This window comes from Aplidium turbinatum, chromosome 7 (assembly GCF_918807975.1).
Source record: "Aplidium turbinatum chromosome 7, kaAplTurb1.1, whole genome shotgun sequence".
In the NCBI taxonomy this organism is placed as follows: domain Eukaryota; kingdom Metazoa; phylum Chordata; class Ascidiacea; order Aplousobranchia; family Polyclinidae; genus Aplidium; species Aplidium turbinatum.
In genome coordinates this window covers 28,428,954-28,568,431 of record NC_137478.1, presented here as the reverse complement: position 1 = coordinate 28,568,431, position 139,478 = coordinate 28,428,954, and the positions used below count along the sequence as shown (strand labels likewise).

The following is a 139,478-nucleotide window of genomic DNA, read 5'->3' as shown; positions in this document are numbered from 1 at the left end:
ACATAAAAAAATGCTGAAAAAGTTTTAATAATCTTGGCATGCCATTTCAGTTTATCCCGAAACTGGCTATATATGTACTCACAGCAGCACAAGTACAGGATTGTGCCGCTGACCAATCCTTGCATTAAATAAGTATATTATATATGCACAAAACATAACTGGCCTATAGCCTACTAATGTAATAAACTTAATGTAAAGAACAGACTAACAGATCTATTACTAGACAGTGTGTTTAAAAACGTAAGGCGATGGACAAGTGAATTGCTGTAATCTACGGTATTGCAATTGCAACGTAAGCCTACTGTACTCGATCAATCAATCATTTTATTTTTTGTCATTAACGCATCCGAGACGAAAAAGATACCAACTACAAAAATCGATGTGGACCTATCAGCATGTTAATGAACGGGAAAAGGTGACAAAACCTTGAAAGGTTTAAAACGTGCCTGAATGGAAAATCATGTAGCAGGCTATATATTAGTACCGGTAGTTTGCACGCCACAAAACCCAAAAAATAAAACAAAAACAGAGAGAAGCACAAATGTAGTACGGTAATGACCAACTCCCTTTTTGTGCAAGGTAGATGTGGTCCAAAAGTTAAACAGTATAGCCTACTAATAATAAGCAAGGATATTAGCCTAGTTTCTTTCATATTTTTAATATAACCAATCAGTCACTGATTTACCGTACTTTTTACTTACGGTATACTTCGAATTGAATTACTTTTATACCGTGTTATACTTCAAATTATACACAAAGTCATTAAGACGCTCTGATTATAAAGCAATGTTTTACCATCATAATATGTGTTATTTTTAACAAAACAATTGAAATAGTAATTTTCACCTACACCAGGTCCTGGTGTGGTGTGTCTAGTTGGTGCAGTGCAAGATAGTACAGCTGACTGATGAAATAGCACCATAGTTGGTGAACTCAGAATGTCTTCTATCATCTAGCTTTATTCAAATGAATAAATGCAGTTATTTGGAAAACTGTATAAAAAAATAAAATCTAATTGACCAATAAGTTAAACTAAAACAGATATTAATTTCTTGACTTGACTAACTTGACTAAATTTTTTTTTGCTATTGTCACGTGATGTTTCCAATTAAGAAAAATACTTATTCACTATTAAGTCCACCATCTGAGATATTTATATTTGAAAGGTGAGTCTCACACTTAGATCAGTCTATGCTTAGATCCAAGCAGTAGCGTAGCCAGGAATTTTGAAAGGGGGGGGGTTTTGACCACCCAGCGGCGGGGGGTCTGGGGGGCCTCCCCCAGAAAATTTTGAAAAATTACTTTGAGTTTGGTGCATTCTGAGAGCATTTTCAACAAAAATGTGGGTACGAATATTCCTGTAAAATGTTGCTGTCCGGTAGCATAGCAAAAGGATAAGATTATGTTTTCTTCGGCATTTTTCTGAAATAAAGCTAAGTCTCTGTGTTTTCTTGTTGCTAATTCCTAGCTGAGATGTTTGAATGTTTGGTATTGGCAAAACTCGCTCTTTTAATGCAATTTTGTTTAAAATTAGGCAAATTTTTTTTAGCCTGAAAGCATCATTCTCAATATCGTGACGTCACACGCGTGCCAAAGGGGGGTTGTAACCCTCAAAACCCCCCCCCTTGGCTACGCCACTGGATCCAAGCATCGGGGGATTGAGAATTGAGAAGGTTAGGTTCTCATGACACCAAGCCTTCGGAGTTAACGAGAGTAAAGTGGCCGGTTTCTTTTTTTGGCCGCCTTTTCTTCAGCAGCTTCGCTCACCCAATTTATTGCACTCTGTTTAGATGTGAGCGGTGTGTTTTAACCACCAGCTGGTGGTGGGATAGCGCGGGAGGATTTATTCACATAATTAAAATGCTTTATATTTCTGAACATATTCTATTAAAAATTAACGATCTTTTATCTAACATGAAAAATAAATCATTGACTTGAATATGCATTGTTGAAGTTTCTCATAACACTGCATAATGTTTCTTGATCGGTGCACGGACATATCGGTATGCAAAAAAGCCTATTTGCATTTGCAGCGTGCTTTAGCTGTGAGAAACGATCCAGAGCTAATCTGAACAATTGCTCTAAGGCTGGTGAAATGCAGAAGTAGCCCAATATGAAAAACTTTACTTTCCAGACAAATGGTGTCAGACTGTCAGTGGTTCTATGGCGTGTAGCCTATAGCAGTGAATTGCCGGCAATTTAGACGATCGTAATCTCTTGCGAAACGAAAGCACATAGCCTACCTTATGCTCTCTTCTAAACTGATGTGACACTTCGCAGGTTTGCGTTTACGGCTGCAACATCCAGATCGCTAGACGTCGCGGCACATTTGCAACCTTTTTCCGACAAACCAGTGTGTGGGAATAGGCTACGCCAAAATTATTCGGCTAGGTTAGGGATTTTATTAAGCTAAGTTTAACTTGCAAGCAAAAATTGAACAAGAAAACTTGATTGCAAATGTTTTCGCTTTGCTAATCTTAATTAACACTTTTCCGTTAACTATAGCCTATATAGGCTAACTTTGTTGCAGCCAATCAAGAATTGCACAATCCAAAAAAGCATTTATCAAAATGGCCAAAATACTGAAATCAAACTCAACCTCTCTGAACACTGGAATAATTTTACATGTAAGCTACGTTCGGTCAGTTCCACTATATAACGGTGAATCCTAGACTACAAGCCCGCAGATAGAAAAAAAGATTAACAGTGCTGGAATTTGGTTTGTAGGCTACGGAGAATGATGGAGATTAACTGGATTGATTAGATCACCAATGAAGAAATGTGGAGACTGGTTTGGTTTTGAATCTTTATCCTCGGACTTACTAGCCTACTACAGAGACGGAAACAACGAAGGCTAAAACTAGAAAAAACTGTGTGGTTTGCGCCAACCTATTTGCAATTCACATGCAAAGCAATGTAGTATTTGTGAAAAAGAATAAAAAGCTTCTTAAAGTAGGCTATCGTTGAAATTGTAAATAAAGTGTTTGGTATGCTTTTGTGATGTTACAAGAATTATTTCTTCAAGAATAAATGTTATGCTTTTTTGTTGTTGCATTAATTCTTTACAAAATATGCGAAGGTGTAATTGTACCTATGCCGCCTGTAGGCTAAAGGGTGTTAAAACAACTTGACCTCCTATCCAGGGAACGTGAAGACATTTTTTTTCTGAAATTTGACATCCGCAATCTAACTCTAAAACTTAGAAATGTCAGGAAATTTCGGGCTAATACTACGACTTCCAGTAAAAAAGTTATCATAATTTAAATAGCTTACGATAAAGTTACAATAATTGTAGGCTACCTAAGTCGTCGCACGAAGGTTAATGCCTAACCTGCAACAGAGACATACTTATTGTAGCCTAATATCGGATATAATTTGCAAAGTACCGTAGCCTATCAGATCTATAAACAATTTTTGGAGCGCACCAGATTTTCAACGACGTAAAAATTCTTAAATTTTTATTACAGTGTATTGCTAAAAATAAGCAAATTCTATGCCGTTGGTGACAAGTCAATAATATGTGATCGAACGAGCGAAGCGAGAAACTTTGTTTTGCAAAAACGGGAGAAAATTAGCTTACATGTTTTTCCTGCTTTTGTTTTGTTTGGGGGGGAGGGGGCACGTGACTAAGTGCTCTCCTCTGGGCCCGCTACTGGCTATACATGGCAGGTGCTGGAAATTTTAATGAAGTGGAGTGTTATGAAACATGCCAGACGTGAACGTCCAAGAAAAAGATCTGTAGCATATGAAAACAAACCAAATACGAAAAATTAAGACACAAGAAAACCGATTGAAAACGATGATGATAGTCTGTCAATTATGATGGCATAGTCTGTTGTGATTCATGTTTGATTTTTATTTTATTACTTTCTTATTTCTTTGCCTAGACATTGCAGACAATCGAAGGTTAAAGTAGCCTACATGCATCCAATAAGCTACCAAGACGCTCACGGACCTTCAAAGTGTCCGGAAGCCCCAGGTTGGGAATCTGTGCAGTAGCCTAGACGCTACTCAGGAACTTAAACTAGACATGGCACATTGCAACAAGTTCTAAAACAGTACTGGATTCTCAAAGAATTTCTCGAATTCTGCTTCTTATAACTTTCAAGTCAACAAACGAAATAAAACTTATTGAGGTTGTGTTGACATCATTCTCGTGACAAACTCTTCATAGTTTATTTGACCGTCTCCATCAACTTCCGCGTTTCTTATCAATTCTTCCACTTCTTCTTCCGTTAAAGCTTCACCTGGCAAAAATGATGTATATTAGTTGCCTTTTAAAGTAGGCCATGGCTACCTGGAGGTGCAGCCGTGATTTGCTGTTTGACAAACAACTTTATTCATATACAGATACTATCGAATAAAGAAACTTCAAGGTCAATAGCGGCGCTATTGGGTAATTCAACATTTAATAAAAAACCTAAAACCTTGCAATTCTAAGAGTCTGAATATTCTAAAACTCATAATCTTCTAACAGACTAGTAAAACTTAAATTTTATAATAAATTAAATTATATAAATTATAATCATACTAAATTAAATTATATAAATTAAATTTTATTGAAATACTATTGTGAGTGTTAGCCTGGTCAAATGTTTTAAGGTTCTAATGAGGATAATGGGGGCACAGGCTAAAAGCGGATGTGACAGATATTTCACTCTCATTGAATCAATGGATTGTTATTGGTCAGAAATCGCTTCACATCTGATGACATTTTTTTGGAGCGGCATTCACCAACGTTATCAGAAACTGACTTTATAGTTGGATTTTTTGTTATTTGATCACAGGCATATGATAGGCGACACTGGGCGAGTTAGCTCAAAATTGTCACTCTTGGGAAACGACTCCCACATGTGGATGCACAATCTACTACAAACGAAGATGGCGACTGATTATGAATAATTATAATAGATAGGCTACCGGTACGTATTTTGTTTACTTTTATCTTAAGCAATGTAGATCTATTATTAAATTTAGACCAACAATATTAGTGTCTTATAAAGTTAAAGGTTCAATCTAGCTATATGAACAAGGCTAAGCTATAAACAGTCAACCTACCGCGGGCGGTTTAATTTTCTCGATGATCATGAAACTTTCAGACATAGGCTGCATCGTAGGTCTATAGGCCTATTGGTAGTTTACTGCGGAGTCTGCGGTAAAATAGCTTAACAAGGGAAACAACTGCGGAAAACATTGTGCATGATTTTCTTGCTTACCTGTTTCAATTAAGATTTGCCGTAATTCTGCAGCTGCTATAAATCCGTTATTACTTTTGTCAAAGACCCTGAAAGCTGCTCTAATGTCATCTTCGGTGTCAATTGGTTCTTTCGCTTTCTTTCCCATGAGATTCAGGAAGTCCGCAATATCGATCCATCCCATCCCTTCGGCATCTCCTTCTTCTATCATTTTTGCAACATCTTCTTCTCTTGGAAAAAATCCAAGAGATCTTAAAACTGTCCCAAGGTCTTTATTTTGCAACGGTGTATCTTCATCTTTGCAAAGCGCTTTGTATGCGTTTTTGAATTCAGCAATTTGCTCTTCATTCAGCTGATCAGCCATACTGGGCAACTAAGTCCAACAAGTGAGTTCACTTTTTTAGTGTATAATGATTCGATTCTGTCACACAAACAAAGTAATTTAGAATAATAACCTACCGAGAGAGTGACGTTATGAATTCCAATTTGTTTTAGAGACAAATGTGACGTCACGTGGTTTAATAATAAAATGACAGTAGTTATTACTATCCACGCACGTTTTAAAAAACGGAAAAGAGCTGGCGATAACAGCCCCAAATACCGGAAAAGCTAGTGGTTTAGAATTTACAGGTCCCATAAATGTGATTAACAGATGACAAGTTATGTCAATTGACAAACTAAGTGTAAAACGTGGAAGTCTGGAAGGATAGACCCGAGATAATTATAACAATTTATAGTATCCGACCGTAAAATTCTCTAGTAGGCCTAAGGCATGAGATTCCAATATAACAAAATATGCAAAGTAAGCATTTAGATCGTCAGAAATACAAAGAGGCCAGTGGTGGGGGCTGCAAAGAACGAGAAGAGGGAAAGTATGTTTTCCTCTGTGTTTGTCCGACCCGGTTACTTTTTTCACTTAAGAATTGCGGATTGAAAATTAAAATATTAAAAGTTTCGTTTAGCAACACCGATATTGGGCAAACTGCTCTGCAGCCCGAGATTCTGGATTTCAAGCGCTCTGATTGGCTAAAAATTATCCTTGAAGCTCCACCTCTTTTGGAATTATACAGCAATTTTTGAATCAGTTGGGGCTGCATAGAAAACAGCCCCACCTAACCGAATAACTTTACTAACTTTTTAAAGTTAGTTTTTATTTCGCAGAGTAGCGATGAGCCATGAATGTAGAAGTGTTATTGGCTGTAGAGTTAGGGTATTCAACAGGTTATAGGAAGTGCTAGTCCAGCCTAGGGCATCTCAAAATCACTTGAACCTTGTACGCAACGGCTAGGCTAGTCAAGACTAAGCTCAATACTAGTAAAGTTTGTGTCCAAAGCAATAGCCTACTGTTGGTTTTTTCAAATTATAGCTTAGGAATACATCAACTTTTTAACAAAGTTTGAATGCATTTTTTCAAAATTTGGGGTAAAAACAAGCTCAGAACGCTCCAGATTTAATGTAATTTTTTAAATTTTATTTGGGGGGCCCCCAACCCCCCTCCACAAAGTCGTTCGCCTTCGGCGAGCTCAGCGACGGGCTTCGCCCCCCCCGGACTATTTATTGCAGCCCCACTGCTCACAAACACCACCAACCGCCACTGCAAAGAGCTATGTTTGCATAGAAAAAATGTATTCGCAAACATCTCCGCGATCCACACCACCTTTATTTCAGGCCACGGAAATTCTGCAACAGATGCTGTTTAAATGGAATATGCTGAAGTGAAAGCACTTTTGCTAAAATTGAGTTCTTGGTACTTTTCTAAACTTAACAGCTCAGTTTGCCTTTACTTGCGTCAACAAATGGCGCAGATGAATACTCTGGTCCTGTACTGAACCAATCTGTAAAATCTATCCACAGAATCATGAAAATGTTCTTGATTGGTCATCAGTTTGTTAGCTAAAAAAAACTTTATTATAAGTTTTCATAAAAACTGTTAGGTTGATCTCACATAACCTGTAAATCAGCTTCTTTTTATGTTCATTCAACGTCTTCAGAGGTTGAACCAATAAAAAGAGGAGCTGACTTGCTGGCTGGGGCAGTCACAACGCAAAGGAATAGAAAATAAACTTTCAGGTGATATCTGTCATTTTATAGCTTTCATTTGTTGTTGGATTTTCTAGCTATTTGCTCCCAGTTTTTGTTCCTATCAGGTTCTTTGTAGGCAGATGACATCTTTCAGGTCATTTTGTACGGCCGTGCCAAGCACGACAAGTTGAATATGTATTTTGTAAAAGTTTAAATGGCTCAGCCAATCAAACATTGTTATTTCCCAATACGAAGAACAACAAAAAATTTTCTCAATTCTTTACTCTAACTAAATTGCTATTTAAAATCTCACCAACTTTTCACCTTTTCAGTGACGGGGAAAAGTTTTCCTAACAATCAAACTCGCTGTAGTTCACCTGTTTGTTTCTTCACGGTATGTTAACTTGATAAAAGCTGACGCTTGAAAGCAATGCTTGCTACTTAGAAACCAGATCGCTCTTCAAACGGCTTTTCTGAGTACAAGCTTTGCTTATTGTTATGTTCAACATTGTTAAGTTTGGCAGCGCGCGCCAAACAATAGGCGAACCTTTCCACAAGCAATTTTCTTTATGTTAGCAACATAACATACTTTAACGTTAGTTTTTTGTCGCCATGTGTTGGATTGTTAAACGTAATTGTTAAAGGTAGTGTCAGATATTGCATTCGCGTCTAATGTTTAATTCATTATTTATGTTAACGTTTGCGTTTTATTGCTTCTACAATAGTCTGTTGGTAAGTTTTTTTCATTAGCTGCGATGATCAGATAAAAACAAGTTGAACTAAATTAAATTGCCATATTAGTGCGATGGCGTTTTCATACTGTGCAGTTTTGAACTTTTAAAGTTTTAATTTTTTTTTTTGGTCTGAACAACATTTTCATCTTCAAAAATGCTCCTAAATTTTTGTCAAAGAGCTTTAAAATGTTTTTTTGTAAGAATACCAGTATTAATCTGAATTACTGTCGGTAGTTTTTAAAAGAACATGAATAAAGACCACTCGGGGGGCAAGACCCCTCAATCTACACATCATGCTTTTTACTTTCGAAATTCTTGTTTATTTTATTTTCGTTTCGAGTTAACAACAGAACGAAATCGATTGATATCGAAACGAAACGAAAGTTTTCATTAAAATATTTTTGTTCCGGACAGTCTTAACCATGATTTCATTAAAGTTTGCAATTTTCCTCTAAAATTATTACTAATCTTCTTGACACTTCAACAAAAAAATTCCCCTAAATAGTAGCTTTTCTCACATCTAAAAGATTTCAAGCTACCTAAGCAGGCGTAGGTGAGTCTCAACCATACCTAACTCTAAGGCGCGGTGATAACCATTTTGTGCAGTGATAACCAAAATTAAGCAGTCCTACTGCAAAATGCGCTCTGATAAAATAAATGTTTTTTGTCGAATAATAAACAACGCATACAAAACACAAAGCAGATTTGTTTTATGTTGTCAGTTTCGGTTTTTTATTTTCAAAAACCAATTAGTGTAAAATAAATTTCGCTTGAAGTTGTCTGATCTATGATGTTATAATGTCCGTCTGGGCTTTTATCAGATCATTTACACAATGAACACGAGTGTTCGCAGTGACACATGAAAGCACTCGCATACAATCGCAGTGACTACTTGTACAACAACATGAATATGCCACCGCTCTCTGAACATAACGCAAGACTTGCTATTTTGAGGTGGATGGACGATAAAGATCGAAAAGTTTAAAAAAAGCAAAGAAGCAAAAGTGGTTTGCAAAAGTTTTTCATAATAATAACGTAAGTGCGATTTCAGACAAAACAAAACCAGTTTTTCAACGCAAATTTTGAGAAAGTTAATCTCCTCTTTCCTGCGTAAGATAATATACAATTTACATTCACATGACATTGGTTCCTTTCCGAAAAGTCCGGAAGCGTTGCCGATCTGGGGCGGTGAAGGATGGGTCTTCGCCTCAAAGGCTCAAGTAACTAAGAAAATCTTACAATAAAATCAGGTGATAAATTTAAAGCTGTAGATAACGTTTTTGGCCATCTTTAGCAGAATATTAAAACTCGATTTAAACTTAGCACACATTCCAAAAACCTGACAAAATTTTATAAAATACAATTAAAGGAATTCATCAATAGAAATAAAATGTTTGAGTCACACTGTAGGCTATATCTATTAAATATTCTGTAGACAAAACTAGTTACTCTCTTTACACCATAAAGCAATTCCAATTACTTCTGTGTATGTAATATGCATGATCAGAACTTTGGAAAATTTTTTTGCATTTCCCTATTCATTGGTGTAAGCTACTTGTAGCCTATATCGCATAGTGTAGCTGGTGCTTACTTTCCGTCCTGTAGGATACACGAAAAATACAATGAGGAAACATAAAATTCGATTTAAAGTTCTGTTTACATTAATAAGTGATTATTGAAAACATCAGAGGTTTTAAATTCTCCTGCATGAAACATGAGAAGTAATTTGTCCCTTTCTGCCATGTGTGCAAGCATAATGGAAACAGACGACCGCAAGATGGCGTTAGACCTCAATGTAAAAGAAGGCTTTCACTGTCCGAGCAAGAATCGATAGAAACACAGGTTCAAATCGTCACCCAGCTTATATTATAAAATGAAAAATACGACTTCCATCTCACAGGCGTAGCAACAAGCATATGACAACAAACCTATGACAACATTAGTGATAAAAACTTATGATAACGTAACTAAGTGAGGTGTGAAGTAGTGAATGGACTACTCTGCACAACATTCCTTTGAAGTAAATTTATGTATGTTTTTTTTTTTGTTGTATCCAGGCTTATAGACCTGGTGGTTGAAGATAAAGATTAAGATGACAGGAAGGCAAGGAAGCCAATCTTCGTGTCCACCTTCAAACATACACTCAAAGAAGTGTCCTGCTAAAGACACAGCGCATGCTCTTGAGCGGTGTCGAACCGGCGCCCTTTCGATTGCCGTTCTAGGGCTCTCACCACTCGGCTATGCAGCCGATGTAAATTCATGTTGTAAGCAATTCTAATTGATGGGATTTTTTATCACTAGGTTTCGTTGTTTCGATCTCTGTTGACTATCTCTAATGTGCTCCAGGCTAAAGGCAGACACAACGCGAAACTCTTCTTCCTTTTAGGTGTCGTTTTGGAATGCTATATGGTCACAAACGTCATTGCAAAAGACGCAAGAGCGTGCTCTCCATAGTAGGGACATTACGTTGCGAGACGCGCTCCGCTTTTCAGGCAACATTAGAAGGATCAATTTGAAAATTTTTAATGCCTTGCTACAAGCTTGCTTTCCACAACAAAATACTTAAATTACGTAAAAGCCAACTTCACTACTCTTATATAACCCATAAAAAGTACAATATTTTGTAAACCAGAAAAAAACGTAACCCTTCTAGTGTTGCGGATAAGCCAAACACGGATGCAGCTTTGCATCCCCATGATCTCGATAAGCGTCGAACCAACGTACTTTCGATCGACGTAAAAACGTTTTTTCTTTTCAGCTTCACAGTCAGCAAAAGCGAAGAGGATAGTAGAATTATCAAGGGTGAGCAGTGGGTCTAGGGGAGCATTTGATCACGGCATTTTGATACCTCTTCAAAATTGAGAATAATGCAATTTCTGCAAAATTAGGCGAAACGGCCGAACTTTAGTAATAGAGGTATAGGCTAAGGCCTCATAAGCTAAGGCTTAACTGAACTGAAAGAGAATTTTTGCTAATTGTTTTTCTTGTAATGTCTATTTGTAAATACACTGAAGTTTCCAGTTTTTTTTGTTTTTTTTTTTCTAGCTTGGATATTGCATTGGAGAGCATAATTTTAGTTAATCACCAAATGAATGAAACTTGATATCAAACCGTTTCTGTCATGCCTTGAAATCCTAAAGCTGCTTTGTTCATGAAAGCGCTATTTTCACTACATTTCAAACAAGAAACGTATTTAAAACTCACGGCACAACACTAGGCCTAAAGCTTATGTGAGAGTTTTTTGTGTTTGAATACGCGTGAATGGCGTACAATCGGAAAGAAAGCGATTGGAATGCATAGAAGTACTGTCTCGGCTGTTATTGTCTATTGATGGAATGGGGGAAAACAACAAGAGCTAATTCTTCAAAGCGATTTTTAAATTCCGTAAATACAAGGCTGGTTGAAGCTTGCAGATCAACTTATAGACTGAAACAAGTTTCGAATTCACTCTCTGGCAGTCCTGTTCATTCAGTTCATTTCCGATTTAGTGTAATTAGACCCATGAAAAATAAAAAAATTTACAAAGCAAAAAATATCAGAAACTGAATAGGTCATTTTTTTTCATAGATTTATTAGACAATACCTGTACTGCTCTATTATAGATGGTAAAGAGAATAGTCAGAAGTTGTGAAAAGAAAGAAAAAAGTATTGAAATAGTGAACTGTGACAGTAGGCTTATAGCAATGATTAATCAAACCTCTTTGTGTTTTCTGCGTATCAAAGTTTATGTTTGTGTCCTACAAGAAAATTGGTAACGTAGAAGAGTAGAAGAGAAAAAGTGTGACCTTCATAAAAACATGCTGAAAAAAAGTGAAATTACAGGAAAAAATAAGGAAACATTTTATGAATTTATTTAGTTTTGAAACGTCAGTCTCAGAAAATACTGAAAAAAAAATATATTTGCTTGAATTTTTAGCAATTTAAGTCAGAAAATGAATAAGCTAGGTGGTAAATTTCAAAAATTGTGTATCTTCTAGGCCTATTTAGTCGCTATAGTCTCGTCCGTTTTCGATTAGAATTTGTCGCTTTTACAATCGAGGTCTGCAGACGTTGGATAAATTCTGAAGGACGTTTTTTTTTGCTAGCTTTCAACCACGTTTTTTACGCAATTTGCATATTTTTTCTGGCTTAGAATATGTAAAATTAAGCAGTTATCATAAGTTCGCGTTTTGAAATAGAGATCTTAGCTGTTCAATTTTACTTTTTTTGGGCCAAACAAATATGGGAATAGTGTAAACAAAGATTTGGTTGAAACCTAATTAGCAAAACCCAAAGTTTCGAAACACCTTTGCTTACTTTCGTTAAGTGCCGCACGCAAACCTCAAGTTACAAAATCAATGGTTTCCGGTTAAAATCGGATAAGTTCCGCGTATAATTAAACTCAGAATCTATTGCGTTTTTGCAATTTTTAAGTTTAGTCTGTTGTAGAAAATGTATCCTTTACCTACCTAAGTGAACACGACGCAGAATAAAAACATTTATTAAAAGTTAATGGCAAAGAAGAATGTAAAATAGAATTTTTATAGGATTCCAACTGCCTTTCAGGCAGCCATTAAGGTTATTACATCTGAATTAAGTTAATTGATTGAACAATCTCGAAAATTACATTCATTAAGCTTTTGTAGCAAATGGTTTATACAAACCTATCTGTATTAAATAAATGGAAGCAGTAATTTCGAAGTTTAATAAAGGGATGATGAGCAACAATTCAGGAACGAAATTAAAAGACTAATCAACACAATTAATTGGTATTGAAAGTAAATGAAACTTGATCAAAAGGAATAAGCGAAAAAGCTTTAAAATTTACGACAGCGCAAATGACAAACTATATTTTTACAATGCTGGAAAACTTCAGTACATCGGATGATGAACAAGCGCAAACAAAGCAAAACTATTTCTCTGCCAAAACTACACAAACCAGCATATGCAAGATGGAAGCAGTAAAACAAGCATTAACCAATGCATTGGTTATTTAACTGTCGTAAAATGCTAGCTAAGTTTTGCAATAAAAAGCTTTCATCGGTTAAAAGCCTGTAACCACAAACAAGGTGTAAATGATTAAAATGCAGGTAAGCCTCTGCGGCGGCATGTGTTGACAACGGAGGTTGAAAGATATCATCAGGAGGTTTTTGTAATCTTTTTTTGGCTTCATTTTTTCCCCTTTTTTCCAGCACTCTGACTCTTCAGTCATTATTATGTAGAGCTAGTTGTGCACTAGTCAAGCTCACAAATGATGCGATGACATAGTTAAGGGAGATATGTTTTTGAGGAGGAAGACCTAAATGAGGTACTTTTGTAATCAATAAAGTTCAAACAATTAATGTCAAAAAATACTTGTTGTTGTGAACGCTCATGAGCGACGAACAGAAAACTAGAAATGGTAAGGTTCGTACACTTAATTAAACGATTGGTGAAATAAAAAATGTGAAACCAAGTGTTTTACAAACAGGAAAGTTTCTTTTTGTCAAACACTGTGTGTAGATACATGACAAGACTGCTTACAGACAGCTGGCAGAAAACGTCTCGTATTTTCAATTTTCAAACAATCCAGTCTTGTGATGCTTAGCAAGTCATTTTCATGGTATCACAAATTCATGATCTTTCCGGAGGTCGTATTGCCATTGGTCACAATGCCGTCTGGTTGTTAGGTTTAAGTTGTCTATGGTTAAAAAAATCAACTCTCTACCAAAATTGTAAGAAATAAGTGTACTTTTTTGCTTTGCAGTAAAACAAAGACTAACTTAAGCGTGAAATATTTACGATCAAAGTTTACATAATTTATGCATGCTTAGCAAAACATATAAAAGATGTTGTCTGTTTTTTGTGGGAAACCTTATTTGTTGAACGTTCTCAAAGTGTTCTGCATCTCCCTGTTAATTCTTCTTTTGCTTCAAACAAATGAAGCAGATGCGGGAAAGACGAAAACCAACGCTGGAAGAAAACGTATTTTTAACTCAAACCATCAAGATGTTTCACGGAGAAAGTACAGAGAACATCCAAATAAGAGGTTTTCACAGAAGACAAAGTCTTCACCAAAACCGCAAACTATTTACTCTCTTGGGAGAGACTACGCATCCAAAGTTGAACTGTCGAAGCGTCGTACGCGACTTCATCAGACCCGTCATCGTCACAGAAACAAGAACCCTCGGACAGAAGTTATTAAAAAAGCTTTATTGACTCTTCCAGGACTTTCACAGCTTCTGAAACCAATCCAAAATCATCGTGGTAATTTAGATGAATTAATTTCTTCTGCAGACAGCAATTATTTGCAAGGAACTGTGCGCAAAGTTAGATTGTACTGCCGAGTAGGGATTGGCTTCCATTTGGAAATTAAAGCCAAGGGAAAAGTCTTCGCAAATCACAGGCAAACATCTGACGGTGAGTAGCAATTTGCGTTGAATTTCCAAGTAAAGATAATTTTAGAAGAAAAAAGAAACGTTCCTTTAGCACGAATTAACCAGATCAGTGGTAAGCAGTAATGGAAGAAAATGAAAAAAAAAACTCAATTAATAAGTGAGAAAACAATTTCAAAATGCAGTCAATAAGCAAGCCTCCTATCAAAGGTCTTGAAAACCGATTTTATTTCAACCAAACAGAATCTCCTCAACGAAACTAAATTGGAAACGAAATTAAACGAAACAAAGCCGAAACATTGCGTTGGAATGAAATTAAATTTCGGTTTGGAATATTGTTAGTAAATATTCTTCTTTCATACACTTTTAAAAATTATTTTAGTATACAATTCGTATCGGGCTTGGAAGCAACAAAAACTAAAGCTCATTGGAGCAGATAAAGAAAAATAAAACATAGTAACTTTAGCCGGTTTAACATACTTTATTTCACACAAAATATAACATAATTAAAATAAAATAAAAGATAAAGAAAAGATAAAGAAAAGTTTAATTGAAATGTTAGCAAACAAGATCATAAAAATGATTCACAATACTAGGGATGACTGAATGGCATTTTATGTTGACGAAACAAAATGCTCAACCAAGAAAATAAACTCGAAATAAAACCAAACAAAGTAAAGCTAAAGCCTTCCGAATGAAATAATTTGTTGTTTGAAATGGTCTTGTTTCCAGCATTTATAAATTTTATTTTATTGCGTGTTTCATAACGTATTTGTAAACATCGGTGGCAGTATGCAAGAAAAAATATCTTAGTTTATGTGCAGCTGTGCCAGAAAAAACTTTGGCATACTACTCAAGATGAATCTGTGTAAGACTAACCTACATAACAAATCAGCCGTTTTTCTATTGATGCAGCGTCTGCAGACGTTGAAACAATGGAAAAAATGACTGATTTGCTGTCTGGAGAGTTGTTACTCCTTGCTGAGCTTAATTTGGGATAAAGTGAGCTCTTTTCAAATTGCCATCAAACTGTTTGTTACGACAGTCTTGACATGGGCAGGACAATTCATGGAATCCTTATCGGTTGTTGACAATTGTTGCGAAGTGAAAGGTCTGTGTTACAGAACTAGACGTTTCATAGTTGTTAAAATATTAGTTTTTTTTTTATCTGACACTTACCACATTTGTGGCTTGCCATTCAACCGTGGCCGTGACACTTGAAGCCTATTCAAAATCCGACAAACGTGCCTCCCATGAGTCGTTTCAACAATTGGCGATATTAAATCCATTATACCTTGACCTAGATACTAGTTGCTTTTTTATGCGTTAAAACATTGACACAAAAATACAACACGAAAAACGACAAAATGAGTCTCCAAGAAGCAGCCATCCCGAGAAAAATTACAACAAAAATAAATTTTGCCAAAAAAAAAACACATTGCTGATGAAATTTTTTGTCGTATCTAAGCTTGCGCCTGGTGGTTAGAAAATTAAATTTACTAAACCGGAAAGCAAGGAAGTAAATTTTTATGTCTACTCATAAGCGTGTCATTTATGTGTATTGCTGAAGAGCCGCATGCTCGTCATAGGTGTCAAATCGATGTCTTTCGATCGCCTCGCAGACGCTTCATCATTTGGTCTTGCATCCGATATCATTTTGGAACATTTACAATCGACTTGTGGTTTTATGAATTAGTAAATTACCAAAAATTAACGAAACAATGCAAAACGAAAATACCTCCAAATACAATTTTGCCCCAGACAGCAAATCAAAATTTGTGTTTACATTAATTCAACGTCTGCAGACGTTGAATCATCGTAAAAATGACGGATTTTGTTGTCTGGGCAGGAATATTAAAGTCGACGGACTCTGTTTTCCATCTTAAACCTCCTGAGTATTGTTGAGGTGAAATTAAGAGCTGTGTTAAAAAGCAACACCTGCGCCGCATCTGTATCAAAATCGTGACGTCGCTCGTTGGGTCTTTGTAGAATGAGCAAGGTACTCAAACCATTAAGCACTTTCAAATAACTTCAGGATCAAGCGGATTTTTTGAGGTGGTCAAATAAAGGTTTTGATTTATTTGATTTATTGATTGATTGATTTATTGATCTGAGAGTAGGCGTGTATCCAGGGGGTTCAGGGATCCTCGAATTATCTATTTTGAGTGGAAAAATCTTCATTTTGTGTAAAAAGTCTTTTTCAAGCTTCCTAAAGCAACTTGCGAAGACGATCTCTGTTTTCGAGGTAAACTGAAATTAGCAAAGCTTGTTACTGTTTACACAAATATGTTCTATTCGGTCATCAATGCTTTCGTTTTTTCTTTACGCTATAGCCTACCTTGCAAGGTTTTTGACTTACATCCAATACATCAAGCATGAAGTGTACTATATTTTATGCTAATTATATCTTTTCCTGCTATTTTTAGAATTTTGAATTTTCTTTTTCACGCGCTTCTTAAACCAAAAAGCGACCTTGTGATTATCCATTTAAGCAGTTGCAACAAAAGTGTGGCTTTCCTACAGCGGAATCAGTAAATGTCTTATTGATTTAACGTCTCAAAGTGTTGAAACAATGTCAACAGTGTAGTGTAAAAGCAGTAAACCACATTAAGTTCCCGGCTACGGATCTGCAGTGTTCGTACAACAGAAACATAAACACATTAAAATCAAAACAGCGAACAAAACTTTTTCAATTCCTAACACAGGTGACAGTTGATATCAGATTTGGAAAAGTGTAAAGCGGAAAGCTACACGTTTTGAAAACAAGCAAGAAATTTAACACCGAAGCTGCGAAGACAGCTTCGCCAATATAGCATGAGTTATGATAAATGTTAAAACTTAATGAAAAAATACATCTCGACACCCACTGCTATTCTTTGCCTACATGAAGTTACACCACTTAGTTTTTAGTCGTTTTGTACAAAACAAAAAGACACTTGACATTACACGAGGCTGTTAATTTTCCGTTTTGTAAACTTCAAATTGCAAGAACAACAACAAACGACAACACCTGCACAACAAAATTGTATTTCACTGCTTTTTTAAAATCAAAACTTTGCGTTGTGAATTTAAAATTAAGAATTTAAAAAACTGTATACGAGAAAAATAATTGGAAAACCTGTTCAATCTAACCAAAAAAATTAAGATCTTAAAATGTAGAGAGTGAAAGCAGCAAAACTTTTGAAAGCTTAACATGCAACAGAACTGAAGATGAAAACAGTCTAGTTTTCAAAGCGTTTGTAAAACATGAGTTTAGTGGTACCTATATTTTGGGTTCTTTATTTTTTCATTAAATTAAAACATCTAATTGTGAATCTGTGTCCTACTGTACTTGTAATATATATATATACACAGTATGACTTGCATAAACAATTATGCCATGAAATTCATCTAACAGTGACTAAAAACGGTGAAGAGAAATTTAAGAAATGTTCATGTTGCTATCAATAATGCAAACGTCTACGGTTTTAAAGTTAGGAGAAGTTACTTTCTTGTCTGCAATGTCATTGCAAAAAATATATTTTTAATGTGGTTTGTTTTTAATGTCAAAATCTATAACCATGGAATAAACAAAATAACAAATTGTTTAAGAATTTTTAAAGATGATTACTTTTACAGAAGCTGGTTTGTTTTCTACAGAAAAAGTCACGTAGAAATAATTTCCCTAATCGTGAATTGCCCTAACACTGAAACAATTGCCCTGATACTGTTTTATAAAATGAAAGAAAAAAATTTTAATCTCATGAAAATCAAAAATGTGTAATCAGCTGTATTAGAAATGAATTTCTAAAAATTTGATGTCATTTTTTTAATCCAGGGGTAATGGAGATATTCAGCATCAGCAGAAGCGTAGTAGGAATCCGAAGCAACAGAAGAAAGCGATATCTTTGCATGAATAAGTCGGGACGTGTTTTCACTCGGGTAAGTTCACCTTGTTAGCATCAAACCAGATATGACATTCCACATTCTAGCTTGGATTTACTACCCTCAACAATATGGTGCTGATAATTCCTAACAATTTAACAATCACGCATAGTTTTACTTTGTTGAGAAGGAGCGATCTTACTGGCGTCAGCACTACCTGACTACTCAGTACTCACTATAGAACAGCGAGCATTGTGTTTCGCTAACCATACTGGTGTAGCCTCTACATTAGCCATCAAGACTTTTTCCCAAAAACATGTGTTTCTCGGCAGTCGAGTGTAATAAGAACTCAGCGATAGACACGTGTTTCGCCCATGAGGCTGGGCTCATCAGTAGCGCATCACTAGTTCTTGCCACATAGTTCTTTGTTTTACTTTGTCAGAGTTGGATTTTGTAAGCAATGTAGTTTGATGTATTTCGTAGCCTATATAAGCTTTGTTTAAATTTTTCATACTTTTGGTCAAAATATTTCACTTTCCAAAAGAGTGTATAGAATAATTGGGTTGGATTGATTGTCTTCAAATTAATTTCTTAACTAATGCCTATTTCTTTTCAAAATATAGATATTTGACATGTTCACTTTCAAAGCAATGAATAGGTGGGTACAGTTTCAGTACCAATACCTTGTATTTGCATCTGCGTAACTACGATATTCGGCAGCACGCACATTTTATATTTGTTAAGTCAATAGACTGCAGCATGCCAATATTGCGTTTAGCCAAGTTATAGTTAGTTTATTGCAAATAAACAAAGAACTTTAAAGTTAAACGACAGCGCCATTTCACATAGTCATAAATCTACCATCATTAAACGTTAAAGCAACGTTTTTTGCAATTACTTTGTGCAGTTAACCAGAGCAAGCGATACAAACTGCAAATACGCTTCAAAACGAGTGAAAATAATAAGTTGATAGCTTACTTTAGTGTACCTTGTGTACAACCGTATTGAAAAAAGGGAATGAAGCAACACTTTCCACGCCGATGCGGTTAGCTATTCTAATTGTATGGTTACCACAAAGTCGACTGCATAGCTGAGTAGTGAGACCCTGGAACGGCAATCGAAAGGCCGCCGGTTCGACACCGCTCGAGCATGCGGCTGTGTCTGTGGCAGGACACTTAAAGGCATGCCTGACGGTGGACACAAAGATTGGCTTCCTTGCCTTTCCGTCCACTTAATCTAAATCTTCAACCACTGGGTGTAAGCCTGGATACGACAAAGTGTCATTGTCGTATCTATGTTTCGACTGTTTTCCGCTGAAAACTTTATTCTGTTTGATGTTAAATGTAGCTTTTTGCTACGGCACTCCTCAATAAAGTGCAAAGGAAACTGAAACACGAGTTACATAATAAGAAGCAACTTAGGGGCACTTAAACAACCTTGTTAAGAAAACAGGCACCTTTTCACTAAGAAACGAACTAAGCAAATTATACCAATCAATGAAATCCAAATTATTAGTTTAAAGTTTAATATTATGATTGCTTATAGTTATGGAGCACAGCCTCTAGCCGGGCGTAGCTTACTAAGAAAACCAGGATTTATCCTTTGTGGGGAATTAAAAAGTTCTTTATCGTCTTTTTGAATATATCGTGGTTGCAATTTCATGTTCATTTATATCCGTATGAACTTTAATTTTGATGAAGTCGTGTAATGACTCTGGCTTTCGTAAGAAAAAGTAATTCTTTCAGCTAAGCAGTTTTGCGCTTGTGCTTGTACGTAAAACAGTAACAAAGCTTACAGTACACTAAAGAGGCTAAAATATGAGGAACATGTTTGTACAAGGCTTTACAATACTCTTTGAGGTTTTCTTTTGAACATTCAGATCAAATTAACTTTCTATAACAATAGAATTTGTGTTGAATTTCCACCTCAGCAATAGCAGCTGCACATTTCGGAAATTGAACACTCCATGTATGTAGAATGTACGTATAAATATGAACAATCAGATTGGAAAGCGTTTCAGAAGTGATCAAAAAGAGCTTTATTTTGATTTATTCTTTGGAAACCATGCTTCACCTAATTTTTTTATCATTTGAAAAAATCGTAGGATAATATCAAATATAGAAGGGTAATTGTATTTTGTTATTTAACTGCTGATTCAAGATGGAATTTTCTTTCACTTTAGCGTGCGTAGTTTTAAATAATACAGTAGTAAGAAATTTATCAAAAGGAATGGCCTTGTTGGCCCCTAGTTATTGCCTGGTTTGTAGGATTCAAAACCATAGTTTTTCGTGAACTAAATGTAATTTGGGAGTTGATTTTCTTGAGTTGCAACAACATCTAGAAATTGATTGAAGAAAAAGCATGTCAGAAAAATAAGAATTCAACTTTGCTTGAAAAGACCAAGACAGATTTGATTTGAGAAACAACCAACAAATGAGCGTGTGTGGCATCACTTATGACGCAATAATCCCAGTTTCAATAATTCCAGAAACTTCTTATTTTTGTCATTTTTCTGAAAGTTTTTTGGAAACACATGAAAAGTGTACTGTTTAATGAGCACTCTTACTACACTTTTACAAGTAGCAGCACCGTTCAATCATTTTGGATCTTTTGTATTGCTACAATTAGCTAAGAGCATGACGAATGCTAAATCAACAACATATTGTGAGGAGTTTATCAATAACAGGACACATAGCATGAAGTAGAAGTTGGTCAAATCACAATTTTGTTATATTGAATAATTTGTCAAAAAAAGACAATAGCAATTCTAACTTTGATGTGAAGGTTTGTAGGTCGTTCATTAGTCACTTATTTTAAATCGAGCCAACAATAGATACTTAACATTTCCGTCTTTTAATTTACTTTTCTATAGTCAGACGACTGAAATTCGCTTATGTAAAGGCGCCTGTGTGCGGTAAAAAGTGTACCTTGGCTTTTACTGGATATCGGAATAAAAATTTGTTCCTTATTTTTTTGCTTTTTAATGTTGTAGCTACTTATTTGTCTTCATTGACACAAACGTAGACTGTCGTGAAATACATTCATCAATAAATTATTTTTATTTTTAAATGAACAAAAAAAGATGAAATATATCATCGAGTTATACGAATTCCAAATGACATCATTATTATGAGAATGTGGTGTTCTTATGCGTGAGCGCATAAATAGTTTGTGTCATTACAACCGGTTTGTTGTGACAGCACAGTGGCAAAAAAACATGTATGAAAACATTTTATTCTATAGCTTGATCACAACCTTTTGAAAATGGTCGCTTTGAAGTGAAAAAATTTCTTCTTGTATAAGATTTGGAAATCAAAGAAGCTGCCAAGGATTTGGGCTATTAGGCTTTTTGTGCGTCAGAGTCTCTGTGTTGTAGACATGCGAACCAAAAAGAACATTTGAAAATCATTCGTTGTAATAACAAAAGAATACAAGACATCTGCTCAATAACTCAACTGTACATTAAAAGATTTATTACCGACTAAAACAACATTTCGTAAACCAAGCAAATCAAAAAGCCGGGGCATTTATATCAGTTTTACTCAGTTGGCAAATCTGGCTGTTTTATAAACTGAATTTAGCGAAAAATTATGAGAAAAGCTTTACCGTTTTTCTTTAGTGTGACCTACAGACCTACCAAGTACCAAAAGACTTTGCTCTTTAGGCTAAAACTTGTATTGCACATTCCTCGTAAACTTTTTTGTAGTCATGGACCCCTTTTTATTACTTATAAAGGTATTAATGTTCCGATTTAGGTTACATTTTAGTACTTTTTCTTAAAAGTGATTACTTATGTACTCTTCTATGTATCTTCTATGTATTTTTTTTTATGTATCTTCTATGTATTCCTTCTATGTATCTTCTATGTATTCCTTCTATGTATCTTCTATGTATTCCTTTTATGTATCCTTCTTTTATTTTACCCAAGGCGGAAAATCATTGGTGTAGATTAACATGTGATAAACGTCAGGCAAAAATGTGACAAATTTAGAGCTAACAATGTTGACGTGATCCTTGAAATATATTATTATTATTATTGTAACTGTCTCCGCCGCCTGTGTAGCCAAATCGTTTGGCATCCGCTGGCTTCGATCAGTCTTTTAACAAGGTTGATAGGATCTCCATTCTGTTTTGTCCTTTGCGATGTTTTGCAATCGACGGGACGTGGTGTGCTGAGCAGGGATCAGGCTGAGCTTGAAATATATGTGATTTAAAACTATGATTAAAATTTAAAAAAGTGTTTGGAAACACTGATCACACCAGTCGTATTAATTTACAAGAACAAGTTTTCCGTACGCCAAAAAGTGGCATCGGCGCCAGCTTGCAACTTGTACAAAACGAAATGTCTCCCAAAGTGTTCACACCTGTCGGGAGTTTCGTCAGCTTTGGCCAGACTTCTGTTGTAAGCAGATAGCCTGAGTGGAGGCACGGAGATCTTTTTGTTATGTTGCCTTTCATAAGTGAAAGAAATTAAGCTTAATGATCACATTTCTTCTATTCTGTTTCTTCGATTTTGTAAGCTCTTCTCTTGCTTCAAGTGCCCAGGCGCAATTCAAAAGATGAAATAACATCAAAAGCGAATTTAGAGATTCTCAAATAGGGGGTTACGAATCGGCGATGAGTTGTTTGCTTGTTTCGAAGTTTTAGGGGAGTCGCAAACTTATTCAACTTCCCACTATGATGTGAACACCTGCTCAAACACAATTTAGCAAATTAAAAGAGTTTCCAGTTTAAATTCTACGAACACATTGGTGCAATAGTGCCAAGGGGCAGTGGATGTAGTCAGCTTATCACATGTTTCTGCGTTGGATCATTTTAAGTTTGTAAATATTGTTAACGAAAGAGAAACACAACATAGTTTACTCAAAACGTGTCAAATGTCTCTATGTAGGTGTAAGAAGTGTGGGGTAGTGTTTCCACACAAATAGAAAACGTAAAATTGACCAAACATGACGTCAACATAGCTTGCGTTTGATGCCTTAGTTTCAATTACAATTTTAAGACAAACGAATGAATTAAACATTCCTTAAAATTATAGCTAAATGATTTCTCACCTTCTCAATTAAGCTTACCATAAAAATTGGAGAATCTCGTAAACAATCACATCTTAAAAACGCTTTCAAATAAGTAAAGTCATTAAAACCACGATCGAACAAAAATGGAAGACGTCATACTCGAGTTTCACCCTTGTTTGCATATCCATGTGCCGTGTCATATCAGTGATGCATATCCATGTGCCTTGAGCAAAAACCGAAAAAAATCGAACGTCTCAGACTAGGAGTCGAACCTCCGTCAAGGTTGTACTACGGTGTCCCGTATGCCATTCTTAACCATTCGGCCACATCTCAAGCCAATGAGGCTGTTGCTAACTGCAGTTAAAGTCCACAATTCTCATCAAAGTTGGAAGTTCGATTCCCGCTCAAGACACATAGATATGCACCACTGATGATCTCAAACAAGGGTGAAGCTCGAGTATGACGTCTTCCATTTTCGTTCGAACGGGACTTTACAAATCTTCTCATAGCCTTAATTTTTAAGTAAGTGATGATGATTGTCGATGAGAAAATTTCCAAGAAATTACCTTTACTGCTTATTGGAAATACCAAACTTTCTTTTTTGTTAATTGAAGTTTATCTAAATTATATAAGAACTGTTTAATAACAATGGAATACTTTAGTATTAAAGGACGCTTTTTATGTTTCAGAGGTCGTTTCGGTCCGACTGTGCTTTTAGAGAAAACTTGGAAAGGAATAACTTCAACACATATGCCTCTGAACAATTCAGTAATCACAATACGAGGACAGGATATTTTCTTGCTATTACAAGAAAAGGGAACATACCGAAACGTATGAAGAAAGTCTCCTGGAAACAGAAAAAAGCTCATTGGCTCCCAAGAACTGTATGACAACCGCAAAAAAACAGGATAACATCCGAATAAAAGTGATGTCTAAAAGATCACGGTGCACTAGAGAGAGTCCATGCTGTTCAGCTGCAGTTGATGAGGGATTGGCTATAATAATCATGAAAGTTGGTGGCCTGAGGTGCATAGAAATCGAGAACTGCCATGACTGCAACAAGTTATCAACAAATTACCTTAAAATACAAAAAATGCTTTTTACCCACAAGTCCAAAATCTCTGAGCAATGGACACCCTATTTATTTGTACTAACAGTTTGTATTTTTTAGTTAAAGAAGAAAAATTAATTAAAAAGAGCACATTTCTCTCCTGTTTTATGCAAATGTCATATTTTTGAGTCAAATATAACCAAACTGAAACATGTAATGTTTATAATGTCCCTGGGGGTTGAAGGACATTTTGGATTTTGTTTCACCTCTACAGCTCGGTTACTACCGGTGGTGCTTTTTATTGCAAAACTAGTTCAAGTTGAATTCTTTTTTTACGTCATGCTCCGCTGCATCGTATTGCCTACCTCGGTACGTACGTACGTAGGGTTACAAAGTTCACTGTTTATAAATTGATTTGGTTTTCGGTGACGTTCAATCAACAGAAAATGAATAGTTATTTTAACATCAATTTTGGACAGTTTTCAAAAAATATCAGGGGTTTTATCCACTTTTAGAATTCGGGGGGGGGGGGGGGTTAGACAGTGGGATAAAATCGTCTTAGTTATTCCAAACCACTCCAATAAGTGTGGGGGGGGGGCGGTGATCACCCGTTGGATACAGCCCATGCAAAATATATTTTCCACGCTTTTAAACCTTGCAACCTTTGAAATAAATCCAAATATTCACGTGTTACGAGGCGAAGCTTATCTCGTATCCATTGCTTTATATGATTGCATCTATTACCCTTTTTTGAGTCGAGATATGTAGTAAGCCTGCGCTGATTGTTTTGTTAGTCTACAAATAATTGTGCAACACTTTTTCTAACAATGAAAGTCATGTTATTAACACTAGGCTATGGCAACTTGAGGTGATCAAAGCATTGATGTCCATTTGGTTTGGCCTACTATCACAGTATCATACGTACAATAAAACTGAATTTTTCCTTGATCTATCGCGATAAGTGAAAATAGAAACAGTGCAAATAAGGGTGTAGAAAAGAGAACCCAGAACCCCCCTCAAAATTTGCTTAACCTCGCATAACTATCAAGGTTTTAAAACCAATCATTTTTGCACACGCATGCCAACTCAATTCCAAGAGTTTACCCCTTTGAAAGAAATTAGTTTATAAGTGGTTTGTGATACGTCACAGCATTGATAGTAATAATATTTCTTTTTACATGGAACTGTTGCAGATATGTGTAAGATCAACAGATATCGTATGTTGAAATCACGTTAAGAGAATCATTTATTGCTTGATTAAACTTCTCTTGACCAACACCCTTTAAATAATGTGAAATTTTAAAACTATTTACCAACGTCTTGATACTTGTATTACAAAAGCTAAGTTAGTTCCATGACAAACGTGCAATGTTTTGTTTTTAAAAAATCAACATCTCCAGACAGCGTAATCCGTCATTTCTACATTGACTCAACGTCTGCTGACGTAAAAATGACTGATTTTGCTGTCTGTGTGGTAGGATTTTTTTCTGTATATCGATTAAATTGTAAACCAAAGTGACGTTTTTGTATGTTAAAGCGAAATGGGGTTTTTGCTCATTAAAACTCTTTGTTGAAATCAAAGTATTTTTCATACAGTTTATATAATTTAATTGAAACAAAAAATGCGTAAGCTTAGTTTTTGACATCAAGTAACTATTTCCGTTTTCTTTATGTTTTTGTTAAAACATTTAAAATTAAAATCTCGTGAATGTATGCAATATAAAGCTGGATGCTTATAAAAAAATATTCATATACAGTACATGCGAAGTACACATGTGTTATTATTTGCTAACCACAAGAGAAGCAGCACAGTTACACTAGGAATGCAAACTGAAAGCAAAAAAAAAACTACGATACTACATTTTCAAGAGATGCTTATGCAGATAGATTAGTCTATTAAGATAAGTTGCCAATGACAGAAATTAATTAGAAGTCCTTATCATTTCTCTCTGGTTTGAGGACGTTGAATGTTACGTGTACTAACGTAACATAGCTGCACACATTTTGGCTGCTGGTAACGCAATGCTTGGCGTAATCTTCAGCTAGGGTTCAGTAAGTTGAAACAAGAGCCCTTCTGCGCTTATTGATAAGCAACAGGAATGTAGTCGCGTGGCTGCTACATAGTCTATACCAAGTTGCTTAATTAGCTCGGTTTTCTGCCCCCGCTTAAAGCGTCCTTCATTAACTGATAAACGTGAAAGCTAAAACTAAGTCTGAAAAATTAACATTAAGTGAGCTTTTAAATTCATAGGTTTAGATATGGCTGGCCGCTTGCTGGATAATTTATTTGGTTAAATGTTGCTGCAATTTTAAAAAGGAATGACTAGCTACTTGTACCACGTTGAAAGCTCCATTAAAATATTTGATAGTCTATTCGGCAATGAGAAAAATTGTTCATAGATAATAAAAACTACGTAAAAGGAGTAGCATATGCAATAGGGTGGCTCATTTTCCTTGATGTTCTTTAAAATTCTTGTCAGTTTGGAATAATATTCCATTTTGCTCACTGATATTTGTAAACCAAAAATTTTTGTTGGGTTTTGACCTTTGACCCTGGTTCACCCAAGGAGAAATTCTGAATTTTTCTGAAAAATTAGTAAATTTCGAAGTGGTTTAGAAGTATCTCAAGAGAGGATTTCTCAAAATTTGACCACGTGATTTTGACGTCACTTCCTCTGTTAACTTCCACGTGGAACATCTTCACCCTACTCCAAGTCTGAGAGTCAATAATAGTGCATGCTTTTAGTCCCATTTTAGTTGATTTTACAGCCTTTTCGCAGTCAGTGAATCTATAACGTCGTAGACCAACAAAAAAATTTGGCATAAAAGATGAGAGTCATTTTAGAGTATTTCAGGGCCCCTGATTCCGAAAATGCACTTAGTTTTTTCGAATTGCCTCTAGTTTTCGAGATATTCGACAATGAAAATATTTTTGAAATCGTTTCTCAAAAGCATTTAATTAGCAAATTACTTATTTTCAGCCCTGTTTACCATTATGATAGCTCAATTGGTTAGCGCGTCACTTCTGGAACGAAGAAGCTTCAAGATCAAGGGCCGCTGGTTCGACTCTCGGGGTGTGCGCTTGAGCAACGCACGTTAAGGACTGCTCTCCATTCAGCGGCATCTAATGGATGGAATAATTCCCTGGCAACAAGACTTCAACAATCGGAAACTTCACTCTGTCAATCTCGGTGACCGGGCCTGCGTCAGTGATTCAAAGCCTCTACAAGTATGCGAAACTGCCAGGATTAAGCTCTGCAAGAAGCTTTCCCAGTCCGAGGATAAAGATTCAATCAATCAATCAATCAATGATGTCATAATTGCACTTGTCTAGTTCAATTGGTTCATATTGCACGAAAGTTCAAAACGCAAGCAAAGGTTGAAATGAACTGTGTTTAACTTAAGGGAGACATAAATACTCAATGAAAACAGTTGTGAATCAGTAGGCCTACATCACAAGAAAAATATCCCGAAAGTCATGTGTTTATGAATGCAGCTTTATATTGAAAAAGTAGGCCTACTGAAATGGATACTTGTACAAATGAAGTTTTATTCCAAGCCTTTGCTAAGGCCAAGTCTTTGCTGCAAGAAGTTTTTTTCTGGTCTATAGGCTAAATAAATGGCATATAGGCTAATAAAATATGCCTTTGACAAGTAGGATGCTGTACAAACAACCCAGATATATTTTGCTGCATGAATCAACGCAGAGGACCAACACATTTTGCGATAGATACAGCGCTATATAAAAACAAGCATTATCATTATTACTTTGACATGAAGCTTGGTGATCAAGATAAGTCCTGGGTTCCTCCTAAAGTATGCAAACATTGCACTCAAACCCGTTTCTGGGCTCAAGACTAAGAAGTTCAGAGTGCCATGGCATAAAGAGAGCCGTGGAATCACCATGAAAATTGATACTTCTGCACGGTGAGGATGTTCGAAGGAAGTTGGAACATCATGTTTACATGGAGTGTGCAAGGCAGTCATTGCATGGACGTTGCTATTTCTGTTTTTTGTTTGCCCTCTCTATAGTTTCAAGTGGTGATTTGCTTGAAACAATAGGAAAACGGGCATGACTGAGAGTAACCTCAATACTTTTAGTAATGTTTTGGAGCAAGGTCAAGTTTTTTTCTCAAAACCATTTCTACCACCTACTGTAGTAGTTAAAGATTTAGTTATCAAAAGTGGTAGCTGTAATCTTGGCTCCTCATCTCGATCAACATGGCATTCTTGACTCCAAGGCCAAGATTACGTTCTTCCGCAGCAAGGATAAATGCAGCTACTTTACTGAAGAACATAACTTTGTATTCTGTAATTATATAAATGGCCTTCGTACCTTGATGGGTGTTGCTCAGTAGGCCAATCATAATAAAGAGTTGCGTTTGTTCATCGATAGCTTTGTTTTGTTTATTTGTCTAGTTTGTTAAGCAAAACAATGTATGCATTTTGTTTGTACTTAGTAGCTTACTTAGTAAGTCTGAGACTGTTGAAATCAACAAATATATTAATGCAACACGCAAGTTATATATTCTACATCTTGTATCCTCAGGCTTACTTCGCATCATATTTTGTTTGTTACTAGGCCAGTAAACGTTAAATAGCTGTTTGTTTGGGTTGTAATCAACGTGATTGGTTCCAAATAGCGTTTATACAACTCAGAAATGTGCCTGGGATTACTTCCAGTTTTGTCTATATGTAGTAAACGACACGACGTTAAATCTATAGGGGCTCAAAATTGCGAAAAAAATGTTTTTGATGTAACTCAAAAACTAAAGCCAATTCGAGAAAACTTAGTGCATTTTTAGAATCAGGGGCCTCGAAATACCTTAAAATGACTCTCACATGTCTTTATATAAAAAAAAGTTTTGTTGGCCTGTGAAAATCGATAAACATCGTCAAATGATTCAAGAAACTGAAAGCAGTAGATATTTACTACGTGAAGAGTGCACAAAGAAAATCATGTCTGAAATGTGGTAGAATTCGACATTTTGAGAGTAATACATGTGTCAGTGTTCATGGAATTGCTAATTAAACTACTTTGCTTGCTACAAGTTTGTGTTACTGCCTCTTATTGTGTCCATTAAGATGCTAGAGTGCATTAGAAGATAGCGAGTGAGCAGTTTCAGGGATAAGCGAAAATTCGATATTTTGAAAAAATTCAAACCAGGTGAACCAGGGTCAAACGTTAATATTTTTTTGTAAAATTTGGTGTAGGAGATACATTTACCAAAAGGAACAATATTCCAAACTGACGAAAAATTTAAAAGAAAAAAAATTTTTTTTTGAGATTTTGCGCCAGCCTAATATGCAATGTGCCTATAATTTTAAATGATTCCATTCCATTGAATATTTTGCTTTCAGGCAGAATTTTTCCATTTTCATCGTTTAAACTTAGATTGATTAGTAAGGCGGAGTGAAACCTACGCGCTGACCTTCAACCGTGGCCAACAAAAATAGATGGCCCAGACACCGTGCACAAACCTTTAGAACTGAAAGCTAAATTCCATTGCAGATTAACATGTACTTGGGTGCCTAAAATGTTTTTATTAAATAAATTGTTTCAGTGTTCAAGCGATGTCATGAAAAGCTTTGATAAGAAAAAAAAAAAAATTATCAGGCATTATGTAAACACAAACCAATAGTTCAAATATTCAATGGAATTCTCTATATGCAAATTCAACAATTTTAATTTTAATTGGCAGGTATTACTTTATCAACTATCATAATGGTAACATTTGGATTGCAAGATGAAAAATAGCACTCAACACTGAATCAATTGGACACTTTGGTGATCACACGAAAATAGTGCTGTGACAACTCGCCCCGGTTTGCCTGTAGCAGGGGTCGGGAACCTATGGCTCGCGAGCCATATATGGCTCTTTTGAAGACGGCATCTGGCTCGCAAAAAAATCCAATCTTCTAAAGTGCAAACCGCAAAAGTTTTATCTTAACTTTTCATTACAATTTAGAGCTGAAAATACGCTCAAAATGCACCAAATTAATTGCAATTTTTCATTTTTTTGTAACCTATGGCTCTTACGAAAATATATTTCCAAAAATGTAGCTTTAATGGCTCTTTTACTCAAAAATGTTTCCAAAAAAGTGGCCTACAGTTTGTTTTTGTGGTGTTTGTTAGATTCATTCGTCCCCACATTGCTTCAACATTTACCACTCAAGTTGTTTTAGGAACAAGGATACGACTGATTATTTTAACTTATCCATTTAGGCTACTTGTTTCAACTATTAAGTTTGGTGGCCGTGCCTAATTACATTTATCAATAGCCTACATATACCATAAATCTGGATCTTGCAGCCTACATTGGCCAACATGCACGTCTTAAACGATTAGCATTAGGCCTAAGGTTTGTCGCCTTTTCTTTTTGTTGCTGTATTTTATTTCTACAGTATCGTTTCTTTTGTGTTTCAACAAATAAAAATTGAAAGGAAACAATTGAAGAAATACTTTAAGCAGATAGCCTATAAGACCCAAGTAGACTATACAGCAGTGCACTTTTATCTGCAATCGACTTCAATCTTCAGTTCTAAAGGCTTGTGCGCGGTGTCGAGAGGCCATCTATTTTCGACCACGCCTTCAACCTATATTCCAACTTTAATACAACAGTTCATTACATTACAGTAGATCATATCGTATGTAGGTATGTTATGTGACATGCGTAGGCCTACAGACCACAAAGTCATAGCCTAATCTGAAGCCGAATATAGCCTAGTAACTTACAATACATCACGGTGGACTCAAATTCGGACAAAAAACGACAATTTAGCCTAAGTTTAGATTAGTGAAGTTATGAGCAGTAGCTATGCTTACTATGAAAATAGCTTTTTCTTCTCTTTAAGTCTTCATACAAAGCATCTGCCATAAAATGAGGCCAATTTGTCGTTTTCTAACCCTATTTTAGGCCAAACCTGGCAACTGTAAATTCCAACCGTTTAGTTTGGTTTCCATGGTTGTGAACTCAAGGTGGGCAGTGGGCTAGTTGTTTAACTTGTTTATTCTGCATAGCAGCATTTGAGCTTATGGTTTATTGGTTTGTTTGATACAATGCCAGGAGTTGCCAGGTAGGCTAATCGTAGATAATTTCGGACAGTAGTAGCCAGGCGCGAATCTAAGAGTTTTTTTCGGGGGGGGCCAGAAAATTTGAAAATCAATTAAAAAGAAAGAAAAAGCTAAACAGATATGAACAATGATACTACGACATATACGATATGTTAGAAAATAGACATTAAAACAACCATTTTCATCAATTGTGATGCCGAGGGACTAATATCAGCTGTTTAGAAGCATATCAAACCATTTGATGCGGAAACATACAATTTTTCACAAAATTTCGGGGGGGGCCCGGGCCCCCCCCATAAATCCGCGCCTGGTAGTAGCCTATGAGTCTGAATTCGGACATTTTTGAACAGTTAATAAAAAAACTGTTTTATATGTGGTTCAGCACTTCATTGATGTCACAGGAACCTACACATTCATTGGCACAAACAAATATCCGAATACTTTGCTAGCCATCGTACACAGCGTATGAAATTAGGCCAGTTTATCCTTTTTTGTCCGAATTTTAGGCCACCTGAGAACCCTTGGTATAATGACAGTGCAAAGTTTCTTGAGTTTCGTTTAGTGTTCTGCAAGAGATATTCGTGGCTGAACGAAGATTGAAAAACTTTAGAAGCCTACATGCAATTTAGGCTATCTGTAGAATCAGATGCAGTGCTTTGGCACCTAGGAACGAAAACGCCTTGTCGGCTAGCATGGTTCAACTATAGACACGCAAGCTATAAATGAAAAGCTCTGTGTTTGGTTTTCTTTTTTGCATTCAAGTGGATCCACCAAGTTAACAAAACAAATCAACACCGGTCAATTATATTTCGTCTTTGCGTTCCACAAATGTAAGAATATTCTGGATAAACAAATCAAACACGCGCCATCCCACTTTACTCTGGCTTCTCCACACAGCATAAATCTTTCGCCTTTTACTAAAGATTTCCGTGGGAAGGAGCACTACAATGAGTCTTAACTGATTTTTCGACCTCGCTCTGGCGAGGATATTCCTATAATGATTATTTTTTTGTTTGAACAGCCTTTTAAGTAGTCTTCTGCAGATCAGGGTTGCCACATACAAATTTGAAAAAAGTGGTATTGTTAGATCGGTATTGCAGTGGCGTAGCCAAGGGGGGGGTTTTGGGGGTTACAACCCCCTCTTTAGGCACGCGTGTGACGTCACGATATTGAGAATGATGCTTTCAGTCTAAAAAAAATTGCATTAAAAAAGCGAGTTTTGCCAATACCAAACATTCAAACATCTCAGCCAGGAATTAGCAACAAGAAAACACAGAGACTTAGCTTTTTTTTCCGAAAAATGCCGAAGAAAACATGATCTTATCCTTTTGCTATGCTACCGGACAGCACCATTTTACAGGAATATTCGTACCCACATTTTTGTTGAAAATGCTCTGAGAATGCACCAAATTCAAAGTAATTTTTCAAAATTTTTTGGGGGAGACCCCCCAGACCCCCCGCCGTTGGGTGGTCAAAACCCCCCCTTTCAAAATTCCTGGCTACGCTACTGCGGTATTGTATACTTTTTTTGTGAAATAAAATCTAAAAAAAGCAATCCACCTCACATAAAACACAAACTCTGGGTTTTCACGTGTCAGTTATTTTGTACTCGTGTGCTGTTGATCTTGAAATTGAAACAGTTCGTCGTCGCAAAAAAATTGTGTCAAGTTTGTTCTTCAACAGTCCCTTAGTTTTGATGCATAAACTATAGTACATATTAAGCTACAAAGCTTGGAGTGCATTAGTTTATCTGTTAGTAACAAGTGTCTACAAACCATGTATATTACATATTAAGCTACTAAGCCTGGAGTGCATTAGTTTATCTGTTAGTAACAAAGTGTCAACAAATCTACAAAACCATGTAGCCATTATCTAGACTAGAGATATAACTACTAAGCTATGACGTTAGCCTACTTTTTTATATCAACACCAATTATAGTTCAAGTGTCTGATTTCTATTATTGACCTAAGTGAGCATATTATCTTTAAACTTTTCGCTGGTATTATAAACAAACATTTGTTATGTTTCGACATGTATCTTTGCTGTTATGAGCAGTGAAGCAGCCTACCGTACCCACTTTGGCCGGATATGTTAACTTTTTTCAGCGAGATTTAAACATAGCTATACGTTTGCTTTACATTATTTTCCACTGACAGAGTCCCCTAAATTAGTTAGCTTAATTTGATTTGGTGCAAAATATGATTACACATTTTCCTGTAATAAAAAACAATTTTGAGCCTGAACCCAAGTTTCAATGACATTTGGCAACACTTGCATCAGTCACACGGCTAGTTTATTTCTTACTTAAAAGAACTATTTCGTCACAAAGACATGGCCAAACAGCTGGGGCTTGATTTCAAAAACCAAAATGGCGAAATGAGGCAAAATTGTCTGATAATCTTGAAGGTTTAGTTAGCCTAAGGCCCTAATATAAGGCTACGTTTACATGATAGACGCAATGAATTATGAAAATGACCGAAATGAAATCTCAAAGCGGCGTGAAAAAGGTTTTGTTCACATGCCATCTCATTGCGCTGCTTTTGGTTTCGGCGAAAGGAATACAGTCTCTACGCATGAGTGATTTTCGCGGCTGTAACTAGGCTACTGAGTACGCTGAAACTAAAGCTGGTTGAACATACTTTGTAGCCTACAATAAAACGTGCAATTCCAAAGTGTAACCACTACTGAAATTGCAGATGTACTTTCAAAATTCCTTTGGGTCAATAACATCACAAGTTCAGAGTAAATTCACTTGTGTTGAAAAGATGAACGCGCCCGGCTCAAGATCACGCTGCGCTGGTTCGACTCTCAGGGTGTGCGCTTGAGCAACGCATTTCAGGACTCCTCTCCATTTAGCGGCACCTAGTGAATGGAATAATTCCCCGGCAACAACACTTCAACAATCGGAAAACTTCACTCTGTCAATCTCGGCAACCGGCCCTGCGTCAAAAGATCCTCTACAAGTATGCGACAATACCAGGAATAACCTATGTCACGGCTTTGTCAGTCTGAGGATAAAGATTCAAAAACCAAATGACACCTAGTCCTACATGTTGAGGCGGTAACCAATCTGAATCGGTTTAGCAAAACCAATCAGAACAGATTTTAGAAAAAAGAAGCCGAACTTTTATCAGCCCAATCTGTAGCGAAGTTGGCTGACATAAAAACTGCCACCTCTTTATTAGCGATAAAAGTTAGAAAAGTTCGTTTAAAAGTGCTCATTTTACTCTGAAAAAGGCCCACACAAGACAGTGGCGGTATAGCCAGACTGGCGCACAGTCAAGCAGTAGCCTAGGCTTACACCCAAAAAAGTTTCCGATTTACCAGTGAGAAAATCCGCCCTGCATAGCCTAGGCTACACGTCAATAGATCGTACACCTATAGAGGGCTTCATTTAGTTTCGACAGCTGCATGTGTCCCGAATAGGCCTATTTTAAAGGCTTGTTTTGTGGCTCACACATTTTTTAATGATTTATAGCATGTTATGATGTTAGTCGTCAACTCTTGCACACGGGCCACTTGGCAAGAAAGTTGTGGGGGAACACACTAATAAAATTTTAGGAAAGTTGATTCTTATCCAAAAAAGGACACATTTCGCATCCAGTAGTCTACACAATACGACTTGTATCGATATTGATCTCAGAATAAGCGTACCGTAGCAACAAAATGTTTGAACAACGCTCCTGCCAAGCCAAGCTCGTTTCGAACTGCCGTTGATAGAACCATCCAAAGAAAATTGGATTCAAACAGCTCTCCAATCTGCTGTGCCTTGTCTTTTGCTGGACTAAATCACTGCGAGATAGAATTTTTGTAAAAGCCAAACGCGAGACAGCCGAGTTTCACATAGAGTCAACCAAAATCTTTCATATTTTATCAACTGAATTAGTTTATTAGCTTTTTATATTTTAAATACGAGGAAAATTAATAACTTAATAACGTCATCTACCGGCTATCATTACAAAAACAAAATGATCTCTTCATTCGGAATGGTGATACAAACTAACGAGGGCTACGAAAGTAAAGACCATGCTGATAGGCCTACATATTGCATGATTTTAATATTCTATAGCAATTCATATACTTCGTCATTCAACTTCAAATTAATTAATGGTGAAACTTGCGCCATAATCTAACCAACAGCTGGCTGTAAATTACAACGCTTTGTTTTTACCTTTTCATTTACGTTGCTTGTTTGTTTATATGTGGCGCTATTGAAAAAAAATTGACTTGACTTGATGAAAATTTTATGTTTTCCAAAAAGATATCCGATTGCAAAACGATTGAACATATCACGATGCTTCTACGTGCTTCAATTGCGGCGATGGATAAAAATTAGACATATCAGACAGCACTGAAATATTGCACCAAGAACTGTACCATGATTTTCGTCACTTATGTGTTGGCTCGGCTTGACCAATGTCCCAAGAGTTGCAAATTGACAGAACAGCGCCGTACGCGGCATCAGCGTCACGCACGAATGACATTGTGACGTCACTGAATACATCTCTAACAGCTTCTTTAAACAGTCGGTTTCGTGAAAGAGCACCTCCGCACGCCCACAGGTGCTGTATGTTTTTGATAGAGCGATGCTTTTCAAACATAGATCGAAGATTTTGTAAAATTCCGCGGGTAATACACTGCGCAACGTCGGTGAAGCTTAGTTCCTCGGACCCGATGTCAGATAACGAAGCTCGTGAGGTAGGTGCATGCCGCTCTCCGAACACAGTTGGAACAAATGTTGGAAATTGACCTGTTTATGTTGATTTCCAATTAGAGATGATGGTATAATAACCACAACCAGAAAAATAGACAGTTTGTAGATCGTTTGGCAATGTTGAAACTATGTAAAACTGCAATTTTTGTTAATAGACTCAGATTGATTAGATTGCACATATGAAGCCAAAGTAGAAGTAATTTATTTTATGTAACCCCTCAATCCAGGCGCGGATTTATGGGGGGGGCCCGGGCCCCCCCGAAATTTTGTGAAAAATTGTATGTTTCCGCATCAAATGGTTTGATATGCTTCTAAACAGCTGATATTAGTCCCTCGGCATCACAATTGGTGAAAATGGTTGTTTTAATGTCTATTTTCTAGGATATCGTATATGTCGTAGTATCATTGTTCATATCTGTTTAGCTTTTTCTTTCTTTTTAATTGATTTTCAAATTTTCTGGCCCCCCCGAAAAAAACTCTTAGATTCGCGCCTGCCTCAATCTACCACATACTACAGAGTATCAACAAAAGATCTAATACAAGTTTTTCAGTGACTGTGAACTAAGCTACCAACAGATGAAGATGTGGTTATTTTTATCAAAATAATTCAAAGCAGTCCAGTTTATAATACTACACTTACCATCTGTTAAGGTTGAAGTATTTTCTGAGGTCAGATGGTCATATACAATCTCTTCAGTCACATTTTCATCAAATCTTTGAGTCCATTTCGTCAGCATAAAAACAAATTTAGCAAAGACAGCGCCGCCATTCAAGGATGCAGAAGTTAGAAGGCTGTACCCACCAAAGTAGGGAACACAAGTAACCGGTTTTGGCAAGCGTAAACCTGTTGGAAAGTTGAACATGCTATTACTAATACACCTAGTACATGAAAATACTCCTAAAATCCAGAAATTGTGGCTGCATCGTATAATGAGTAAAACCATTGGTTAAACAACAAAACAAGCATACCGTTAACATTGCTAGAGTGGCAGGAGGGACTGGCAGCAGGACCGACATTAGCCAATATGGAGCTCACACCTATATGGTATATAGCCAATATGGTACCATCACCTTGATATTATGGTTGCAAGACATTCTACCATTTTTTCAAACAATATTAATAGCAAAAAAAGTAGCGTGAAAGCAAATATGGTTGTTGACTTAGTCAAATAGAATTGATGATATTGACTGTAGAAAATAAACAGTGCCGTTCACAGCTGAAAAAGTTACCGTTTTAACATTGTTCGGATACAATGTAGCTAAAAAGAGTAACTTTTGCAACAAAGTGATGAAAGGGCTACATGTATCTGAAAAGTGTCATCAAATCCATAAGTTAAAGGAAAAACAAACCTTCAGAATTGGCAGCACTGGCATCCTTCTCAACAAGCATGGAAAGCTGCGCGGAGGTGCTCAAGTTAATCACTAAACACACAAGATAATATGTTCATCTCACTGAAAGGAATAACAGCGACCGATATGATATCAACATATTTTGCAAGCATTACTTCAACAAACAAAAGCTAGATCTTTACACGTCCGTTTTACCGGAGTGGTCGCAAATTGGTACGGTGCCCTCTGCCCTGTATCTGCACAGGATTAGTATGGCAGAATTAGTAAAAGAAATACCGTGTGGTGTCAATTTAAACAAGATTAATGAAATTTTCTTCTTTCTGACAAAAACAAATAGATCAAAGGAAGTACGTGAAGTTTTTCAGATAAAATTCCTAACTTGCTTCGTTTTTCTTTATTTGGCATGACATCACTGAGCATTGCATGTCACCCATAGCAACCATGACAACAGCACGAGAAGAAATGCCATGAAATTCCAATGCTAGTTTCCCAGCGGTGGCACCAGAGTGTTGTAAGGTAGGAAGCAAGTGGACGGGAAAATCAACGGTATTCATTCTGGAAAAGTGCAACACTTTTTACAACAGAACCCATAAAGCACTAATTGTGCATCATGTAAATTAGCTCCTTTGGTAAGCTTGTATTGTTTTTTTTTGTGCAACGCAAATCATAAAGACTTTGTACAAAATGGCACTAAATACTGTGCCTAATTTGTAGTGATGCACCGGAGGCAACACTTTGACCGGATGTTCCGGCTGGAGCAGGGGTCACCAAACTTTTTTCTCTGAGGGCCGGATTGCTGCCAGATTAACAGCTGCGGGCCGGATGCAAATTGCGAAAAGATATACAACTATTTAGAATTTCCATTGACTTGAATTGAGCACAATAAATAACAAAGTCAGCGGTAGAATAGCAAAGTTGTGATGAAAATCGAAAGGTTGCTGGAAAAGTTATCCCCTGCTGTGATACACTACAGGGCATAGTGCTCTTGAAATAACATTACATCTTCCCAAATTTGGCCTAGGCTGTCCCCATTTGTGGTGGCCTAATGATAAAAACAGAACACCAACATGTAGGCTGCCTGGTGGAAAAATGTACCAATTCAACATACAACAACGAACTATAAGAACAAACAATTTTAACAAAGAAGTCTCTATTACACAAAAAGACAAAACAGCTGTTATTTCCGCAGCACGTTGCGGGCCGGATGAAATCGGTTCGCGGGCCGGTTCTGGTCCGCGGGCCGTAGCTTGGTGACCCCTGGGCTAGAGAATTGCAACTCCGGCGGGAGCTTCCGGCTATTGGCAATATCTGCTTCATATAATCAATGTTCCAACCGTGTGGAGGTATACCACTCTCACCAATCGCTCTAAAAGGGGTGCCTCATGTCAATGTTTAGGGTCCTTTGAAAAGGATCTATTCAAGAGTAAACTCTTGGATAAATTTCAAATTTGGTAATGTATTCCATCCACCCAATGTAAAATTGTATTTAAGATGTAGAAGATTTTTAATTCACTTCCTTGATCCCGTTTCCAATCTTACATTTCCCGTAGCACCCAATGTTGCATGTATGTAACAAAGATTTTTGGGAACTTGGGAAGTAAATGACTTTGGGAGAGTAGAATGAATATTTGTGAAGAAAAGGAAACAAAATAAAATACTTTCAATTGTCCCTTTATAGCTCAATGTTGCAAATTTAAAGCAAGTTGTACTGCTGAACATTTTGTGTTGAATGTACTAACTTTTTGAAAAAACGTCTGAAATTTTTTGTTTTCTTGGACGCTACGGGGTTGACCAATGTTGCAGGCAGTATGTGAATTGCTGCAATACCACAATGGTATAAATTTAAATTGATCCAAGGTCATGACCCTGACCACAGCCACACATACACCCCCGGCTCCCGGCTGAAGCCACCATCACCTCCGGCCGGGAGCCGAAGTTGAAAAAAATGACCGGAGCTGGAGGTCATTCCATAACCACGGCTTTGTACTTGGTGTATTCGAAAATGTATTTATGGTAATAGTATGCTTGACTACACTTCCATATGAGTGTTCTAATTTTTTTTATTCAATACACAGCATGCATGAAGACAAGCATACATGTGCCATGCCACACAAACATCGATATAGGCCACCTAGCCTATATCACGGCAGCATTTTCATCAGAGTCATTTTGACATTGGATGTGATAACCAGTAACAACTAAGAAAGCTTAGCATCGACATGAAAGGAAGCTTTAGTTAAGAGAATTAAACAGAATTTAAATACAATTTCATACTACTATTAAATTATTAAACTTTATAACGTATTCCTCAGCTTTAAATTTCACAAATATATACAAAATAAAAAACATAGTGTTTACACTGAATAATCCCATTTCAATGTAAGTGGATCAAAATATCCCCAACCAACTGCATTTTGATCAGACATGATAGGTCTGGACAATTTGCATAATCTGGCCACAATATAATCAGCGACTGTTCCACAGCAATTATATTGCTGGATCATATCTTGATTGTTTTTCTTTAGCCAGAGAATGGATGCACAACCAAACCCTATAAACAAGTAGTAATTAGTATGAAATTTAAAATATACAAACCATTAGCAATGCTTGTATCCTGTATATACATGCACAGATTAAAGTATGAGTGTTTTGCTTCAGTGATTCAAGCTGAACAAAACTAAAAATCATACTGGTAGCCAACTTTACCCACAGAAAACACAACTTTAAATCTCCACCTTGATTAAACAGAAGACAAAATCCTGTATCATTAATAGAAAATGTATGATTTCTGGATGAATATATTCACAAATTATCAAAGAACAAATTTGTTTTGAAGTACCTGTGCTTAAAGGAAGAGGTGATGTCAATGATACGGGGAGTGATTGAAGAAATTTGGTGTCACACCTTCTATCTTGCCAAGTGATTAGATTGGACACTTCTTTGGAACCAAGAGTAGTGTCCAAGTGAGAACATTGAGTGACATGATCACTTTGCCAAAATATACAGCCATGCATTTGGCCACAAACAGCTGAAAACCACAAAAATAAACCAACCTGGTTGTTAGAGACATGTTTAAATTGATTAAAATGGACACTATTTTTATCTATTTGTATTTTGTATATATATCAGATGCAAAATGGTCTATATTACGATTTAGGATCAATCATGAAAGTTAAAAGAAAGCAGATATTCCACTCTAAAGAATTGAGTAATAATTTACCATAAATACAAAAACAAGACTGATAATAACAGCCAATTCACACTAGTTGATAAATCCATTAGTTGGTAGACAAGTAATAACATGTCACCAGCTGTTAAAAGATAAGAGCTTGAAAATTTGTAATGTTATTAATATTATCATTAATATTATAAATGGAAACAGAGCTGATAATGCAATGTCTTTGCAAATGAAATAACATTTTGTAAAACTAATTTATTGATCTTAGATGCAGAACATCTTACCCACGTTTACAATTTCGGCCATTTCTGCCTGCCCAATGTCTTCTTTTATTCTTTGTAGGCAACAGTTAAGTGAATCAATTATCTTGTTCATACTTTGTTCATCATAAAACATATGCCCAACATTGGCTTTAGTAGGTTCAGAGTGACATGACAAAATCTAAAATAAAAATTTTGAAACTATATTGTTACTTCAATATAGCACTGGTTTGATGACTAGCCAAGTATTGATAGTTATGGAATTAACACTTTCACTGCGGTCTTACGTAGATCTATGTTCTTGAGTATTACGCACAGGGTGTGGGGCCACATAAATGTACGTTTTTAGGAAAAGGGTCTATGTTGGGTGCTGTGAGAACGTAAATTTACGCTATGAATTGCTGCTGATCAGCTGAGCAAATCGACGCAACTTTTGCACACGACACTTCTTTGTTTGCTGTCAATAGCTCAGTCAAAAATGACGATTTATTGATTTAGTAGAATAGTAGAGAAATGTGTTATCGGGCTTTAGAATTTATTGCTAGTGTCAAAACCCATATTTTATCCAAGGCTAAATGTGAAAGGTCACACTTAACATTACATGGGTGCTATGTACGGCCGTCTATAAATGTAGCAAACCTCGCAAACCACAAGGTTGCCAGATGGTATTTTTTTAATTGTATTTTTTTAAATTTCTTGGCTCTTTATTTATCGGGTGCATGTTTTTTAAAACCCTTTTGAACATGTTACTTGTTTAGTGTTGATGTTGCAGATGTTCTATTCTCATCTATAAAAAGATATCATAATCTCTGCTTTGTTAGTTATGATTAGTTTTGATATAAATATATTTAAAGCAATGCCTTTGCGATCAACATTTGTGAGATAGCCTATTGCAAGTTAATATTTACGCAATATTTGGTAGTCAGACATTCGGGAATCAGTACTCCATCCCTTAGTTAGACCATGGTTGGGTGAGTTCACTAATCACTGGTTTTCTAAAAACCGGGCTGCATACGATAAATAAAGCTTAACTTTTGCAGACGACCGTAGTTCCAGCTCTGGGCTACGCCGTGTGACACAAAACGAAGAAGTTCCTAATGACAAGTTTTTGTGTGTGTTTAGAAAGTAAGGGATATTTTGTGAACGAAACCGGTTTTTCCAAGGTTTGGTCATTTGAAGTGTGTTTAAAATACCTATATGCTTTGGCTCTTTTTTGGGCTACTTGCAAACAAATGGTTTGTTTTTAGGATTGGTTTAAAACGTGTTTTTGGCTGGGTAATTTTGTGAAATCTGGCAACTCTGCAAGGTTTGCTTCTTTAAATGTAGCAAACCTAGCAAACCTCACAAGGTTTGTACATTTGTACAATTACCTAGTGATGGTAGCTACTATCTAGGCTATGACTTTTAATAAGGTCTGTGCATTTGTCAATTGATAGTTATGAGGTTTTCTCAGCGGGCGTCTTTAAATGTCGCAAACTCCGAATTCCTCGCAAAGCTTGAGAAGGTTTCTGCATTTGAAGGCCTACCGCAATAGGTTTTCATAGTCTCCCTAAAGAAGATAGATTTAGGCTAGCAGCAAGTAATGATAAGGTTGTCTGTAGTCTAGGCCTATCTATTTGATGCAAACTATGAACAGTTGAAAACCTCATCGGCCATCAATTGTAGAAACCTTTCTCAAGATTTGCGAGGTTTGCTAGGTTTGCTACATTCAAAGAAGCAAACCTTGTAGAGTTGCCAGATTCCACAAAATTACCCAGCCAAAAACACGTTTCAAACCAATTTTTTTGCAAGTAGCCCAAAAAGGAGCCAAAGCATATAGGCATTTTAAACACACTTCAAATTACCAAAACTTTTGGAAAAACCGGTTTCGTTTAAAAAATATTCCTTACATTTTAAACACACACAAAAACTTGTCATTAGGAACTTCTTCCTTTTGTGTCACACGGCGTAGCCCAGGAACTACGGTCACCTGCAAAAATTAAGTTTTATTTATCATCTGCAGCCCGGTTTTTAGAGGACCAGTGATTAGTGAACTCACCCAACCATGGTCTAAGGGATTAAGTACTGATTCTCGAATGTCTGACTACCAAATATTGCGTTAATATTACCTTTCAAGTTTCAACATCTCACAAATGTTGATCGCAAAGGCATTGCTTTAAATGTATTTATATCCAAACTAACCATAACCAACAAAGCAGAGATTTTGATATCTTTTTACTGATAAAAATAAGACATCAACACTAAACAAATAACATATTCAAAAGGGTTCTAAAAAACATGCACCCGATAAATAAAACGCCAAGAAAAAAAAATACAATTAAAAAAATACCATCTGGCAACTTTGTGGTTTGCGAGGTTTGCTACGTTTGCTAGGTTTGCGAGGTTTGCTACATTTAAAGACAGCCCTATGTACAACTAATTTCAAAGATAAAGTCTTCAACATGAGAACTTATTCAGTGACAAAGAAGTCCATCAACAAGACCAACCTTTGATTTTTTAAAATGACTTTGGGGTGGTTTCAAATCTTACGACATAACTTTCAACATATAAAAGCATCTCCAGTGTATTCGCAGACTATTTAAAATGTAAGCTATTTGCCAAAATACACGGTGTTTGGATGCATTTAGGAATTAAAACAGCAATCATAAAATGTGCTATTGTAATTTTAATACAGGCAACAATACCACCAAATTATTACACACCTACCGTAAGACTGAGAAAATAACTTTCTAATAAAAAAGTACCGTAACTGTTTAAGTTAACAAATTAGATTTTCAGAGATTCTTGAAAAAATGGTCGCAAATACTCACATGGACTATGTATCTTACACATAGAGCAAACCCCAAAAACATAGGCTATACCAATAGACATGGGTACTAGCAAAAGGATATTGCAACACCAGGGTGCAATACAAAATAGGCAGTGGCTATTTGACCGGCGCCGGTCTTTGAATCTTAAACACTATTTGACCGGTCATGACGTCACTGTATAGGCATTTTTTTTCTTTTTCTCTTTCAAAGCAAAAGTCGAGAAGGGTGCCTATATAAGTTCTAAATTCGGCAGTTATGTTCAACTGATTAGGTGGCACGAAAGATAAGTCTCCGGCTGGTGCTCCAGAGAGAATGAGTTCGAAACCACGCGAAAGCGTTCCTTTTTTTTTAACTAAATTTTGACCCGAATTGACTCAATCGTTAGGCTGCTACATTTTTGTGGTTAATTTTTAATTTGAGTAGCTTACAGCCTAATTTTTTTTATGTTTTTTCAACTATGAGTAATAAAGTTAGAGTCACGGTCACATCCTCTTATAACAAACGGAAAATTATCCAGAGAAATTTTTAAATTCAAGAAATTTAAAAAATAAAATTAAGTAATAAAGTTAGAGTTTTCAATTTTCTGTTATTTGAGAATTTCTCTGGGTAATTTGAATTTCTCTCTTAAATTGCGTCGTTCGGCAAACACGGTCACATCCTCTTATGACAAACGGAAAATTATCCAGAGAAATTCTTAAATTCAAGAAAATTAAAAAACTCTAACTTTATTAGCCTACTCATTAAATAAATAACATAAAAAATTGGGCTGTAGGCTACTCAAATTAAAAATTGACCACAAAAATGCAGAAACCTAACGATTGAGTCAATTCGGGTCAAAATTTAGTTAAAATTTAAAAAAAAAAAAACGCTTCCGCGTAGTATCGAACTCACTCCGTCTGGAACGCCAGCCCGATGCGTATCCTACGCGCCACAGAATCAGTTGAACGTAAGTGTTGAATGTAGAACTTATATAGGCATTCTTCTTGTCTTTTGCTTTGAAAGTGAAAAGAAAAAAATGCCTATATAGTGCAAATAGTGTTTAAGATTCAAAGACCGGCGCCGGTCAAATAGCCACTGCCTACAAAATAGTACACAACTCAACCGATAGGCTACTAGACGATTGTTTTGATGTGACAGTCATTCCTATTAATTTTTACTTACTACATCTTTGTTTGATTGGTTCACCACCAAGGCTTTCAGAGAAGTTGTACCAATATCAATTCCAAGAAGCAACTTATGAGACATGTTTATAATTATATAGGCCTACTGTATGTATTCGTACTCGGTTACAACAATCCTTGAGCAATACTTCTTTCGCCTAAAGAAAAAAGTGAAGGCATTGAGCTACAATCTGTAAATACAAGTAAGACTTGCCCTTAATTTTATGAGGTACCTAAAATTTTTGCAAGGTACTATGCAATGAAGAAAGTGCCATTGAAAACTAAATAACAAATAAGCCCACGCAGAAATGAAAGTTATGCTGTGATTACAATTGACTGGATTGTATTACAAAAAGAAGACTAGCTGACAAATGCCTTGTTGGATCACATGATGCAACATTATTTAAAACTGGAAAGAGTTTGTCAATTGTTATGAATTTTGAAGGTAATTAAGTATGAATTTTGCTTTGTGAGAAAAAGCATTCCAATTCAAATGTTAAAAAAAATAAGAGAAAATTCCCCAAAACAGAGAACAATAAATCGATGTTGCCATACGTTCACCACTTAATTTTCCAAATAATCAGAACTGCAGCATTGCTAAAATTTTTTCAGTTTCCGGCGAATTTCCCCTATTTCAAGTTATTTATTTTTTTGTATCTGCAGTTTTGACATTGTTTTGAATTGCAATGAATCTTTTAGTTTGTCATTTTTTCTTCAACATTTTAAACTTTCTCGAGATCTACAGGCAGGAGTGGATCTACCGGGTGGGCCTGATTGGTATAGGCCCACCCAGATTGACAGTGGGCCCACCCAAAATAGGATTGATAAAAAAAAACATATTAATGTTCAACACTAGAACAACCAAGTGCATAAGATAAGACATTGCAGTTGCTTGATGTATTACTAGAGGCTCTAGCTGGCTTTTCCGAAACCAGTGGACAAACGAAAATAGAAGCAGAGTAGCTCAGTACCGTAGATAAAAACGAAGAAGTTCGTTTTCATGCTTCTGACTTTTTGCAAACTGTTTGAAAACAGCGATTTTGCCACCAAGGGCCTGCAGAGCTCAACACTTTGTGTGACAGACTGTATATCACTGATTGAAACACTCTTCTTCTATCGAGTCTTCTAAAGTTTGTTGATACACCACAGATTGACACATTCTTCCGCAACGGAGTTGTACACTGACAGGTCCCACCTACTGCACCGGGTGGCAAGCCGAGGGCAAACAAGAAGGTGGTCCGCTGTTTGGGGCTCGGTGCCACAGATACATACAGCAGGGCCCGTGTCGTAGCCCCACTCCACCATTGCAGACTTAGTACGTCCAACACCGGTTCGGAGTCGATTTAATGTTTTCCACTTTGCCCAAGGAGCGTTTGCTCCTGGGGGGAGGGACTCTGATGGTGGGATCTTCATTTCAGTGTATGATGGGTCGTTTTCGAATTGTTGTTTCCATTGCTTAAGTCTTGTTTCTTCTTTTGTTGAGGTTAGTGGCTGAACGTCTGTTAGGAAGCTTTTTCTTGATTTCAACCGGGTTTGTGCAGCAGTTTTTCCATATAGAGGATGTTTTTCATCACATATTTGTTTTAGCCTTTCAGCTTGACTGTTAACGTCTCTTCTTATGTATGGTGGTGCAATACCAGCAAGCAGATAAAATTTGTTGGTATTTGTGGGCTTCAGACACCCAGTAATAAGACGACAAGAATGATTGAGTACAGAGTTAAGCTTCGATGAGTGACAGGACCTGTTCCAAACAGGGCATGCATATTCTGCTGTGGAGTAGCACAAAGCCAATGCGGTCATTCTGAGGGTTTGTGGATTAGTGCCCCACCCAGAGTTGGTAAGCTTTCTCAGGATATTGTTTCTGGTGTTAACCTTAGCCTTTGTGTTTTCAATGTGCTTTTTGTAGCTGAGAGTAGGCTACGGTCCAGTGTCACTCCAAGGTAGACGGGGTTAGGGCAATGTTCCAGCTCTGTTCCCGACCAGGAGATTTTGAGGGTCCTTGTAGCTTCTCTGTTTTTTAGGTGGAAAGAACATACTTGTGTCTTTGAAGGGTTAGCTTTGAGGTGATTGTTGGTGTGATATTGTGTTAACTCCTCGAGCGACTTTGTAAGGTTTTGTTCTATAGCAACAAAGGTCTTTTCTTGTGATGTTATGCATAGATCATCGGCGTATATAAACCGCTTAGTGTGTTGATCTATCGGCTGATCGTTGGTGTATATGTTATACAGTAACGGTGCTAGAACACTTCCTTGAGGAAGTCCGTTCCGTTGATGATGCCAGCGGCTTGTTTTTGAATTCAGGATAACTTGGAATCGTCTGTTGTGGAGTAACGTTGCTATAAGCTTTGTTACTGCAGCATCTTTGGACATCTGCAAGATCTTTTTCAGCAGGAGACGATGGTTAACTGTGTCATAAGCCGAAGATAGGTCAACAAATGCAGCACCAGTAATTCCATTTCGACTTTCCAGGTCGAAAGCCAGCTTGTTGGGGAATTAGGTGTTGTTCAACAGAAGGTGATAGTCGGCCAAGAATTAACCTCTCGAACAATTTGTAAAGGTGACACAGTAAAGAAATTGGTCTGAAGCTTTTTGCTAGAGATGGATCTTTTCCAGGTTTCAGAAGAGCAATGATCCGTGCTTTCAACCAGATCTTTGGGATGTGTTTCTTTGCCATGCAACAATTAAACAATTTTAGAAGCCACTTTCTAGCCAAAGGACCAAAATGTTTTATTTCTTCAGTGAAAATGCCGTCTAGTCCAATAGCTTTGCCATTTTTGAGAGTATCAATACCTGCCTTAAGTTCGTTTGGTGAGAAGGGTTTTGTTAAACCAGTATTTTCAGTATATTCCACATTCTTGATTTTCGGTCTGGGGATTTTCTTTGTTGGTTTACCATTTTCTAGCAGCTGGTGGGCAACTTTATTAGCCGTGACAGGATAGTGTTGCTGTTTTGATTCTGATGGATCGTTACTTAATTTTCGTATTAGACTCCATGCCTTCTTGCTATTTCTCGACATATCCGTTGCTTCGATGGTGTTTTGCCATTTTCGTTGCCGTTCTTCAGAGATGGAGATCATCAGAAGTTCGCCGGTAAGGATGGTAGCTTCCGCAAAAGGGTCTTCTTCAAACAGTTGTTGGTACTTTTGCAACAGTTTGGCACTTTCACAGTTTAGACCGGGAATATATTTTGAGCTGCATCCACGTGGGATGTTTCTCTTGGCTATGTGGCGCACAAGACTGGCAAAGGATTCATAATTTTCTGGCGCTGGGTCAACTGATTTTATTTTGTTTTCAAGTTCTTCTGTGAAACATGCCCAGTTTGCCTTTTGAAAGTTGAAACGTCGTTGAAAAGGAACACTTGATGGTGAGATTGCGGCAGAGATGCTTATGCTGATTTGACGGTGTTGTGTTCTTGGGATAGCATTCAAGACTGTTTTCTTACACATTCCTGCAATTCTATGGCTTGAAAATGCAATATCGGGGTTGTAACCAGATTTCCATCTTCTGCTATTGAATGAGTGGGGCTGTTTAGCGTCATGTATTAGGCTGAGTTGGTAATTTTCAGCCCATAATTCAACAGCTTCACCGTCAAGGTTTGTTTCACTGTATCCCCACTGGGTGCTATGGCTGTTAAAATCACCAATCACAACATGTGGTTTCTCTGTAGTTAAGAAAGGAGGAAGTTCAAATTGAGTAGGTGGCGGTTTGTAAATAGTGGTGATGTTGACATGAGTGAGCTCAACAGACAGCGCTTCGATGTCCTTCAGATTGAGCTTTGATGTTGATTGCACAATCAGTCCTTCTCTGACAAACATGGCACTGCCATGTTTTTCATGCGGCCTTTCAATGACATTTTTCATGCCGTCCACTTGAGGTCTCGGATCGTTTTCCCCTCGGTGAGTTTCTTGAAGGCAGAGAACATCACAGTGGTGGTCTCTGCATAATTTGGAAATCAGAGCTTGCTTGGGTGCGGATACCCCTTCAGCGTTGAGAGATATTATGGTCAACGCCGGCTTTGATAAAAGCCGATCGTTGTGACGTTGGCCTCTCTTCTTGCATCTAAGGGTCTTCATATCAGTAGATAGTATAGTCTCTCTTTAGAAGTTTTAGTAGAATTCGCAGTTACTACTGTGTAGTGTGCTGACAAATTGATTGAAACACTGAAAGCTACATATGCAACTTTCGCGAGGATTCGAAGGGTGACTGTGGTGACGTGCTCAAAACTGACAGAAGAACTGATGGTAAAACATGAGATAAGTAACTGGGACGTGGTTGCTTCTCGTGAACGTAAGCTGCCTTCGAAGTTTCACAAGTCTGGTCACCACAACGCTGGGAAAAACATTGGCTGTCAAGAGCAATGAGGATTTAAGGGCGCTGTGGAACTATATTCTTGACAGGCAGATAACGGAGTTAAACTGCCGCTTTATGGACGACGCGTAGGGATTAATGAGAGCAGCGGCCACTTTTGTACCTGGATCTGCCACTTTTGGCGAAAAAACACATTCTAAATGGTCCGTGTGCACTGTATCGCATTGAGATCGCAGATGCTGAACATGCTGTATTCATTCAACACACCAGACAAAAAATGGATCGGGAAAACTTTCCTACATTAATTGAAGTAGGCCTACTGGACAGCTGCCCTGCTGACATTTTCCCGAACATGAACAGTGTTTTAAGGTCCATCATAACACTGCCTTCCACGTCCTGCAGCATTGAGAGACCTTTCTCCGCAACAAACAGGATCCAAAAGCGCTTGAGATCATCCTTGAATCGTCATTGAAAGACAACTCATTGGCAGTTCGGATTATGATGACATAATCAACTTTTTTAACTCGAAACCTAGGAGACTCCGCCTTGTGTAGAAGTTCCGGTAGTCCGGTGACACTATAAGCTTTTGTATGCTGGCCCGCCGTAGCATTATTGGTAAAAAGGCCCACCAAGATATTTCCTAGACCCACCCATAAATTACGTTCTGAATCCGCCACGGTCTACAGGTCTTACTCGGACTTGAGAAAATTGGCTTTGTTTATGCACATAACTCTTTATCTGATGAACAAGATATTTTAAGGTCACTCTTACTGCATTTACGCTCACTTTACTGCATTGCCATCAAACTAAAATCGCGATTTTATAAATGTTCAACGACTGTTTGAATTTTTTGTTCCGCTAAACTGTAGGCTAGGCTGTAGCCCACGTCATTTTATGCCTCGCGTGTTGCATGAATATCGTCTTTCTTGTTTTAATCGTTTGCGAGTGCCTTACAATGACTTGTTTAGAATTCTGCCACGATATGTGAGCACACGTAAACATCAAATTAATTGTAGGGGAGACTGGGGTAAAGTGTGCATGATGTAAGATGGGGTAAGATGAGCAACACCTGTTTTTGGAAAAACGAGTCGGCGGAATTTTTTTATTTTTATTCTGGATGTATCACTCATAATGCCACTTCATTCAATGTACTTGTTATGTCCACTGAGAATTGCATTTTACAATGGCACGCAATTATATCAGATTATATTGCTTATGTCGAAAATTCAAAATTTTTATTTTTTTGCCAAAAACTGAATAACTTTATTGTTACAGTATGTAAATCAAATCTGTTTTTTTGTATTGGTAAGCATAAAGTGTGAGGATATTCAATAAAACGTTCAGGTTAGTTAGTCTTGTAGTTTTATAAATATTTGTAATTTTGTCACAAAAATCAGGATGGGGTAAAGTGTGCAATGCTAGTTGAAGTACTGTATGTTGGAGCAGTTGCTCAACTTACCCCAAAAGAAATAGCCTTAGCTTATTTAATGTTTGAACTGTTGAATTTGTGTCTTTTTAGGTTCGTATTGGATAAAAAAACAGTGTTGTGTTGTGAAGCATAATGCCTCGCAATTATACAAACAAACTGACAGGGGAATGCTTCAACTTAATCGAATTGCTCAACTTACCCCAGGTCATTGCTCAATTTACCCCATACAATTTATGCCGGGGTAAGTTGAGCAACACGCGAATAAGTATCAATATAAAAAAATATAAAAATCGCAAGGTGATAAAACTCAATCTAAAATGTAGCTGATTCACTAGTGCTTTAAGTTCACCCTATTAAAATTTTCCAAAACAAACCGTTTTTTTGTAAAAGCGACTTAAGCAAAAACGTGCTCATCTTACCCCACCCTCCCCTAATATTATCACTTTTGACGCCTTGTTTAAGAAAGAAGATGTTTTCCTTTATTCAGCGCTGTATTAACTCCGGCATCAGTCTGATAACGTCTTTGAAGAATTCTGATTGCTTTTACAGATCAGACTACTAAAAAATCATCAGCAGCCTCTATCATGATTATTTAATTGATCATACCGTCTGATTTGCCTGTTATGTATTTTTTGTGCAGTTACTGTGGATAAAATTTAGTCTGCAATAAACTTGTAATGATAACAATAGCCTAACTTTAAAGATAAAAAAAGTCTTCATCTGTTTGAGACGTTTTTTTGACAACCTGTGCCATCCATGCCAAACTTTTTCAAAGCATGGAAATGGACCCAAAACTTTCAAATTTGATTGATTTGATCTTTATCCCCAGACTGGAAAAACTTCTTTGAGAGCTTAATCCTGGCAGAATCGCATACTTGAAGAAACTTTAAACTACTTAAGCACTAAGCAGGCCCGATCACCGAGATTGACATAGTGAGGTTTTCACTAAATTGTTGTTGCCGAGAAATTATTGCATCCACTTGGTGCCGCTGACTACGCAAATTGATCCGCCAATGGCAATGAAGGATGAGTTCAGATGATGGGTACCGCAAGGATGAACCTGACGACACGTGGATGAAGATCTTTACTGGAGACGACTTTTTTCGGTTGATCTTCAAGCTGGTAAGCATCGTCTTCTCTCTTGCGGTCAGGAATGCGTTTGTGGAGATCGAGTATGTTTTTTCTTGTTTCGGTCAGTGGACCAAGAAAAGGAACAGACTTGGTGAAAGGACAGTCAACTCCCTGCTACAAGTATGCTAAAGGTAAACCTAGACCTGAGCTGTCGTGAGATTCACGAAGTATTTTCTACGTACAAGGCATTGCTGGAACAGATTGTTTCTGGAAAAAAAAGGCATGTGATATGTCGTGGCTCGTACAAGCTTAAATGAAAAGATTAGTTCAAAAACGTTTGTTTCGTACAAAAAAATAATTTTTTGGTTGACCTTATTTTGGGGTCCATTTTGATAGCAATCTGATTATTAGACTGTTACAAGACGTAGCCGAATATCCTTCCGACGAAATTCCACTTTCCTTGAAAATCGCACCATAAACGTCTACCAGACGGCACATAATTTTCAGTCAACAACATTTATTACCGTACATAAGTTTTGCAAAAATTCTATCACAGTGTTCCAATCGTTGACGGAAATGAACAGCTTCACAATAATCTGGGAGTAAGCCGAAATCATGCAAAAACATTTAGCCCCTGATTGGTCTGCAAAGCACAATTTTTCACTGCGGATCAAAGAACAAATAACGCATGCGGCAACTTTAGAAAAAAGAACTCGAACTGATAAAAATGGTTAAAACGACTTTTGCAGCTCTTTTAAAATAATTTTTAGTTTTCATGCAACAAATTTAATACTATTAATTCCTCCATTTAGTTCTGAATTAGGCCAGATACAAATCCACAAGGTGTAAGTGCAATCAAGCGAAACAAATCAAAAAGGCTACGTAATAGGTAAAGTAGGCGACTGGGGTCACACCCAATGATCATAGACTTTACCTAACTGAAGCCTAAGGAAAACTGGCTTGTTCTGGTAAAGACATAATGATTTGATCCAAAGAAAAATTGCAATAATAACTAGATAAAAAGTCAAATGCAATGCTATTTCTGGACGAAAGTGAGGCTGAACAAATATAAAAGAACAAGCAAATAACTTCTGTCCAACATGATTCAAAGGAACATGGAAAAGAAATTCAGTGTGGAATACAGACTTCTCATACACATAGCCACGTTAGGGAGCAATCTGAAGCGGCACAAATGACAAAAAAAATCGTTGAAATACTCAAATCATCAACCATAAAATATTGTGAACAAAATTCAACTCGGATGCAAAGAATATTAATCCATGATTTGTAATTAATCAAATTGTATGTCGTGGTTCATAATTGTCTAACCACAGGATAGCTTATTGTAAGGACAAAACGGTTAAAATAACATGAATCAAAGAAATTGAAAAACACTTTAGAAGAAAAGCAAAAAATAAAAGCACAGATGGGGCTAGATGAGCTAAAATAAGAAAATAAAATGGAACAAATATTAAGCGATAAAATACTTAGACCTACTGATAAGTTTACTTAGCTTTAGGCCTTAGAATAATATTTTGTAATGTAAAGAAGTAGTTGCATGGATCCGGGGTGTGGAAAGTAGATGGTGTGGATTTATGAAAGGTCGGCGGGTAGGGGCCATATGGAATGGATGCTCGATGGATGCAGTCAACAACCATTTGGTCGAAAGAGAGTTTTACGCTTCAAAACATCCCGATTGTAGTGTCACTAAAAACTGGTTTAGTCTTGTTTTGGTTGGTTTGTTTCTGTTACAGGCCAGGTACTGAAAGGTTGACCATGCCTTCAACTTGTGGGGGTTTGACAACAATGGCGGACGAGGCATCAATATCTGGCAATCTTTTAACTTGTCTCTCACCGTAGCTTGAACGCTGATCGAAATCTGACAAACCAGTTTTAACCAGTTCTGGCCGGACCAAAGTGGCACTGAAACGACGAGCCTTACCCAACCTTCTTGCCAGGCTATTGGACCCGAGGTCAGGGATTCCGCTACCTCGATGCAAAGAACTCATTCCTCCACTCATCAACTCCTTGTCAGCGCCAAGCAACCCTGAGCTCTTTCTCCGAGCTGCGTTGAGGCGTCTTCTTGATTCGCGAGTGTCTAAGTTAAAAAAAAATAATGCAATAATATGTTAAAACAATTGCACTGTAAAAAAACGCTTTATCAATACGTTTTAAGAGGCTCATCAAAACACAATATTACTGCAATTACATATTTAAAATCATGAAGTTTAAGAAATCACATGGCGTCTCCAATGATGCTCCAGTTAATTTAATATAACACCAGGTTCAATACAAATGTCATTCAGTGGCTTTGATTGGACATTGTACAACCTCTTTCACAAGCATCTTATTCAAATAGAATCTTGTTTGTTTATCTTTACCCTGCATTGCGGGAAAGCGGACTTGAGCGCTATGCATCGGTGTACGCCTTCCGACGTACACCTGACCCACGCTGCAGCCGACGGCAATGTCTGTTTTCGGTTGTCTACTCTGCTTATGACTTAAATTTGGTACTACCCATTACTCGAAATCGATCACTAGGTAGAGGCAATTATCGTTAAGTTTCTTGCCCAGAGAAACAACAGCAAGTGCGGGTGGCTGGAGTCGAACATGCAGGCTCTCGACTGCGAGCCCAACGCGCTATAACCACTCGGCCACGGCACAATCGATTTGAATAAAGACCTTCTGATGAACCCTATTTTAGGATGAAACAGGCTGTAGAGGTTTTAGAGAGAAATAACTATATTTGATATACAGTATAATTATTTACATTATTTACAGTAAGTTATATAACTGCAAGCCTACTTTTGGCCCACCCTGTAGTGTATATAGTACATCAAATATAGTTTTTACTTTCTATCAAAAGGTCCTTATTCAAATAAAAATAGATAGATTCTATTTGAATAAGAACTTTCTGACGATCCCCTTTTAGGATGAAACAGGCTGTGGAGGTTTTAGAACGTAAAAACTATATTTGATGTAACTTGCTCTGCTTGGCTTTTTTGCTTGGCATTGAGTACTCTTTGTAGTATTAAGAGTATTTGTGAAGAAAGGGGGTTCTTCCCGGCTATCAGCACAAGGCTATGTGTCAAACACGTGTCTATCGCTGTCAATTCTTGCTACAAATCGGCTGCCGAGAAACATTAAGAGTATTTATTGTTTTATAGATATATTGTATATAGTGCGATAAATAGTATTAATACCACCAAAGGGTGCTTAATGCCTGGTCACAGCGGTAAACCATAATCTCTTCGTGGGAAAATTGTAACATAAGATTCCCAAATCCGTTCGTCTGCATGTAATGACCGAAAAATAAACACTCTTTTGAAACGTCTATTCAAAAGTGTATTCCTGTAAAATTAGCCCGCGGCTATCGAAAATGGGACGCAACACCGTACGCCTCTAAAAACTGTCACTACAATACAAACTACTTAGATAAAAGACGGAAAATTTGTCCAGCTAGCAAGCACCAAACAAACAGTTAAACTTGCGACTGACTTCCAACAAACAATTTTACGAATATACGAAATAGTTAAGTATTTACGAAATAGTTAAGTAGACCATAACGGTTTTTATATGACGTTTGATTTGGTGAACAAAATTATCGGGAACAATGCCAAGTGCAATGCTAAGCAGAGCTAATTTAAGTAAATAAAATCACTATCATCAAAGTTCCTTTACAGCCTGTTTCAATACTAATCTCGTATTTTAGAAAGTTAATCGTTTCACCTCTAGGCCTTCGGTCCTGTACATTCTCAAGAAAGCCAGTCAATGATTTGAGTTCACCCTTCAAGTCCTTGGCAATTCCGGATAAGACCAAGCTCCTTTCTTTTGTATCCTTCTGGATGGCAGAAATTCCGTCACGGATCATGTGATCCTGCAGGTCAAAGGTTAGCAGGGCAAAGGTTTACTGAAATGCTGGCACAAACACGTTCATTGCACTGAAGATGAAGACAGTTTTTTACGTTTGCTGAACATGAATTAAGTATCTGCAGTACATTCTGGGCTCTTTATATTTTGATTAGACTCGTGTACTTGCAATATCACGGTGCTAGTTCTCAGTCTGTGCAGTATCTCGATGACACAACTTACATTTGTAATAATACTTTGAAAATGTTGATATCCAAAAGCAACCAACTAACCCTTACGTAAAAGGTGAAACACCGTAAAAATGGGCGTAAAATCTATCGAAACTTTAAACGTGCAGGAACAGTGTAAAATTAACTAAGATGGCTATTTGACTACGAAAACTCAACCTACGTGAGAAGAAGATTCTTCTTCTAGCTCCATGCAGAGATCCCATGCCTTGGTGAAGAGAAGTTCAATCTTCTTCAGCTCATCATAGAGGTTGTGCTGGTGGCCTCCATAAGCTTCGGTGTCAGCTCGAAGCTCGCGTATTTCTTCCTCTAAAACTTGGCAGCTCTGTAGACAACGCCTAAGCATTATATTGCGACAATATTATTGCTACAACGTTAAACTGCGTCCAGGTAGCCTAGTGGTTCGAAAATAATCATATTTTTTACAGGAAGTTTTAATGTAATCAAAGTTTTTACAGTTTATGTTCTTTGGAAGAACACGTTAAGTTTGTTTTCGCACAAAGTTTATTAGAGAAATAACAAAAGCAAAAGTAGAAACAATAAAGTGATAGTTTAACTACTGAACCAAATCAGGTAAAAAGGGTTATCATCTAACGTCTAACCTTGATGTTAATGTTAATCCTGAGATGAGAAAACTAATATTTAAGTCTCAAAACCGTTGCCGCATTAAATCGTGTTCCATTAACAAATCGATCCTTGTCTAGTGTTGCCTAAAACTTAAATAGTTTGCTTCTAGTATTAACCAAATTAGAAAGAACACAATCGGTATCGTTTTTGAAGTCTTCGGTTTGACTCGACTTGGAATCAATCTCAGATGGACCAGCACCAGAACAAAAGGCAATAACCACTCGGCCACTGAGCTGGTTGTATATGTAGCGTATAACAAAGCGATAGAAAAGTTACCAAACCAACAAATAGTTAAAAGCTGTTGTCAAAGAATTTACGGGTGTTTATAGACGTTGAAAGATTAGAAAGTGACGATATTGTTACTAACGTCACGCATGACTTGATTTTCGTGCATAATCTTCTGCAGTCGGTGAGTGACGCAATAAATGTCGTTCTCCAAGGCGGTGTGGCTCTGTGAGTGGGACTGCAGTTGCTCCACACCCTCTGCACGCTTTGCTGTGGTCTTTCCTTTCAGCTCTTCCTGTTGTAAAATAATGCCAGTTGTCGGATTAGAGTTAAGTAAAAGGTAGTCGTGAAAGCACTTAGAACCAGTTTAAACAGGTTTGCAAACTTGTTATGTTTAACAGTTGAAGTTTCTAAAATGTTATGAACGTTTCTTCAAAGAAAGGTGCTGGAAGCAATGCAAGTCTTTGTAATATGCCAAACAGTTAGTTGCCTGATCTAGCTATTTGAATATTTCAGTCGTATCTTGTTGAAGAAGCATCGAAAACAGTTCTAAATAAAGAGGATCCGTTACAAACACCCTACGACAGTTTAACTACACAAACACTTCTTCTTCGGGCTAACTTTTCTTCTTACACCAATCTTTCGCCTCTTTATCATATTTACGACTTATTTTCATTTCCTCATAGTTTCCACGGCTGCATGCCCTTTCTGCCGACAACCTTCCCCATTTCCAAGGATTGGGACCGCAACCAGCTGGCCAGTGAAGGTACACGTACTAGTTAGCATGCTAGGTTCAAAGGGTTTACAAACGTGCCAACAGATCTTATTTTCAACACTAACCATACATTCGCAAAAATAAGGCAAAAATTTGGAACAATATTTAAGTTGAAATTCGTAAATCTTTCTTCACAACTTTTAAAAGAATGTACAAAAAGAAAATTATTGACACATATTAGGCAAATGCTAAATTACTAATCAGACTTGCAATTGTAACATAGGTTACGTTGGCCTAACTAAATTTTTAATTTCTTGTTATCTTGGACAGTTTCAATGTTATTTATTTTTATTTATTTGTCCCAATTAGCCAATTATAATTATCCTTTATGAGTTTAGGGGTGGCTGCTTGACTTGAAGACCTTGAATGGTCACTTCGCAGCCTCCCGCTGCTGTGAGGGTATTATCATTTTCTTTCTTTTTTAATTGTAATCTTTTCAACAGTTTTACTGTACATTGTGTTTTGATTTATTGCATATCTTTTTTGCAGCAGCCAAGAAACATCTATCTATCATTCAACGTATCAATAACACCAAAATGTTATTAATCACCATCGGTTTATTGAGCTTGTCAATCAGCATCATGGTTCGTTTCTTCTTCTCGATCAAGCCTTTCTCTTTGTTCCGTATCATGATCACGTCCTTTTTGTGCTGATTGTATTCCAAGGATCTTGCTTCCGAATCCTGTCTTATCTCATCAACTTGAGGAACTTTCTCTGAACAAACAAACACAGAATGACAAAGCGAAACCATTTTGAATCTAGGGCAAAGTAAATTTGAATTGAAATATCGAATTTCAGAATTGAATTAATAATAACAACGTGTCTCCGCCGGGATTTTTCATCTCCAGGCATATTAAATGGAAAGTGGTAAATTTAAAATATTTCTATTTTTTCAGTAAGTGCAGCGATGAGGAACACACACCATCAACGATTGCATCAATCCTTCCTCTAAACGGAGCGGAAGATCTGGGTGGCTTGGATGATGGGGACAGATCGGCTGTTCTCTAGTAGCCTTTCAGTGTAAAAGGGTAAAGGTGGGTCCCATACTTGATCCAAGTGTCGGGTATGAGAATAAAAGGTTCTCATAGTACTAAGCTTTCGGCACTTAGGAGAGTAGGGTGGCCAGTTCCTTTCTCTCGCCGCCTTTACTTCAGCAACTACGCCCACCCAATTTATTACACCCTGGGTAGAGGTGAGAAATGTTTTCAACAACCAGCTGAAGCTGGGAGTCGAACCAGGTTTGCATAATTGGAAAGCAAACGCCATCCGTTGCGCCATCCCACCAGCCTTTCAGTGTATAGTAGTAAAAAACCTGGAAAATGAAAGGATACACCATCGGCTACAAGAACACAAAAAAGATAAATGAAAATGAGCTTAAAGGTTCTTGTGAATACAACGACATTAAACATTGATTTATCATCACAAAGATGAAATGTCTGTGAATATTCACTTTTCCTTGCCTTTATAATATTCTTGTTTCTTTTTGTTATCTTTCTTAAGAAGTTCAATATTTGTCGTGATCTTTTGGAGCTCCTGCTCCAAAGAAGTCTTCATCCTCACCATGCTACTTTGCGCAACCTCCAACTTCACCTGGAGAGTGTCTATCCTCTTTCGATTACTCTCGGTGTCCCGAGTCAAGAAGAGACTCTACAAAATGAGGAGTTAAAAACGTTCAGCTAACATGGAAAAAGTATTTTGAAAAATGTTTCCAGAAAACAATACAAAGACTTACAAAATTATATTTTTATTTTTAAATTCAATTTATTTTTGGGGATTTTTAGCTTAAATTGCATTGATAAAAATGAAACGTTTTGTTAAAACTGTAAAAAAAAGTACTTGCAACACTTAATAGTGTACTGGGGATTGTATTTTGAACATTGATTTGTTTTGAACATTGATTTGTTTTGAACATTGATTTGTTTTTTATGTAACACGAGAGTATAGAAAATTACCATAATATTTTCAAACCTACTTTTTCAGAAAGTTTTTGATGTTCAGCTGAAGCAGAATTCAACTCTCTCGTCATCTTTGCCATGTAGTCACTATGATCGGAAGTAAAATTATCCAGGACCTTCTCTGAATTATCTCTTTGCTTTTGAGTCTTGACCCTAAAATGAATAAAATCTGCTAACCATTGTATTCTTCTGTTAAATAAAGTATTGTCCTACAGCAGGGGTTCTTAACCTTTTTTGTCTCGTTTACCCCTTGCCGAATGAAAACAGTAAAATTTACCCCATCGTTTTGGTGGCCCCTTGTGATGCCATCGTGTCTGGTTTGGTTTTGAATCTTTATCCTCGAACTGACAAAGCCTTGATAGGTTATTCCTGGTAGTTTTGCATTTGGCATCACTTGTTTGTCAACTCTTGACGCAGGGCCGGTTTCCGAGATTGACAGAGTGAAGTTTTCCGATTGTTGCCGGGGAGTTATTCCATCCACAAGGTGCCGCTGAATGGAGAGAATCCTTGAAATGCGTTACTCAAGCGCACACTTCGAGAGTCGAACCAGCGCTGAGTGATCTTGAGCTGGGTTTGTAACCACTGAGCTAACGTGGTGTTCGTCAACCATGCCAAGAAATGCAAATAAAGGAAATTGCAATCTTAGCAAAGTTGCAATCCACTTTGTGGTCGAAGTCCTAATTAGGTGGTGTACGGTAAAAATGTAGCACACATACGCTGCTGCAATGAAACTGACAGTCTTCTTGTGTGGAGCTAAAAGAAAAAGACGAAAACTTACTTTAGGCATAAATTTGAATCAAAATCGAATGCAACACTATCAGATTTTTAATAACTGAAAAAGTGAAGTTTGCTTTAATTTATGATTCAGTAATTTTACCCCCTCGGTAGGTGAAATTTACCCCCAGGGGGTAAATTTACCCCCGGTTAAGAACCCCTGTGACCTACAGCAACAAATAATAAGATAATTGAAACAGTTAGGCTAATAATCATCATGACTAGAAATATTAGGTTGCTGGACTACGTCGTTTAAAACGTTTTGTTAAAATAATTCTCTTCTGCAGTAACTTAGTTCTTCATACCTCTCCTGTTTTTCTTGAGCAACTGTAGTTTGTAGTTCTTCGATTTGGGTTTCGTACAATTCAGTGGTGGCTCTGATTGAAATTTAGAATTTTAGGCACAAAAATCTACCCAAGGTTTCATGCTAGATAACAATCATCAGGCGCAACACTTATTTCAATGAAATGTCAATTAAATACACACTCTTAACCATGATACAGGCATAGTTTACAGTTACTTGTGATTTTCTTGCAGTGTTTCCAGTTCTTCAAGGATTTTATTGTTATGCTGTTGCTTTGCGGAATGTTCTTCAGTGAGCTTGTTCACTTCTTTCTTCATGCTTGCAACACTGTTTTTTGCATAAAAATGACTTAAATTAATGCAAAAATAACGTCAAAATTTGGTGGCAATTATAGAAACGCAAAACTAAAAAGGTGTTCAAATTGTCAACAAATAGAGAACTTGCATGTTTTTTTTCGTTGATCTAACGTCAATATTTACAAACAAAACATTTTAAAACTTAGGCAAATAGATGAAAACTCATATCTTATGTTGCAAAATCTTTTTTTTTACATTGATTCAACGTCTGCAGAATTTTGCTGGCTGGAATATGCGCATGCTAGCCCGAAATCGAATACACACATAACAGGCAAGCTTACTCGTTTGCAAGCAGCTTAACTTTGGTTGACTGGTCCGCCTTGGTAGCATGGACACGTTCAGTCTTCAGATGAATGACATCTTTGTCTTTCAGTATTCCCTCATTTTCCTGCTCAGCTGTTGCCAGTTCGCCATATATCTACGTACATATACTCACATTCATTGCGTATCACCTCACTTTAGGAAACGTTCCACCGTAACTACCTAGCCATGATTCCACCAATAAATTATTGTAAGAAAGTTAATTGGTAGTTTATTGTAAACGTAATCATATTTTGAAACAAAATATAACGCAGATCGTATTGTTTGCTGACACCTGACAGCCTACTGATTATTGAGATGTGTAAAAGAATTGACACGCTACAATGCGATGTTGTTGTTGAGATGTATAAAAGAATGGACACGCTACAATGCGGTGTTGTTGTTGAGATGTATAAAAGAATTGACACGCTACAATGCGGTGTTGTTGTTGAGATGTATAAAAGAATTGACACGCTACAATGCGGTGTTGTTGTTGAGATGTATAAAAGAATTGACACGCTACAATGCGATGTTGTTGTTGAGATGTATAAAAGAATTGACACGCTACAATGCGGTGTTGTTGTTGAGATGTATAAAAGAATTGACACGCTACAATGCAGTGTTGTTTCAAGAAGTTGAAGAGGAAACAGAATGTTTTGCAACCAGGAGGTAGAGTTTGTTTTGTCACAAGGTAACTTAGTTGGTTAGAATCCTTATCTTCGAACTGAGAAAGCCTCTGATACATTATTTCTGGCAGTTTCGCATACTTGTAAGCCACTGAAGAGGCTTTGAACCACTGACTGAGGCTCGGTCACCGAGTTTGACAAAGTGAAGTTTCCGGTTGTCGAAGTGTTATTGTCTGCAAATTATTCCATCCATTAGGCAATTAGGCACCCCTGAATGAAGCAGTCTAGAGAAGAACTTGGTTCTGGGATACGGCGTTTATATAAATCAACAAGAGAGGCAATCTGAGCTGCAGGGTTAGAAGACTCACCAGTGCAATCTTAAAAGACTCACCAGTGCAATCTTCTTTTGCAGGACAGTCACTTTTTCGTTGTACTGCGCTTCTTGATCCACGTATGAGGCTTTCAGCTTCTCGCTGCGAAATAAAAACATCATTCTCAGATCAATATTTAGGGGCGAACATGCACATGAGCGGGCCGCTTTTGATTCGTTGTCCCGTTGATTCAAATTCCTTCAAAACTGCGTATGCAACGTACTTTACATATACAGGGATAGAAACTCTTTAACATTATTCACAGCTGCCGTACTTATGTAAGATTATTTAATATATTCGTCATAGCACATGACTGGGGAACAGTGTTCCAAAAGCTAGTGCAAACCGCTATTACCACAGCGAACTCGCAGCATCAGGCTAAAACAGGTCGTTAGTATCTACATTGTGAAATTATAGAATATATGCAGGTTCATGTTTGACAACTACTCATTGCGGGTTTATACGTTCGTTTTAGGTAATAGAACACAAACGACGGACAAATTATCTTTTGAGAAGTGAGCATATGAACTTCCACTTTCGTAGAGACAAGTAAGCTATCCCAACAATAGGAGAACTTTCGGATTACATCATTTACACGATAATATTACAAAGGAGTCACTAATAGGACAAAGCTTAAGAAAAACCATCAAATCTATTGTTATCGTTGATTTGATGTTATAAGCAACTTTATTTGCAAGATATTGGAGGAAGAACAAAAAGAAGATGGCAGAATGACATTGAAGAAAAGATTGGCATCACCTGGATGAGAACAGGAAAAGACAGAATGGCGTGGAAACACACGTGAAGGTCATCTGCCAGCAGTGGCATGACTGGCTGACGATGATTTGCAAGATAAGCTGAAAAAAATAAGATGTCTTGCCATCGTATCATCCTAATGATTTTTATGGAAGACTTACTTGTTCTTGGCAACTTCCTCATTGTTCCTCCGCTCCCGTTCGATCTTGTCCGTGAGCTGGAGAGCATCCATCTCCAGACGTGCCATGGAGTTCTCCAACCTCCCAACGATCTTGTAAAAAAAACTATGCAGTTTAGAGTTTCACATGTAGGTCTGCTTTATCATAAGATTAGAAATATTGCTGCTGTCGCGTGACAGCATCCCAGTTGGCAACTCAGCCCTTTTTCACATTGATTCAATGTAAAAAAAAAAGGACTGATTTGCCAGTTGGGATGTTCAGGTCGGGTTTAACAAATTCAGAAACATTCTACCCATGGCAGTAATATTAAATAAGATTAAGTGTGTTATTCATGAATTGTCGAATGTAGATGAAGCATATTGGAATACAAGTACCAAAAAGTAGGTTACAGCAGACGATACTTGAACAAGCAATATACCACAATTGATACCCATGCAGCAGTTTGGATGGCTGCCTTTTTAAGGCTTACCAAAAATCCAAGATGGCTTCACCAAGAGTCAAAATGCTACCAAAGTTAATCGAGGAAAGTAAAACATGTAGTTAAAAAGATACCTTTCTCTGCTCGGCGATCTTAGAAGCTCTATCCAAGCTTTGTTCCAAGTAAGCATCGATGATTCTTAAAAGTAAGAGGCTATGACTACACGAATGTACTGTAGTTTGAAATAACAGAAAATGTCACTTACAACCAATCCAAAATCATGTTGGAGGGCTTTAACATGAACATTTTGTGGTCAAACTACTGTGGTAATAACAAATTGTCATCATTGAATTAGTAGTCTCAAGATATCTTCACGACCCATCACCTGATTTAAAAGCATTTGGAAGTACCATTAGGAATATGAATAGTATATACGCACACAGACTCTACCATTATCATGTTCAAGGGGTTCTGAGTTTCAGGTCTGACCTCGGCTAGAAACTTATTTGATGTCTAAATTAAAATTAAAAGCAAGCGGGCTTGCTAACAGATCTATATCAATACCAAAGCAGTCCGGCTTAATACTTAGTTAATCCATAGTAAGTAGTGTTTATGCAAAAGAGCTGTATGAATTATTTACTTTTTTTCTTCACTGTTCGCTTCCTTTTGTTCCGCAATCTCTGTTTGGGTTTGTTGCTGAAACAATAAAGCAATCGTAGTTACATAACATAAAAAACCATAGTTAAGCATCATAGTAGAATTTTCCTAACAATTTATCTGAGCATACATTAAACACATTGTTGTATAGGATTATGTAGGTTGGAGCCTTTCTTACTTATACCAAACAAAAATATAATTTCTATCTGGTTTTGGTCGTTAATCTTAAATGAACTATCATACAATCGCACATGCTATTTTGGGTTGAATTTGAATTGTTTGCATTTAAGTGCAACTCAATCTAGTACCTTAAAGAGCGAGGAATCACAAACTTTAAATAGTAATAGCGTTAGCACAGCTATACAATATACATCAAAATGATACAGTGGTAATAAGCACACGTTGAAAAACTTTTTTATTGTCATTTTGCTTTTATATTTTGCTATTGTCAAAATGCTTTTTTAGTGTCATTCGGATCTACAGTATATTCTACACTCTACAGTGTTGATGAATGGTACGTTGACGTCACTATAATCAGGATTTCAATTAAGAAAAATGTCAACTACATTTGTTGGTTCCAGTTGCAACGTTCGCCTGCGAATTAGTGATATTATCTTACCGTTTCTACATTCAAATCTGCCCTGACGCCATCAGCTTCAGATCTGTGTTCTATCATGTCATCTTCTAAGTTCAACAATCCGGTGTCAATCTCTGACGTTTGTTCTTTGACAACCCGAAGCTTATCGCGTGTCTCATTCAATGCAATCTGTTTGCTGCAAAGTAAAGTGTTAACAAGTGTTGTTGTCAAGCAATCCTTGCAACAAATGTGCGTGATTTATTCAATGTGTGTTTTACAGATACAGAAGGTTGTATTCATCGCTGATACGCGTTGCTCCTCAGTGCCTTACAAAGCAGACAGTGTCAGTGCAGCCGAATAAAGGTGCAGCTGAGTAGATTATTACCAGAATCCATTCCATTGCTGAGTGCGGAGTAGAAATAAGATTCATTGTCGACAAGCAGCAGTATCTCCTTTCTAACTGGAGGACGTGTATACAACCGCGTTGGTACAACATGTGTGATTGTGTGTGTTAGAAGCGTAATGCTTTATGTCAGTCACTGCGGAGGACATCAAGCGTCTGAGCCATAATGACAACGTCATGGTGAGATCGATATGCTCAAAGCGACTGGCGGACAGAGTATCAAGTGAAAAATTGAGAAGAAAGCTTGACATCCACCAAGTAGAAGAGATCGGATAGTATGTGTCAGGCATGATGTTTGTCTCTGTACCAAACCGCATAGAGCTTCTTTAAAGGACGTATAAGGTGTCAACACCCACCGGCCACATCAAACAACAACAGTGACCTCAGTCAGCTGTAAGTGACTGAGTTAGGTGCTAGGGAGGACGCCCAACCTGTAAAAATACACTCCAAATTATATGGCAAAGCACAGAAACGGTGGCGGGGATTCCATTGGTATGGCCAACGTCTGGTGTTGTGTGAAGGATATTGCCAGCTGTTGGCACAAGACTGATTTCACACTGCAGTAACTAATGCGGTCATAATATGTGTGGTAATAATGAGTTTCATCATGAATAAACCGTACAATGTATACCGCTGTATTCTGTCGACAGTAAACTATTGTTGAGCGTGTATGATGTTTTTTTGTGCAATTAGCTCAAAATCACTTCTCAAAATACAATAGTGAAAATTTGTAAGGCACCATCTTGATTAGCATTTTTGGTTTAAAATGTAAGCAATGTTAAAAATTTATTAATCAAGAGAATGTTAACTTTATGACTTGAAAATACATAAAATGACTACTTTGTATAAGTAGCAGGGAGATTTTCTGACAACAGTCACAAGCAAGACTACACCGGTATTCAACAAACAATTAAAAAAGCACTTACTTCGACTTCACAGACATTTGCTTATTAAGCAGAGCAATAATTTCATCATGTTCTTTGCGGATCATGTCGCATTCTGGTTTCATCTTTATGTTCTCAGTGTTCAACTGTTTTATTTCTTTATCATGAGAAGCATTCTCTGTTTTTACTAGTTTTAACTTTTCACTGAGGCCTTTAATTTCACTTTCGTTAATGCCTCGAGCTGCAAGCACCGCTTCTACAAAGAAAAACATGAATTTTTTTAAGTTTTCAGAAAGTTTTGACAAAACAAACAGTTTGCAAAAAGAAGTTTGAAAATTGAAATGAAAGACTAAAAATGTTTTATATTGTAAGTTTCTTTAACAGTGATGCAACAGTGGGATACCACAGCAAGTAAGACACTCGCTTTCCAAACATACAATACCGGTTTTACGCCCGATTTAAGCTGGTTGTTGAAAAATAATCCTCACCGCTACTTAAGGTGTAATGAATTGGGTTGAGTTGAATTGGAAGAGTTGGGTTGGGATGAATTGGATTGAGTTAATGGAAAGGCGGGCAAGAAAAAGGAACTGGCCGCCTTACTCTTGTTAGTGCTAAAGACTGACATAATGAGAACTTTACTTTGTTATCCCCAATGCTTGATATCAAGTATGAAAGCTACCGTTTTAATAATGATGGTTTTACAGAGTACCGGTAATGGAATCAAACTTTTCCCTTTGCTTGATTACATATCTTACCTTGCATCTCTCTTCTAAATTGGCCAGGAAGAAGCTGAATGGCATTTCGCTGCTTACTGGTGTTGATGGTTTCAATTTCAAGGGCATCGTGGATGTCATCTCTTTGTTTTGCCTGTTTAAGCAGTCATACAAATCATATTTATCTATAAAAAAAAGTCAATTCAAAAAAATCAAATCATAATCGTATCTATAAATGCAATGTGCCAAAATATTCAGTGCAGCAGAGCTTAATAGGATTTGAAATAACAAGACTTATATGAATAGTTACAAACTGACAAACAATCTTATGAAAAGAATCACTTCAAGCAATTAAAAGCAAACTTTGAAACATTGATTTTTTCCAGAAGAAAAAGTTTAAACAGCGATATGTTAATGATAAACTAAAAATCACCAGTTCTGCTATTTCATCAGCAAGTGATTCAAATTCTTGCAATTGCTCTTCAGAAATGAATCCATCTTCTTTCATTGTTTCAAAAGCTGGTAAGAAAACAACATATTTAAAAGAAAAGCTAACACAGCTTGAAAGATAAACCTTGTAAGTTGATTCTAACTATTCCACGTGGAATGGCATAGTGATTAGATATGGCAAATGGTAGATATGATATATATAATATAAGATATGGACTAGAGCTACCTTTTCGATATGGTAACTATAGCTAAAACACTGTACATTATATTTAAAACCTATTCTTGTATAATAGAATATGACATAGTATTCTAGATCGTAATACTTTACACCACAATGTTAAACAGTGAAAAAAACACAGCCAAATATTGAATGGAGCAGTTTTGATGGAATGCAAAATGAGAGTTGCATGTTACATGAATATAAGTTTCTATGGCTGAATGTGGTAACTAGCCTGAGCTGTCTGTTTAAATTCAATAACAAACCTAATTCTTTAAGCTTGTTCAGTGCAACTTCTACATTACAAAGCCCAGGAAAATCACTTATGCTTAACGCTGGTGTATCCTTCGAGCTACCTCCAGTATCCATGGTGAAGAATATCCACAATTGGCTACAATAAATTTTTCATTAAATGTTTAAATGTCAACTCTGAAATGAACCATACCAGACACAACCTGCACAACTCGACACTCGTCAACTTCTTAAATTAATTATCAATATAAGGTATTTGACTTCCTTTAAATTTTAGGTGAGATGGGCTGTAAAAAGTTTTGAAATAATTCTATATTTTATTATACTAAAACATAAGTGCAAGTGAATATAATTAACTAGGAATAATACTGAACATTTATTAAATGGTATAATTAAAAAAAATATATACTTTACATACGCAAAATTTATTACACTTCAATGTTTTTTAGCTTTAATCATAAGGGAAGATCATTAAAATGGTATATTTCTCAGGCAGTGGCTATTTGACCGGCTCCGGTCTTTCAATCTAAAACACTATTTGACCGGTCATGACATATTTTTTCTTTCATTTTCTCTTTCAACGCAAAAGACGAGAGAAGAAAAAAGTGCCTTAAATATAAGTTCTAAATTTGACAATTTTATTCAACTGGATCGGTGGTGCGTACGATATTTCTCGGGCTGGTGTTCCCGAGGGAATGAGTTCGATACTACCCGGAAGCGCTTTTCTTTTTTAAACTAAACTTTGACCCGAAGTGACTCAATTGTGAGGTGCTGCATTTTTCTGGTCAATTTTTAATTTGAGTAGGCTATAGCCCAATTTTTTATGTCTTTTCAAATAGGAATAACAAAGTTAGAGTTTTTTTAATTTGCTGGAATTTGAGACTTTCTCTGGGTAACTTTCCGTTCGTCATAAGATCATGTGACAGTGTTTGCCGAACGACGCATTACATTTTTGCTCTCAACAAGTTAGTTTGGTGGTTGTAAAAAGTTACAATACTTCTTTAAAAAAAATTATTTTACTTTTAGACAGTGTTTATTAGCAGGCAATTTAGTTTGAAATAAAACGCTTTGTGTAGTATCGAACTCATACACTTGGAGATACCAGCCCAATAAACATCGTACGCACCGCTGATTCAGTTGAATAAAACTATTGAATTTAGAACTTATATAGGCATTTTTTTCTTCTCCTCTCGTCTTCTGCTTTGAAAAGAGAAAAAGAAAAAATACGTCATGACCGGTCAAATAGTGTTTCAGATGAAAAGACCGGAGCCGGTCAAATAGCAACTGCCTATTTCTCACACTGTATTACACTATCACACTATCATTTTAAGGGAATATCATTAAAATGGTGTATTTCTTACACTGTAGGACTTGACTAGCCTACATGTATCCACTGTCATGACCAATGACCAGCCACCTACAAACTTATCTGCCGCGCTAGCTCAGTGGTTATGTGTCTGACTCAAGATCATGCGGCGCTGGTTCAATTCTCAGGGTGTGCGCTTGAGCAACGCATTTCAGGACTGCTCTCCATTCAGCAGACAACAACACTTCAACAATCAGAAAAACTTCACTCTGCCAATCTCGGTAACCAGCCCTGCGTCAAGAGCCTCTACAAGTCTGCGAAACTACCAGGAATAACCTACCAAGGCTTTGTCAGTCCGAGGATAAAGATTCAAAACCAAACCATAGTGCTCTCTTTGCACAAAATAATAGTTAGTGTTACACTTATTATCAGTTTAATATAGGAAAACATACTCGAATTTAAATAAGAAAATTATCATGTAAATAGTCCAAAACTATTTATGACAAAAAAGTGGCGCTTTAATCGAGCTACAAACTGTCACACAGTCGACAGACAAGCTGCAATGACAGACTCACAAAGTCTGCCCTTTTCAAAGCAAAGCTTCATGTAGTCAGGGCAGCCAGGAAGTGTTTTCGACAAATATTTTATTTTTACTACAAGGGCGTAATTTTTGCAATTCTAATTCAGCTTAAAACATATTGAAATCATTGATGGGACACAATTTTTTTTTTTAAATTTTTTGAAGTATTTAAATAAGGTTTATCACATTCTACTAATATTTTTTTAAATATGAAATAGGCAAAATGGAAACAGACTAAACTAAAAAAATAAACCCTGGACTAATGATTTTAAATTGAAAATACACTTAACAAAGCAATAAGAATATGATTTTACAGTGGTGGCTGAAATTTTCATCTGACCAATTAAACTTTAAAATGTATATTCGTTCTTTTTTTAATGTTTAATTGGTCAGATGAAAATTAGTTTGGTGTTTTAATGTTTTTTAATGTTTTTAATGTTATTAAACATTAAAATGTATATTCGTTCTTTTTTTAATGTTTAATAACATTAAAAACATTAAAAAACATTTAAAAACATTAAAAAACATTAAAAAACATTAAAAAAAAACATTAAAAAAAACAAATATACATTTTAATGTTTAATACGTTTCTTGAGAAAAACATTTATTTCTACTTCAGAGAAAGGTTTTTTCTGTAAACCTCACTCTTTTTTGTGATTGATTGATTAAATCTGTATCCTCGAACTAGAAAAGCTTCTTTTTGGAGCTTAATCCTGGCAGCTTCTCATACTTGTAGAGGTTTTGAATCATTGACGCTGGCCCAGTCACCGAGTTTGACAGAGTGAAATTTCTGCTGTTGAAGTCTTGTTGGCGGGGAATTATTCCATCTATTAGATGCCGCTGAATGGAGAGCAGTCTTTAAAATGCGTTGCTCAAGCGTGCCACTTGATCTTGAAGCTTCTTCGTTCTCGAAGTCACGCATTGACCAACGATTATAAGCCAAATGCATGACGTACTGTTCTTCTCACAACCATTTGACATTCTTGGCAACGTGTAAAAGCCGATCTTCATAGGAATGATCTGATTGTTTCATTCTTACAAATTTTGAAGATAAATTTTTTTTTTCGATTCCTATAACTTATGTTTTTATTTTTTAATATTTCCACCCAATCTCAAAATTTTTGCAATATTAAACTGAACTGAAGCTCATGCACAAGCACAACATACAAATTGGAAAGTATGTCAATAATAATAATAATAATAATTATGCTTTTATTTGCGCCCATTGCGATAACATACAGTACACTGCGATCAAAACCAAAACCCATTCTGTATGTATTTAAATCAATTTTATATTTGCATGTTGTTTGCTTTGAAACCGAGCATTGCAAATTGCGATGTTGAACAAACTTTCAGTGAAGCATGATAAGCTTTGCAATGTTTAAATTTCGCTGTCACTATTTTGTTGTTGAGCTGATGCAAACCAAGTTTTAAAATATTTCTTGTCACTAGGAGCGCCCTATTCTACTGTTTCTAAGGTAACGTCACAGTTTGGTTAAAAATAAGTTCAGTTTAATGAACTGCAGCTTTGTTTTACTTTCAGCCATGTGGCACAAAAAATTCAGTTCCTTTTTTACGTGTTTTTATATTTAAAAATACGTATTAACATTGCATTAATCCGTATTGCACAAGATTTGGTATGAATACATGAGGCAATAACGTTTAAAGGAACCGACTTACTGTAGATGTGAGGCAGCAAGAAGGCTACTGCCTGGTAGGCTAAAAATTTTTAAAAGTCAACGGCTTGGTTTGGTTGGGAATCTTTATCCTCGGACTGAAAAAGCCTTGATAGTTTATTCTTAGTAGTTTTGCATACTTGTAGAAGTTTTTGACACAGGGCCGATTACCAAGATTGGCAGTGCTGAAGTTTTCTGATTGTTGAAATGTGGTTGCCAGAGAATTATTCCATTCATTAGATGCCATTGAATGGAGACCAATCCTGAAAATGCTTTGCTCAAGTGCATACCCCAAGAGTCAAACCAGTGCCGCGTGATCTTAAATCAGACGCATAACCATTGAGCTAACGGCGTGGACCATCTCTTCTTTTTGTCGAGTTATGGTTCTTGCTGATAGACTTACCGTATATCTCAAAAATAGTTTGTTTTTTCTCTGGACATATGTTTTCAATAACATCCATATTACATCTTTTCCCATCAGTATACGATTTTTGGTCTTTTGCTTTCAATTGTACTACTTTGTAGCTAGCAAAAAAAAATTTCTGATTGATTGGTTTTTTTTTGTAACAGAAAAATTTGTTTTTTAAGCTACTTTTGATTCACAGATTAACTTTATCGTTCCTTGTTTGACCCATTAACTTGGAAAAAAGAATATTATATGTTTTTGTGTCATAATGACAAATTATGTTGAGTTCCTTGTTTACACAAACAGAAACGCTGCAAGTCAAAAACGCGGGGCTGCCAAAATGATTAATGAAAAGCTCTTGTTCTCCCATTCGAATATAATATATCACTAGCTGAGCCATGTTATACTATAATTTGTAAAGAGACTGCGGGTTGGATGATTTTCCTTGGCAGGCCGGATCTGGCCCATGGGCCCTAGGTTGCCAATCCCTGGTCTAGACCTTGTTTGGTTTTTTTTTTGGAACAAATTTTTTTTTATTGAACTAAAGATTTTTGTGTTAGAAAAGCATTATTTGCAATAATTAATAGACCTGGTAATTGCTTAAATTTACTACTGTATATCCTAGTGGATGTGGATGATAAGATGAATATTCAATGTGCAATTTTATGTTTTTAATGTTATTTTTTAATTTTGTGTTTGTAAAATAATAAGTGCTGAATAGTTTTAAATGGCTACATAGTATTGTTCAATGTAAGTTTTTAGTTTCAATTACAAAATTAAAAAATCCCAAAATGACTGAAGTAATGCAAGCAGTTGAGGCTATTCCAATCAACTTGAAAAAATTGAAGACTTCTGGGAGACGAGACAGTGTCAGTAGTAATACAGTAAGTCTATTAAGTCAAAATTTTGCAAGAAATAAGTTATTATTGGAATAAAAATTTACTTTTTTAATATGTGAGATTGTGGGTAGCATTATATGCTTTTTCAAAAAAATTAAGTTTATTTGTTTTTTAAAAATAAAACTTTCATTTTTTTGTAAAATTTAGGTTTTGTTTTTTTTATATTTGGTTACACTTACAGTACTGTCAATGCACAGTATTTTTATATTGTATTTTCAGTGGTTAACAATAAAGTATGCTTCTTCTCATCATAACACTTACTATCGCACTTGATTGAAAGTAGCAAATGCTGCTAGTAGACACAGTGTAAAATCAGGATGACAGTATCCTTTAACATCTTCTTGTGTACTTTTACTGTTGCTCAAATTTGCTCAATGGTTTCAGGGTACTTCAGCTGCATTGCGAATTTTAGAACCAGGTCGAAAGAAATTGTCATCTGTAGAAACACAACGCATAATTGAATGTATTGATGACTGCATTCGACGACAAGAGCTTGTATCGGCTTTGCTTTTAGTTTTAACACCTAATGAAGAAAGGTTGGAGCAGTTTATTATTGGCCTCGGCCCAGAATTGTTAACAGCTATACAAAAGCATCGGTAAGTAGCTGAAATGCCATACCGTTTCATTGATGAGTGCCATTGGTTTCTTTGTGAAACCAGTAATAAAGCTCCGATGTTTTATATGTGTAGCCTATTTTGTTTGCATGCATACAAATTCATAAATTGAAAAGTGCTACATAGGCCACTATTTTTGTAGGCCAAATTTATCTCCAACATAAAACAACTAGTGATGAAAATAAGTAGTTTGTAGTAACCAACAGTAGGCAAATCTGTAATTATGGTCGTAGTAGATGCTTCCATTCATTTGTTTTATTCAACTGGATTTAAAATTTGTTTCTCGATCTTTACAAGATATCAATTTTGTATAGAGATCTCTGTAGTGCCTTGGACGAATCTCATAACAGTAAAGATGCCGAAGCAACAGCTTCCTTGCAGTTACAAGCAACAGAATCATGTAAAGATATTGTGAGGATGTTTCGTGAAGACATTTCCATAGCAACCTCAATTAGAAGTGAGCTGGGAGGAGAATATGGAAGACTAGGTGGAAAACCTGTACAAGAAGCACAGAAATTACTTGAAGGCCTCCACGGTATTGATTGATTGATCACAGTTAAGATTGATATGTAATAACTAAAATTGTAATATGATAAAAATTAATGGTACTGTGTTAAAAATAATTAATAAATGCCAAATATAATGAATATCGTGGCCACTCTCTAAAAATACCTTAACAGTTTGTTTCACCTTTAATGAGATTTTCAGAAAGTTTTTATTCAAATAGAAATTGTCAGAAATAATTAACACATCTTTTATTTTTAAGACTTTAAAACTTTGTAACTCATAACTAACAAAAGGGTGTTTTATTTACTGCTTAGTGGGCAGGTGTAAGCATAGACTCTTTGTGTACGTTTGCAAAGCTACCATTCTTGATTATCATCAACCAGTTTTCATAAGCGTGTTTCTGTATCTGCTGTATGATGGTAGCCTAATATTACACTCTTCTTTTTTCATTTCAAATTACTGCAATTAGAATATTCTTCAATAAACGGTGGATTGAGCAAATCTCCAACTTGATGTTATTTTTTGATTGATCTCAACTTCAATGCCGTCTCCTGCTTTTGAGTTTTCCAAGATCTTTCTATTAATCAACTTCCAGCTTTTCTCATGTGATGCAAATACATGTTTTTTTTTCTTGCTGTCTGTTTACTCAATACAGTACTCAACAACCTTGGTATCTGAACTAAAGAGTAGATAAGTGGCTGAAGGAATTTCTAATTCTAACTGTAGTTTACTTGTTAACAAACTATTTATAGCGGTAATTTAGGTAATATGTAATTTGTTATTCGTTTTGGTCCAGTTGTGCTGACATCTATTTATATTGTAGGCTGATTTTTGTTTCGATCCAGTTGTGCTGACGAGTTCTCATGAACGAAAACCGGTTCATAAATTAATTTTTATTGAAATACTATTGTGAGTGTTAGCCTGCTCAAATGTTTTAAGGTTCAGACTTGAGAAAAAAAGCTATTGATTTGTTTTCAAACTATTTATAGTTTGACTTGATTTGCATCTCAAGTAAGTATTTTGTGCAGAACTTCGAGCAATAATGTTGGAACTACTGCTGACAACTCCATCAGAAGAATCCGACAGGTCACGATATCTTCAGCAAGTAACAGAAAGAGAAAAAAGCAATGCAGCCGTGATAGAAAAACTGCAAATTCAGCTTGATGCTGCCATTGAGGTAAGCTACATCGTTTCGGGTATTAATATCTCAAAGTAGCCTATTTAGACCCCAATGGGCTACAGCTACCTTAAGTTCAAACTTTTCAAATAAGCAATCAACAAAAAACGCTTAATGATTGGAAGTTGAGTGCAAATGTTTAGTAAAGCCGAAGGTATCTAGTATTTGTCGACAAACTGTGGCCCGCAGCCCAACTGTGGGCCTTCTATTAACTTTTAGTTGGGCCGTGAGCGATTTATTATTGTTTTAGTTGTATGGTGTAGTTGTGAACCATGTGATGGCCATTGTTTTAATTTTACTGTTCTTTATTTTCGCTTGACTTGATATTGCTAAGAAAAGCGTGCTTGTCCAATTATTACCTAGGCAAGAACCAAAATATTAGGTGGTCTACCAAGCGATTGAGCTATTAATTCAATACTTATTTGTTTTGTTGTAATTGGCGTTCAATTGCTATTAAAAAAAATTGGTTTGGGCCACAATAAAAAAATTTCGACCACTGAATTACACATTTAATGAGCTTATTTCAGTTTGGCTTTACAAATTATGCGTTACTCTTAGCGTTTTATATAGACCAGTAGCAGTGAACATTATTCACCTGAATCCACTTCAGATATCTCATGTATTCATGTATTAGCCAAAGTTTTTCTGCACTTCGCTTGGAAAATTAAAAATATGAGAAGATATTGCAGTTTGCAGTGCATAATTTTATCTTCCTCTAGGACAAAGAACAAGAAATGGGGAAGAGAAATGACATCATTCGTCGTCTGAAGAATGATCTTCATCAAATTGAACAGTTCTCGGAGGAACACATCAAACGGACAAAGACAGAAGCGGACAAACAACAAGTAAGCAAGTTATACTTCCACCTGACTTTACCTGCTTGCGGTATTGTATTTTACACCAAGTCTATTTCTTGAGTTGGGATCTTGAACTGTTGGAGTAGAAAAAAAATATTTGAGATTATGAGTTTTTAGCTTATTTCCCGACAAAAAAATTGGTTTTATTGGAAAATTTGAAAAAAAAGTTTTGAAACCGTACACCCTACTGCCTACGGTATGTATTGAGCTGTAATGGGTTGGAGTTTTAGTTACTTAAAACGTTGTTATTTTTTTTTTAGCTAAAAACAAAGCAAACAGACTCTGAAACTTACGGTCGCCTACTTGTGTGGTCGGTTTTTAACGACTACTACACTTACAGTATATACAATTATTATTCGGGTGCAAAAGTTGTTTAAATTTTAAAATATAATGTTGGTTTTTTAATAGTCTTCGGATTCAAGGAGCAGCGAAGCGAAGCAAACGAAACTGACCTCTGAGACTGACCAACTAACTGACCAATTGAACAGAATGGTGCAAGAGGACAGAGAAATTGAACAACACCTGCGAAAAGTATGAGCACTTCATGCAAGATCTAGTCTTGTTCCTGTTTCTTTGTATTTCATTATAACCGTAACAGAATGACCAAGACTTGAGTTAAAGCAACAATCTGTAAAAAAACGTCAATTAATTTGATCAGTTTTGTTAACGTCACACGATTTTGGCTCTGCAATTACCACAGGTGCTATGATTGCTTTCGCTGATGGGCGTGATCTTCAAGATCACCAAAACTGGTGACCTTGCCCATCTCTGGTTGCTTTAAATTTTTTAAGCCATGACGACTATTTTACTGAGTTGTGATTTGGGTAGAGGACATTGCGAATACACCCAATAAAATTGTGATACGTCGGGTTGGTCACGTTCTAGAAATGCAGAAGTTCTCTGTTAAAAACGAGCAATGAAAATTTGAAACAGGCTACGCTGTTAATTGTTTTGTTCGTATACTGCACGTGCATTAATTGCATCATCTCTATTTTTGTTGGTAAAAGCGTTAATATTATTCCACCTCATCGTAACACCATTTCTGAAACCAAAATTTTGCTTTCCGTCTTACTTTAGAAAAAGTTTAAAATCGAAACTGAAGTTGAGAACTGGATCAACAAGTACGATCAAGACATGGGTGAGAAGCAGGATGAGTATGAACATATTGATGCCATCTATACAGAGGAAAAGAAACAATTAAGGTAGAAATCTTCAATTCACTATAGGCTAGTAGTTGGATTTAAACAATAAATGCTATTACTGTAGTACAACAAAAAGTACTCAATCCCAAACAATAAAGCCCAACAGAGCTAATTGCGACAAATTCAGTTGCTTTTTTCTAGTAATCTCTACAGCCTGTTTCACCCTTACCGGAGATCACCAGATGGTCCTTATTCAAATAGAATTTATCAACTAAATAGTAATCTTGTATTTTATTTGAATAAAGACATTCTGATGATCCCCAGTAAAGAGTAAAACAGCCTGTAGTGTAGAGGTTATTAGAAATTAGTAACTGAATTTGATGTAACTAAATGTAACTAAAAGCTAAATTTGATGTAACTAGACTATCCTTGTTGAACGTATTTGCTGGAGTTGTTTGGTTGTCTTCTGCTACTTGTTTTTAATGCGATTCCACTGAACATGATGTTAATAATTTTCAGTGAGTTGGAAGAGAAATTCAAGGTATTAGAGGAGGAATATGATAAAATCATGGAAGAGAGAAGAATTGCTCGAGAGGAGAAGGAAGCGAGAGAACTAGAGCTGCAACACATGATCAAAGTAATTTTCTTTTTGACTTCACCCAAATTTTTTTTACGATTTCTATAGGTAAAATTCTTGGGTTTTCTTCTGTCTCAGCTTCGAAACATTGCAGGATGTAATGTTTTTTCAATTCTTTATAAAAAGGACTTTTTTTGTGATTTTGTGTTACTGGGCAACTCCAAGCTTCCTTGCCTAGCCGCCTTCGTTTGATTTATGAAGAATCTTCATCCTCCGATTAAAAAGCCTTTTGGGAAGCTAATTTCTGGAAGATTTGTGCTCATGTAGAAGTTTTGAACCTCTGATAAAGGCCCTGTCACCAAGATTGACAGAGTAAAGTTTCAACTTATCGTGATTTTGTATGAATTATTCCATCCACTACGTAGATGACGCTGAACGGAGTGCTTCTTTGAAATGCGTTGCTCAAGCGCACACCTCAAGATTCGAACCAGCGTTGCTCGATCTTTCTGATTCTTTGTTCACAAAGCCTGGCGTTTTTTCAATTGAGCTATGGAGGCAAACCCTAGCATACGGCAAAAGACAAGTCCAAGTCTCTTTTACCCTTATTCTAATTTACATTGAACCTATTTTACTCTAAGCCTCTTCTACCCCAAACCCAATCTTTTTCATCCTTCTAGAACTTTGTCCCATTTCTCATGATCAAATGATTGATTGATTGATTGATTGAATCTTTATCCTCGGACTGGGAAAGCTTCTTGCAGAGCTTAATCCTGGCAGTTTCGCATACTTGTAGAGGCTTCGAATCACTGACGCAGGCCCGGTCGCGAAATTTTTTTCCCCACGAGATTTCTGTCTCATTGATTTTAGTCACTCTAAAAGTAAGATTTTCCGAAAGTGCTTGAGATTGGTTGATTCAGATTGCGAAATGACTATTTGCCAATAAAATTCTGCAATGATAATAAAATATAAGCTTCCCTAACCCTACTTTTTTGAAAAGCTCTTGTGCACCGCAAAAATTAATTTAAAGAAAAAATAAAGTTTGACTTCAACGGGCGTCGAACCCTCGTTCTCACGATTACTAAGCAGAGGATGATACCACTGAACCAACCGTGCCAACGAGAGAATGTTGCATTCACACGGTTTTAATACAAACTTTTACCAAAATATGTAAATGAGACAGAAATCTCGTGGGAAAAAATATTTCGCGGCCCGGTCACCGAGATTGACAGAGTGAAGCTTCCGATTGTTGAAGTCTTGTTGCCGGGGAACTATTCCATCCATTAGATGCCGCTGAATGGAGAGCAGTCCTTAACGTGCGTTGCTCAAGCGCACACCCCGAGAGTCGAACCAGCGCCGCTTGATCTTGAAGCTTCTTCGTTCCAGAAGTGACGCGCTAACCAATTGAGCTATCGGGGCGGACACATCGTTATAACATTGCATTTAGTTTTAGATGTTGATTAAAAGTTTTCGTTTGTTGCAGGCTGCCATCACCGTGCAAGCGTTCTTCCGAGCATACAAAGTGCGTAAAGCGCTCAAGGCCAAAGCGAAGAAAGGTGGGAAGGGAAAAGGAAAGGGCAAAGGCAAAGGAAAAAAGAAGAAATAGACATTTCTCAACATTTTGTCAACATAATTTATCTTTACATATTTTATTTTCATGTTTGTGTCGCTTTTATGTTCTGTTGAAAATGAAATCTAACATTTTGTGAATGAATCTTTGAGTAATACACTTTCACAGAGTAGGTTTCTGTCAAAAAGTGGAAGTTTCTCTTTATTGCATTGTTACTCGTGTGGAACTAAGTTGTTTTTCACTGTATTTTATTTCGTCGCAAGATGGTGCGTATGTGCTTTCTGCAGTCACAACGAAATGCCTTTAAGATGAAATTGGTTTGGTTTGGTTTGCCATACCATACGGATGATGTGGTCTACCACATAGGTGATGTGGTCTGTCACAATTCTTGTTTTGATTAATAATCTCTCGGTGGAAATTTACAGTCACGTGACATTAGTCTGTCACGTCCGCACCACCAGTCATCTCTTCGCTCCAAGTCTAGCTTCTAATTTGCAAGTTAAATAGCTTTTCTTCTAACACCTGGCCCACTTAATAACATCCTGTCACTTTCGTCTGTTCTACGTCACACAACGCTGAATGATGACTGATCTATGAATTATCTCTTTTATTTTGACTTGATATCTGCTCAATCGGTTTTCTTTCGAATGATTAAAGTAGCCCAACGCCCTAACGGACCGTATTCTACGTAGGGGCAACGATGACATGTTCCCCCTGGTTGTTAAATATGAAAATTGGTCCTTTCCGTTGCATTTTGTGCTAAAAATATGGTGGCCAGTAGATCTAGTATACATAGGTACGTTTACTTTCTCTTGCAAAGTTCTGTTACACCACTGAATGTAGGTCCAAATTAAGTCATTAAAGTAAAGCACATGCTGACTTTATGGAGCTCCACGCGGTACTTGTTCTACTGAACAATATAAAAAAAACTAGGGATGGTAGAAAACTAGGGATAGGATTGCACTGTCCCTGAAAAAGACATACCCAGATCAATAACACCCAACTGTTTTAGGCTACATAACCCAACAAAATATACAGCTCAGCAAGAGGGCGGTATACAACTTAACGTTTCTGTAAGTAAATTAATACAGAAGCTACGCATTTAAATCGAATTAATAAGCTAAAAATTGTCATTACAGAATATATTGTAAAATATACCCTATTTGACTCTTCTCGCGGGTCACATGAAAAGATTTTGCGGTCGTATGTTGTGCAGGCCAGGCCTAAACAAAAACATTTCATTTGTTTCTCACAATACCATTTTTTTGTGAATAATTCATTATTTTTTTTCCACTGCAGAAAAAATATAAATAATTTTCCAGTAACATTAAGCATGTTTCTGCATAGGTGATTAAAAGCGCATAGACAGCCCAAGGCATGTAGCCACGTGCGCAATGCAGGAAGTACGAGACTTGTGTTTAGTCAAACACGATTGTAAATTTAAGAAAAAAAAACTCTTGAAACAGCTAAGGACTATAAGTGTGAAGGTTTGAGGTTTACTGCATAATTGCCTAAACTTTTAAATATTCACGCTTAACAAACTAAAGCCGACGACAACAAACTACTTCAGTGCAGCTGTTTTTAGATTTACTGGAAACAAAACAGTTGAGTGATATTTATTGAAAGGGCAGTTTTAAATACTCGGCTTAGGCCTACTAACATTTCTTTAATGCTAAGCGAAACCGCGCATGTACTGTAGCCAAAGAAAAAAGCCAAATTCTCCATTAGGCTACAGCTCAATAAATTGTAATAGGCTAAAGGTTGAATGTGGTAACCTATCTATTTCATTTCTTGGAACCAGGGCCATTGAGAGGATAGTTTGGGCCCGGTACCAAATGAGATCCTTGGACCCCAAATCAAGACGTTTATAAGAAAAAGTGCAGTATCCAAAAAATACGCTGTGGTTTTCGGGCCCCTACAATTATATCGAGCTCCGGTCCAAAAGTAGCCTAACCCTTGGACACCCCTGTCAACGCTACTGCTTGGAATCACATATGATGGTCAGTGGGTATTTTCTAATAAATTGGAAAAAAACACTGTTGTGTAAACTATTGTGAGATATTTTAATTAAATAGTAAACTAAGACTAATTTTTTTGTTTTTGAGGAGGTGCCCATTAAATGTAATTTACAACAAAAATCTTTCCAATTTCGGCGAATAAACAAAATTAATTTTAAAAAACTGCTAGTGAAATTATAAAGCTTTCTATTGCAAAACAAAGACGCAAAGCTTGTGAGCTATCACTTAACGTTTGCTTTTCAAAAAATTATTGGCGGGGAATTATTCCATCTTTTAGATGCCGCTGAACAGAGAGCAGTCTTTAAAATGCGTTGCTTAAGCGCACACTCCGAGAGTCGAACCAGCGCCGCCTGCAGCTTCTTGAAGCTTCTTCGTTCACGAAGTCACGCGCTAACCAACCCAATTCCTCTTTCGCTTGTTTTTTTGTCAACGCAGATCATAGTTGACAGTTTTTTTTTTGCACAGCCTATAGGCTAAGGTAGCGCCAAAACTTTGTGATTTTGTTTAGTTTATTGCATTTTTGCAAGTTATTGCAATTCGCGTTTTTATCAACATAGGCGACGTAGACTACGTTTCAAGATTTTACGCATTTCGTTAGGTCATTTTGCATCTGATGTCAATAGTTGATGTGTGTTGAATGACATTTTTTTATTTGCAGTACTTTATAACGTCTCACGAGTCCTTAATCCTCATGTTATCTTATCTGCATAATTTATTCAAATGAATTGTAAATTATATTTTAGAAAAGCTAAATAACAATACAATATCACGTGTTATCTTATCTCTAAAGGGCCGTGCAAACCGCCGCGTGCCCTCCGGCTGGAGGGGGCTTACGGCAGTTTTGGGAACCCCACTCATTTTAGTCTGGTTAATTTTTTTTTAATGTTAAAAAAGAAAAAAGCTGCTACAGAAGTTTGGGGGTCCACGCATAATTATTACATGGGCGTTTTTCAGATTACAATTTTACATGTAGTCTAACATTTATTATGTAGCCTAATTTTTTTTCCAACTTTGCAAATGTTTCTTGTTCGCTTTGCTCGTTCAACCACGTTTTATTCACCTAATCGGCTATTTTGAGCATGCATAAGGTTTTTTTGTGTCCTCAAAAAACCAATGGCCTACAATAATGTAATACTCCGAAGTCGTCGTCGTCGTGTGAGCGTCTGGGGCCGAGGGTCTATCCTTTTATCACCCCAGATTCACGATGTTCCCGGACTAGGCTGCACTGGAAGGCTACTAGAGAGCAGCCAGTCATTGATGATGTGGTCTGCGGTCTGTTCCTCGGCATCACATTCACAGGAGGAGGAAGAGGCCATTCCCCATTGGTGCATGGTTGAGCGGAAAGCCCGACGCCCGTACGGAGACAGTTGAGGCGCACCCATGCCTGTCTTAGTAGTGTTAGACCGATGGGGCGTGTGTCGGCGTCGGGGATGAACGAATAGAGTATGGTGGCGGTTGACTTCCATTCAGAACTACATTTATGGTCCGCCCAAGCAGCCGCAGAGATGTCTTGTACATCAGCTTCGTTGATAAGAAGTTGAGCGGCTAGAACAACGGAAAATCTTTGTCTTTCTGCCCCGAACCAAGATTTCTTGGGGTGACACTGGACAGATCGCTTACGGTAGCCTACATACCGCCACCATTTGGTGTCACTGCGCAAGAAACTCACATCCCGCGCTGCGCTACTCAAGCGCCTAGCAGGCTCTAGCTGGGGGGCGAGGGCTGACACTTTGCGTATAGCAGCCGTAGCCCTTGTCTACTCTTCAGCAGAGTACTGTGCACCTGTTTGGTGCCGCAGTGCTCACTGCCATAACATCGACACTGCCATAAACAGCGCCCTGCGCACAGTAACGGATGCCTGCGTCCCACACCATTGGACAATCTCCCCATTCTCGCTGGCATCCAACCCGTTGAGCTTCGTCGCGAAGAAGCCACTCTGTCCCTCGGTCGACGGGCACTGGAGCCTAACCACCTTCTCCATCACAAGATCTCTGCTCTCCCAAACGAGCACCCCTGTCGACTGAAATCAAGACACCCATTCGTGCCAGCCGCTCAACTTCTTATTCCGAAGTAAACACTGCTCACTCAAATAGCCTAGTAACTAGTTAATGAACAATTCAATAAGTAGTAGGCTAGGTCCTTGTAGGCTATGGGGAGATGTTCCACCAACGGACAGGGTACGACCAACAGACCACCCTTCTATTTCTTAAAATAAAAGTTGGAAGCACAAAAAATGTTATTGTGGTATCAAGATTAACCTTTTTGGTTTTGGAAATCTTCCTTGCGAGGATCTGTAATTTTTTTTCATATTGTTATGAAGGAAAGTATGTTTTACAAGGTAGAAAGTAAATTTTGAACATTTTTTTTCTGCAATTTTTTTCACCCATCGGTTTATTTTTTCAAGACTGTTTTTTGTTTGCTGATTGCTTATTCATTGATTAATGAAATTGCAATGAGTTAAATGTTTAAATTTTATCCATCATTAAACTAGGTCATAAAATCCAAGAACTATCATGTATCTGACCAACGGACCACCCACCTGTTTGACCAGTGGGTCACTAGCTAATTGTTCAACAACGTCTTCCTTTATGTGGTCAGACTAAAGATGTCAGAAATTAAAACAACTAGCAATAAAACAGGGTTGTTTACTTCTGAAAATCTCAACAAAGCTGTCGAAGATGTTTTGAAACAAAATATTTCTGTTCGAAACTCGGTGAAAAAATATGATACACCACGAACAACGTTGGCTCGTTATGTTAAAGAATGAATCAATGGATAGTGAGAAAACTACTGCACCAACACCCGTGGCATCTACAAAACACCTGTCTGATAGCCTATCTTACAGTTTTCTGCAGCTTTAGAAAAATATGAGATTTAAAAAGAGTAAAATAAACACCAAAAACCCTTGAATCTCATATTATGAAATTGACTTGAATATGAAAATATGAAATGAAATTTCATAATAAAAGCATGTTTCTAGTGCTTGTTGCTTATGTTGTTGTGTTGTTTGTATGTTGTTCGTGTATTAAATAGTCCAAAATAAGCACCAGTGCATCAGCTTTTTGCCAAGTAGAAGTGACCCGTTGGTCGAATAGCAGTGGCCCGTTGGTCGTATAGGGGTTTGACCAACGGGGCACTTTTTATTATCATTTAAAAGTTCTTTTTCGGCAGTTAGTAGTTGGAAAATTAAAAAACTTTTTTGGCTAAATATACCAGGGCATGTAACCTACTGTTATGCCAAAAAGGGAGGATGCATGACCTTTGTATGGAGAGAAAATAACAAATATGTGAAAAATGACCCGTTGGTGACACATCTCTCCTACAACTAATTATGAGCATGCAATGAAGCCTGATGCTATAATAGCGCAATGCAGGTTATAACAAGATTTATTAAACTCCTACAATCGGTGCCAATCGTCATTTTACGATAAATAATTGATTGAATCTTTATCCTCGAACGGGAAAAGCTTCTTGCAGAGCTTAATCCTGGCAGTTTCGCATACTTGTAGAGGGTTTGAATCACTGACGCAGGCCCGGTCACCGAGATTGACAGAGTGAAGTTTCCAATTGTTGAAGTCTTGTTGCCGGGAAATTATTCCATCCATTAGATGCCGCTGAATGGAGATCGAGCAGTTCTTAACGTGCGTTGCTCAAGCGCACACCCCGAGAGTCGAACCAGCGCCGCTTGATCTTGAAGCTTCTTCGTTCCATTAGTTACGATTAACAGAAGCCCTTCTATTGTCAGACGTAATAAAACCTTCGTATCCCCTTATGTAGATACACTGGAGAGGCCCTCCACACCTTTTTATGGATGCTCCACCTTCGGTGACTCGTTGCCGGGCTCATTCACATGTAGAAAAATAATTATTTGCAATCCCCCTCCCTTCGAAATTTTGTGCTGGCTACGCCGCTGCCAATTAGGCAGAGGCTTGATTTATTTGTGGTTGAGAAGATAACCCATAAAAACTCAGCAATGTGTATTTTACCCAGACAGGCGTGAAAGTAATTCATGCACGACCGATTCTCCGTTTCCTGAGATCGTTGGTCAAATACGTTTTCATACTATCGTTAACGCTCATTTGTTTTTGTTTAAAATGGTTATAATTGGCCTTTGTCAACTAGGCCTACTTCCAAGTAAAGTTCAAACGTTGCCTGCTGTCACGTTAAGCTAAAAATGCAGAGTAAATAAAACTCTTTTCTAAACGGATTATGTCATTCATTTATTCATTCATTTTATTTTTCATCATTAACGCGTTCCGGACGGAAAAGATAGCTTACTAGGCTACCGTACTGGCTATAATAGTCGATATGAGATTACCAGCAAGGCAATGAACGGGAAAAGGTGACAAAACTTTGAAAGGTTTAAAATGTGCCAGAATAGTAGATCAAGTAGCCTAGTCGACTATGTGTCTGTAGTTAGCACGGCCACAAACCAAAAAAAAGCAAAAATAAAACAAAAACAAACTTTTTTCGTGAAAATTTTAACAAATTCTTAAAAAACGTCAAATTTTGTTTTTGAAATTTTTTTTGATTAATTTATGGTCAAAGTTGACTCCATTATTAAGGCGAGTTTATTTAAAACAAAAAACACCAATGGCATGGTCACAACTCGCAGTCTTCTCGAAAGAAAATTTCGTCTGAGGTTGTAGTGATGCAATTACAAACAAATCCTAAATTTACGCTTTATAGAAATTTCTACCTTCTGTGATTCCACTCGTTTGTGTTCAGTTCATAAATTCCACCATTGAAACTTCCAAAAAATTAGACAGTTTTTTGGCAATATGGCAAACATATGGCAACGCTAAACGGAAAAACTGAAAAATTTGCAGAGTTTTGCAGAACAGAGCTAGCTAGCATAGCACAAGTCCGAGTCTTGAAAAACTCTTGACAATCAATCAATCAAGTTTATTTTCGGCATAGCTCCACATTCATTTTCAAAGTACACATCAGGAGATATAACAAATAGCTTTTTTTATATGGAAACTACACCATGGAGGCACCGAAAAAAGCACGCGGTTATCTAAGTCAAGGTCCCGACAGCAGCGGGGTTCTCCCCTTCAAGTGAGAACCCCGCTGAATTTGTTTGAACTTCAATTTTTGAATTTTGATCAAAAAAGACATTATCACTTTAAGCAAAAATGTTTTTGCAGTGTGACATCAAAACAGGATTGAAATGGTTTGGTGGGCTTTGAATGGAGAGCAATCCTAAAATCCGAATCAGCGCCTCTTGAGTCGGGTGCTTAACCACTGAGCTAACTGTTTTTTCTGCTAAAGCTTATTCGAAATAGAAATATTAAATTGTGTAAACGTCAATAAACTTTTGGAGCTGGTATACAAGTCCCTCCCCCTTGGCAACTCATGACAAAGAGGAATTGATCAAAACATGTGGATTGAAGTGTGTGAACAGTAAAGCAAAGGTAAAGTAGTCTCACCAGGGCTATATGTTTAGTTGAGTCCTGTCTTTGTCATGAGTTACTAGGGGGGGGGGGGGGGGACTTGTATACCAGCTCCAAACTTTTCTACAACTTTAGAGTTATGAAATCTCTAACAATATTTTTTATGCGTAAAGGCAATCAAAATATGTTGACGTACCTCATGTCTCGCTGGTATGTTTATTCAATTTCATTTTCCCAGATATAATATTATAGGCTCTATTGTTTGTTAAGTGGAGACTTCAGTTGTCGTATTTAACAACTAACTAATTGGTAACTGGCTAAAAGTATCTTTTTATCTTGAGCTAGCACTAAAGGCTGTAGGATACTCTAATATTTTGTGAAGGCAAAGTGATGGTGAAAACAATTTCTTTTATTTTTTTCTTTGGGATTTTTCCAAAGCTTTGAAAGAAATGTTTTATTTCAGTACCGGTACACCATTGTTTCACACAAAAAGTACGGTACATGAAAAAGATTTTTTTCCATTTCAAATATATATGTAATGTAGTAACATGTAGAAAAACTAGGTTACGATTATAGTAAATGTACTCAAATCTCACTCTCATTACATTGGCAAAAATATTGTTTCTACCAGTAATGCTGATAGCCCTGCTTAAATGTAGCATGCTATCATCCACCTCTGGTTGGCAACACATTGTTGCTTCTGCTGTACATTGTACTTTTAACTTATTTTTAAACTTATGATTCTTTTGTGACTAACTCATGCTTATTGGTACAGGTATTAATCATCCAATTGGTTCTGTCTTCCTTTATTGTTCATGTTTTCAGTATGTTTCTGATACTTTGCAAAACTATAGCTTATTGTCATATGTTTAGACAGGACAACACATTCTACTATATGTATATACTTTTTTTATGCATTTTTTATCTTAGTTTATAGTTAACTTTATATAAGTAGTTTATTACTCCAATCAGCCTTATTGCAAGAATTTGGCCTGCAAAGTTCAGCTAATTTTACACTTCAATAAGAATCTATACAGGCTACTTGGTATAAAGGTACCTTTCAAAATCATATCCTATACATATGTTGACAATTTGTTTTTGCTTAGGCATGCTTTAAAAGTATGTTCTCTGTGAAAGTAAATTTACAATTTTTATTGAGCATTGAAAGGCCAAGGTGATTGTTCTGAAGTTATTCAGTGCTGTATTGGAACTTTACTTTCTGGACTTGTATTCTTGGAAACATTTCTGACTATACTAAGGAATGTACGATCTGTTTCACCATTTCCAAATTTGTTTCTTTACATGATTTCTTGCTTGGTGCTTCATTGACAATTCACTGAGTGTTTGCTGTAACGTCATGCTATATAAGATGCCACGTGTGGTATCAGATCAACGTGCTGCATTTGACTCAATTGAACTCTTTAAACGTTTAAGTCGTGAATCAGAAATTAAATATGCTGGATTTCGAGATCGTACTGTTGACGAAAGACGTGTCAGATTTTCAAACAGTTGCCAAGCTGGTAAAGCAGAGATAGCATTTGTGGCATCCGGAACAAACTTTGTACTTCACTTCAACTGCTCAGCCATCGGTAATTCTCAAAATATCAACCCTTCGAAAGAATATGTTAATTTTGATCGGGAACCTGGAAAAGTGTATCTCACGTCTCCATTTATTCTAAATGGTGTATGCGTGTGTTTGAAAGGTTGGATAAATTTGCAGAGATTAGAAGGTCGAGGTTTTATTGAATTTGATGAAGAAAGAGCACGACTTGAAGCCTCTCAAACACCTAGCACCTCTGGTCAACCAGTTTATAAAGGTACAGCTTCTAAATCACTAACTCCAAAACATCCAGCATCTGGAGGAAATCCAAATCAAATAGACAAGCGTCCCAGACTCCATTGATGGAACCACCAGAAAGTGTTAGTGATAAATTTTGTTATTCTTTTGCTACATTTTTGTGTGACTAAAAGTTGCCAATTCTATGCCGAGCAGTAGTACTTCTAAAGAGAAACATAATATGTATATTGTATATATGTCAATGACATAACAGAGCTCTGATGTAATGGAAATTTGTAGTAGTGTTTCATGACTTTAATGCATGTTTGTTAAATACCGGTACACACTAACCATTTGCAGCTCTAGTATGCTGTGTATGCTGTATCATATAGATTTTGCATGCCTTCAGTTAATTCCATAGCTTGATGATAATACATATGATGAGAGGAGGGGTGGGGCAAAAGACTTTATGTAGTTACAATGTCACATTCACCTTGTCCAAGTCACTTCATTGCTATAGTGGTAAAAATGATAAAACAATTGCAACTTGGCTAAAATTCACATACCTAAAACTGATTTTTTGTGGAAACTATTTGAGCACATGTGTCTTTTAGTTATAATATTTCTAATACCCTAATCAGTAGCCCATAATATATGTCAACAAGTAAGGTTGGTGGAAAGGTTTGTATGTGGTATGGCATTACATATGCAACTGAAATGTGGCTCTGGATTCGAGAGCAAGTCTTTTAGGCGCAGACAGTTAGGCACCGGTCAAATAGGCGCGCACACTGTGGCGTCAGGATATTTAGGTGCGGAGCACTGTGGCGCCCGTTCATTTAGGTGCTATTCCTAGTAAAGTTTGCAGATTGTATCAGCTTGGCAGGTAGGGCAATGCTTTTCATACTAAGTGTTATATTGAAAAGAAAAATATGTTGTTTTGTTAATGCGCATGCATTTATTTGTTGTTAGTCATGGCTTCAAGTGAAGCTGCTTTATCCGGCAATGCTTTTCACACAAAATTTAATATTGAACAAAAAGATATATTGTTTTTATAATGCTCGTGTTCGGCATTTATTTGTTGTTAGTCCAGGTTTGCGTCGGCGAAAGCTTTATCAATAAATTATTGAAGTTTCCGAACATGACTGAGTTTACTTTTAGTTAAGTCAAATAATAACTACATTAAACATCAGTAAAAAATATACTGTAGCCTATCTTCAAGCCGGTGGCAGGCTTGAGTGAAGAGTAGGCCTAATTTAGTTTTCCGTCAAAACCTCGACTAGGTTTTGCCAAAGCTGAGGTGATACAATCTGCAGACTTTACCAGGAATAGCACCTAAATGAACGGGCGCCACAGTGCTCCGCACCTAAATATCCTGACGCCCCATGTGCGCGCCTATTTGACCGGCGCCTGAAAGACGTGGACCCCTGGTTTCAGTGACATTGCCGATTAGCTTCCCTTCCGTTTGTTGTTCAACAGTGGCTATGATGATAAAATGATATAAATAGATTTTATTTGTTTATCATGCTGTAGATTTTGCATATGTTTTACAGACATTTTCTGAAGCGACATTTCATAACTTCATTGTGTTATCAATGAATTTTGTCATGGCTCCTGTCAATCTATGGGGGTTGTGGCTAGTTTATATAATAAAGTATCTAACCCTTTGAAATAATTTTCAATGCGTTATAAAAAAAAGGCGTTGTCAAAATAGTCCACATGGCATGTAACCAAGATTTTAAACCGGCGTTTGATTTTTATGCGATTTTCTTTATATTTGTTGTGACTGTTTGTTGAAAGCTTATAGATTGTAAATAAAACCAATGAAGACATACGGAGAGAAGAAATGTTACTGGAGAAAAATTAGTGCTGAAATATCAACCACATCGGGTCTGTTTTACCTATTTTGCATTCCGCCTGTATTCAACTCATTTTTCAGGCACATACAGTATACTGCACAGTGCACAAACTACACATATCTGCCATACAGTATAATATACTACCGTATACTGCACATAACTAAACTGACAAAAAATGTTCAGTCGAAATGGACAATGTCTTTGCAAGTAAATTCTTGTCGTTTTTGTTTCTCTGATAAACTGGTGCTAAAATGTCTTTTAGTAGGAAGCAAAATCTCATTTTGTTTTGTTGTTGCTGATATTAATAAAAAAAATTAAGTTTACAAGAAACAAATGTTTCTAAGCAAAATTTTATTTCATAAAGTATTTAAATGCTCTTAGTCTTGTTTCTTACAGCTTCATGCTGTTCAAGAGAAATGTTCTTTTCTTAATCTGTATGAAATCTCCTTTGATAAAGATCTCAGTTTTGTGGACTACTTGAAATATTGTTTAAAAAAAGCATCATGTTGATATAATGCAATCCGCCAAGTTCATTCAGCCCTAGTTCAGCATTGTTTTTTAATCCAGTATCTCTCCAGTTATCTGTTTTTTAAGTTTGTTCGTTTAAGCCAAGTTGTATTGTTTTGGTTTATAAACTTATATTGCATAAATTAGGTTTTTGTAAAATAATTTTTTTTTGTTTTTGTTTCTAAAGTTATTGTTACAAATTTTGCGACTACACGTATTAGAAAGAAATGCTGAATCCTAATTTGTTTTCTTGCTGCAAAATTGCCAAAATCATGATTTCAGAATGTGGTCTTAATGTTTTCATTTTGCTTAAGAGCTAATGATGATAAATAATTAAATATTGTGATCTAACAGATTTAGAAAAAGCTGAATGCTTTTCTTCCAAACATTTGGGTAGTGATGAGGCAAACACACATAAAGTTGTAGTGCACAACTGCACATCTAGTCATCTATATACATGCAATTTTGTGGAGTCATAAAATAGTTTCTACAAAGCTTAAGTTTGCGCTCAAATAAGTAAATAATTTTCATAGGAAGGAATTAGAATATAATTTATGAAACTACTTTTTATCGTCACAGAGAAGAAAACTTTTTAAAAACAAACAGATTTTATTGGAATTCGGCACCTTTCCCTCATGAGAACATGAATAATCAAAGTGTTTTAATTGTCTCTAACATCTTTTCTTGTAATTGTTTCGAAAAGTATATTGTAGTATATTTATAAATTATGGTTACTAAATGTACATGATTTAGTTTTTAAAATCAACGCAATCAATTAGGTCTACTTTCTGTAGCGGAACTTTTAACACAGAAATTTACCCTGATAAAGTTTCAGTAAATGCACTAAAGACCCTGTTCAAAACTTTGCTCGGCTTTTTAAATAAGTGACTTTTAATAATGTGATATACGGATGATGACTGATGAGTATAATCATACCAATTCAAAGCATGGTCACTAATCAATGGTAGGCAACCACATTTTTCCATCAAAAGCACCGAAGATATGTACTACATTTTTTCTTGTTAATGAGTGTCCCTGTCATTTGTGATCGAACTAATTTCTCCATACCTCGTTTTCATCTTGGAAATTAGTTCCAGAAAGTCTTGACTTTGAAAAATTATTGTTTCAATTTTAAGTTAGTTCAAAATACTCCCTCCTTTAAAACGAAAATCTGCCCACTTTTATTGAACTTTTTCTATCAGTAGGCTATGAACTTTTATATGATCTGTTGAAATAACAAAATTCAGACAGGGAACATGCGACCTTGTTATTAACCGAAAGTTAAAAACATTTTTGTGTAATTTTCAACACGTTTTTGTGAAGCTGACTCCGGATATTAAGTTGAGTGAGACCAAGCTACTTGATACAGAACTTCATTTTTTGTTTATTCAAGCAAAGCGATTACAATTTGGAACCATGGATGGCATATTGCAACACACATTAAACTGTTGTTGCACTTTTACATAAAGTAGTCATTTGATTGTTGGACATTCAGGGTTTTTAATTTCAAAAACACATCAATGGTAGACTGCAGCTCAAGCTACTGTAGTAAAGATCTGGAGGTTGCGTCTGATTCTCATTCGGCTATCATACTGATTACTGATGCTTTAAAGCTTCGGAAATCTGTAAGCTAAGACAAAATACTTTTTACACTACAACTAAGAGATGTTTAGGTGTTACCTAAAATGAGTTGTAAATTAAGACTTTTCCCGCTTTTCTGTAGTTCTGATTCTATTGGTATTTTTATAACAACAAAGGTGATTTTAGTGTTCATTTTATGTTGAAGTTATGTTTTGTAGTTTTGAAATGTTGCTAAATGTTTTGCGATGCTGTTCATATGTGCTTTCGCCGTGTCATCAATTGTGCTTTACGTTCTTGAAACTATTTTCTTGTGCTGCTATTTATCATCTCACAAAGCTCACTTATGCATAAATGCCTAAAACTTTTATCAACAGTCTGCTAGTTGTAATTAAACAGGATAAATTTATCATATTTTCAAGAACGGCTATTAGAGTTAATTGTTATTTACATATTTTTTAATATGGAGAAAGTTTTGCTTATGGCGCAACTTTCATTCCGTGTGCTGTGCAGCAATTATCTTGCATTGGATATTGGTACATTATTTGCAAACGTCTCTACAGTATTGCAACATGTCGTTTGTTCGTACATATTCGAAAGAAATGCACGCAGTGGCTTGCTAGTTGCTACAGAGCTATATCTGCTCTTTAAATTCGCCATTCATTTTGTCATCACTGAGTTGCTTGAGTGGTAATTGTATTCATATATGAGCTATTGCGTCCACGCTGTTGTCTTTTAAAAAGTTCATTTCATTTACAATTGTTTAATTTTACACTTCTAGTTTTGGAAAATTGAGAGAACTGTTCATCAGGAATAAATTCGCAAAGTATGTTTTGTTTCTCATTTTTCAATGTTTAATTAAACCAGGCATTGTAACTCTTTGTGTAGTTGCCAGAATAGTCACAGTCGTTTTATTTAATATTTTCTGAAGATTTGAAAGTGCATATCACTCAGAGATTATTCTCTGCATATCAAAGCTTACTTTTGTCGATCTCACCTAAAATGCATTATCTTGTGTGCTGTATGGGCAATGATTTTTATAACATTTTATTGGTGCTACCTAGTAGTCGTCTTGCTTTATTATTAGTGTTAAATCTTGTGTGTTACTTTCTTTACCTAAACGTTAAGCAACAGTTAAAGTCATGAAAACTAAGCAGACTATAGGTGTGTCAGCATGTTTAGGTGACCACTATGGGATATTAGTTATTTTCTGTGTTTCTTGCTCTGAAAATCTGCTTGTATGCCAAACAATTTAAGCCATGTTTATTTTGGTCCCCCATCTGTGGAGAAAAAATAATTATACCTTAATTTTGTTATCTACATATTCTCCCGAGTTCCCACTGCTTGTTAGTATGCTGTATTGGTTGCTTTCATTTTTAACGTCTGGGTTGTTTTTTTTTATAACTGCTGCATTTTTTTAAAGAAATCTATAAAAATGCTCCTACTGTGCCTTAGAACTTAGTTCTAACACTGTTGTCTATAATTCAGGTTGATTAAGGGCTTTGTACAATAATAACTTATTAGTTGAATGAGTTTCGCGTGAAATAACTTATTAGTTTGCAACAGACTGCAAGAGTATTCTAACTGGTCTAACATTACCCAAGATCCTGTTCCGTGAAGAATACACAACGCCCTGACCCAGAGTGTTGTTTGTGCTGCATTTATTTGGACCTGAAACGCAGATAAGTGTGTACGATAAATTTAAGTACCAGACTTACGAATACAGTTATATACTTTTGTTGTGAACAATTTCGAATGAAGAGGCTGGCACGTAATAATCTCATGAATAGTACTGGCAGCTTGGCTTAGCAGTGAGAATACTTGCCCGATCACGTCGGTTCAACGCCGGCCGAGATCACACGACTGTGTCAAAACACTTAAAAATTATGCTTGAACATGAAAAAAGATGGCGTTTTTATCTTTCCATTCTCTTTATAGAAATCTTAAAACCATCAGACATAGTCTCAATATAGCAATTCATACTTTGGGATAAAGAAAATGTGAGTGACTAACGTTTGATGCATTTTTTATAAAAACGAGTAAAGTTGCATTTGCGTTGTGGACTCAAAACTTTCATACCTTTGAAACACTGCGCCTTGCTTTCCTGGTAATATCTTAATCCCTTGTCAAATATGGAAGCTAATTATTTTTGCCGGTTTTGCTTCAGGCGTAGCTTGCGAAACAATCAGATGGCAAAGCCTGATGTCGACTACATTCCATTTTGTTGTAATTTGTTTGTCTTTGCTGCATTCGTTTCGGACGAAAATGCGTCGTGTGTGCTTTGGGACCACTTGGCAATATTAAAAAAGAACATATGCTACCTGCAAAAAGTCCGCGTTTTGTTCTTAATGTGATGTATTATTTAATGAATATGGGGTATTACTGTACTTTAGATACGTGATTGGCAAGGAGTGTGAGCAATATTAATATTGGTGGCATTTTTTGACACTTTAATTTAATGGCATTTTACTGTAGTGCGGTATGTAGTACGTTCAAAATTCTTTGTTAAAACAAAACATTTTCGACTGTATTCAGTCCGTGTACACTTGCGCAGTATCATATTAACATTCGTATTGGCTTTGAGTAACAAACCGCATCACGTGAAGCTTGAAACCGGTTTTGCGAAGAGAATTAAAAGAATAAATTACGTGGCATTTCACTAATGTCGAATGCGTTTTGCTTAATCAATGCTACAGCATTAACGCTGGACGTAAGCTTATTCGTTACTGTTTTGTCCCACACGGCAATATCCGTCATTTTTAAATTGATTTAACGTCTGCAGACGTTAAATGAATGCATTGATTTTGTTGTTTGGAGCAGCCAATTACTGGCCCAGCCTAGTGCTCCTGTTTTTTACCGATAGTATCATGAACTTTTTGCCTACATTGTTGTAACGATGGAATGACTAAAACCAAGTTTTTTCGATCTCACTCAATCATATTTTTATTTTGACGTAGTGTCGGCGATAAAATAATGTAAAAATTACCAGTTCTGGTACCTGTGGTTTAGCGAAATCTGCATTTTATAAATGCACAGCACCACATCCGTACTACAGTACAAGCCATACTTTTAAGCGTTGTAGATGTAGATAAACAAATCATTCTTCGGCCAAATTCATAACGTTATTCTATGAAGCATAATGGTTTCAGCCGAATTTTAAATTCTCTGTTTTCTTTATTAAACCGGTTCCTAACCTGCAAACTAATGTTTTAAGGGGGCTCTAAATGCATTAATTTTATTCAGAAAAAGTACTTAATTTTTAGCACTAAAATTGATGCATTACGAGTAAGTTTTCAAAATTTTGACCCATGTTCACTGTCCAGTTGTCCACCTTGGAAGTTTGGTGGTCTGCGGGCCTGGTAATGGTTTAAAAGGGACCTTTGATTGCAAAAATGGTTGAAAAACTACTGCTATATGCAAGTAGGCAAGTAGTTCAACAGCCAGCCACCAGACGATGCAAAAGTTCGTGCGCAAAAGTTTTTCATTCACTTACTTTGCAACAATGCGAACTTATCAAGCGGTTTTAGTGTTGGGGTAATACGATCAGTCGATCATGTCTACGAGTGAGAGTCATTGAATTTGAATTATCAACCTTAATTTTTGTTTAAAAAAAACTTGTATACCGTACTGTCCGTAGGCTACTGTACTTTCTTGCATTCTTTATTACAGTCTCAGTCAGAATACTTGTACGGTTGTTTGTTTGTAATTGAACTTTAACTTTTGTATGCAAATTCACAATCATCACTGCCGAAATCAAGAGAAGATGTGATTTTAAGATAGGCCAAAACTTTCAGCCTGTGGTCTTCACTTGTAGTTCGTTGTCGAATAGTTTTTGCTAATTCTATTTCCCACTTTCCTCCTTACATTTCCAGGAACCGGAGCTTGTCTTGAGACCTTTTGCCCTGCGGTTTCTGCCACACAATATGCAAGCACTGGTTGTGTATTGTAAAAGCAAAGCTTGTAAAACGTGCGAGATATTTTACGAGCATCAGCAACGAATCCTGTAACAGCTACGCTCATATTAAACTGCTCCCGATCAAAGTTTTTTTTTCTCTTGTCGTCAATTCAATTTTATGAAAGATGATATTTGCCGTGATAGATGAAAGCTCGTGAAACGTAGTTTCGTCAAAGCGTTGTTATCTTTCGCACGAATAACGTTCCATGATCATGCTTTGTTGAATGAGAGTCGTTGAAATCGGTTTTCGCCGAAAAACTTCTTGCCTCAACGCTCTTTCTTTTACATCGTTTTCATGCATCAATTCAGTTTTGTGATATACAGACGCACAAAGTGATACCTTGAAAGAAAGAATCTTACGTCTATGGCGGTTCGTGTACTTTTCAAGACCATACAGAGTGAGAAGCAACGTCGATTTACATCAACACAGCGTGAATAGATATGATTCCAAATATTTTGTATGGTTGTGGGCTTACAAAATGTGATGTTTAAAACAATTCTTTTAACAACCAAGAGGCCGCGTGAGGTCTCAATTGCATCCGTTTTTGTTTTTGTTTTTTTTCAACTCATGTGGTACGGTATATAAGCTTTTAACTTGTATGAGTGCTCACTCGTAGTTTCGCAACGAATCAACCGCAACTTTTTCTTCAGGTGTTTTCGTAGCCAGCCAACAAACACCAACAACAATTGTTTTTATTGTGTTGTGTCCATTGTGACATCATGCCTTGCAAATGCGACGAACAGCAGGAAGTCGCGAAGGACAATGCAGTGATAGACGCAACTTCTTCTGTTTTGGCGTACCATTAAATGTCTTGGCACAACACAACCTTGTGCTCTCTTGCGGTGTCGAACCGGCGTCCTCTTGGACGTCGTACAGGCGCTCTCACCACTCGGCCAAGCAGCCAACAGAACCAAAATCAGATTTTGCTTGACCGGTATTTCCCAAGATCAATAAGCGTAGCGGCCATTTTGATTATCAGGAAAAAATGTGTTCAAATTTTTTGGTAAGACCTTATTTGGATGCGATAGTTTTCTCTTTTTCACCAGTTTTGCGCGACTCGCTTCTCCATCCATCACTGTTTTACAGGTCTATTAGGGTCACGCTAATGATGGAAGCAATTATAATTTTCTGTATCCAAGCTCAATTTTAAATACATTACAAATTTACTAAACTGTTTAGGTTGTTTGCTAAGCTTTGTCCATGTCAGAGTGCACCCAGTCGCGTGAAACCTTTCCGGAATCATTTTTTCTGAAACACCTGACTTCTGGACTTAAAAGACCCCTTCTAACGTTATAGCATTTTTTCCCCTTTTTTTCAGGCTCTTGGTTTCACATCAGATTTACGATATTGTCGTCACACTTCCCCATGCCGGAGCACAGCGATGAACAAGCCATCAACTCTCTTCTTCGGGAGAAATTTTTGAAAGCTTTGCTGTATGCCATCGGTAAGTTGACTGATGGCTTAGCCTTGATTACAGTTGTTATCCATAAGGCTTGTCCTTAGAATACTTGCGCAACTTTGTGTCTAAAAGACCCCATCGATCATTTTTCTTATGTAAATACCAATAATACCATACTTTTGACCCAAAATATTTTTAAATAGGATGTGGCAATTTTGCATTTACTTTAGCCCCGTCAACTCCTATCGCCTACTGTCACCTAGCCAGATAGAGCAGCCTTGACTTTACTCGCCTGCATTCCATTGTGGGTTCCACGCATGAACAGCAGATTTTATAAAAATATCATTTACGGTTTCCTTTTCATGAAGTAGAAAAATAGCTTGTTCCAAAATTCAAATGCGTAATTCAAAACTATTCAAATGCGTAATTTTACTGGTGCTCTTTCTTACATCAGTAAAATGACACATTTTGATTGTTATTTTATTTGTTACGGTGGGTAATGAGGGCCATCTTTAAGCTGTTTGATATTTGAATCAATAATTCTGTTAATACTTTTTTCCATTAATGCAAAGTTATATCGAAGATTTTTCAAGGTAAACTGCCAAACAGTGTCAGTTAATAACGCTAAGCTTATAATCTAGGTTCAAGCGTTCTTAAGACAATTGTGTGTGTTATAAATATTTATGCTAGAATTCCCACCATTACACTATCATAAATCGTGTACTCAATTATTTTTTAAGTAAGTTCTGATAGATCCCCAGTCCCCACTCACATAGGTTGTCACAATCGTGGCCATTTTATTGTTTGAGTTTCCTAATTGCGTCGGTTGAGGTGAGATATCATCAATCTCGAGCCCGTAACCGATATAAGTATTTGCAGATAAGCCTGCTACGTTTAATCTGCACGAGAACACCACAGTTCGGGGAAGCTTTGAAGCATGTGATCACACTCCTTTGCAAGTGCTTGTGAATGACGTTTCTACACCGAGTGGGTTCAGAAAACAGGCTCTGTTACGGACTTCTGACATCATATCCTTCTCAGTGAAACTTGAAGGAAGATGAAACCAAGCAGTTTGAAATGTTGAGGAAGTTATTTGTCTTTGGAAACCGAAGAACAGCCGAGATATACGCCAGGTTTTGTGCTGCATCAAGTTTGCAACTGATTTTTTACCTCCTTTGTTTCAAGCAAGAATCATCCTTCTCCGAAAAAACGAAACAGTCGTCCATTTTTGTTTTTAAATTTTCATATTTTGCTTCATGCGAACTTTAAAATCTCACTGTGCGCCATGCAGTCATTTGCATACAATAACAAACTCCTGAATTATTTATTAGCCATCCAGTTGATGTTCTTTGCAATCTCTTCCAAATGCGTATGGTGAACAAAAATAATGCGACCCTAAACATAAATAGTGGCAGTGACAAAAAAGAAGCCTTTGCTAATGAACGAGGTGACCTTTCTCCAAACTACTTTCCACCAGTTGAAGACTTGTGATTCGGCGGATGTAGGACGGAGGTGGCAGTATCATCAATCTTCTCTTCTTGTGTTGTGAAATGAAATTATTATATTGATTTTGCTCAATGTTCTCGAGCTTGACTTGGAAGTTTTGCCAACAATTTTGCTTCAATTTTAGGTGACAGCGAAATGTTTTATTAAAGAACCTTATTTCAAAACAAAACCGAGAGAATGGAATTTTGCCTCGAAAGTGAGTTTCGCTTTTGAACCGCGCTAACGCAAGTTGCATTGCTTTTTCATAATAATAATGTTATGTGTTATTTATTGTCGCTCTACAACTGCTGAGGTCTTTTAACGACAGGGCTCATGTTTAATTGTGTATCAGATTAACGATATTACCCTACTGATCCTCACTGTATTATACAAGCAAGAACATAATAATCAATGCCGTTTTAAGTCGTCGGTATGACCCGACCTGGAATCGATCTCAGATCTACCAGAGCCAAAGGCGAAACCCCTCGACCACTGAGGTGGTTTGCCTTAATATTTTTGAATACTTGCACGACCCTGTTATTCAGCATTGACCTACTTCAAGACTTGTTAATTTACATTCGGCATGAAAGCAGCATCTCCCTCAAACCATCATTGGCGCTTCAGGTGTTCGTGACGTCATCGAGCCCTCAGGCCATTCATTTATGTAAAACGCTTTTGTTCTGCTGATTGCAATTAGGTCAAAGTCAGCCAAGAAAACTCATGAGAAGTGACCTGGAGAAAGAGTTATCGTGGAGACACCGGAAGTCGCCAGGCTACACGATGGTTGAAAATACAAGACAGTTCACTGTTCCAACATCTTTGTATAGCCTATCAGGCCTACACAAAGGCTTTACCCGGAGGCCTGAAAGTGTTGCTTTTCCTGTTTATTTCTCGTTTACAGTATGCAAACAGAGAAACCGCTTTGTTATGCAGCAACTACGCTGCTTTTTACGAACACGGTTGTATTTAAATTGGCCAGTCGAACCACTAGCTTGTTGTGCAATCATAACTGCGCTTTTAAAGCGTTAATTTCATTCGGGCAGATGTTGTAAGAATGTGAAAAAGAGTAAAATCTTGATCGTATCCGGGTTTCGGTTTAGCTATATTAAAACGCTTTTCTTGTTAACACGGACGCTTAATACCCTGTGGCTAAAAAAACTAGTTATATTTTGTTAGTTCACTAGTCTAAAGCAAAGGTAATACTATCACGGAATACAGTTGCGCATGGTTCAACAAATTAACCACAAAAATTTGGTTATCGGAAAGGCTACACCGCAGCGAATGCACAATTTCTTTATGGATACCGGTAACCTACATTTTTGTTATTTGGGTACAAGCGAAAAATGTTTTGAAACTTAGCCTAATAGTTTTTGTTTCTTGTTTAGAAAATGTGCAAATAGACCTAAGTCTTATGATTTTTTTTCCAAAATCAAACACAGCTTATTTTTTACCGGGACCCTTAGTCTACTGAGCACATAAATCAAACATCAACGTCATCTTTGCACGAAGGCAATTGCAAACGTGGGCTATACCGAAATTTTGGAAACTGACTTGTTCGCAAACCTTCACTAAGTAGAATTCTTCATCTCATGGGGACTGGGGTTAACAAAGCAACAAGTCTGAAGAATTTAATTTTTAAAAGCGCATCAAGCTTGCGCCGTCTTGTGGACTAAAATATTTACTTTAAAGCTTTATGGCAATTTAAGAACTTTTTCTTGCTTCTCACTAAATACTCTATCAATACAATGAGCATGCTTAGGGCAAAGTAACGTCGCAGATTTTGAAGTGCAGTAATTTAACAAATCATTACAGCCCAATGTTTCTTGCTTGGGGACTACACTAGTTCCTTTCGTTTATAACCAATGTAGAAACTAGAAAGCAATAGGCTATCCCTATTTTTTTTAGCTAAAATAATGTTCAGATGTTAAAGGCATACTAAAGGAAAATTTCAAACCGGAATTAAGCATTAAAATGAGTAAACTGAACATTCAAGAATACATTTCAAAAACAATTACCCAAAAAAATTTGTTTTCAATGGCGCTGGCAAGGCCCAAAGTCCAGTGTTTCATTTATTTTCATTTTTTTCAAAATGACCAAAACGTGCAAACACAGCTCAAGAATACGTCATAAAGTCCAGCAATAACAAAAGCCACGTTACCAATCTGATGTTTTGAGCAAACTGTCTGCTGTTTTGATGTTAAAATGTGCTGTGTTGATGTAAATACATACATAGCCTACAGTCAAATCGCCCGCAGTAACAATTATTGCGTGATCGGTTGATTGCTAGACTTTATGACGTAGACTTTATGACGTTCTTTACAGTCGCACGCTTCGTTGCTCAGGCCAATCTCGTTTTGAAAGCTCTGACAAAAGCACGCGCACAATGGTGGTCAGACCGCAATGGGGCAAAATTTTATTGAAAATCGTTTTATGGTAGCATGTTAAACACAAAGAACGTGGAAAATCGCCAAGTCAGGTTTTTCCTTTAATACCCCTTTAAGCTTCTACTCAACACTAGAAAAAGGTTTCAAAGTAGGCCTATTGACTTCTTAGTTTATGTCAAAAATGTTGGGCTCCCATCTTTGACGGACGAGCAAATGGAACAATATGATTAACCTCTTCAAGTATTTGGAAGTCTAATTTGCTCTGCAATAAAATAGAAAGTGCTAGGAAAGATCGTTTTGCATAAGGTAACAAATAAAGAGGGTACAATTAATAATTTCACAATGATAATTACATAACTGTGTCACAGATACGAAGCTTTAAGGGATGCTACTGTAGGCCACAACAAGATTTGAGAAACAGATCATCATGCATTTATGTCAAATTCTGTAAAGGTTTCCAACTCCAAAAGTTCCCTCTGCTGCATTGTTTATGTTTATGCACGGCTGACAATTTTGTATGAAGCCTAATCTTTAATAGCTAAAAAACTAGTTTAGCCACGGCGGTTGAGAGGATAATTTGGCCCGAGTCGAGGCTATCACCCAGCCAACAAGCCCATATGGGCCCCATATACTATTTTAATGGGCTTGTGGGCATGTGGGTTCTATGTGGGTTTTTGTGTTTTTGCCATATGTGCCCAATATGGGCTTTCTTGCAGAATGTGTTGCTAAATGAAAAGGTGGAATATAAAACTTCCAATGTTCAAATGCGTGATCATATAAATGCATTTTAATAAATTTAGCCACATAAAATTATTGATCATGGGCTAAGCATGAAATATTGATGGGCTGTCCACTTTGTTTATGGGCAGACCATGGGCTGCCCACATTTTTTATGGGCAGAACATGGGCTGCCCACATTTTTTATGGGCAAACCATGGGCTACCCACATTTTTCATGGGCAGGCCATGGGCAGCCCACATTTTTTATGGGCAGACCATGGGCTGCCCACATTTTTTATGGGCAGACCATGGGCTACCCACATTTTTCATGGGCAAGCCATGGGCTGCCCACATTTTTTATGGGCAGACCATGGACTGCCCACATTGTTTATGGGCAGACCATGGGCTACCCACACAGTGATTCAAAGGTTTGTGGGCAACCCATACTAATATGATATACACCTCGATCAGAGTTTGTCTAGACTTTGAGATTTTTTAGTTGTCTCAGACGATGTTTATTGATCTTTTAAACAAACACAAAATGAAATTGAACAAGCAAAATTACTGGGGGCACCTTGCTATGCATTGCGCTAAGCTCACTGCTTGCAGTTGGAGCACTTTGGCAAGGTTGGCCGTAGTACTATTTTTGGTGCTTACGTACCACAAGTAGGAAAATGTAACATCATGGCCATTCCATCGTATAAACGGTGTGCACTTTACGCCGATTGATTTACTGGGGACACCTTGCTATGCATTGCGCCAAGTCCACTGTTTGCAGTTTGAGCACTTTGGCATCTGTCTGCAGTTATGTATACCTGATAATGATATACATATGGGCAGCCTGTATTACATTTATGGGTTACATATGGGCAGCCCATATTAGATTTGTGGGTTGAGTGTGAGCAACCCACATGAAACCCATAAATGAATATGGGCAGCCTATATGGGGGCAATGTGATGCCCGCGGACACAATGTGTATGGGCCCCATATGGGCAGCTCACATGGGGCCCATACATCAGCCCATATAGGACCCCATGTGGGGCCCATATGGGCTTGCTGGCTGGGCAATGATATCCTCGACCTCCAAATCGACATTTCTAGAAAAAAGCACTACGTGGGCTACCTACTGCATATGCATATCCCAAGAATACACGGTGGTTTCAAATTTCCGGGCTCCCTCGAAAAGTTATGGCCTCCTAAAATCCGCCCATGTCAGAAAGGAACCCCTGGACCCCCCTGTCAATGTTACTGAACGTAGCTACCTAAAAGATAGATAGCTAATACAAAATGTTTTCTCAACCTCAGTTTGATCTGTCTATTGATGACCATCACAGCGTGAATGAGATGCAATCAGTGTTGGGCGCGATAACTCATTTTTCAGTTAAGCGATAACGATAATCGATAAACGAAAAATGCCTAAAGCGATAACGATAAACGATAAATCAAAAAAAAGTTAAGCGATAACGATAAGCGATAAATTATCGCCGATAATGTCCGATAACGATAATTTTTTTCTTGATTAGCGCTGCCCCATCCCATGCAGCATGAACTGTTTTCATCAACATGACGAAAAATCGAACATAATATACTGTAAAGGGACAAAACTTTTTGTAAGTTATGCATGAATAGAATTGCAACAGCGGCAGTAGGTATCGAATCTTCAACCTCTTGATCCAGAATCAAACCACTGAGGTAACCGCCGAGCTTATAATTATACCTTCAGATACCAGTTGGATGCTTTTATCAATTGAGTTACACTGCCGCTTACGCGCAGTAGGAAAAATAATTAAATCAAATGAAAATACCATAAAAAATTCCAAACTTTGTATTTTGCTTTCTGCTTAAGTCAGCAATAATTGATAAAAATTCCAAAAAACGCAAAATGCTTGAAAATTTATCAGTAATCTTAAACGTTATTGGTAGTAAAAATGTGCATAGGCCTACTGTGAAATCCATCAAGCTTGTCAAATTAGTCGTGTTTGTTTAAGAACAGTAACATAATTATTGTAATTTACTGATAATTTCAGATATTTTTTTTTGTTTTCTTTGTGAACACCTTCATTAAAGCAATGGCAGAACGCTGAGTTGTTGAGATAAGAATTACAATATAGGCACTGTATTAGTGGGAATAAAAATATTTGATTGAGGTAGGCTAGGTCGCATAGGTAAATGAGAAAGGTTATACTGTATTTAGCATAATTTTACCACGCAACTCGATGCGCCTATTGTCATGCAAAAACTACTACAAGATGCAAAAAATGTGATGTCGGTCTGCATGTCAAATGCTTCAAGCAATATCATATTCCGCAATGACTTGTTTCAGTGATATTGTGTTACTTTGCTAATTTTCATCTTCATATTTTTTGAACTTCTATTTTAATAAAATGCTCGATGACAATAATGACATGACAAGACATGAACAAGACATTTCCGATTTATCACTTTGAGCGATAAGTAAAATGTAATAACGCTTAAGCATTAGCCTACGCACAAGAAACTTGTGAAATTTGATAACGGATTTGCCTAGAGTCTTATATATAGGACGGTTTTTTCTCAAAAAGTACAAACACAATTAGGAAAAAAATAATTGTGATATGTTCTTTAGGTCATAATTATGCAATATTTAAATTTTCCGAAAATTTTTTTTAAGTAAACTTTCACTTTCGGCACAAATGGGTTAACTTTATAAGTTAAATGGCACTTACGAATTTGGTTATTATTTTTGGATCAAAGTTATATCGCCAAGCTAGAAAAAAATCGATCTTATAGTCTATAACCGATCTTGTGTTGTTATTGTGTGTGAATTTTGTCTTTTAAACTGAGTTTGTGACGTAACTGCACGTCTCAAGGCAAGTTCTTGCAATTTTAGTTAATCTGCTCATCTAAAGATTTAATGCGCTTAAAACAGTAAGTTTCATGTTTTGACGAGAGGGATTTTATTTTCTTACCACAATTACTAAAAACTAACACTTCCAACGAAAAAAGAAAACACAAGAATAAAATAGTTGATCGTGAGGTGGCGCGAAAGACCATGTTTTCGATGTAAAAGCGGCCTCGTATTGCGACACTTTCATAAACCACTTGCCAATTTCTTTCGCTTCGCTTCAAAGGAATCTGTACTGTCTGTGCGCTTACATTTGTAAAATTCACTCGCGATTGCCGATTGCAGCAATACAACAAGAGACTTGTTGATGCATTTCATTGCATTGCAATTTGCAACTCTAAAAATTATTGTGTTGTCAGGGCCGTTGCTGCAGGGGGCGTGCCCCTCCCTTGACAACGACCTGTGCACATACACTTCAGGCACTGAAGAAGAACTGGTTTTAATTTTAGTTTCATTAACTAGGTGGCTAGTAAAAATATTACTTTTCATGGTCTTTCCACTTGTGCGTTGATCCGAAATAAAATTTATCGGCGATTAATCATCGGCGATAATCAAATATTGCCTTTGGCGATAACGATAAACGATAACTGAAAAAATAATTGAGCGATAACGATAAGCGATAAAAAATTTATCGCCGATAATTATCGCCGATAAATTATCGCCGATAATGCCCATCACTGGATGCAATTCACATATAGGCCTACCGTACCAAAAAAAAGCATAGGCCTAAAAACGCATAGCTAACCTAAGCAACAATTTATAGGTTACATTGAGTTCACAATTCAAAACGCTTTTTCTCAGGCACAATTTTTACGTTGAATTTCGTTTCAATAAAGCGAGACAAAAGTGAAAATTTTTGGCAGCGGTGGGATTCGAACCCACGCCATCGAAATGACTGGTGCCTAAAACCAGCGCCTTAGACCACTCGGCCACGCTACCCCCAAGAGTTAAAAAGTATTTTTCAGTACACCAATAAAAGTAGCCCATATTTGAAGAGCCATTGACATTCCAATTGCATTGAGGTCGAAAGCTTTTTCTCTGAGTGTTAATCAATGGATGAGCAGTTGAACTAGTTTGATTGACAGTAGCGGATCCAAGGGGGTATTTCGTCTGGATTTCCTCTTCGAACAATTTTTTATTTTGTATACAAACATAATGAAATGTGATTTTGTATTTCATCATTTTTAAACAACTCAGAAAGGGATATAGCTTATTAGTGGTACAGCATTCGACTGCAGATCGAGAGGTTCCTGGTTCAAATCCGAGTTTCCCCTTCAAACAACTTTTATTTCGTAGCCTATAAAACTTCAGTTCAGTTGTTTTTTATTTCTGACCATCATATCAAAAACAATACACGTCAACATTGCAAAAAGGTCGAGAAAAAAGTAGAAGCGACAAAACGCGAACGTTAAAACGTGCTTGTGACCGAAGTAAGTTATTGAGTTGAGAAATTTGACACGGTCGCAATACCTTCGGAAAAATTTAAGATATAAAGGGAAAATAAAATAGAAAAACTGTTACAAAAATAAAAAATAAATAAACAGCATATATTTAGGCTAGGCCTATAGTTTTATTAGCCCCAATAGCTTTAGCTGATATATTTAAGATTTGTATGGACAGTTACTATGAAGATCGGCCATGGTGCGTTATCAAGAGTGCTGATGGTCGTGAGGGGTACACGTCTTGATGCGTTTAGCTCATAGCAAAGAAGAGCAAGGCAGGCAAAAAAAAACCCACAAAGAAATCCTACCACGGGCAAAGCCATTTCAAGCGCAACGCACCAGGCCTTGCACGCAGGCCCGGATTTAGGGGGGGGCAGAGGGGGAAGTTGCCCCGGGCCCCCCGACTTTTGAAGGGCCCCCCTATGTGGAAAAAATGTGATTTTGTGTTATTTTTTCCCTTTTGGTCTTTAAAGTTTCTGCAAAATGCTGCGCAGTACTGGACTGATGCTACTGTAAACGTAGAGATGGTTTTTCGCGCCGTAGGCTTGAAAAATTTTTTTGCACGGGAGCCCCCGATCTAAAACTGCCCCGGGCCCCCCATCAGCTAAATCCGGCCCTGCTTGCACGACTCAAAAAATAGATACAACTTGGCGATACGAATCAATGACGAAAACAAATAAAACAAACCAGCAAAAACAACATCATCATCTTGCGGAAATACAATTATACCAAGAGAAGTTATGTCTTGAAGATATCAAGCGTGCTTTGATATAAAGTTGCGTTGACAAAGCAATAATTTTAAACCCCGCAGTCAGCTAAACTCGTCACCTCCACACTGATCCAACGTTTAAAAACGAGATGCAAAACTTATTGAAATCTCCTTTTGCATCTCATTTTTAAACAACTCAGAAGGGGATATAGCTCAGTGGTAGAGCATTCGACTGCAGATCGAGAGGTCCCTGGTTCAAATCCGGGTGTCCCTTTTAAACAACTTTTATTTCGCTTACAAACATATTGAAATTTTGTTTTGCATTTCATTTTAAAACAACTCAGAAGGGGACATAGCTTAAACTTAGTGGTAGAGCATTCGACTGCAGATCGAGAGGTCCCTGGTTCAAATCCAAGTGTCCCCTTCAAACAACTTCTATTTTGCACACAAACTTATTGAAAGTTCGTTTTACATCTCATTTTTTAAACATCTCGAACGGGGATATAGCTCAGTGGCAGAGCATTCGAGTGCAGATCAAAATGTCCCTGGTTCAAATCCGGGTGTCCCTTTTAAACAACTTTTATTTCCTTCATTTGCCGCTTTGCTGATCTTTGCTTATCAAAAAAGCGGCAAATAAAGGACCTTATCATCTCCAAAATAATCCGTCACCTATACCGGATATCAGCCAACCAACTAAAAGAACTTTTATTTCGTTTACAAACATATTGAAATTTCGTTTTACATCTCAATTTTACGCAACTCAGAAAGGGAAATGGCTCAGTCGTAGAGCATTCGACTGCAGATCGAGAGGTCCCTGATTCAAATCCGGGTGTCCACTTCAAACAACTTTTTATTTCGTATACAAACATATTTAAATCTGGTGATGCAAATCATTTTTTAAGCAACTCTGAAGGAGACATAACTCAGTGGCAGAGCATTCGACTGCAGATCGAGAGGTCCCTGGTTCAAATCCAGGTGTGCCCTTTAAACAACTTTTATTTCGTTTACAAACGTATTGAAATGTGATTTTGCATCTCATTTTTATACAACCACAAGGGGTATATCTCAGTGGCAAAGCATTCGACTGCAGATCGAGAGGTCCCTGGTTCAAATCCGGGTCTCCCATTTAAACAACTTTTATTTCGTTTATAAACGTATTGAAATTTTGTTTTGCATCTCAATTTTAAGCAACTCAGAATAGGATATAGCTCAGTGGTGGAGCATTCGACTGCAGATCGAGATGTCCCTGGTTCAAATCCGGGTGTCCCCTTTAAACAGCTTTTATTTCGTTTAAAAATGTATTGAAATTTCGTTTTGCACCTCATTTTTAAGCAACTCAGAAGGGGATATAGCTCAGTGGTAGAGCATTCGACTGCAGATCGAGAGGTCCCTGGTTCAAATCCGGGTGTCCCCTTTAAACATCTTTTATTTCGGAAACAAGCTTATTGAAATCTGGTATTGCATCTCATTTTTAAGCAACTCAGAAGGGGATATAGCTCAGTGGTAGAGCATTCGACTGCAGATCAAGAGGTCCCTGATTCAAATCCGGTTGTCCCTTTCAAACATCTTTTATTTCGCAAACAAACTTATTGAAATCTGGTATTGCACCTCATTTTTAAGCAACTCAGAAGGGGACATAGCTCAGTGGTAGAGCATTCGACTGCAGTTCGAGAAGTCCCTGATTCAAATCCGGGTGTCCACTTCAAACAACTTTTTATTTCGTATACAAACATATTTAAATCTGGTATTGCAAATCATTTTTTAAGCAACTCTGAAGGAGACATAACTCAGTGGCAGAGCATTCGACTGCAGATCGAGAGGTCCCTGGTTCAAATCCAGGTGTGCCCTTTAAACAACTTTTATTTCGTTTACAAACGTATTGAAATGTGATTTTGCATCTCATTTTTATACAACCACAAGGGGTATATCTCAGTGGCAAAGCATTCGACTGCAGATCGAGAGGTCCCTGGTTCAAATCCGGGTCTCCCATTTAAACAACTTTTATTTCGTTTATAAACGTATTGAAATTTTGTTTTGCATCTCAATTTTAAGCAACTCAGAAGGGGATATAGCTCAGTGGTGGAGCATTCGACTGCAGATCGAGAGGTCCCTGGTTCAAATCCAGGTGTCTCTTTTAAACAACTTTTATTTCGTATAACCTACAAACTTATCGAAATTATGTTTTGCATGTCATTTTTAAGCAACTCAGAAGGGGACATAGCTCAGTGGTGGAGCATTCGACTGCAGATCGAGAGGTCCCTGGTTCAAATCCGGGTGTCCCCCTTGAACAACTTTTATTTCGCAAACAAACTTATTGAAATCTAGCATTGCATCTCATTTTTAAGCAACTCAGAAGGGGATATAGCTCAGTGGTAGAGCATTCGACCGCAGATCGAGATGTCCCTGGTTCAAATCCGGGTGTCCCCTTTAAACAGTTTTTATTTCGTTTAAAAATGGATTGAAATTTCGTTTTGCACCTCATTTTTGAGCAACTCAGAAGGGGATATGGCTCAATGGTAGAGCATTCGACTGCAGATCGAGAGGTCCCTGATTCAAATCCGGGTGTCCCCTTTAAACAGTTTTTATTTCGTTTAAAAGTGGATTGAAATTTCGTTTTGCACCTCATTTTTAAGCAACTCAGAAGGGGATATAGCTCAGTGGTAGAGAATTCGACTGCAGATCGAGAGGTCCCTGGTTCAAATTCGGGTGTCCCCTTTTAACATCTTTTATTTCGCAAACAAGCTTATTGAAATCTGGTATTGCATCTCATTTTTAAGCAACTCAGAAGGGGATATAGCTCAGTGGTAGAGCATTCGACTGCAGATCGAGAGATCCCTGGTTTAAATCCGGGTGTCCCCTTTAAACAGCTTTTATTTCGCAAACAAACTTATTGAAATCTGGTATTGCACCTCATTTTTAAGTAACTCAGAAGGGGATATAGCTCAGTGGTAGAGCATTCGACTGCAGATCGAGAGGTCCCTAGTTCAAATCCGGGTGTCCCCTTTAAACAGCTTTTATTTCGTTTAAAAACGTATTGAAATTTCGTTTCGCACCTCATTTTTAAGGAACTCAGAAGGGGATATAGCTCAGTGGTAGAGCATTCGACTGCAGATCGAGAGGTCCCTGATTCAAATCCGGGTGTCCCCTTTAAACAGCTTTAATTGCGTTTAAAAACGTATTGAAATTTCGTTTTGCACCTCATTTTTAAGCAACTCAGAAGGGGATATAGCTCAGTGGTAGAGCATTCGACTGCAGATCGAGAGGTCCCTGGTTCAAATCCGGGTGTCCTCCATAAACAGCTTTTATTTTGTTTAAAAACGTATTGAAATTTCGTTTTGCACCTCATTTTAAGCAACTCAGAAGGGGATATAGCTCAGTGGTAGAGCATTCGACTGCAGATCGAGAGGTCACTGGTTCAAATCCGGTTGTCCCCTTTAAACAGCTTTTATTTCGTTTAAAAATGGATTGAAATTTCGTTTTGCATCTCATTTTTAAGCAACTCAGAAGGGGACATAGCTCAGTGGTAGAGCATTCGACTGCAGATCGTGATGTCCCTGGTTCAAATCCGGGTGTCCCCTATAAATAGCTTTTATTTCGTTCAAAAACGTATTGAAATTTCGTTTTGCACCTCATTTTTAAGCAACTCAGAAGGGGATATAGCTCAGTGGTGGAGCATTCGACTGCAGATCGAGATGTCCCTGGTTCAAATCCGGGTGTCCCCTATAAACACCTTTTATTTCGTTCAAAAATGTATTGAAATTTCGTTTTGCACCTCATTTTTAAGCAACTCAGAAGGGGATATAGCTTAGTGGTAGAGCATTCGACTGCAGATCGAGAGGTCCCTGGTTCAAATCCGGGTGTCCCCTTTAAACAGCTTTTATTTTGTTTAAAAACGTATTGAAATTTCGTTTCGCACCTCATTTTTAAGGAACTCAGAAGGGGATATAGCTCAGTGGTAGAGCATTCGACTGCAGATCGAGAGGTCCCTGATTCAAATCCGGGTGTCCCCTATAAACAGCTTTAATTGCGTTTAAAAACGTATTGAAATTTCGTTTTGCACCTCATTTTTAAGCAACTCAGAAGGGGATATAGCTCAGTGGTGGAGCATTCGACTGCAGATCGAGAGGTCCCTGGTTCAAATCCGGGTGTCCTCCATAAACAGCTTTTATTTTGTTTAAAAACGTATTGAAATTTCGTTTTGCACCTCATTTTAAGCAACTCAGAAGGGGATATAGCTCAGTGGTAGAGCATTCGACTGCAGATCGAGAGGTCACTGGTTCAAATCCGGTTGTCCCCTTTAAACAGCTTTTATTTCGTTTAAAAATGGATTGAAATTTCGTTTTGCATCTCATTTTTAAGCAACTCAGAAGGGGACATAGCTCAGTGGTAGAGCATTCGACTGCAGATCGTGATGTCCTTGGTTTAAATCCGGGTGTCCCTTATAAATAGCTTTTATTTCGTTCAAAAACGTATTGAAATTTCGTTTTGCACCTCATTTTTAAGCAACTCAGAAGGGGATATAGCTCAGTGGTGGAGCATTCGACTGCAGATCGAGATGTCCCTGGTTCAAATCCGGGTGTCCCCTATAAACACCTTTTATTTCGTTCAAAAATGTATTGAAATTTCGTTTTGCACCTCATTTTTGAGCAACTCAGAAGGGGATATAGCTTAGTGGTAGAGCATTCGACTGCAGATCAAGAGGTCCCTGATTCAAATCCGGGTGTCCTCTTTAAACAGCTTTTATTTCGTTTACCAACGTATTGAAAGTTCGTTTTGCATCTCATTTTTAAGCAACTCAGAAGGGGATATAGCTCAGTGGTAGAGCATTCGACTGCAGATCCAGAGCTCCCTGGTACAAATCCGGGTGTCCCTTTTAAACAGCTTTTATTTCGTTTAAAAATGTATTGAAATTTCGTTTTGCACCTCATTTTTAAGCAACTCAGAAGGGGATATAGCTCAGTGGTAGAGCATTCGACTGCAGATCGAGAGGTCCCTGGTTCAAATCCGGGTGTCCCCTATAAATAGCTTTTATTTCGTTCAAAAACGTATTGAAAGTTCGTTTTGCACCTCATTTTTAAGCAACTCAGAAGGGGATATAGCTCAGTGGTAGAGCATTCGACTGCAGATCGAAAGGTCCCTGGTTCAAATCCGGGTGTCCCCTTTAAACATCTTTTATTTCGGAAACAAGCTTATTGAAATCTGGTATTGCATCTCATTTTTAAGCAACTCAGAAGGGGACATAGCTCAGTGGTAGAGCATTCGACTGCAGATCAAGAGGTCCCTGATTCAAATCCGGTTGTCCCTTTCAAACATCTTTTATTTCGCAAACAAACTTATTGAAATCTGGTATTGCATCTCATTTTTAAGCAACTCAGAAGGGGACATAGCTCAGTGGTAGAGCATTCGACTGCAGATCGAGATGTCCCTGGTTCAAATCCGGGTGTCCCCATTAAACAGCTTTTATTTCGTTCAAAAACGTATTGAAATTTCGTTTTGCACCTCATTTTTAAGCAACTCAGAAGGGGATATAGCTCAGTGGTAGAGCATTCGACTGCAGATCGAGAGGTCACTGGTTCAAATCCGGGTGTCCCCTATAAACAGCTTTTATTTCGTTTAAAAATGTATTGAAATTTCGTTTTGCACCTCATTTTTGAGCAACTCAGAAAGGAATATAGCTTAGTGGTAGAGCATTCGACTGCAGATCGAGAGGTCCCTGATTCAAATCCGGGTGTCCCCTTTAAACAACTTTTATTTCGTTTACCAACGTATTGAAAGTTCGTTTTGCATCTCATTTTTAAGCAACTCAGAAGGGGATATAGCTCAGTGGTAGAGCATTCGACTGCAGATCGAGAGGTCCCTGGTTCAAATCCTGGTGTCCCTTTCAAACATCTTTTATTTCGTTTACAAACCCATTGAAATCTGGTATTGCGTCTCATTTTTAAGCAACTCAGAAGGGGATATAGCTCAGTGGTAGAGCATTCGACTGCAGATCGAGAGGTCCCTGGTTCAAATCCGGGTGTCCCATTAAACAGCTTTTATTTCGTTTACAAACACATTGAAATTTCGTTTTGCACCTCATGTTTAAGCAACTCATAAGGGGATATAGCTAAGTGGTAGAGCATTCGACTGCAGAACGAGAGCTCCCTGGTTCACATCCGGGTGTCCCCTTTAAACAGCTTTTATTTCGTTTAAAAATGTATTGAAATTTCGTTTTGCACATCGTTTTTAAGCAACTCGGAAGGGGATATAGCTCAGTGGTAGAGCATTCGACTGCAGATCGAGAGGTCCCTGGTTCAAATCCGGGTGTCCCCTTTAAACAGCTTTTATTTCGGAAACAAGCTTATTGAAATCTGGTATTGCATCTCATTTTTAAGCAACTCAGAAGGGGATATAGCTCAGTGGTAGAGCATTCGACTGCAGATCAAGAGGTCCCTGGTTCAAATCCCAGTGTCCCCTTCAAACATCTTATTTCGTTTACAAACATAAAAACATACTTCAAGCAGATTACGCAAGATGGACAGATATTTTTATTTTGTTTGTAACCTACCACTATTTCGTGCTGTGCTACTGTCCATGTCCATCTTGCGTAATCTGCTTGAGTCCTTTTCTGAACAATTAAATAATTTCACCTCTCAAATACTTGACCCGTTGTGCTGCGTAATTTTTCAGTTATCATTTTGTGTGAGCTAGTAAAGCAAGTTTTTCAAATGTTGAGATTTATGCTTTAGCATTTCTTTTAAAAATATTTTTGTTATAGGCTTGAAAAGGACTGTAGGCTATGACTAGCCGAAAACGTTTCCTTATTGCTTTTTGTTTTTATAATATTGAATGTAGCCTATTGTTGTTGCTGGCTTATGTCTGTTTACGGTATAGCCTACTTTTATTTTCGCCAATACCACAAATAAAATGAACTGATCGAGAAATGTAATGATACCATTTTTTTATATTCATCACATTGCAGTATTATCATTGTTATTTATTGATGCCATCCGTATGTTTACACAACACACGTCTGCTACTTCAACAAGCGCACTTGACCATTGTTTGGAGAAGCCGAGTGCGATTGCGCGTTGAGCAACCATAGTGGGTGACAATTCAACGAACACATGTTATTATAAGTTGTTAGCGTGTTTTGGTCGTATAAATAAGTGTTTATAATCGTGTGGGGATATAGCTCAGTGGTAGAGCATTCGACTGCAGATCGAGAGGTCCCCGGTTCAAATCCGGGTGTCCCCTTCTTTTTTGATTTATGACTTAGGAAGCTAAACCAACCATATGAGTTATTGAACGTGGGTAAATTTGTTTATTTATTAAATTAAATATGTTGTTGGTTAATATATGTGGTTAACTTTATATAATTAAATATGTGGTTAACCAAACACATATTAAATTTAATAAATGAACAAATTTACCCATGTTCAGTAACTCATTTAACTTATTCATAAAACTTTCGCCGTCTTGAAAGCAATTTCCTCAGTATCTTATAGAAGATATGTATTTGAATAAGAAACTGAAGAAGCAACCGTCACGGTGGAGAAAGCGTTATCGATTCATTATAAATAAATTTCCTGACCTTGCTGATTTTATTAACTTGTATTTTATTTTACTGAGTTTTTTTGCTGATAAATTTATTTGCAGATTTTATTTGCTGATAAATTCAACTATTCGGTTGCATCCGAAATGAAGGATTCTTGTATAACTTTTCATTTTCAATAACAGCAAAAAGCCAAAACCGAAGTTGAGAAACAACAGTGGCTACTTTAATACCGGTACGTATTAATCTGTAGCCTAATCTACTTTTAGTTTTAACCAGGAAAATGTTTGTCCCTCATAAGATTAATTCATTATTTTTTATAACTAATATAACCATCATCCTCGAAGACGAGGGATAGCCATCATCATAATTAATTGTAGACTGACTTTTGGCCCTACCTGTAGAAATGTGAAAAGAGACAACATTACTGAAAAAAAAACTTTTAAAATTTTTATCCGCTTCTACGATGCAAATTGTCCGCCCCGTTAGCTCAGTGGTTATGCGCCGGGCTCAAGATTACGCGGCGCTGGTTCGACTGTCGGGAAGTGCGCTTGGGCAACCCATTTCAGGACTAGCCTACTTTCCATTCAGTGGCACCTAGTGAATGGAATAATTCCCAGGCAACAACACTTCAACAATCGGAAACTTCACTCTGTCAATCTCAGTAACCGGCCCTGCGTCAAGAGCCTCTACAAGTCTGCGAAACTACCAAGAATAACCTATCAAGGCTTTGTCAGTCCAAGCATAAAGATTCAAAACCAACTAACCAATCTCGTATTTTTAAATTGTTTGTTTTTGTCTTTTTGCAGTTATGGTAATTAATATGGACTTATTGGTCTGATGCAAATAAATAAAGAAATTGATTTCATGAGTGTTGTGTATTCTTTGTGTTTTACTTTTTTCACGTAACTAGTATAGTGATTCGCTTCAAATTGTGCTCGATGGCTGTATTCAATGGCGAAAAAGGAATGATAACGCTTTCTATTATTGAAGTTCACACTCAGCCTTTTCCAATTTTAAAATTATGAAGATGGTTTGTCAGCACAATTTATACTGTAGGTCTATTGCAGAGCAAACAACAATAGCAGAAGATAACTATAAACCTACATCAGATGCAAACACTTATTCTTACTTAAGCGTGAGAAGAGTTATTTCACACTTGTAAAATATTTGTGATTTTATCGTGATTGAAGATAGAACGTTGTTAGCACTTACTATAGCATACAGAAATGCAAACTGGATTTTTCACACCCACAAAGCAATTTTTTCAATTTAGGAAACGATTATACAATTTCTCAATTTCGGTTCTATTCTAATGCCATGTGTGAAGGAATACTCGACTTTTAAAGAAAAGTAAAATTCGACGTTTTGATTTAACATAATTCTCATAAATTGTTTCATTAAAACACAAAATCATTAATCTCATCAACTGCTTTTCACTGAAATGCATTTTCATCCATTGTGATTATGCATTTATTGTGATTATCTCGTCAAATATCAAAAACAATTTTCATTTTTTAACTCTTCTGATGTTGATACTGGTATAACGTAATTTGCAGCTCTAGATCATTATAAACGATAAGATAAAAAGTTGCAGACAAAATCTCTGTTAAGTTCAATTTTGTTTTTATTTTAACTCTGATTATCAAGGTCAAAATAACAGTGTAGGCTACGTGAAATAATATTGAAAGAGTCTTAATAAAGGTAGGTGTGCCTAAACCAGACGTAAAAACTTGTTTCAAACCTGAATGATACGTTCAGTAGAAAGGATTAAAACGGTTGCAACAACTTAAAAAAATTAAGGACAAAGAAAATGGAGATAAATTCTAATAAACATTTGCTCGAAACATTCTACAAAAAATAACAAACGAAAGCAGGACATTATTGTTGTGTTAGGTAAGGCTACTGTGGTACGTTGCCAAGAGTTTTTGGAAACTTTTGTAGGCTATGTCTTCTTGCTATTTCGCAGACATCGTAGTAAATTACTTAGAACTACATGATTGCAAACACAACTACTGTGCTTCTAAACTGATGATGAACTGTTTTATTTCGATCAACGACGCACGAGTACAAAATAATTGACACGGCGAGAAGAACACAATTAACATAGCCAGGTCAGAAACTTTAAAGAACCGGCCTGCCACGCCCCGTGGAGGCGGGGAGCGGCGTGATTATGGGGTGGCGATGCACCCGGAAGGGAAGTTCACCAGCTTAGGTCGCGGGGGCCAGGCTGGGGAGTCTAGGTACCTGTGGAAGGAAAGTGTGGATCGAGAATTTTGTGCGACTCGTCCGCAAAAGTTAGAATGGCGGAACGGGCCAGGGAGACGGGCCCAGCTTTCTGCAAACTCAAACTGGTCAGCTCACGACGAGCCGGGCGACAGAAGTTTTATAAAGCCAGGCAGGGCCCACGTTACCATCACGTGACCGTAACACAGGTACGTTTGACTCCTATACCCGGTCTGCCCGCAGGCAGAGCGGATAAACTTTGGGGTCTCCCACAAGGAAGAGAAGCTTAGCTACAAGGACGATTTGAATACTCGTGGGAGACGAAAATTATATAAAATCTGGAGCAAAGGCTCAATTAATTGGTGTAAAAAAAAGAAGGTATGTGGGAATATATTGTATGCTTTACTTACTGGAAAAGTGTTGACGTTGAACCAACGAGCACGGATGTGCACTGGCCAGACGTTGAGGCAGGTTCGCCCAGATGTGTCGGGGGGACTAGCGATCGAAGCGTAGATATGACTAGGCTACGTTACCAGGAAAAATATAGAATAGTGGGATGAAACTTTGGAGGTTGCATCGAGTTGATCGGGAAATCATGTTTATCGATGTGTTAAAAGCAACGCGAGGTTGATCCGAGCGGGAAAGAGCAGCATATCGGGAGAAGGTAGTGCGTGATATTCTAAAATATTGAAATATGAAAATACAGATCCAGTGTTGTTAATGATATTACGTCATTGATAGATGATATGAGTCCATTCACGATATGCAATATATACTTAATTCATATATTGCTATTATATTTTATTGATGATGATTGTATTCTTCATTGAGCTGCAGCATGCTGATGAAACGACAATTGTTTACAGATAAATTGATAATGAAACAATGGATTTAACATACTAAGACGTCACACAATTACTGGCGGGTTTTCAGGTTTGCTGTCTTGCGCGCTCGGATGCTTACTGCAGAGCTTCTGCTACAATGCTTGCAAAATAAAGTATAGTTTTCAGAAAAGCAAAATTAGTCGAAGCAGACAGAGCTGAGTGTCGCATCGTCACAGAAACTAAACGCAGAAGAGTGTAAGTATTCATGAAACATTGGTTTACGAAATTTTCAAAAGTTTTCTATAATTACCACCTTCAACAATGTGCTTTATTGTGGACACTAAAAGAGTGTATAACGATGATTTTTCAAGAGTGCATTTCGTTTCTTCTTATTGATGAGTTTAAATGAAAAGAAAAGCACCAGTACCGTAAGCGATCCACCTGCATTCCATTAATCAGATAAATTTTGAAAAAAGTTGCAATGTTTGGAAGATGTTACAATACTGTATGTGTAAAGAGTCGTACGAGTACACACTGTACAAAACCAAAAGGCATCCTAAAGCAAGAATGTAGCTAGCCTACGACTTAAGGGAAATTTGCCCCAAAATGATTTCAACTTAACTCTCACAAGAATAACGCTATAATGATTAACAAATTGTTCTTAACACTTTTTCTTCGGCATTAAAATATTTTATGTTTCAGGACATCATTAGTTCCTCGATACATTATTTTTTCCTTGAAAATATGTGTCTGAGTAGGTTCCTGTCGCAACATACGGGAGGAATTACGATATCGAAAAGCCAAGCCAGGAGACTTTAATTTTTCAAAGCTATTCTGTGATAAGACTCTTGTTGATGTAATAACAATTAAGTTGCTTTAGGCCCTAGGCCATACCTAACCCTGATAATTGGGGCCATTGTCTGGTAAAAACTATCCATCACTAACTGTTTACCACAGATGGTTTAAGTGAAGAAGTAGGTGAATTTTTTTGTCCAAAGTCTGAGAAAGAAGCATGTAACGACTTCGATTAGGAGAATATGGCCAGACGAGAAAATCAAAAATTAGGCCTACACAGTCGTAAACTTTTTATTAGGTTCTTAAAAGTAGACGTGTTACTTTTTAACTAACTTAATGAGATCTTATTAGACTAGGTTTGGGGAATAATTTTGTTTAAGTTTATTGTTGCAATTCCGTTTTAGCCTAGTTCCTCAGTGGTAGTTATAAATATTGTGCATGTATTTATTATAATTAAAATACCAAACATGGCTTTGCTACTTAAGGTCTGAAAAGTAAAAATTTGATGGAATTTGTTTTATACAAAATTTTAAATTTTTCTAATGTTGCCAAAATACCAGACAAATTCAATAATTTGGAAATTGCTGAAAACATATTTAGAAATCAAAATTATATTTCCCCAATTATTGGAAAATATCTGCAATCAGTTTACCTAATATTTTCAATTTCAGATGCTAGCTTAAACATTTGTGATTTAAAACAAAACTCAACTAAGTTTCCATTTTTAAGCCAACAGCAAGTTGCTTCAAATGCGACTTTAAAAAGAGAAGAGTAAAAAGACGAATAAAATACTTCACAGAATGAAATGGACATATATTTGCTTAGCCATTGCCATCATCAACGGAAGGCTTAACATTGGCTCTTGCCAACACACCAGATGTAATTACTACTTTTCATTGATAATGTTGCAGTGGAACACTAACATAGTTTGGAACATTGCAATTAGCATCAGCGATTATACGCTCATGGTTGGACTATTCAAGTACAGATCTAATACTTAGAGACGTTTTTAAACAGCTTTTAATGTTTTAAAATATTTTTAAGAATATGAAATGAGATTTTATGTAGGCTTTCAATAGAATTTACTCGAAATGCTATTTCAATTAATTCCTTCGCTTTGTTTTTTCAATAAACTGTCGTAATGCAATTTGTGTAAAAATGTAGCGGAAAACATTTTCAACTGATATAATTTTTGTTGGGCAATATTTTACGGAGGCTTGAAACGCCAGATAGTTTGGGCAATGAAACTACTTTTGCCACGATAGTCCTTGATTGCTAAACTTGGTCTTGAAGAAAACTTTTAAAAAAAATAAGAAAATTAAGTCGAACTTTTTTAATATTAAAATAACGACTTTTGGATTTCATTTCAGCTTGTACCGGAGACGACATCTGTCTCAACAATGGAATTTGCAAAGAGCGTCCTTTGACAGAGAAAGGATATGCTTGTAAATGTACAGAGAAATATTACGGATTTCATTGCGAAAACAGTAAGTTCCTTTATGCTGTTTTTCTGAGTAAACTTTGGTGAAAGATTCAAATTATCTTGATCAAAAATTCGGACAACTGCAACCTTAATAATATTTCAAAGTTGAATTACAAAAGCCATAAACCAAAATAGGATATATACCCAGAGAAAAAACACAATCAAATGGCAACTACCTCTACACTTCAATTGCCGAACAAGTCAGTCGAGAAAGAAAAACAACTTGTTGGTGTTTACTTTAAACACGTACTTAGTTGAAACAAAATATCGTTACCACGTACTTGCCGATATAATAATTTTTGTTTGCACAAAGATTACCGGCAGTAGCGGATAACAAAAACTAAAACCAGCAATTATTAACTTTACAACAATATATGTTATTTATTTCCAATTTCATTCTTTTCGACTTTTATGAGACGGTACGCAAGAGTTTTTACAGATAGTGAATTAGCAGGCTTGTCCATGGAACATTTTTTTCTGTCCCATCCCATCCCATAGCAATTCATGCCTGTCCCGTCCCATCCCATCCCATCCCATGGGATTCCCATCAAAATACAATTCAATAAATGTTATTAAATTTATGGAAATTTAAGTCTAATGTGTACTAGATAGGACTAAATGTACAAAAAGAGATACAAAACGACAAAACTTATTGACTTTGTTAACTTTAAAGTTCAGAAAAGTTGTCTATCTATGACAATTCATTATCATTGGCACTCATATTCCAAGTCACTGTGCTCATTCAGCAAATTTTCAATTTCCTGCTCTTCCACTTCAACTGCTTCTGATAGTGATGATTTAGTTAGTTCGGATAGTTTCTCAACCATTTTCTTATTACAAATTTTCCTGGGGGAGCATGCCCCCACACCCCCTTACATTGGCTATAACCCTCCCTACATTGCATGCCTACGAAAATCAACCAGGATACGCCACTGCTTATGTCTACAACCTCCAAAACCTCGAACTGTCTGTCAGACTGCAGCACCTTACACCAGGCCACATGGCTTTCGGACTTGAGTGTTGTATGATTATGAAGTAAACTATGAAAGCAATTCAAGCATAACATATCGTATTAATTTTAAAGTTTTGCAAGAAGAATTTCTGACAATCTGTCTAAAATATTTTTAAATAAAAATGCCTAGCTACTGTCCCATGGGAAATGCAATTCGTGCTGTCCCATCCCATCCCATCCCATGGGACATTTCCCGTGGAATTCCCGTGGGAATCCCATTCCCATGGACAAGCCTGTGAATTAGCCACTGATATTGTAGATTCCTCGTTTAAATTTACGGCACCTCTTGCTAGGTGCCTGCTTGTATTGACGTGTACAGATATAATTGCATCCTACGACTACACTTTATTTCATTTATTGATAGGGTTTTCTCAATTGGAATTCAAATTCATTTTCTAAGCTTCAGTTTTAATTTTTTAATAAACATAAAGAAAGATACAGTTTGAGTTCATGTTGTAATCAATCAATTCAAGTTTATTTCTGTATAGCCCAAGATTCGGTCCAATGTGCAATAGCAGCAAACACAACGGATTAGGTTATTTTATGCTTATGTTGAAGTTATACATTTATAATATCAAACATCAAAATATTCCGTCAAACAAGTTAATAAACTTTGTCTCGTTGAATTTAAAAACTTTTCAGCATTTTAGAAAAGAGTCTAAGAAAACACTAACAGTTAAAGTATTCCAGAACTCCCGGAAGTGAAATGTCTGAGTGATCGTATAGTTCTCACTGTGGGAAAATCTCTCGTAATGGCGGAAGCAAATACGTCAGATGCAAGTTTTGTATATCTTGGAAAGGGAGGATATTCACAAAAAGAATGCACTTCTCGTGAGGAAGGAAATGACTTCGTGATCATCTTCTTCCCTCCATTTACAAGATGCGAAACAAACTCATACACTGTAAGTCAGTTCACAATCGCAGAAAATGGTTGTTTTTACTGAAATCGGCTCTTATCCACGCTTGAGGAATAAAACACTTCTTTAACCTTTATCTTGTTATTGTATTGTTTATAATAGCAAACAAATCTCAAAAACGCCAAAAGTATTTTTATACTTAGTCCACCAAAAGTTCTGACGTGTTGGCAAATTTTACTTTAAATTTGCCATCACTTTCGATGAACTAAGTTTTGTTTTTTAATGATAATATATGTAATAGTTTTAAACAATAAAAGAATCAGCAGTTGAAATACTTTTCCATTTCAGAAGAAACTGTTCATGCTCATTTGGCAACACTGTCCTTAAAAGTTTGCTGAGTTGTCTATAACAGAAACAAGAAACTTTCACAACTAACAGTTTTGCCTCACCTACAAAGTAGGCTACCCAAACAACAAAATTCGTCATTTTTTTATTAATTCAACGTCTGCAGATGTTACATCAATGCAGGCGCGGATTTATGGGGGGGGCCCAGGGGGCCCGGGCCCCCCCCGAAATTTTGTGAGAAATTGTTGAAATTGTATGTTTCCGCATCAAATGGTTTGATATGCTTCTAAACAGCCAATATTAGTCCCACGGGGACTTAACTTATCCCGGGGGGAAATAATTTTTTGTTATTATTATGGTTGAAATTATCCATCGATCAGACTCCGTTATTTTCTTCTGATTTCCAAATTTTCTGGCCCCCCCCCGAAAAAAACGCCTAGATCGGCGCCTGCATCAATGTAAAATTGACGGATTTCGCTGTCTGGGTAAATTGTCCAAAATACAAAAGCTGTTCACACTAAGTTCTTGCACAAAGTTTTTGAATCAATATCAAGATATTAGTGTTTTAAATTAACGAAGAGCTGTGACTTGCATTATTACTAGAAAGGATCTACTGTGGTGTACAAGAATCGAGTCTTTCTGGACACTACACACAGCTCATCTGCGGAAAATGGATACCGCATAGTGTTACTCGACTGGTCTTGTGCGTATGCATCTAAATACAAAGTGTCCTTTCCGTTTGGAATCCAACCTAGGGACAAGTGGGTAGTTTCTTTAACTACAAAGGCTACCGTACTTCATATAGAATCATTCCATTTTCTTTTCGGTTCTCATTATCGAGCAAAAGGCGGAAAAAGTATCAGTTACAATATATGGCAGACTCTGTAGCGCACCCAGCATGGGGCTAAGGGGCTCAAGCCCCCCCCCCCCCCAAAACCTGCCACCAAAAATGAAGTGTTTGTTTGTTTTCCATTTATACCTTTTGCTTACATGTTAGATACGAATAAGTACCGGAGGAATAAAAAACAGTTGTGACATCATAGATATAGACTCTGTGCGATCATAAGGGATGATTCGCGCTGCCTCGTAGTCAAATATTTAAATCAAATATTTTTCCAAGGGAGCTTGAACGCTCCGCTGGACCCTTGGCACAAGTATCGGCAACCGGTGGGTTGTGGGCCGTGAATAGCCTACCTTTAAATATGAATCAAAGGGATAGGCGTATGCCAGGGGGGTATTCTTAATGGAAGCAAGGGAAGCATTGCTTCAAAATTGAAAAACGAAAAGATCATATTTTTCAGTAAAACGATTTCGTAATTTCTTTCCTGAATACGAATTAGAACAGTTTCTAACTCATGTCCCCGTATGATTTCAACTAGGTTTTAATTTTTTTTAAAGTTGGAAGCTTATGGAAGCAGAGATTCGTATCGCATCCCTTGCTCTCATTTTTGCTATACGAAGAAACAAATGAGAAACAAAGGAAAAAAGCAGAGCAAAGTTTACACGATTTACCTTTCTTTTGACTAATCTGTGGAAGCAATTTCAGAATCGCTTACTGTTGTCTGTTGGGTATTGTGCCGGTGCGCAATGAGAAAATCTAAGGCTTTAGGGTTATATCTGCTGCGTAAGGAAAGTTTGAGCCTAATGTTAGATTTACTCTGTTATTCTGGCTACGACAGCAGTAGGTAGCTGTAACTGAGCAGTAAAGCTGAATTTTTAGAGTTCTCTAATTTGAGCAGCAGTTTTTGCTCGTTCATGTAAGAGCTACCTTTAATAAGTTAATAGCTGTTTATATGCTAATAAATTTAATAGAAATGTTACCCTAAAAGTGTTTCAGAAACCACTATAATCCATTATTTGAGTGTAATTTTGCGAAAAATTTCCAGGAGGCATGCCCCCGGAACCCCCTAGAATACGCGTGCCTTCGGCACGCTCTTAACCTCACGAGTTTTATTGCTTCCCTTGCTCAACTCACCAGGATACGCCACTGGCATAGGTCTATTGTCATTGTCCGTATTATCGCTAATCACTCGGCCGACAATTCTGAATTAGCCCCCTCCTAATTTTTTTCTGGGTACGCTACTGGGCAGACTGTACTGATTGCAAGCGCGCCAATAAAAGATGTAAAAGATGTCAAAACCTTATATGGTTCAAAACGTGGATAAGCAGTTGTTTGTATAGTGAGGTCATCTGTAAATTTCAATTAAATTTCAAGTCTTGTAAGACATCCTTAACGTAACAGTGGTTGAAGAGTGGAAAGATTAATTAGATATTTAGACATAGCCCAAGCATAATTAAGTAGCCTGTGTATAAATGAAAGCACACACAAAAAGTAACGTACATGTTTGATAACTTTTGGCTACTTTCATTGCTTTTCTTATTTTTTGAAATAATGTTTCCTAATGATCATGCAGCCGAGTCTGAAATTTTGCGTATTAACCGTTTTCTTTGCATTATGAAGTTTCGTTGCAATGAGTTGCTGTCATATTTACGTTAGCTTTTTGTGTATATACGTTAACATTTTGGTACACCCTTCATTTTCTTTGAACATTTACGTTAGTTTACATTATTATTTTTTGTGACGTTTCGATTTAAATTTTTCTTTTAATATTCAGTCAACCAGAACAGAAAACAGCATACGGAAAATTCACAATGGATTTGAAAGTTTTTAGAAAAAAGGACTTTTTGAAAGATTCTCTTTTGCGACCTCCAGCGGTGCTACCCGTTGGACAACCGGTCTTTGTTCAAATCGAATTATTAACTCCAATTTACAACGGGTTAACCGTATCAATTACGTCATGTGTCGCCAGCAGTGACGCGGATCCAACGTCGGAAGAGTCCGCAATCTCTCATTCCCTTGTTGAAAATGGGTGAGTAGAGCAGGCTCTTCTTTGCAAGTGGCAAGTTGAAAACCAATAGGCATAGGCTGCCGTACGTAGAGTAGTAACAGAGTGAAGCTACTAAACTATCTCACGTCATTTTAATTTTGTTTGTTATTTTTGCATAAACGTTTTCCAGCAACGAGCAATAACTATAAATGTTTGATCTTCTTAAGCCCACAGTCTTGTGTTTGGACTCATTACACACTTTTCCATGTTGAAGACTATTGTTTCTTTCTTTCTTTTCTTTCTTTGTTTATCTTTATCCTGCATTGCGGGAAAGCGGACTTGAGCGCTATGCATCGGTGTAGCCTACGCATTCCGACATACACCTGACCCACGCTGCAGCCGACGGCAATGTCTGTTTCCGGTTGTCTACTCTACTTATGACTTAAATTTGGTACTACCCATTACTCGAAATCAATCACTAGGTAGAGGCAATTATCGTAAAGTTTCTTGCCCAGAGAAACAACAGTAAGTGCGGGTGGCTGGAGTCGAACATCCAGGCTCTCGACTGCGAGCCCAACGCGCTAACCACTCGGCCACGGCTGTCAACCAAAGTGCCATCAAATAGCATCAAATAGACGTCAGGTCGAAAATACAAACCAACTTTTTCAAATATAATTTTAAGCTTTTTACAATAACGTGGAGCATCCTAAATTCTTTTTCTGTTACAGTTGTCCAAGCTTGCAGGATACCACTGTAAAAATCTATCAATCTGGAGCAAGCACAAAAGCTCAGTTTTCTTTCCATGTGTTTATGTGGTCGGCTAAACCTGCTCCTATATATTTACATTGCTTGGTTTCTGCCTGCAATGCAACGAAACACAGAGAGGTTTGAATATAGTTAAAAATACGTTTTTGTTTAGTCGATTAGAAAAGCCATTTTTGAATTGCTCACTAGTTAGTTATGTAAGCTACAACTGAAGACTAGAATGAGTCAAATTGGTTATGGATGTCAGGAGTTTAATCTCTTTAACTTGTGTGGTTTGAGGTTGAACCTAGCCTACAGGCTTTTTTTGTTATTGATTGGTCTTTTGCTTCGTGAGTGCTTTTGTTTATTGAGACACTCTGAGTCTCTAGCTACAAAAGATCATAAAAACTGTTTTGCTATGTGATATCGTATGAATCGTGATGGTGAATCGTGAATCGTGATAGACGTTCGTCGTCTATAAGATTAAGTAAAAAACAAAGAAAATTTTAAAAATAAACCTACCCATAATATCATACAAAATAGCGGGCTAAAAATAACTTTTTTACTAGGAATGCCAGTCAAATTGTAGTGATGTATTCACATCATTTGAAGAACGAAAGAGGCGGGAATTGAAGTCCACGAAAGAACCATCCGATCTTCGACTCACAATCGGACCTTATCTTGTTGATACTAAATTGCAATTTATTACCCCAAAGCCTACACAGATATCAAGTAGAAATGTCACAGTGTTAAGCATTCTTCAAAGACATCGCATTAATAGGCCTAAAGGTTAGTAGGCTACTCATTGAACTGTTTACATTATATTTGATAGAGCAAAATTTTCGCGTCAAAAATTAAGAAAAATTTTGCTTAGGAAAGTCTAATGATAAATATTGGACATAATTTTAGTTAACAAATTATATGGTCTTGCCTATTAGGCTACTATTTCTCTGACTGCACATCCATTCATAATTACTACGCAAAAATAACTAAATGATGTAACATACTAAAGCAGTGTTGTAGTGTGTAGTGTAGACGTAAAGCTGAATAAATTTAAACTTGAGAAGAGAATTGAGACAGCATTGGACACTGCAAGCCACTTGTCAAAGTTTAAACTATAGCCTAGTTGCAGTTGCAAGTGTAAAAGTTTTGCATTTCAGTGTTCGATAATTTGATGTATTTTCTGAAAGCTAAAACCGCTTCTTTCTTAATATTTTTTTTACCAAAACTAAAATTAGATAACTGTCAATAGCCTAAAACTGTCCAAGAAAGCGAAAGGCTGCGGCAATTATCTAACTTTATAATTAATCTTTCAAATTTCAAATCAGCTAAAATCAATCCTCTATTCGAATTAAAGTGTAACCCACAAACAGAATTTCGGCCAAAATGCTCTTTTTCTTGGTACAGTAATAATTCCCACTTTTTCAACCCAAGTGGCGCTTTTTTATTTTTAGATTTTTGGTACCAAAGTCTAATTATACTTCTTATTGCAGCTTACTCCAAGCCTCAGCATATCATTGCCGGATGTTTGATTGGAGCTGGTCTAATGGCTTTAGTTGTGTTCAGTGTAGCCTTTTTACGATACCATTTCCAACTATTTGGTTTTGGTAACTTTTTTCATCTCAAATCTAACAAAAGCAGAAGCAAATCTACAAAGACTAGCATTTCGTCAAGCAATACTAATTCCATATCAGAAAGAATAGAAAGCGTTGAAGTCACCACTCCAAAGACTACAAGCTGACAAACATTTTATACCAAGAGTTTTGCATTGCGCCAACACTAAAGTTGATGAAACTGTTGTGTGGCTGCTTTTCAATAGGGTGTAGACTAGACGCAGGGATATCTAAACAAGACATGTCTGGTAACCCTGTGTAGATCAAAACTCAATGGAACTTATCTTAATAGGACATGCACTGATAGGCTGCGTTAAAGCTAGTTCAATAAATGAACAAAAATGAATGTCATAATCAAGAAGCCGCAAAATCAAACAACTATAGTTCAGCTCTTGGAATGTGTAATTGAGCGGCTTCAAAAACAGCTGCTCATTTAACGGCTTCCATAACACTTCAACAAGGTCACTATGCCAATCTCGGTGACCGGCCTGCGTCAGTAGTTTAAAGCCTTTAACAAGTATGCGACACTGCCAAGATAAATTCAAATTTTAAAATAGCAAGACATTCTTTATTGTTCTTTAATTCTCAGCGTTTGTCACTTAGCAGTGCACTTCAAGGGCAGCTATTCACGTAAGGACACCTTGCGGATAGAAAAAAATGCAACAAATAAAATTTCAAAAACAATCAAGCGCTTTGTGTTGTCAAACTCGCTGGTAGAACCAATATGTTTCTTAGCCTACAAAAATACGCAAAACTTTTTAGGTCAAGCATTCAAATATATTTGCTTCAGTCTGACTGACATTTTGGCTCAAATAATTAACCACAAGACAAAGTTAGTGGTTACGACACGCTGAACTACCAAGTGTTTACCAGACGACTACATGGGTTGACAATCTATGTTGCAGCATTTTGTGATGGAAAAACTCTGTTTACCAGCGAGAAGTGGTTCAGTTTTAATAAATTGATGAAAAAAAATTAAACGAAATAGCCAACCAACACTTTGCTTTCAAACGATAGTAAAGGTAGGCCTACCATATTTTCATCGCCTAAAAAGAGGACACGTTTTGCCAGCGAGTAAAATACAAGTAGAATGTTACGTATGAAGAATTTTTTACACCCTTTTGGATAATTATAGAATATTGAAGTATGCAGCAAAACTAGCTGCAAAAAAACAGACAAATTTGTTTTTCACAAGCCGATTTGTTAGATTTGTGTGACAAAATAAAAATGTGATGTGATGATGCAATAAAAATGTGAGGCAGGCAGTATCTGTAGGTAGCCATGTCTTAACTTTGTTCAGAAAAAAAGGACCAGCTTTAACGAAATCATAAAGTTACTTGCACTAAATATAATTTAAGTTGTATACAGCTGTTAATGAGATGCTAAGAACAGACTCAACTAAAAGGCTGATTCATTCCTTGCATTATTGTGGCTGCATCACAGATAAAATTTATTCTACATTTGCACCCACATAAGTTGTAAGTATCCAACTATCCACGCCACGATTTATTTTGATATAGAAATAGGTTATATGTTATGCATAGTAGCCTACACATTGGATTATTTTTTTCAATTTGCTTCACTTGACAAATTAGCCAAACTATTAAGTTCCAATGTAGTTTGCTTCAATGAACGTCAAAGATTGTTTAGATTTAGAACAACAGATCAAATAACTCAGTACGCCAATGCTTTTTCGACAATCTATAAATTAACCTGTTGCATTGATACAGAAATGGTTGGAAATTGCAAAAAAGTCACATAACAATGAAATCCTGTTGAAAATATGAGCAAGGAAACTGAAAGTGTAAAAAAAAGGACATTTGAGCATTTTTGGGTGTCCTCGGAGGACAATTTCTTTTTCTTCAAAAAAGAGGACAAATCCTCTTAAAAGAGGACATATGGTAGCCCTAAGTAAAGGTGTGTACAAGTTCTGTTTTTAATGTTACAAATAACCTAACTAAAAATGAATTGGTCAAGCAAATGCTGTATTTTTTTTTTTTAATGAGATAATGGTTGGATGGCGCCGCGGATAAGGCGCTCGCCTTCTAACAATGCGAACCTCGTTCGACTCCCGGCTGAAGCTGGTTGTTGATAAACACTGTTCACCTTTGCCCGTGGTGTAATGCTGTATTTTGAAAATGTAAACAATTTTTATGAAATGATCTAGGTAAATCAACAACGTCACGTCACGTATAAATTAAAGTTGGACTTTTGCCAAAGATGTGTTAGACCGGATCTGCGTCAGTGGTTCAAATACTCTGCAAGTAGGCTATGCGAAACTGCCAGGATTAACCTCTCAAAGAAGTATTCTCAATTTGATACACAAGATTTCCACAATCACTTTATCAATTCATCACACGATAGTTGGTGATAATGATGATTAAAGATAAGGTTGGAAATAAAATTATCAAAAAAAAGTGTTATTGCTGTTCAAGTAACGACCGATCAACAATCCGCAGCGAACAATACAATAAAAAATAACAAAAGGTCAAATATAACAGCTACACAAAATCTAAGATAGGCTATAGAAAACTAATCAAAGTCACCAGGGGCTGAAAGAAAAAGAGAAAAAAAGTCACCAGGGGCCCATGTGACGATAACAAGAAGATGACCAAAAAAGTCATTTCCATTAAATGTCATCTCTGTGCCGAAGCTTGGCTTATTTTTCCATAAATTGCGATCTTCCTCTTTTCTCTGTTTTTAGATAGGCTAATCGGTGAGTTAGCTGATTGGTTCACATCCCCAAGTCCTTCCCATCTTCTCCTCAAGTTCTTTGATCATCGGCGTATGAGCAGATCTTTTCAGGCTAGATTGGAGGGCAGGAAATCATCAGCCACTCAATAGTCTCGTCGTTTAGGACCCTCAGACCATGCGCACCGTGTGGAGGCCGGTGGGTTAGGCAGTGGTGGATGACATGGTCTGCGGTTTGTTCAGTGGCACCACACTCGCATTCTGATGAAGGCGCCAGGCCCAACATGCATGTGCATGTCCGAACGAAAGTGGCCGACGCCAGTTTGCAGGCGGTTAAGCCTGACCCACGCAAGCCTTGCGAGGGACATCCCCGGTGGACGGGGATCGGCATCGGGTATGAAGTCACGTATCGTGGAGGTGTGGTTTTGTCACTCCTTGTTCCACATGTGGTTCGTCCATTGTCACCCACTTAAATCAAGTTCTTCTGTGTTCTTAGTTTTTGTAGTTTTTGTGCGACAGGCACAAAGGGGCGTCTTGATTTCATCCTCTGCTTTATAGGTGGTGGTCGCTTGAATGTTCTTCAATGAAAAGTGCAAACGGTTGATAGGGGTAATATAGAGATTGAAGCCCATCTCTCACAGGAGCTGCATAACCTGTAATTGATGGTGATAGGTAACGTTGACAAAGGAGTAGGATTTGGCTGGTTCGCGTAAACAGCTTCTTAAAAAAAGTATGCAGAAGCGGTTTCTGGCCAACGTTTTCAAGTAGACATAATATAATCACTGTGCGCAGGGCTGCCAGATGTGGTTAATTTTAGTCAAAGCAAACAGGTTTCTAAGTGGATTGAATCTCACCACTGGGTCTATGCGATCCTAATATTTTCTTCTTCACTTGTCTTGCTTGAGTCAGTCATGGACGCCTCATATGAAAATGTGATTCCAGCTTATTTTGTTTTTATCACCCAAGTTTCTGTGATCCAATTTTCCTTTTTGTATTTTGTACAAATTATTTATAGATGGTCGATTCTGCATTTGTAATTAATCACTTGAGATGTTATTTGAGTTTACTAGGTGCACGATTCTCTTCATCAAAAAGTGACATTTTGGTTTCAAACTAAATTCCTGTTGAAATTCGTGTCTGATCTCATAAAGATTTTACAAGCATCATACACTTCATAAGTGTAGATTGGACGTTCTTTTTCAACCTAATGTTGCAAACATAGACTTCATTTGCCAGACTTTAGGCCTACTTGCTAGTTGGCCGTAATTTGCCTTTTGATAATGTAGGCCATATAATATGCAAATGCCATACGAGACGAGACGACTAAAGCTTTAATCACATATCTCAGTTTCCGATATTTCCTGCCTTAGAATATGGTGCCACGTACAAAAGGTAATTTAGACGTTCATTCAGCATTATTTAACATTGAAAAGCGGTATTGCTTGATTACTGATTGAATAATCACATTTGTCTTAGACGACTGATACATTTACACAGCTATACTGAATAGAAGCATTTTCAGGATTTTATTATCATTGTAAAAAAGCAAGGGCCAAAGGTTAATTTCTTTACGCTGTTTATTTTGTCAGTTGTTCAAGATAATATCAATTAATCGGCAACAATGCAAAGCAGAGAGCGCAAATGTATGAAGTTCGCCTAAACCAAACTAACTGCAACCTCTATAAGCCGAATGGCCTATACAACCAACGTTATCTTTGTTAGGTCGTCATAAGGTTTAAGGGAATGCGTGAAACAGACCATTAGCTACCATCGGCGAATGCATCAGTCTCCCCCCTAAAACACAAAAAGTGTTTTATTTACGGTGTATTTGCATAAGATCGATGAATGTAGACCTACACACGATTCTGTTTTGTTGGAATCGCTTCCTCCCAGGCTACTTGCTGAATTTGCCTTTGGATACGTGTGGATTACAACAGCTGAATAGGTTTTGGCCAAGGAGACATGTGTGGGTGACAAGACTGAGGACTAAGAGCGTCTGACCCGCGCTTGAATTATTAGTTTGTTTGCAGCAGGTCGGTTAATATCACACACTCTGAAAAGTGGAATTGAATGCTATTCTTACTTACCCTTTCAATATCGAAAAGATTAACTTTTTCATAGTAATGTAACCTACACATCTGATTTTCTGTAAGAAGATATTGAAACAACGCGTGTTGTACAACGCTGAAAAATGGTCATTTTAATTGGAAACAGCTCGTTTTATAAAAGTAACATTATTGTTACCTTGTTCATTATCAATTAAAGTTTCCTTGAATAGTTTCTAAAACCAAATACGTTCTAATACTGCAGCCTAGATTAATTTTGTTTCATTAAATCCCAACTTTACAGAACTCGCTCACGTAAGTTCGATAAACCAAAGGTTAAACATTTGTGCCAAAGTCTGACCCCTTTTATGAAGTAAGGTGACGTTAGGTTACGTAGCTGGAGGTGACGTTAAGATGACGTGCGTTATATGTAAATATGTTAACAAAAACCTCTGACGTGGCATCATGACGTCAGAAATCTGTATTTTTGACCTAAGAAAAGCAAATAAGATTTTAAGAAACGGTTGCACTTCAAATGACTTGAGCTGTGTATTAAAAATAAGTTTAGTTTTTTTATTGATGACATAACCTAGCCAGTGCTATGTATAGATTCTTCTGAGAAATACTTTGACAAAGCGTTTAGAATAGCTGACACTCTGGTTCGCTTTAAACCTTCAGTGATGCTTTAAATATGAACAATCTTTACGCTAAATACATTTATCTTGTTTGTTATAGTAAAATTAATATAAATAACCGAACTAACTGCTTCAAACTAGACATTTAAAAATAGCGCCTGCTGTGCAGATTTAACTCTCTTGAATGAAGTCTTATTTTAGCTTTTATATACATCTTGCTAAAAAGAGTTTTGCGGTGTCTGCTTTGAAAATGCTTAAAATCGTTACAAAAATAGTGTTTGTATAAGAATTAATGTTGACCAATGCAGAGAGGTGTAAACAAGAAATAATTTTTGAAGTTTTGGTCACAACTTCAGCGGAAAACTATATATGTTTATGGTTTTATCGTGACAATGGCTTGAAAAGGATATCTGCAAAAACTTGTAGGCCTACAAATTGAAATTACCTAGGCTACTTACTGATTCTTATGTGGAAATTTCGTAGCCCAACTTCAATTTGTTTAAGTAAACTTTTCTCCGAAACTTTTTCAGATCATATTTTTTAAGATATAGGAAGGTAGAAAGCCCGAAAACACAGACATGTTGTTTGAAGAAGAATTTTTGACTTCCAATAAATTTCCAGACTATGGTTATGATCGTATTGAAAACAATTCCAGCACGGAAAACGTATGGAAAGAAAATTGGGACCTTTCCGACAACCAAAAAGATTTTGACTCGGAAGCCAGTGAAGAATTTTGCTCAAGTGACTCAAGTGATAATACTCTAAGCTGTACAAAGAAAGATACCAAAGACAATAACTCTCCTAACAGAAAATCACCATGGAACTCCAAGGAGCTATCTTTATCAAAGGAATCTATCAAAGAGATTGCACAAAATTCTACTGCAAAGTTAACAAACACTCATCCGATAAGTTATAAAACAAACGCAAAGAGAACTCGAGTGGAAGACATTGTAGCAACTATAAAAGATAGGCCACTTGAAAGCCTCTCAGATTGTTCAAGTTGTTTCTCTGTTTCTGAAATTAATGAGAATGATGGTTGTGATGGCACATCGGTTGCCACACAAGGGATATCTAGTGATGAAGGAGAAACGGTCATTCAATCACGACAAGTTTCACCAAATGTAAGTCGTTAGCCTAATTGTTGAGAGATAATCATAACGTCTGAAAATTCGACGTAAAGAATCAAATCGGGACCAACTAACCCCAAGAGGCAGGACCGTAGCCAGACCGCAGAGCAAGGGGGCCAACTTTTTTAGGGGGGGCAAAAAAATTGAATCATTATAATTGTAGCTGTTGCTCGAGAATGTTGGGATTTTGCCAGGAGGGGTGACATTTTTTTCAGGGGAGCGATGCCCCCCCTGACCCCCGGCTGGCTACGGGCCTGCCAAGAGGGAAGTTACAAAAGCTGAGATGTGAAATGCCTTTCAAAAATGTTTTGTTCAGTAGCCTTGACCAGTGACCACTACGCAACCATGTTTCACTCAATTTCAACTTTTTACTTTGCAGATGGAAGACAACTTGTTCAACAATCAAACAGCTTCTAATAAGAAACACCCAAGCAGTGGCGATCATAAATTCGATCATAAATTCCCACCAAAAAAAAGACGATGTATTTACAAGTTAGACAACGATCTGACTTCTGTGTCTAATAGTCAGCAGTTTATGGAACCACAATGTCGCTGTAGCGATTTTGAAAACGTTTTTGTCGACAACAAAAATTATTGTAATGGGGTCACTTTTGAGTCTTTTGCGAAATCATTGAAAAACGAATTGCTACCGAAACTTGAGTGTGTGATTGAACACACAGTACAATCCGTTATTGATGAAATCAAGTATCATTTTTCAAACCAAGAAATTTCAAACTTGAATGTGATGAATGAAGATAAGAGTGAGAGACATCTTAAAAGAAGTTATAATGTATCCCAAAATATCTCTTCCGCAAATGAAGAAGAGCACAAACCTTCTCTGAAAAGCCTTGCAGGAAATAATGGTAAAGTTTAATTTTACTTAACTTATTATTTTCTACATGTTGTGAGTCAGCTTGGTTTTTCTTGTTTTGCTATTAAAAACTTTTGATCGTTTTGTGTCATAGGCTACTCTACTGTAACATCTCGGATAATAATGATGCTCTTGTTTATTTAATGTTGTGGTCCATGAAGTCTGTAGTGTAGATTATTACTGCTGCATAGGTTATAGCCTACTGTAGCCTACTTAGCCTACATGCTTTTTAGAGTTTGTAAAAGGTTTTAAAAATAACTTATTTTTGACAAAAATTGTTTTGAAGGTATTTCATTACTAAGAATGACTGAAGCTGATCTGATGAAAGATCCTTCAGCTTCCTCGTGGAAGAAAGATGGCCAGAATCTAGCGTTCTTGCCTGACACTTTGTCAGAAAAGCAAAACTTGAACAGTGTCAGTCTTCCTGTTTTGTCACAAAACAAAAACTACGAATTTAATAGGTTTGTTTACGAATTTACTTAATGCGAACTTAATAGTTTACTTACTGTGTTGAATTGTTCAATTGCATCCTAAATGAAAAATCCTTGTATAACTTTTCATCCTCAATAACATTGAGGAACCAGAACAGAGATTAATAGACATCAACATCTATTTTCTTTAATTTTATTAGCTTTTGTTTCATTTCAATGACTCCACACCATTGGCGAAAGACTTTCAAACGACTGCACATGTTGCCATTTTGTTAACAACATTCATTTTTCTCTCATGTCACGCGCAGTTTTAAATGAGCTCTGGAAGTATTTAGCTAATACCATGATTGATCACTAAAATTTTTCTTGCAGACCAAAATGAGAAAAAAAGTAGGACCAACAAAAACGTGGTTTGGAAAGTAAAAACTTGATATTGCTAAAGTTTTAAAATGAACAATTGAAAAATTGAATTATAATTTGTCATGGCAGATCTAAAGGAACGCATGAACTCAGAGGAACTTTTTCACCCGTAAAACAAAATACGTCTTTCTTACTTCCTAGTTCTACAACACATGATGCTTCTTTTCAACCGAAAATTTCTCCTAAACCATATAAGTCTCCACCTGCTTTACTAGCGTCTTACTGTTTTTCAAACAGCCTTGAATCTAAAAAGATGCCAATCACTCTACAAGAAAATATCGGCAATCCAAGCTCTAAAGACTTTTGTTTTGGTGTAAGAACGCCTCAAAACTGTACAAGTTCACTTCCTTCTTCCCGTTTTTCTTTATTTCCCCCTTCTCTGTACGCCACACCTCCTGATAGTTCCTTATCGAAATCTGATCATCAAACGTATAAAGAAATATCATTTGTGGACGATCAACTTCCAAAATTTCGACCTTGGTATGGACAAGCACAAAGACAATTTGATTCCGTGCCCCTTCTTCCTAGCCCTATCAGAAAAAGTAAGTTAACCGTGTGAAACATTTAACGCTTATTTGGCTAGAAAAACATTCAAATGTTACAATTGAAACTTTCTGTATTTTTACATTCGAATTATTACTCTATTACGTTTACGTAAAAAGCAGTACGCAGTTACGCAGTTACGTGTAAATGTGTTACGTGTTACGTGTACGCAGTTACGTGAAAAGCGCTGTTGTTCAGATCATGGTAACCGTTATCTCTATAGTTCACATCTAATAAACTATTATTCGAAGCCTACTTGTCATGGTACAGGTTATGTTGTAGTACCGGTAGTATAATGTCCAGTTTTATTCTGGTGATGTCCTCGTTATACCGAGGGTGGCCGAATCCACCTCCGCGTGCCGCAAGTGCCTTCACACTCTTCCTCCACATTGACGTCTAAAGCAGTTTCTCTTGTCAAGTCGACCTTGCTGCTTTTCTCCTTAACTTGCCTTTTCTACGTTGTTTGGGTTCGCCTGTCTGAAAAACAGGAAACTTAATTTCTGTTTCTGCTTGCTCGTCAGTAAAAAATTGCTTTTACAATAAACCAGGCTTTTTCAAATAGTGTGTGTAAATTAACTTATTGGCATAACTTAGATTGCAATTTGATTCTGCTTTGTTGCAGGAGTACCTCAAAACCACTTGACGAATGTGGACTATTCGAGCTACGGAATGGCTTACAGCAACCCACAGAACCTTTCCTACATGATATCCTTTTCCGTATTTAATTAACTTTCGTAAAATTGCTTGTGAGGTATCTGTTAATTTGTCAAGTTTAATCTATTGTAGATTTAAGATCAAGTCCATCTAAGAGTTGATGTTAGTCAAAACAAGAAAAACTCTAAATTAAATTAATGCATAGCCTGCGCATAAGACAACTTCAAATTGCTCATTATAAGTTAGTTGATGCTACAAAACTTAAAGATTGTGAGATGAACATCATCCTAACATTCATCATCTTTTCCTCACTATCTTTATATACCGTAGCTGTATCAAAGCCAAAATGAATGGTAATTGAAAATCATGATTGAAAATGAAAACTGGCCGCATAATGGTAGCCTATTGGTTAACATATGTGAGACAACGCCCAAACAAATCTGACCACATCCAAAGGCATTTATGAAGTTTCGGCTAGTTAAGTAAAATCACATGAAAGATCGCACTCCCATCGAAATATGGCACTTGAAACTTGTCATAGTTAAAAAAAAGTCTTGATGATAAAGCGATGCGTGGTAGACCACTTTCTGTAGTTGAATTGTTCATCTGGTCAGTTGTAGAGTTGAATGTAGCATTTATATAAAGTAACAAAAACCGTTTCCTTAACACCTACTTCACATGCAATCAGCTCTGACTCCATTGCATTTAAAGAAAGCAAAACTGATGTTTTTCTACACTCGATACCCCACTTCTAATGTCATCAAAACGCATTTCTGTGACATAAATGTAAGTAAAAATTGCAAATAAATAGCATGAGATCGTCAAAGAGCATATTAATATGCTCCAGTAATTCTCTACCAGCTGCAAATTTAGCTCTTGGTGTAAATTTCTGATTTAGAACCTCTCTTGATTCGAAATTTCTCTTCTTGAAAGAAATTTTATTCTCTTAGCTTGCAGCAACTATACGTTATTAGACCTACATGTTTCTATGGTGATAGCTTACGTTGAAGCCACTGGTGGGCTTACTATAGTGCTACCTTGTTTTTGAATTTTGTTACTTTTGTTAGGATTTGTAGTTAATCTGGTGTTCGTGTTTCACAAAGGGTTAAATGAGCGAAACAAGTTACGAACAATTAGACTTAAACCAACCAATGTTTGGGTGGTGCAAGGAATTTCAGCAATGATTACCGTTGTGAAATGGCAGCATTAAAGATTACCTTCTTCCTATGTGATTGCTAGGGCAAGTTTTTTGTGACCTAAAAATTCGAAAAATATGACTTTATTTTTCGAAATATGACACTATATAGGACTTTATTTTTTAAGTATTAAATTTATGCTAATCTCCGTAATTTTAACACCCAACATGCAAGTTTTTACATGTGATTTAAACAATAACATATTCAAACAACAAACAAAATATTTATTTCACTTCAGAATCACTACAAGAATTCAAGTGTCTACTATGCATCTAATCAATAATCATTCAAGATCAATTTCATCAAATGCAGTTACGCTACTATTCACTAAAAAAAAAACTTTACAGGCTGTTCAGTGTTCAGTCGGGGTCATCAGAGGATTCTTATTCTAATAAAATCTATTCATAAGATTTGTGTGTTTTATAAAATAATGTATCAAAATAGTGTCACAATGTAAATTGACAGCAAAGGGCTGTTAGACTGCAGAAAACAATAAAAGCGTTGCTTCCAATATTTAGTGAAATTCATCATGAGAACTCTCACTGCCTCTCTCATCCACAAGTTATCAAAGTAATGTTTTTGTAAATTTATGAAATTCAAAGCAGTAGAAGGTCACGACACTTTCTTCAACTGCTTGTCTCGTATTGAACTGCAGCCAGTTCATCGTAACAAGGTAAATAGTTCAGCCAAAAAATGAATCGTTATGCGAATTGTATTAAGAAGATAGTCCAAGCAGGATCACAAATGTAGGTAACCGTCGGCTGCGTAGCCCAGTGGTGAAAACGTCTGCGCGACGTTCGAAAGGACGTGGGTTCGACACCGCTCCAGAGCACGCGGCTGTGTCTTGGCAAAGACACTTAATGGCAAGCCAAAATAAGGGGAGCAGCTCTCTCGAAGACATGTCCTTTCGCTGCTTCCTGACGTCTGTTGTATCGCATCTGTGATCGCAATGGGCACAAATAAAAACACGATTATTATTAAAAACTAAAACCCGAGTTTTTTCAGCGAATTCGTTTGGATGTGGGGCGTGGGCGAACAAAAACAAGATTTTTTTTTATAATTTTTCATGACTAAAACTAGCCTATATTTTGCTCAAGCTGCTTGTGGTGTTTAAACATGTCGCATATTTAATCATCATTAAATGCAAAACAACAGAATAAAACACAAACCGTAAATGCACAAAGATATAAAAGGAATATTAAAGTTTTTAATTTACCATAAGATAAAGAAGGCCACTTATTAGTTTTAAGTAAATAAATAGCTTTTTTATTTCTGTTTTTATGAATAAATATTTATGATAAAATTGGGGATAAACGAGAAAAGTTAAAAGTGCTAAAGTCAATTTTTGTTCCCCCTTCATGCCATGAAGTGTCTTTCCAAAGCAGTGGAGGATCCATGTGAGCGATTGATGCGATCGTTCCCTCCCCCCCTAAACACAGAAGAGTAACTTTATTTACAATGTATAGCCTCCTTGCAAGGTCGGATCATTGAAGACTTACCTATCATTGTGCATTGTTGAAATCACTCCCCCCTCTAAAGCTACTTGCTGGTCGGCCACGAAGCTAAAGACACGGACTTATACTTTTCATAGGCATTGATGGACATCGAACCAAAATTCTTCCTAGCTATGTGGACCTTTCACTATTCACAAACACAGTCGATGCTGTTGTAAAGTTTCGTT

The 139,478-nt window shown here is 36.9% G+C and overlaps 8 protein-coding genes and 37 non-coding genes across 45 annotated transcripts; 41 read left to right on the top strand and 4 right to left on the bottom strand.

Moving 5' to 3' along the window:
- Positions 1-3,448: 3,448 nt before the first annotated feature.
- On the bottom strand, positions 3,449-5,612 carry LOC145774069 (calmodulin-like). The gene is made up of 2 exons (XM_082585217.1): positions 5,217-5,612; positions 3,449-4,247 (listed from the first exon to the last, which is right to left on the bottom strand). Exons 1-2 carry the CDS (start codon positions 5,557-5,559, stop codon positions 4,129-4,131), a joined length of 462 nt encoding a protein of 153 aa, XP_082441343.1. The 5' UTR covers positions 5,560-5,612; the 3' UTR covers positions 3,449-4,128.
- An 8,075-nt stretch (positions 5,613-13,687) lies between these two features.
- LOC145774832 (fibroblast growth factor 16-like) lies at positions 13,688-24,523 on the top strand. Its single transcript, XM_082586155.1, has 3 exons — positions 13,688-14,329; positions 18,122-18,225; positions 23,873-24,523. Exons 1-3 carry the CDS (start codon positions 13,759-13,761, stop codon positions 24,071-24,073), a joined length of 876 nt encoding a protein of 291 aa, XP_082442281.1. The 5' UTR covers positions 13,688-13,758; the 3' UTR covers positions 24,074-24,523.
- Positions 24,524-32,184: 7,661 nt separating this feature from the next.
- On the top strand, positions 32,185-32,296 carry LOC145774908 (U5 spliceosomal RNA). Its single transcript, XR_014290082.1, has one exon. It is a non-coding gene; the product is annotated as a U5 spliceosomal RNA (small nuclear RNA).
- Positions 32,297-35,187: 2,891 nt separating this feature from the next.
- Positions 35,188-44,937, bottom strand: LOC145774587 (sedoheptulokinase-like). The gene is made up of 8 exons (XM_082585854.1): positions 44,784-44,937; positions 40,837-40,993; positions 40,214-40,402; positions 39,733-39,925; positions 37,754-37,929; positions 37,375-37,446; positions 36,665-36,868; positions 35,188-36,060 (listed from the first exon to the last, which is right to left on the bottom strand). Exons 1-8 carry the CDS (start codon positions 44,865-44,867, stop codon positions 35,699-35,701), a joined length of 1,437 nt encoding a protein of 478 aa, XP_082441980.1. The 5' UTR covers positions 44,868-44,937; the 3' UTR covers positions 35,188-35,698.
- Positions 44,938-52,100: 7,163 nt separating this feature from the next.
- On the bottom strand, positions 52,101-67,623 carry LOC145774456 (uncharacterized). The gene is made up of 19 exons (XM_082585711.1): positions 67,519-67,623; positions 67,019-67,104; positions 66,628-66,739; positions 65,915-66,128; positions 64,628-64,781; positions 63,992-64,047; positions 63,486-63,549; positions 62,916-63,025; positions 62,019-62,100; positions 60,983-61,119; positions 60,562-60,672; positions 60,347-60,418; positions 59,285-59,420; positions 58,773-58,959; positions 57,863-58,026; positions 56,680-56,832; positions 55,849-56,010; positions 55,318-55,465; positions 52,101-53,686 (listed from the first exon to the last, which is right to left on the bottom strand). Exons 1-19 carry the CDS (start codon positions 67,619-67,621, stop codon positions 53,337-53,339), a joined length of 2,601 nt encoding a protein of 866 aa, XP_082441837.1. The 5' UTR covers positions 67,622-67,623; the 3' UTR covers positions 52,101-53,336.
- A 4,541-nt stretch (positions 67,624-72,164) lies between these two features.
- On the top strand, positions 72,165-80,022 carry LOC145774219 (dynein regulatory complex subunit 10-like). The gene is made up of 9 exons (XM_082585401.1): positions 72,165-72,356; positions 72,756-72,967; positions 73,300-73,520; positions 74,521-74,669; positions 75,389-75,514; positions 75,935-76,057; positions 76,604-76,728; positions 77,188-77,305; positions 78,726-80,022. Exons 1-9 carry the CDS (start codon positions 72,264-72,266, stop codon positions 78,846-78,848), a joined length of 1,290 nt encoding a protein of 429 aa, XP_082441527.1. The 5' UTR covers positions 72,165-72,263; the 3' UTR covers positions 78,849-80,022.
- Positions 80,023-87,566: 7,544 nt separating this feature from the next.
- LOC145774168 (core-binding factor subunit beta-like) lies at positions 87,567-90,088 on the top strand. Its single transcript, XM_082585340.1, has one exon. It carries the CDS (start codon positions 87,584-87,586, stop codon positions 88,127-88,129), a length of 546 nt encoding a protein of 181 aa, XP_082441466.1. The 5' UTR covers positions 87,567-87,583; the 3' UTR covers positions 88,130-90,088.
- Positions 90,089-93,437: 3,349 nt separating this feature from the next.
- On the top strand, positions 93,438-99,638 carry LOC145774169 (gem-associated protein 7-like). The gene is made up of 3 exons (XM_082585341.1): positions 93,438-93,630; positions 97,219-97,344; positions 98,179-99,638. Exons 2-3 carry the CDS (start codon positions 97,266-97,268, stop codon positions 98,358-98,360), a joined length of 261 nt encoding a protein of 86 aa, XP_082441467.1. The 5' UTR covers positions 93,438-93,630; positions 97,219-97,265; the 3' UTR covers positions 98,361-99,638.
- Positions 99,639-105,629: 5,991 nt separating this feature from the next.
- Positions 105,630-105,711, bottom strand: Trnal-uag (transfer RNA leucine (anticodon UAG)). Its single transcript has one exon. It is a non-coding gene; the product is annotated as a tRNA-Leu (tRNA).
- A 1,414-nt stretch (positions 105,712-107,125) lies between these two features.
- On the top strand, positions 107,126-107,197 carry Trnac-gca (transfer RNA cysteine (anticodon GCA)). Its single transcript has one exon. It is a non-coding gene; the product is annotated as a tRNA-Cys (tRNA).
- Positions 107,198-107,269: 72 nt separating this feature from the next.
- On the top strand, positions 107,270-107,347 carry Trnac-gca (transfer RNA cysteine (anticodon GCA)). The gene has a single exon. It is a non-coding gene; the product is annotated as a tRNA-Cys (tRNA).
- A 73-nt stretch (positions 107,348-107,420) lies between these two features.
- On the top strand, positions 107,421-107,492 carry Trnac-gca (transfer RNA cysteine (anticodon GCA)). The gene has a single exon. It is a non-coding gene; the product is annotated as a tRNA-Cys (tRNA).
- A 629-nt stretch (positions 107,493-108,121) lies between these two features.
- Trnac-gca (transfer RNA cysteine (anticodon GCA)) lies at positions 108,122-108,197 on the top strand. The gene has a single exon. It is a non-coding gene; the product is annotated as a tRNA-Cys (tRNA).
- Positions 108,198-108,265: 68 nt separating this feature from the next.
- Positions 108,266-108,337, top strand: Trnac-gca (transfer RNA cysteine (anticodon GCA)). The gene has a single exon. It is a non-coding gene; the product is annotated as a tRNA-Cys (tRNA).
- A 216-nt stretch (positions 108,338-108,553) lies between these two features.
- Positions 108,554-108,625, top strand: Trnac-gca (transfer RNA cysteine (anticodon GCA)). Its single transcript has one exon. It is a non-coding gene; the product is annotated as a tRNA-Cys (tRNA).
- Positions 108,626-108,985: 360 nt separating this feature from the next.
- On the top strand, positions 108,986-109,057 carry Trnac-gca (transfer RNA cysteine (anticodon GCA)). The gene has a single exon. It is a non-coding gene; the product is annotated as a tRNA-Cys (tRNA).
- Positions 109,058-109,134: 77 nt separating this feature from the next.
- Positions 109,135-109,206, top strand: Trnac-gca (transfer RNA cysteine (anticodon GCA)). Its single transcript has one exon. It is a non-coding gene; the product is annotated as a tRNA-Cys (tRNA).
- Positions 109,207-109,278: 72 nt separating this feature from the next.
- Positions 109,279-109,350, top strand: Trnac-gca (transfer RNA cysteine (anticodon GCA)). The gene has a single exon. It is a non-coding gene; the product is annotated as a tRNA-Cys (tRNA).
- Positions 109,351-109,422: 72 nt separating this feature from the next.
- Trnac-gca (transfer RNA cysteine (anticodon GCA)) lies at positions 109,423-109,494 on the top strand. The gene has a single exon. It is a non-coding gene; the product is annotated as a tRNA-Cys (tRNA).
- Positions 109,495-109,566: 72 nt separating this feature from the next.
- Positions 109,567-109,638, top strand: Trnac-gca (transfer RNA cysteine (anticodon GCA)). The gene has a single exon. It is a non-coding gene; the product is annotated as a tRNA-Cys (tRNA).
- Positions 109,639-109,710: 72 nt separating this feature from the next.
- Positions 109,711-109,782, top strand: Trnac-gca (transfer RNA cysteine (anticodon GCA)). Its single transcript has one exon. It is a non-coding gene; the product is annotated as a tRNA-Cys (tRNA).
- A 72-nt stretch (positions 109,783-109,854) lies between these two features.
- Trnac-gca (transfer RNA cysteine (anticodon GCA)) lies at positions 109,855-109,926 on the top strand. Its single transcript has one exon. It is a non-coding gene; the product is annotated as a tRNA-Cys (tRNA).
- A 72-nt stretch (positions 109,927-109,998) lies between these two features.
- On the top strand, positions 109,999-110,070 carry Trnac-gca (transfer RNA cysteine (anticodon GCA)). Its single transcript has one exon. It is a non-coding gene; the product is annotated as a tRNA-Cys (tRNA).
- Positions 110,071-110,142: 72 nt separating this feature from the next.
- Positions 110,143-110,214, top strand: Trnac-gca (transfer RNA cysteine (anticodon GCA)). Its single transcript has one exon. It is a non-coding gene; the product is annotated as a tRNA-Cys (tRNA).
- A 71-nt stretch (positions 110,215-110,285) lies between these two features.
- Positions 110,286-110,357, top strand: Trnac-gca (transfer RNA cysteine (anticodon GCA)). Its single transcript has one exon. It is a non-coding gene; the product is annotated as a tRNA-Cys (tRNA).
- Positions 110,358-110,429: 72 nt separating this feature from the next.
- Positions 110,430-110,501, top strand: Trnac-gca (transfer RNA cysteine (anticodon GCA)). Its single transcript has one exon. It is a non-coding gene; the product is annotated as a tRNA-Cys (tRNA).
- Positions 110,502-110,573: 72 nt separating this feature from the next.
- On the top strand, positions 110,574-110,645 carry Trnac-gca (transfer RNA cysteine (anticodon GCA)). Its single transcript has one exon. It is a non-coding gene; the product is annotated as a tRNA-Cys (tRNA).
- Positions 110,646-110,717: 72 nt separating this feature from the next.
- Positions 110,718-110,789, top strand: Trnac-gca (transfer RNA cysteine (anticodon GCA)). Its single transcript has one exon. It is a non-coding gene; the product is annotated as a tRNA-Cys (tRNA).
- Positions 110,790-110,861: 72 nt separating this feature from the next.
- Trnac-gca (transfer RNA cysteine (anticodon GCA)) lies at positions 110,862-110,933 on the top strand. The gene has a single exon. It is a non-coding gene; the product is annotated as a tRNA-Cys (tRNA).
- Positions 110,934-111,005: 72 nt separating this feature from the next.
- On the top strand, positions 111,006-111,077 carry Trnac-gca (transfer RNA cysteine (anticodon GCA)). Its single transcript has one exon. It is a non-coding gene; the product is annotated as a tRNA-Cys (tRNA).
- Positions 111,078-111,148: 71 nt separating this feature from the next.
- On the top strand, positions 111,149-111,220 carry Trnac-gca (transfer RNA cysteine (anticodon GCA)). Its single transcript has one exon. It is a non-coding gene; the product is annotated as a tRNA-Cys (tRNA).
- Positions 111,221-111,292: 72 nt separating this feature from the next.
- Positions 111,293-111,364, top strand: Trnac-gca (transfer RNA cysteine (anticodon GCA)). The gene has a single exon. It is a non-coding gene; the product is annotated as a tRNA-Cys (tRNA).
- Positions 111,365-111,436: 72 nt separating this feature from the next.
- Positions 111,437-111,508, top strand: Trnac-gca (transfer RNA cysteine (anticodon GCA)). Its single transcript has one exon. It is a non-coding gene; the product is annotated as a tRNA-Cys (tRNA).
- Positions 111,509-111,580: 72 nt separating this feature from the next.
- Trnac-gca (transfer RNA cysteine (anticodon GCA)) lies at positions 111,581-111,652 on the top strand. The gene has a single exon. It is a non-coding gene; the product is annotated as a tRNA-Cys (tRNA).
- A 216-nt stretch (positions 111,653-111,868) lies between these two features.
- On the top strand, positions 111,869-111,940 carry Trnac-gca (transfer RNA cysteine (anticodon GCA)). Its single transcript has one exon. It is a non-coding gene; the product is annotated as a tRNA-Cys (tRNA).
- Positions 111,941-112,012: 72 nt separating this feature from the next.
- Positions 112,013-112,084, top strand: Trnac-gca (transfer RNA cysteine (anticodon GCA)). The gene has a single exon. It is a non-coding gene; the product is annotated as a tRNA-Cys (tRNA).
- A 216-nt stretch (positions 112,085-112,300) lies between these two features.
- On the top strand, positions 112,301-112,372 carry Trnac-gca (transfer RNA cysteine (anticodon GCA)). Its single transcript has one exon. It is a non-coding gene; the product is annotated as a tRNA-Cys (tRNA).
- A 72-nt stretch (positions 112,373-112,444) lies between these two features.
- Trnac-gca (transfer RNA cysteine (anticodon GCA)) lies at positions 112,445-112,516 on the top strand. Its single transcript has one exon. It is a non-coding gene; the product is annotated as a tRNA-Cys (tRNA).
- A 72-nt stretch (positions 112,517-112,588) lies between these two features.
- Trnac-gca (transfer RNA cysteine (anticodon GCA)) lies at positions 112,589-112,660 on the top strand. The gene has a single exon. It is a non-coding gene; the product is annotated as a tRNA-Cys (tRNA).
- Positions 112,661-112,732: 72 nt separating this feature from the next.
- Trnac-gca (transfer RNA cysteine (anticodon GCA)) lies at positions 112,733-112,804 on the top strand. The gene has a single exon. It is a non-coding gene; the product is annotated as a tRNA-Cys (tRNA).
- Positions 112,805-112,876: 72 nt separating this feature from the next.
- On the top strand, positions 112,877-112,948 carry Trnac-gca (transfer RNA cysteine (anticodon GCA)). The gene has a single exon. It is a non-coding gene; the product is annotated as a tRNA-Cys (tRNA).
- Positions 112,949-113,163: 215 nt separating this feature from the next.
- Trnac-gca (transfer RNA cysteine (anticodon GCA)) lies at positions 113,164-113,235 on the top strand. Its single transcript has one exon. It is a non-coding gene; the product is annotated as a tRNA-Cys (tRNA).
- A 72-nt stretch (positions 113,236-113,307) lies between these two features.
- On the top strand, positions 113,308-113,379 carry Trnac-gca (transfer RNA cysteine (anticodon GCA)). Its single transcript has one exon. It is a non-coding gene; the product is annotated as a tRNA-Cys (tRNA).
- Positions 113,380-114,087: 708 nt separating this feature from the next.
- On the top strand, positions 114,088-114,159 carry Trnac-gca (transfer RNA cysteine (anticodon GCA)). Its single transcript has one exon. It is a non-coding gene; the product is annotated as a tRNA-Cys (tRNA).
- A 7,390-nt stretch (positions 114,160-121,549) lies between these two features.
- LOC145773906 (pancreatic secretory granule membrane major glycoprotein GP2-like) lies at positions 121,550-125,718 on the top strand. The gene is made up of 4 exons (XM_082585031.1): positions 121,550-121,699; positions 122,603-122,760; positions 124,615-124,869; positions 125,556-125,718. The coding sequence occupies exons 1-4, from the start codon at positions 121,550-121,552 to the stop codon at positions 125,716-125,718; spliced, it is 726 nt and encodes a 241-aa protein (XP_082441157.1).
- The last annotated feature ends 13,760 nt before the right edge of the window (positions 125,719-139,478 follow it).

What these genes read in the sequence shown, in the direction of transcription:
- LOC145774069 (XM_082585217.1), bottom strand. Translation starts at nt 5,559, where the DNA reads ATGGCTGATCAGCTGAATGAAGAGCAAATTGCTGAATTCAAAAACGCA. An exon ending in GCAAATCTTAATTGAAACAG is followed by an intron (nt 4,248 to 5,216) that starts GTAAGCAAGAAA and finishes CATTTTTGCCAG; the next exon opens with GTGAAGCTTTAACGGAAGAA.
- LOC145774832 (XM_082586155.1), top strand. Translation starts at nt 13,759, where the DNA reads ATGTTGTCTGTTTTTTGTGGGAAACCTTATTTGTTGAACGTTCTCAAA. An exon ending in TCACAGGCAAACATCTGACG is followed by an intron (nt 14,330 to 18,121) that starts GTGAGTAGCAAT and finishes TTTTTAATCCAG; the next exon opens with GGGTAATGGAGATATTCAGC. An exon ending in CGGGACGTGTTTTCACTCGG is followed by an intron (nt 18,226 to 23,872) that starts GTAAGTTCACCT and finishes TTTATGTTTCAG; the next exon opens with AGGTCGTTTCGGTCCGACTG.
- LOC145774587 (XM_082585854.1), bottom strand. Translation starts at nt 44,867, where the DNA reads ATGTCTCATAAGTTGCTTCTTGGAATTGATATTGGTACAACTTCTCTG. An exon ending in GGCCGAAATTGTAAACGTGG is followed by an intron (nt 40,403 to 40,836) that starts GTAAGATGTTCT and finishes TGTGGTTTTCAG; the next exon opens with CTGTTTGTGGCCAAATGCAT. An exon ending in TACTTCAACCTTAACAGATG is followed by an intron (nt 36,061 to 36,664) that starts GTAAGTGTAGTA and finishes CAACATAAACAG; the next exon opens with GTCAATTTCCAACATTTGTT.
- LOC145774456 (XM_082585711.1), bottom strand. Translation starts at nt 67,621, where the DNA reads ATGGATACTGGAGGTAGCTCGAAGGATACACCAGCGTTAAGCATAAGT. An exon ending in AGATCGCCGAGCAGAGAAAG is followed by an intron (nt 63,026 to 63,485) that starts GTATCTTTTTAA and finishes TTTTTTTACAAG; the next exon opens with ATCGTTGGGAGGTTGGAGAA. An exon ending in GTTAAGCTGCTTGCAAACGA is followed by an intron (nt 60,673 to 60,982) that starts GTAAGCTTGCCT and finishes TGCAAAAAACAG; the next exon opens with TGTTGCAAGCATGAAGAAAG.
- LOC145774219 (XM_082585401.1), top strand. Translation starts at nt 72,264, where the DNA reads ATGACTGAAGTAATGCAAGCAGTTGAGGCTATTCCAATCAACTTGAAA. An exon ending in ATTACTTGAAGGCCTCCACG is followed by an intron (nt 73,521 to 74,520) that starts GTATTGATTGAT and finishes TATTTTGTGCAG; the next exon opens with AACTTCGAGCAATAATGTTG. An exon ending in CAGAAGCGGACAAACAACAA is followed by an intron (nt 75,515 to 75,934) that starts GTAAGCAAGTTA and finishes GTTTTTTAATAG; the next exon opens with TCTTCGGATTCAAGGAGCAG.
- LOC145774168 (XM_082585340.1), top strand. Translation starts at nt 87,584, where the DNA reads ATGCTATATAAGATGCCACGTGTGGTATCAGATCAACGTGCTGCATTT.
- LOC145774169 (XM_082585341.1), top strand. Translation starts at nt 97,266, where the DNA reads ATGCCGGAGCACAGCGATGAACAAGCCATCAACTCTCTTCTTCGGGAG. An exon ending in AGCTTTGCTGTATGCCATCG is followed by an intron (nt 97,345 to 98,178) that starts GTAAGTTGACTG and finishes AAGTATTTGCAG; the next exon opens with ATAAGCCTGCTACGTTTAAT.
- LOC145773906 (XM_082585031.1), top strand. Translation starts at nt 121,550, where the DNA reads ATGGCGGAAGCAAATACGTCAGATGCAAGTTTTGTATATCTTGGAAAG. An exon ending in GGAATCCAACCTAGGGACAA is followed by an intron (nt 122,761 to 124,614) that starts GTGGGTAGTTTC and finishes TTTAATATTCAG; the next exon opens with TCAACCAGAACAGAAAACAG. An exon ending in CATTCCCTTGTTGAAAATGG is followed by an intron (nt 124,870 to 125,555) that starts GTGAGTAGAGCA and finishes TTTCTGTTACAG; the next exon opens with TTGTCCAAGCTTGCAGGATA.